At 31.9% G+C, this 144,179-nt stretch overlaps 4 protein-coding genes and 2 pseudogenes across 22 annotated transcripts; 2 read left to right on the forward strand and 4 right to left on the reverse strand.

The window, feature by feature from the left end:
* Positions 1 to 12,128: 12,128 nt before the first annotated feature.
* LOC111278862 (vacuolar protein sorting-associated protein 54, chloroplastic-like) lies at positions 12,129 to 54,466 on the reverse strand. Of its 6 annotated transcripts, XM_089764463.1 has the most exons (23): positions 53,478 to 54,466; positions 53,282 to 53,344; positions 48,700 to 48,779; positions 48,462 to 48,579; positions 44,910 to 44,984; positions 41,549 to 41,702; positions 41,279 to 41,367; positions 39,557 to 39,813; positions 31,903 to 32,074; positions 31,732 to 31,815; positions 31,240 to 31,649; positions 25,652 to 25,805; positions 25,269 to 25,350; positions 22,348 to 22,427; positions 21,947 to 22,042; positions 21,707 to 21,764; positions 20,750 to 20,827; positions 20,392 to 20,648; positions 20,140 to 20,301; positions 14,674 to 14,741; positions 13,671 to 13,751; positions 13,315 to 13,557; positions 12,129 to 12,431 (listed from the first exon to the last, which is right to left on the reverse strand). In XM_089764463.1, the coding sequence occupies exons 1-15, from the start codon at positions 54,222 to 54,224 to the stop codon at positions 22,007 to 22,009; spliced, it is 2,601 nt and encodes an 866-aa protein (XP_089620589.1). In that variant the 5' UTR covers positions 54,225 to 54,466; the 3' UTR covers positions 12,129 to 12,431; positions 13,315 to 13,557; positions 13,671 to 13,751; positions 14,674 to 14,741; positions 20,140 to 20,301; positions 20,392 to 20,648; positions 20,750 to 20,827; positions 21,707 to 21,764; positions 21,947 to 22,006. The 6 variants fall into 6 exon arrangements, with proteins under 6 accessions (XP_089620589.1, XP_089620590.1, XP_089620588.1 ...); XM_089764464.1 differs by lacking the exons at positions 20,392 to 20,648; positions 20,750 to 20,827; XM_089764462.1 differs by lacking the exons at positions 20,750 to 20,827; positions 21,707 to 21,764; positions 21,947 to 22,042.
* Positions 54,467 to 74,178: 19,712 nt separating this feature from the next.
* On the forward strand, positions 74,179 to 80,788 carry LOC111278865 (nuclear transcription factor Y subunit A-7-like). 2 transcript variants are annotated; one of them, XM_022865563.2, is made up of 6 exons: positions 74,179 to 74,390; positions 75,991 to 76,054; positions 76,752 to 76,882; positions 79,755 to 79,856; positions 79,959 to 80,123; positions 80,226 to 80,788. In XM_022865563.2, exons 2-6 carry the CDS (start codon positions 76,027 to 76,029, stop codon positions 80,433 to 80,435), a joined length of 636 nt encoding a protein of 211 aa, XP_022721298.1. In that variant the 5' UTR covers positions 74,179 to 74,390; positions 75,991 to 76,026; the 3' UTR covers positions 80,436 to 80,788. The 2 variants fall into 2 exon arrangements, with proteins under 2 accessions (XP_022721298.1, XP_089620592.1); XM_089764466.1 differs by having other exon boundaries at positions 80,203 to 80,339.
* Positions 80,789 to 85,219: 4,431 nt separating this feature from the next.
* LOC111278864 (DNA-damage-repair/toleration protein 111-like) lies at positions 85,220 to 86,456 on the reverse strand (annotated as a pseudogene). Its single transcript, XR_016343905.1, has 2 exons — positions 85,615 to 86,456; positions 85,220 to 85,441 (listed from the first exon to the last, which is right to left on the reverse strand). The product of XR_016343905.1 is annotated as a DNA-damage-repair/toleration protein 111-like (transcript).
* A 227-nt stretch (positions 86,457 to 86,683) lies between these two features.
* LOC111278863 (uncharacterized) lies at positions 86,684 to 102,449 on the reverse strand. 6 transcript variants are annotated; one of them, XM_089764469.1, is made up of 21 exons: positions 102,155 to 102,449; positions 100,327 to 100,386; positions 100,049 to 100,229; positions 99,854 to 99,957; positions 98,297 to 98,383; positions 98,128 to 98,203; positions 97,956 to 98,030; positions 97,759 to 97,812; positions 95,744 to 95,803; positions 95,378 to 95,494; positions 92,396 to 92,490; positions 92,088 to 92,290; positions 91,184 to 91,281; positions 90,861 to 90,964; positions 90,612 to 90,777; positions 90,321 to 90,443; positions 89,491 to 89,573; positions 88,866 to 89,007; positions 88,266 to 88,295; positions 87,824 to 87,894; positions 86,684 to 87,688 (listed from the first exon to the last, which is right to left on the reverse strand). In XM_089764469.1, exons 7-21 carry the CDS (start codon positions 98,025 to 98,027, stop codon positions 87,091 to 87,093), a joined length of 2,016 nt encoding a protein of 671 aa, XP_089620595.1. In that variant the 5' UTR covers positions 98,028 to 98,030; positions 98,128 to 98,203; positions 98,297 to 98,383; positions 99,854 to 99,957; positions 100,049 to 100,229; positions 100,327 to 100,386; positions 102,155 to 102,449; the 3' UTR covers positions 86,684 to 87,090. The 6 variants fall into 6 exon arrangements, with proteins under 6 accessions (XP_089620595.1, XP_089620594.1, XP_089620597.1 ...); XM_089764468.1 differs by having other exon boundaries at positions 100,323 to 100,386; XM_089764471.1 differs by lacking the exons at positions 100,049 to 100,229; positions 100,327 to 100,386 and adding an exon at positions 97,240 to 97,268.
* Positions 102,450 to 108,808: 6,359 nt separating this feature from the next.
* On the reverse strand, positions 108,809 to 116,140 carry LOC111278866 (U3 snoRNP-associated protein-like EMB2271). Of its 7 annotated transcripts, none has more exons than XR_002688812.2 (8): positions 115,520 to 116,140; positions 115,035 to 115,377; positions 114,418 to 114,642; positions 113,876 to 114,104; positions 112,624 to 112,802; positions 111,285 to 111,350; positions 110,180 to 110,312; positions 108,809 to 109,296 (listed from the first exon to the last, which is right to left on the reverse strand). XR_002688812.2 is itself a non-coding variant. In XM_022865565.2 (8 exons), the coding sequence occupies exons 1-7, from the start codon at positions 115,945 to 115,947 to the stop codon at positions 110,235 to 110,237; spliced, it is 1,548 nt and encodes a 515-aa protein (XP_022721300.2). In that variant the 5' UTR covers positions 115,948 to 116,133; the 3' UTR covers positions 108,809 to 109,408; positions 110,225 to 110,234. The 7 variants fall into 7 exon arrangements, 4 of the variants coding, with proteins under 4 accessions (XP_022721300.2, XP_022721301.2, XP_022721302.2 ...); XR_002688811.2 differs by having other exon boundaries at positions 108,809 to 109,408; positions 115,520 to 116,110; XM_022865565.2 differs by having other exon boundaries at positions 108,809 to 109,408; positions 110,225 to 110,312; positions 115,520 to 116,133.
* Positions 116,141 to 116,773: 633 nt separating this feature from the next.
* LOC111278402 (dynamin-2A-like) lies at positions 116,774 to 126,829 on the forward strand (annotated as a pseudogene).
* Positions 126,830 to 144,179: the final 17,350 nt, after the last annotated feature.

The raw sequence follows: 144,179 nt of genomic DNA on the forward strand, positions 1-144,179 counted from the left end.
AAATATTTTTGAATTTTTGTCAAAATATTGGAGTAATTCAAGAGAATTTTGCAATACAAAATATTCTAGTTTAAATTAATTTTGAAAAGATTTTTAAATACAACGACAGAGCCTTTTTAAAAAAGACAATAGTCTTTTCAAATACTCTTGAGATAAAAATTTTTTTTTTAAATTTCTGTCAAACTATTGGAGTAATTTTAAGAAAAAATTTCAATATATAAATTATTTTGTTATTGTTTTTAAAGTTGGATAACATGAAAACTAGTTGGTACTATCATTTGATGAGCATTATAGAGGTGCTATAACCTTTTTTACACGTAATCGTACTTTTGAATCCTACTTGATTTCATAAACTAATTAGGTGACTAATCATACTCAAACAAAAAGACTGGTGATGACTTCATTTGTTTTTAGTGAAAGTTTATAGACTTATACGTTATGATAATTTGACGACTTTACTAGAGACTACCAAAAGCTAGCCAACAATAGATTTTATGTTTAAGCCTAAAACTTATTCGTTTTAACTAAGTTTTTTTCTTAGTTATTTTTCTTGTGCTTGTTAATATTTTGTTATTCATATTGCATCTTCATAACATGAGCTCTATACATGAGTTTCGTCCCTTTAAAAAAGAGTAAATTACTTATTTTTTTATCAGATTTTAATACATCCACAGTGACTAACGAAATATTCTCACTCAAATTGAATCCTATTCATATACAACTTGTATTGGATGAGGATTGGAATGCCTTATGATTCTATCATGGATGATAATGAGGAACAATTTTGAAACCTTTAGTTTATGAAACCAAACCAAATTTCTAAAACCATAAAAAACCTAACCTACAAAAAGACTCATGCTTCCCTTTTTTGTAGAATTAACAAAGTTTGAGATTTATACCTTTTATTATATGTCATGCTCTAACCTATTTCTTTTGTTTAGTATGCTAACTAATCTTTTCTTTCTTCTGCATGACTCATATTAACAATTATAAAGTTACATAAATGATATTTGCCCTAAAGATAGTTTTTGATAAAGAGATTTCATGGAGTCCATAGAACATCTAGTTTTCTCTTTATCTACCCTTGCTCCATGTGAGTCACCTAATGAATTAAAGGTCCAATAAGAAAAGATCAAACAAAACGAGAAAGATTTTCTACTAATCGATCATGTTTCTACTTTGTCTAAAAAAGCACATTTTTGCCTTAAGCAAAATGATCTAAGAAACTTGGTTGATATATGAAAAAATATAAGCCTATCAAGATAGCAAGATTTTTGCTAGAAGCATGGACACAAAGCACATTTTATTTCAATAAGGGTTGAAAATCAGCAAATCAGAATAGCTGCTTAATTTTGGAATCCTTCATACAAATTCTTTATCTTTAATGAAGCGAGCATGACACCAACTATAAAAAAAAATTCAACTTTGCTAGATTTACATCTCAAATATCCAAATAAGATACAAGTCAAAAAGCATAAGTCAAGATTTCATCAAAAGTTGGCCAATCTTATGAGCATCGATAAGAAGATTGTGGACTTGCAAAAAAAGTGAAAATGACAACATATTTATTTACCTTGAAAGTTTTTTCATAATTTCATTGTAAAATACCCAATAACGAGTAGGGGCTAAATGTGTTTGCTTTAGCCATATATGGAATGATAATTTTTTCAAAGGTGTTAGGTATTAAGATAGCAATGGTTGACTTTTTTGAACATGTGAAACAAGGTTGTAACCCTTACAAGCAACATGTGGCATAAGGCTGTAATCTCTGACAAGCAATCTTGGCAAAAACAATCAAATTGTTGAGCTATTATTGCCAAAATGGATTAAACTTCGTATAGTGTGCTCTGCTATTGTACTTTTGGGTGAAAAGTCATTTTGAATGTAAGAAAAGTGTTTTCTTAAAGCTTTATTTCTATAATCGAGTTTCGATTAAAGAATTTTGTGAAATGGAATTGTCAAAACCAAAATCTAAGAAAAAATGGGTGACTTTTCTACAAAGGCTGACAAGCACTCAAATGAAATGTTTGGTTCGTAGGATGAATTGAGAACCTATGTTATATCATTGTGGAAAGGGAATTGTGGTTCCATAATTACATCTTTAAAGAGCAACAAGTTATGCACCACTTATGGTGTGAAGGTAATTTGGGCAGAACAATTCTTTCTTGTGACACAAGCTTTACAAATAAGATTTTTTTTACAGTGAGTCAAAAGCATTCAAAGAATGGATAATTTGATTTAAGCATGGACAAAACTCATAAGGTGTATCCTGAAACTTTTACCAATAAAATCACTAATAGATATCTAGTTTGGAGAGTGAAGCATGAAAAATTAAATTTTGGTTAGCTCTAAAGATTCTCACTAGTCAGTGGATTAAAAAAATGAATGAAATACCTTTTTAATTAGAGCTTACAAGGAAAGAATTTGAAGTTGAAAGGGGTAAAATGAAGCAAGAGATTTAGAGACTTCATGAAGAAAGAAAACAATGGAAATACAAAGTAGACTAACAAGAAGTCCAAATTCACAAGATTATTAGGGAGTGTGACAAAGTTATTAATGATTTGGCCGAATTACAACAGTAGCACAAGAAGTTAAGAATTAAAGTAGAGAAATAAAAAGTCAAAATTCACAAGATTACTAGAAAACATGATATTGTTACCAATGATCTAATTGAACAACATCAAGAATGTAATAGGGTATGTGTCAAAGTGAAGGATAAATAGATAAATATCACTAACTTGACTTGTAAAATGAAAGATTGAAAAGGAAATCTTTTAAAATAGAGGGAGAATGCATCCAAAGCTCATACTGAAAATGACATATTTAGAAAACATATTTAGGGCTTAAACAAAAGTTGAATTGGAAAATTATATTACGGCACTCACTAGGGAGCACAAGGAATTATCGTACAAAGTCTAGTTTAATAAGAGAAAAAATTTGGAAAATCAAAGATGCATAGAACACTTGGCAACACAAATCATCAAGTTAGTGATGAATGTAAGTGAAATGGCTGTAGAGATAGAAGTATTGAGGGGTATGTTAAACCTAACAAAAAAGCATGAACAACGCCTATTGAACTTCATTGAAGAGACAAAAGACCAATATGGACAAATTGTTGTTATGTTTAGACTTCTTTAGATTTAATGAAAGTTCTTTTGTTGGAAATTGTTAAAAGGGCAAATATTTTTACTTTCATTCATGCATTTCATTTCATTCACATTCAATACTTAATAACATTAGATGTTTAAAAAAATAGTATTTTTATTAATTTAAAAGTAATGGTACTCAAAGTTTAAATATATCTTAATGTTAAAAGATCTTAACTCAACCCACTCGACATCACTACAAAACCCGAGCATAAATAAGACCTATGAAGTAAGAACAAGCAAACCATTTTGAAAAGATAAAAAATGCTTAAGAAAAGCTGAAAAAGAAATCTCCATAAACTATTGGAACAACCTACTCTCATCAATAATGTGTTATGCTACACACCCCGTTGTTAAATGAGATAAGCATAATACTCGCGCATGTTTATTATTTTCCTCTTAATACTACTTTTATTAGTAGGCACTATATAAGAAATACTAAAACTGAAGCGATCTTCTCTATACGAAAATACCAATAGATATTGTATGGCCATAAATAAAGGATGCGAATTAGAAATACATTTTAAACCTTCAAACTTGTGCTCCACTACAATATCTTTTTGCTTATCAAACTCTCATATGCCTTTAACAATCAAACCACCAATTTCAGATGCTATATGAGCACTATAATTTCAGTCGTGCTCACTTTTACTTCTTATTAATTTCAAGCGCATTAGCACATAATCTGAATTTGTAAACCTATCTAGTACTATCCTAAAAGCTTTAATTATTTCATTCCTTTCATCAAGTATCTTAAGTAAACCATAAAAAATTTAACCATCAACATCAACTTTCTGATAAATTTGACTCCAAGCTAACATCCTATTCAACAACTAATTCTCTGATTCATATATATAAAGTGAAACAAATCTCGGCCATTGACTCATAATAGAGAATAATAAACCAATTTGATAGTGATTCTATCCACTAATTTTAAAAACATACAGTCATTGTGAATTATTTATTAGAATCATCAATTTTACTCCCTATTAAAGTAAACTAAAACATAAAATTATAAATTATCATTTTCTCTCTGAACCTTGTAGCCCTGGCACCCCATCATAATCCCCACCATAATCAAGTAGCTTATCTAAAAATAAAAAAATAAACTTAAAAGATAATAGCTTAATCATATCTTGTTTACAATAAATGGAAAATGTAAGGTGATATGATTTTTTAGAAATATTAACCTGTTCTTCATTCCACATATATGCCTCACAAAATGGCAAAAATAATTAAGAACTCCAAAGCTATAAAGTGCATGACATTTTTTTATTAAAGAAATACAACATGAAAATTTAACGACATTGGTTTGAATAATATTTTATTTTATGCTATAATGATAATACATTATTGAAAATCTAATTCACTCACTTAAATGTCTCTAGTTACTGTCTATAAATGGGTGGCTATTTATGTCGTTCATTAATTCATTGCTAGTATTCAAACAACTAGCAAAACCTTAATATAATGGAAAGAATTATTTAATAAAATGAATCAAGAAAAAACACATAAACAAAAGAAAAAAAAAGAATTAACTGATGGTTATGAAATATTAGCCATGAAATCCACCAAATCATTTAGACAAACTAGCAATGGCTTCAGCCTTTTAACCATCCATATAAAGCACACTCTTAAAATTAGTGAAACTATCTACATTCGTATTATGGCTGTTATAACCTGCAGAAAAATTGGAATTTCATGGCCAACTAATAGGTTGATTCAAAGTTTCATCAACTCTCAAATACTCAAATGAAAAAATGTTCAATTCACCATCATATTGGATAACAGAATGTAATGTTATATAACTTGCATTAAAACAACCCATGTTAGAATTAATCTTAGGTCCTTAAAATTAGACTTAGAAATGATAAAATCAAACATAGCATCACTTCTATTAATAGGATCACTAAGAGAGCCAACAGTAGGAGCAGAAAGATAAATAACTTGATCAAACATAACATTCTTTATTTGACAATTAAACAAATCCCTTCATCGTTGAATTATATTAGACCTAAGGACATTTAATCTCTTAAGTTTATTCATAGCTCATTAACTTCTGGTATCAATAAAAATAAGAACTTTATAATGACTAGATTAAAGAGTTCACATTTTTGATAACCTTGCAAGGCTATTTTGTTTTAAATATTGATAACTCATTATCTAGCTTAATGTTAACTCCTCACATAAATAGTTAATGGTCAAAACCTATCTTAAAAACCTACCTTAAAAACCTACAAAGCAAAAACATAACAAATCATGCAAAAATGATATTGGACAATCATTATAATATCTTAATAATTTGTTCCATGCAATGATAAAATTTAAACTTTAAAAACTTCAACAGATGATAGGTTGACATCTCATCTAACATAGTTCCATCAAAGCAATTAAAAGTAAGACATTGAAATTCTAGGTGACTATATAACTTTGTTTCCCATCAACCTATGAAAACATGTCTTAAGACTAAAAAAGTTCTTGAATTGTGACAAAGCCAAACAAGGAAAAAAATCAAAGAGCTCAAATTAAAGAATTGTAACAAAGCTATAGAACAAAAATGAATAATGTTATAACCTTATTAAATCACATAAAAAAAAAAAAAAACACTAACAAAATATAACTGATGGAATGAATATAAACAAGTTTAATAGTCAAATTTAGAACTCTAACAAAGAATATTAAACATGCACTCATAAACAAAAATATAAAATTAGGCAAATAATGCATCAAACCTCAATTTGAATACCTTTAGCAAGAATTCCTCAATGAAAAACAAATGGACAATTTGTTAGCAATTAGAACCACAACAAAAAATAAAATTAGGCAAATAATGCATCAAACCTTAATTTGACTACCATTAGCAAAGATTCATTAATGAAGAAAAAATGAACAATTTGTAGGCAATCAAAACTACAACCCCTAAAAAAACATATAAAACATAAAAATGAAAAAAAAAATCAACAATGATTACAAAATTAGTGACAATGGGAATTTCATGTACAAATCTTTTTCTATCAACTTATCAAGGCAAATTACAAAGCTTTAAAACAAAAAAATTGACTCATAAAGGTAAAAATAAACATGCATATAAAAGTTAACAATAAAAAGAAAAAAACAATCATAATCGAATCATATAAAACATAAAACAATAACAAAGCATAACTTATATGGTAATAAAACTAGCCATAACATCAAGTTAAGACCTGGAATACAAAATAATGAATATACATATAAAAGCAAAAACAAAATTTAAAAAATAATTCATTAAACATCACATGTAATTTTCTCACCACATAAAGAAAAAGAAAAGTCAACTGGAACACTCAAATTGAAAATTGAAATATATAACAAAGAATATGCATATAAAAGCATAAATAAAATTTAAAAAATAATTGATCAGACTTTACTTGTAATTTTTTTACTAAGTATTCCTTAGTTAAACATAGATGGATAACTTGTGTGAAACCAAAACTGTAAAATAATAATAATAATAATAATAATAACATAAAACAAAGGAATAACATAAATTTAAAAGGCTAAAGAAAAAAAAAATAAAAAATCAAACCCCGATCCAAAATCCCCCTATAAACTACAAATGAATAACTTGCTTGAAACCAAAATTGCAAAAAAAAAAAAAAAAGGAAAAAAATGACAAAACAAAATGATTGGCAACAAAAACAAACACAAAATGATACATAACTTGACCATTAAGGCAAAAAAAAAAGGAAAAGAATAAAGCCGCAATACCCTCTACAAAAAACCTTCCAAACATTATAGTAAAAAAAAAAAAAAATTAACAACTAAACATTATACAAACTCAACCACCAAATCATAGAAAATCCTCTTAATACCATTCCAAAAACAAATATTCACTACTTATGACCAAAAAGAAAAAAAAAACCAACACCTTTTACAAAAAATTTTCTAAAGATTGTACCAAAAAATAAATTGACAACCCACATCATAAAAACTCAACCACCAAACCACATAAAATCTTTCTAACATCATTTCAAAAACATTCACCATCCACTAATAAAAAGAAAAAAAATATAAATGCATAAAAAAATCAAAGATAAATAATACCAAAAATATTTATTAACACGTATCAAGAAAAAAAAAAAAAAGCTCCATGGACACATACAAAGAGCTTAATGCATTAAAAATAGAAATGATAAATAGAAAAAATCAAAGCTTACCACAAAAATTGAACAAGCCAAAAAACCTATAAAATAAATAAATAAACACTCAATTGATAAAAAAAAAAAGAAAAAAAATCTTAGTTTAATTCAAGAAATAAGAATGGAGAACTAACATGCTAAAAAAAGAAAAGATGCAAGAAAAAAAATGTCAAAGTATGCAAGAACAGCAAAAGGAATGAACACCATAGAATTAACATCTCAAGTAAAGCTTTTTCTTTCTAAATTACCCTTCTAATGGTTTTTTATGACATAAATAAAATGTACAACAAATCAAATCAAATAAAAGTATCTCTTTTCAATGATGCCCTTCAATTTTTTCTATGGCATAAATGAGGTGTATCAATAAATCAAAGCAACTAAAGGTTGGTATACAATAAATCAAAGCAAATAAAAGTTTCTCTTTTCAAATATACCCTCTAATTTTTTTATAACATAAATTATGTGTATAGCAAATTAAAGCAATAAAGGCTAGTATAATTTTTAGGATAATTTTAATTGTTTTTATTGATATTCATCTTATGAATATTATGCCTATTGAAATTAAATTTCAATCAACTCTATATTTATTGCATATATAGGTTGAATTTTGTAAAAAAAAAAGAATAAGGATGTATTCAATGAACTCTATTTTTTCACAAAATTATTTTCTCACATCTTATAATTATTTGAAAAAAAAATCTTCATTTATAAAAATGATTCTTGAAGTCTTTCAAATTTTCAAAAAAGAATAACAAACTATTTTTTCTTGAAAATAATTAAGAAAAAATGATTTCAAATTTCCCTAAAATCTTTTTTTTTTGAAAGATTTAATCAAATAATCAATATTTTTAATTATTTTATTTTTTTCATATAATTTAATTTCCTTAAATTATCCTTATCAGATACATATTTTTTATTTAAACGTATATAAATGTGATAAAGTTATACAAGTAAACAAAAAATAAAAAAACATGTACTCATAAAATAAAAGTTAAGAAAAAAATGGATGTGAATAATATTATTAACATGAATGATATACTACAAATATATATATTTTTTGTTTTCAAGAATAACTACAATATTTTTTTAGAAAAATATATATTTTATTAGAAAATATGTACGTGAGTAATATTGACATAAATAATACAAAAAATATAAATAAAAGCTAAAAGATATAAAGATTATACTTAAATAAATCTTAATGTTAAAACCCAAAACCATGAATTGATAACAAAAATTAGCTAATACCAAACTGGCTGATGTAGATTGGGTATTCTCTAGGTAAAGAGATAGCATCCTTTTTTCCTTTTTTTTTTCTTTTTTTTTTTTTTTTTTTTTGCTTTTTCTTCTTTTCTATTTCTCCCTTTACCTTTGAAAGCCTATCTTTTTAAAATCATATCCCTTTAGAAACATCAAACAAGCTCAAATTACGATAATCAACTGTCAATTGGGCTACCACTCATCACTATTGGCCGTCAGTTATTAATGTCAAAATTTTCAAACAAAATACTAAAAAATCCTCATTTTTTCCTTTTTTACTCTAACTAAATGGGTTAAAAAACTCAATGATTTAACCTATATCTATGAAAAAAAGACCAGTAGCTTCAAACTCGAATTTTTTTTATTTGTCATTTTTTTTTATTTGTCGCTCCAAATAGCCCAAAATTTTAGATCCTTTATTCAAATCCTCCATTTTCTACTGATATGGATTTTCCAACAAAGTCTCGTCATTGTCATCAGCTTCTATACATTGCCACATTTCCTATATTTGAAGTGACTTCCTCATTTTTCTTTCTTTCTTTTTCACGCCTAAATGCTTATCAAACTCAATCAAACTTGAAAATGTCTCACTCCGAGACCTCACTTCTTAATTTTGGGTTTTTTTTAAATGTTGTATTTATTGGCTTTTTTTTTTTTTTGTGATTTGAATATGTTATGTTGTGGTTGTTGGCTGATTAGATGAATATTGATAGGACAATGTTAGATAAGACAATGGTGGGAAAATCAAGCAAAAGTGGGGATAGATGAGAGATAGCAAAGATAACGTAATGGATAAAGAAAGAAGATAAGTGAGATATTAGCAAAAAAAACAAAAAAAAAGGGAAAAAATGAGTTTACATATGGCTAGTTCTATAAAAGTTAAAATTATACAAAATTTATAGTAAATAGATTAAAATTTTTTTCTAAACATAAGGAAAATGAATATAATAAATAATTATAATTATTTAAACAAAAGAAAAATTATCAAATATATTGACAATGAAATTTTTTAACTCCATAAGTGGAGTTAAGATGATGACACATGTCTTTTAGTGTAATTTAAAAAAATAAAATAAAAAACTAATTTAAAAAACAAGTGAGACATGTGTTACCATCCTAACCTTGCTTGGTAGGATTAAAGAACTCAAAAATAAACATAATAACTATAACTATTTAAAAGAAAAAGAAATTATCAAATACATTAACAGTAAATTTTTTTAACTTCACAAGTGGAGTTACGATGGTGACATGTCTTTTAGTGTATATTTAAAAAATAAGAGAACTAAATTAAAAAAAAAATGAGATATGTGTCATCCTAACCTCGTTTAATGGAATTAAAAAACTTCGCTATCAAAGTATCAAATAATTTCTGTAAAAAAAAATCTTTTCTATTTTTTTATAAAATTGTGTGCAAAAATTAATTTTTTTAATATTATTTGCCATTCAAAAATTAATTTATTTAATCAAAATGTAAAAAAAATTTATAAAAATTGTGAAGAATTATTTATGCAACGAAATAAAAGATTTAGATGAATGATTTTTAATAATAATAATAATAATAAGATTTTAAAGCGCTTCAAAAACTGCAAGAACTCATACAAAATAATTATAAAGTATTTTATATATTAAAAATAAAAATAAAAATAAATAGTATTTAAACTATTTAAATATATTAGTTTCCCTTCCTATTGACTGAGCCTAAATCTAATATATATATATATATATATATATATATATATGTTATATTACAACATATATAACACGTTTACCACATGGATGTTTATGAGGACACTTCTCTCAAATAACATAAGATAGTTTTTTTTTTTTAAATAAGATAATTTTTTTTATTACAAATTAGATAATTTTAAATTTATTCATATATAAAAATTATTCAAATTATAATTGAAAATCAAATCAATTTAGAGATATAATTTTTAAAATTAAAATTTTGAAATATAAATTCTATTTTTTTAATAAATAATTTTAGCTGTTTATTAAATAAATAACCTTACTTAAAAAATTATTTAATTATCAAAATCATTTAAACATGTTTAAAAATTATAAACATTAAGTTTATCTAAATCTTTCAATAATATTTTTTATCTTGATTTAAAAAATTATCTTTTTAAAAATTTATGTAAGATATTGTAAATTCAAAAATTTTTCATATTAAATCTTTAAATAATAAGATCATTAAAACGATTACATCCATTTGAACTCTAATTATCAAATTTATATTTTGAATATAAGTAAAAAATTTGATATTATCTTTATCACTTATTATATCCATTTTAAATTTTTAAAAATTAATTTAAAAATTATTTATTTAATCTTAATTGTCACTAAAAAATTCTACAAATTTGATACTACAAATGTAATGTACATATCAATTTTTTTTAATAACTATTTTTCGATGTATATTCTATTATTATTGCAATTTTTTTTTGTTTATAACTTTTTTCAAGATATATTTTATTGTTATTACAATTTCATTCTTATGAAAAATATTTTTTTTTTTCAATTTTTTTATTTTTTTCACATATTTTCACATATTTTTCATATTTTATATAATAATTTAATTAAGATTACTAAAGTAAAAATATGTCAATACTTCTTTTATTATTTAATTTATTATTTAACAACATATATTTTTATTTTTTTAAAAAAATATAATTTATTTTATTTGTTATAATCTTATAGATGTATAAATATTACTGTAAACAAAAATATCAAAAGAAAAGACAATTTTTTTACTGTTTTCATATATCATAAATTTTAAAAATTTTAATATAATTTTGAATAAAAGCTAATATATATATATATATACATATTTATATTAAATAAATAAAATTATAAGAATCATAAGTATCTTTACGCGTCTTTTCATACAATAGATTTGGACACAAACATTGAGTGAAAGTGAGAAAAAAATTAAAAGAGATTTGAGCATTAAAATTATAAGAATTAACAAGTTATTTTTATCGACAAGTGATTGATTCAATTGATTAAACTCGTCTTCTTCGACAAAAAAATCTTAGATTCTAATCCTACCAGTGATCACTTATTAAAATCATCTCAGATGCACGACCTACAATCACTTATTTTAAATTATCAAATACGACACATCTTACCATGATCTGAAAAATTGAATAACCTATCTACTTCAAATTTTACAAGTCAAAAACAAGTTATTTTTTAAACCATATACGACTCAACTTCACATATCACAAATGTAATTTATTGTCTGAATATATATATATATATATATATATATATATATAACTCATGCTTTATAAGAGAAAAATATTATGTGATTAGTGTAGTTTTATTATTTTTTAAATGCAAGTAAAAAAAGATAAAATATGTATTTTATAATTTTAAAAAAAGCAAAGAAGTTATTTCTATTTGTCATGAGTAATAATTTATTTGATTTTATATATAATCCCCCCCTAAAAAAAAAAAGACACCGAGGAAGGATACAATTATATATATTATATTTATTTATTTATTTATTTATGTGATGCAATAATAGGAGGAAATAAGATGCAATAAACGAAATTTGATTTTTATTTCCTAAATGAGTAATGATACAAAACTCAACTCCAAATTGATATTAGTTAGATCTAACAAAGATTTATAAGAAACATGCAAAACCAATGCTAATCACTCAATGCTTCTTGGATTTTGGGGGATTTTACTTAAAATTACACATCAAGGGAACAAAATATGGACCAGCCATTCTATTCATTACAAACAATATGTATCAAGAAGTGTGACTGCCAAAAACTATTGCTGCTTCCTGCTTCAATATTTGAATGTGATTTTGTAGTAATTTTAAACATTCAACCTGAAGGACAACATCAAAACATGAATCGATTTTTATTGTTAGTAACACAAGTACAGGACATACCTTTTCTTAAAAATAAATATTTTGATGTACATCAAAATACTTGGTAACTCAGACATTTATAATTATAAAAACTCGATAAAATATGGGGGATGTTGCAGAATTTTCTCAAAAACCTAGCATGTACATGGTAAAAATGTTTCAAACTTCCTATCTTTCTTCATTGGCTAGCGCATAGATATGTCATGAATCTATAGCAAGATTATCATCCTCGGCAAGTATTGCATAGTTAAAGTACGGGCATTATGATCATAACTGCAAATTGTCTTTTCAAATTTTTATGCCACTAATTTAAAAGTAATGAAGACCTATAGCCAGAAATTCTTCTTCTACAATGCAAGTTCACTAACTTGAAATATGGTTGAATGAACAATAAATGAAATATGTCTAAAGATTGAACATCTGATTCAAGGAATTAGGTGACAAATGACAGGCAAAAGACATTAACATGAACCCCAAGGGAAAGAAGTCTAAGAGTCAGATCCTTTTGAATACTAGGGTAAGGCTACAAAAGCTGACACAACATTGATTATGATTCCTCATTTGTCGTCATTACTCGTACCAAAATGAGGTTAATGACATTTGAGGCAGACCCATGTTGATGATAATAGATGCCACTTATTAAGTAAGTGGCAATAAGTAGCATCACTTGAAATATTGCACACCTAATATCTCTACAACCAACCAATGGTGAAGGGTTCAAGATTAATGACAATAGGGAGAATAAGATTGTGCTTGTCAAATGTACTCTTATAATATTTTGATTTTTTAACTTATCAATCTAGAGGGAGAGAGAAATAGAATAGATTCATAGATTCCTTACCTCAATTTAATTCTAAAAAGCAATTGCATAGTCTGAGAATTGGTTCTGACAAATCCCCAAGTGTTCCCTTCAAATAAGGTCTCTATTACTGTACAAAACAACAAATCTCAACCAGCTTCTGCCCCAATCCTTTGCGCTAAGAACTCATCTAGTTGCCCCCAGTTAGGGGTATCAGAATTGTTCAAATTATCAGAAGGCAATGATCGAATGCAACCAAGAATGTGTATAGTATCACGATGAAGCCTGCCATGAAAATAATAAAATAATTCATTATAAAGCCTGGTACCTAGTTATTATAGAAAAACAGACACAATCATATTTGAAGTTCATATAAAAATCCACAAACAGTACAGTACCTATCTTTTGCCTGAGAAGTGCTGACTTCTAAGCGTGAAAATGCTTCTGAAATTTGCGAATGGAAGATTACAACAACTTGCCTACAAAGCATAGTATGAGTAATTCAAGGGAACAATTCTATTTCATTAATATTTCACCATTTTTTTTCATTATTCATCAAGAAAGAAGATAAAAATTTGCAGTTGCTTGATACAAACACTATGTTCTTTTTAAATATTCAGAATGCTCTCATGTAGCAGAGCATGGTCTTATAACAGCTCACCCTGAGGGGGTAGACGATTTGTGTGTAACAAAAATTAATGTCATTAAATGGAAGAGAAAGGGGAAAAAGATGTACCATCTAAAGAACAGGACAAGTTATATGCTGCTAGAAGTTTTCAACAATTAATATTTTAGGCATATAAAATCAAAATTTCTGTAAATGAGATTTATTGATAGACTAATACATATAATGGAAAATTTGTAGAGAGTGCAAAAGTTGCTTGTTATTAATGAGGACAAATGGATCCCTTCTCATAAATATTTGCTGATAGAGACTAACATCTAATTCAAGCCTTTCCCCGCCAAACATCAATGGGACAGTCATTTTATTAAAAGATTCACTTGCATTGCAAGAAGGATCCTCCAAATATAACATAAGATTAAAATATTTTACAACAGGACTTTAAAAGGCTTTAGGCAAGATTACATGTACACCTCATATCATGAAAGGAAATCTAAATCTAATTTTCAAAGTCCGACTAGGAATATAAAACGAACCTAGGGTTGCTATTCAAAACTCCCCAAAACTTTCTAAAGTTTAAATAGAATTTACCTCTGGATTTCTTGAACATTTTTGACATTTCTCCAAACATTTTGCAAATGGCTATATGATGAATAGAGGTTATACTTCTAAGACAAGTTTATCATGGCATAATAACTTTTTCTCTTAACAGGTCACACAATGGCATAATGATGAACCAAGCTGTACAGTGACTAACTTAGGAGTTGAATTTGCCTCACCTGAAAATAGTTTGAACATCTTCTTCATGCAAAGTTCGAGATAAAACACGTTGGAGGTAGCCAACTTCCTAAAAACAAATTGAACAGCCAATCAAAATCAATTCATCCATGGCAACTTTGGTCAAACATACAAACAAGTGAAATAGTTACACTTGAACAAAAAACCTAATACAAAAATTAGAACCTAGAAATGTCCTGTGCTTGCAAAAGCCACGGTCCCTCAGCTAAGATACCATAAGGAAAGTTAAATTTTTACAAGGTTGTTTAAAATTAGTTTCAACTTTTTGAAGTTCATAGACTAAGAAGGTTAAACACAAAGTAATGCAGTTTTGAAAATTAGTTTCAACTTTTTTTACGGTGATAAACTAACAGCTGAGTAACAAGTATCAGATGGATAGTAAAAGAGGAAATGGTTAAAAACCGATAAGAAAGATTGTGTTTTGAAATAAGAGAGCAAGTAACAATAAGTGGTCCTATATTCTGCCTTTCACATTAATTTTCAAATATTATCAATATTGGTGATGGAAATGCTATTAACCACTGCCATCTCATCAACCAAAAACAAATTATCAAACAGAAGCAGACACCAGAACACAAGGTTCAGAATATAGCAACAAAGAACTTGCTAGGTATACAAGTGGATAAGAATAGTGTTAAACCTAAGCTTGAGTTTTGGAGAGTGTGGAAATCTAATCTTCATTATTACTCGATTACTTGACTTTATCTATTTTAGTTAAGTCTTTTTAGAATAAGAAGTGATTTGGGTAATTACACCAAATCTATTAGATATTTTCCTATTATGTGTAGAGAGTAAATTACTCCTTTGATTAGCTGTTTTAATGCATGAAAATCTTGGATTTTAAAGCTGAGAATATTCAGTCTTTAGTCTATATATTTTCATGCAATTCTAGCATTATAACAAGAAAAATATAGAACAAAATAGTTTTATTCTAGAGATTTCTTCATGGTATAAGAGCACGATCTGAACCTTTGAAAATTTTCACTCAGAGTCCAACATGGCCAGCAAAAAGGAGAGCTTGGTGTCAAAGGTTACCTCTAACCCCGAAGCTAGCGTTTCTCAATCACTAAAGAACATAACTACTCTTATTCAAATAGGTTCTTTAGCACAAAAAAGTGATTTTCTAAGTGCCTTGAGCATAAAACTAGAGAAATCAAATTCTTGGATTGTGGATTCACGAGCTTCAGACCATATGACTTGGGATGCATTAGTATTTAGTAAATACAACCCATGTCATGAAAACTTCATAGTTCAAATTGCTGATGGGTCACTTTCAAAAGTAACTAGTACAGGTTCTATTATTATTTCCGAAGAGATAACACTTGATTCAGTTCTGTTTGTCCCAAATCTAAGTTGCAATCTACTGTCTATAAGCAAACTTACAAGAGACCTTCAGTGTGTTACTAAATTTCTTCCAAATAGGTGTGAATTTCAGGATTTAGATTCAAGGAAGATGATTGGCAATGCTAAGATGTGTATAGGACTTTATATCCTAAGAGCTAATGATTTTGAAAGATAATATCAATAAACCTCTTGTGTGGCTTCATCCTCCAGTAATAATAAGGATAGTACTATCATGTTGTGGCATTATCAATTAGGTCATCCAAATTTTTTGTAACTCAAAAGGTTGTTTCCCTCATTATTCGATCAAAATCCTAACAACTTTCAATATGAAGTCTCCCAACTATTCAAACATGCTCGTACCACATATCCTAATCAGCCTTACAAACCATCCCATCTTTTTTCAATGATACATAGTGACATTTAGGATCCTTCCAGAGTAAATTACATTACTGGCTCCAAATGGTTTGTCAAATTTATTGATGATCACACCAAGGTTACTTGGGTATTCCTCATGAAGGAAAAATCAAAAGTGAGCCAGCTACTTCAAAACTTCAACAATATGATCCAAACTCAATTCAGAACCAAAATCCCAGTGTTGAGAACCAAAAATGGGAAAGAATACTACAATTCAATTCTTGAATCATATTTAATTAAGCATGATATAATTCATCAAAGCTCATGTCAACACTCCTCAACAGAATCGAATTGCTGAAAGAAAGAATCGACATTTGTTGGAAGTTACAAGATCCCTCATGATGGCTGCCCATGTACCTAAGCATTTTTGGGGTGAGGCGGTTCTTACTGCTACATATCTTATAAACAGAATGCCTTCTCAAGTCCTAAAATTTCAAAGCCCTTGCCAATCCCTTCTCAGTTCCTATCCTCACCTTCGAATCATCTTGTCTATTCCCATTAAAGTGTTTGGATACACTGCATTTGTTTTTACCAGCCAACAAAACCAAAGCAAATTAGATCCCAAATCCATCAAATGCATATTTCTCGGATACTTTCTGAATCAAAAAGGATACAAGTGTTACTCACCAGTAACAAAGAAATTCTACCATCTATGAATGTTACCTTTTTTGAAAATCAACCTTACTTTTCCAAAACTACCATTCAGGGGGAGAATCCGATCACATGGGAATATCAGCTTTGGGAAAATCCTATTATCGACCCACCAAACACTTCTCAAACTCCCTTTCATGTCCAAAACATCCAACCAAATCCTCCAAGCCCAAAGTCCACACAAGGGAAAACAAAGAAAGAATTGATTGTCTATTCAAGAAGAAAAATATAGGAAAAGGTACACCTTCAAAGCAAAACCAAGAATCTGAACCAAATACTTGAAACCAACACAGGTAACACTCTTACTGAATCTGATTCAATTGAATCTTTTGATGATCTTGATCAACCGATTGCTCTAAGGAAAGGTGTGAGATCATGTACTCAACACCCAATCTGCAATGTGGATTCTTATGAAGGTTTATCACCCAGTTATCAGGCTTTTGTTACCACACTAAACAATATGCAGATTCCCAATAATATTCATGAAACACTCATGCAACCAAAATGGAAGATGGCTATTTTGAAAGAAATCAAGGCCCTAGAAAAGAACAAAATATAGGAGATTTCAGAACTACCAAAAGGGAAAAACCCAGTTGGGTGCCAATGAATTTTTACTGTCAAACACAATGCAGATGGAAGTATTAACAGATTCAAAGCTCGTCCTGTTGCAAAAGGATTTACTCAATCTCATGATGCTGACTATAAAGAGATATTTGCTCTGGTTGCTAAACTTAATTCAATCTGGGTGTTATTATCATTGGCAGCAAATCCAAATTGGCCACTTTACCAACTAGATGTCAAAAATGCATTTCTTAATGGTGACCTAAAAGAAAAAGTTTACATGGAAATCCCTGCAGGATTCAAAAACCAGGACAATTTTGGTAAGGTATGTAAGCTTCAAAAGTTTTTATATGGTCTCAAAAAATCCCCACGTGCATGGTTTGATAGACTAACAAAAATGGTAAAGAAGTATGATTTTTCACAATGCCAGTCTGATCACACCATGTTTGTCAAACATTCACCTAAAGGAAAAATAGCCATTCTTATGGTCTATGTCAATGACATTATTCTTTCTGGAGACTGGAAAAAATTAACAACCTAAAGAACCTCCTAGCCAAATAATTTGAAATCAAAGATTTGGGACACCTCAAATATTTTCTTGGCATGAAGGTAGCTCACTCAAGGAATGGCATCTCTGTTTCACAGTGTAATTATGTGCTAGACTTACTAAAGGAAACTGGAATGCTTGAATGCAAACCTGTGGACACAATGAATAAGGTACAAATGGAAGCACAAAGTCCACCAACAGATAAGGGCAGATATCAAAGACTTGTTGGGAAACTCATCTACCTCTCTTATACAAGACCAGATATCGGTATTTCAGTTAGCATGGTAAGCAGATTCATGAACAACCAACCAAGAAACATTTAAGGGCTATGTATCAAATCTTACAGTACCTAAAAAAGAGTCCTAGCAAAGGGTTATTTTTTAAGAAGACATCAAGCCGAAATGTTGAAATTTACACCGATGCTGATTGGGATGGATTCATTATTGACCGAAGATCAACTACTGGTTATTGTACCTATGTGTGGGGAAATTTGGTTAGTTGGCAAAGCAAGAAACAATCTGTGGTGGCTAGAAGTAGTGCAGAAGCTGAGTTTAGAGCTATATCTCATGGCATATGTGAGGGAATTTGGCTGAAAATATTGCTAGGGGAGTTAAAGGTCTTTGCAAAAGAATCCATGAAGATATTCTGCGACAACAAAGCTGCCATAAGTATAGCAAAGAATCCTGTTCATCATGATAGGACTAAACATGTGGAGATTGATCGTCACTTCATCAAAGAGTAGATAGAGGAAGGAATTGTTAGATTAGTTTATACTACCACATGCCTCCAAACTGCAAACATACTCACTAAAGCTCTCTCTCTTAAAACAACTTCGAGAATCTAAAGTCCAAGCTGGGCATGATTGACATCTACCACCCAGCTTGAGGAGGAGTGTGGAAATCTAATCTTCATTATTGCTTGATTTGTTGACTTTATCTATTTCAGTTAAGTCCTTTTAGAATAAGAAGTGATTTGGGTAATTACACCAAATCCATTAGATATTTTCCTATTATGTGTAGAGAGTAAATTACACCTTTGATTAGCTGTTTTAATGCATGAAAATCTTGGGTTTTAAAGCTGAGAATATTCAATTTTTAGCCTATATATTTTCATGCAATTCTAGCATTGTAATAAAAAAAATATAAAAGAATAAAATAGTTTTATTCTAGAGATTTCTTCAGAGAGTAACCTTCAAGCCAATTGGTTCAATTAAGTAGGACTTATGGAGTTCATTAGTTTGGGCAAAATCGAAAATGGAGCCACAATGAGAATTAGAGATCAAGACATTCTGTAGACAGAAGTTTCAATGCCATAGTTCAATCTGTGAGATTGAAGAATAAAAGATATTAATCAAAATAAATGCATGTGTCAGATAGTGGATGTACTATGTTAACCCTAATGAGAGCATCTGGGAAGGCAGAAAGGTCGTTTGGAGATGAAGGCTATCAAATTTTTATAGAAGTAACTATATGTTGATGGAGGATGTTCATATAATGCAGAGATTTCCACAATTTATTGAAATTGAATATCTTGTTATGTTTTCTTTATGTTGGCTGTTTTACTTTAGTTAATAGTTAATAATTATGTTTTTGTTTTATTAAGGGATCATGTTACTAGCATGAGATCTCTTAATGAGTTTGAATGGGTAGGTAGATGGAGTATACGTGTATCCAAGGCTAGGATAAAAAGCTACTGTAACCTAGTATAATTATTCTTTTAGACACATCAGGCAACTGTATTATAGTGGAGTATTAGCTGTTACTGATTCTACAATCAGACACCCTAGTTTTATTGTTCCCACTTCAATTTTACATCACAGACCCCGTTGCTAAATTCTCTAAACTGAATCCATCAGAAAAAAAGGGAAAAAAAAAAGTATTAAACAAGGTAACAACTCCTGCAATTGGATAGCGCTAGACATAGTAGCTACCTTCGTAAGGGATCTAGCAAATTGACTGGGCTGTGGCTCAGCATCTTCTGGCTTATTCCAGCTTTCAACAATCTGGGGCAGTCCGTGCAGATGAACCAACAACCTCTCTCTCATTATCTGAACAAGCTTTGTGTGTATTTCATCCCGATGAACCTTATAATCCTGAATTTAATAAAATAGAAGTGTCAGATTTATCAAATAAGGTGTCCCCAGTGAGGGGCAGGAAAAAGGCAGATTGAGATATTAGCCTACAATTGAGCTCACGATTCATCTGTATCACTGAATTCTTGTCAATAAAGGGAAGACTTTTAGGGTACATTTACCTAATAAGTTAACAGAGAAAAGGATAATAAATACTTTTCTTCAAAAGGACAACCTGAAACTTTTAAATTCAAGGTATCTGGTCAAAACTGGGAAGGAAGCGAGGAGAAGAGCTTCCCTCATTGCATAGTCTAAGGCTGATGCAGAACAATGTAGGGAAATGCCCAGAGAATAGAGAAAAGCGAAATCTCCGAGGAAACAGAGAAAAATATAGTGAGAAAATATAGAGGAATAGGGAAAAAATTGAAAGAAACAACAAAGTAGAGAAGAGAAAATCCAAGTCCAATACTCAATATCTCAATGATCTACTACCAAATGCAACTGCATACAGGGAAAACATAGGGACTTGTAGGCTACTCCTTGAACCCTAATATAATTCAAAATATAAAATATAATAACTAAATGTCCTAATAATTACTAAATATGAAAATTACACCCCATAAAAATATAAAATTAATAAAAAAATCCAAATAACTCAATCCTTCCATAAGCATGATTTTTTCCGACATTGAAGGCTCCTTGGTCTCCACTTTCTACAGGTTTTAGCTTAGAAAACCACTGGGTGATTATGTAGGTTTATGTATCAATCAATTATCATAGGCTTTAAATTCTAGCAAATGAATGGTCCTAAGTTAACATTTTTTGTTACGTTTTTCCTAAATTTCAAATTTTCAACACTAATCAAATTCTATAATCTGATAACCCCGAAACACATAGGCTGCATTCGAATGAGGTCTAAAAATTTCGTAAGAGCTGCCAGACAAGGGAATTTTATGAATAGAAATTTCAAGCATTCCATTACACTGAAATCCCAGATCATTCCCTTCTTTTCTAATTTAAAGTTTTTTTTTACCAATCATATCTCTTGTTTTACATATCAAAACGTCTTTCTCCCTTTCTCTTCACTGTTTCTCCCTTGTGCCTCTTTCTTCTCTCTTTTCTTACTCATTTTGAGCTTCTTTTCTTTCTATTTTACCCATCAATTTAGTTCCACAATTTTGGTGGTCCAATTCGCGTATCCAAACAACCTGGGACATAAAAGACCCACAATCTGGAACATAAAATTGGATCACTGATCCGGGGTGTACTAGCAGTCCTGGAAGCTATAATCAAGACTCAATCAATGCAGGATAAACCACTTAACAGTAGTCATTTGACACTTTAATAAACATTAGTAAAACAAAGAAACATAATGACACAAACAAAGACTAGCTAAGAGTGAGGATTATGGACAGATAGAAGTAACCTAAAGGGCTCTGTTAGCTTCAGTTTTCTTCTCAGATGCTCCTGTTCACTTCAACCAGCTAACCAACACAGTTTTAATAACCATGAGTCAGTATCAAAGAAAATCCCTATCCTGATTAAAGTAAATAAACTCTTATATAGAAAATATGGAAAACAATCAAATCAGTCAATCATAAGAAAACACCATATACAATCTACATTGCTTAGACTGAGGAGTGTAAGATAAATGTCTGTGTCTGACCCGGGTACATATAATCTTTTCTAAGATTTTCCATATATTTAGAGGATGAGAAAGCCGGACTCATGTCCTTTGGATATGTGCCAGACATGGGTATTTCTGGAAAAATGAAAGTTAGAGCAAGAAAGTTAATTCCATACTATAACACGATAAAATAGTTAATCTAGGCTTAAACTTCATTGTATACATTACTCAATTTGAAAATAATGATAAAAATGTTTCACCTTGACTACATATTTAGACCAGCTTCAAAAATTTAAGTTCAAAAATCCACATGCAAACCATGCTATAAACAATAACAAGAAAATGACACACCAAAAGAAAACCAGAAACAAAGGATAAAAAAATAAATGAAGAGGTGTAGATGTGGTAAAATGCAGAAGAAAAGTGATGAAGCCTTATACCTGTGCTACTCGATCAAACTCCAACAGCAATAGTGACTTTCGAGGCTCAGGAACTTTCAGAAACAAGATTTGCTTGATTTCTTAGGCCAGAAACAAAGCAGCCATCAATTATTCAACAACATTTATATGAGATAAGCCCCAAAGCAAAAGCAGTACAAGTTTGAAAATAATGGGATGTCTTAACTGTAATTGTCACAGGCAAAGAACATAAATAGTTTGAACTCAAAAACATTCCTTGGTTTCTGCAAGACTCATAAATCAACTACATCTGACAGTTGATCAGTTATTTGTGTTTCACTTCTTTCTTCAAATTAGTAAAGTATAATTCAGTTAAGAGACCAAAAAGGATTGAGTAAACTGAATAAAAATTGGTTATGTGGTGGTCAAAAGTGAGGCAGTACAACATGTGTTTGCAAGAGAGCTTCCTACAGTTTAAAGGAAAAATTTTCAGCTGATTATGAGCCAGAATAATGCTGGAATTGAAGCAGAAAAAAATAGGCAGACAAAAACCTAAGATTCACAATTGGAATTTCCTTAGATTGGCACCAGGTCAGGTAGCTTATGCAAGTTCTAAAAAGGGACAAAGTGGAATTCTCATAAGCATGACAAGTAGTAAAAGAAGTAAAATGGCATAAATAGGTTTGAATTCAACCTGAACTGCAAGAAATAGTAAGCCTAGACAACAACAAAATTTAAGAACCTCAATTAAACAATAATAATATTACAAGGATAATATCATAGAATTCCACTTCTCACCTGCACCCAAACCAGAAGAATTTCATGCCACCAGAAAAATATTGTTAGACCAACAATGTAGTGAAAACAGCCCTGGATGGGTGTACAACATAAATTGGTGACTAAATGTTCCATTTTTTTCTCTTATATTTGCCATTAAGCAGCTTTCACATTTGTAGTTCATCACTTACTGTTTCAGATTTGTCAAAAAAGCAACTTAATTCTGTGAATTCATGAAATTTGAATCTTCTTCGCATCAATTTGGATATGTTCACAGCAGTTTGGAGGGTAGCAAACCAAGTTTCCAAGACAGGATCAAGCTTCTTAGACAAAAAAAAGTTAATGGAACTGGTACAAACATCATTAATGCAACAATCAGCAGCAGCTTTACAGAAATCTTAGGGAAACTTTATAACCCCAATAAAAATCTACCATTCACCAAGTAGCTGCTCTTTGATCTGCTTCTCTTGCAAAAAGCATTATGTCTACATCTTTGTTTTATATAAATTTATAAATGCCTCTTTTTCTACCTAAAATTCAAAGCTTGCACTTAATTTGTGTAGTAACAATCCTGGAACATTCTTGAACAGAGATATTAACATGTGTAACAGGATCTTTAAGTGATCCAGTAGAAAAACAGCAACAGATATGTCAATTCGTCAGATAACAGGAACTAGGCTAAACTTTGATTCTTTTCTCTCACACACTAATTTTTCAGCATCAAGTGATATAAGAGTCTCTTTTGTAAGTTCGTTCATATTTTCCAATGGAAATTTTCAGCTGGTTTTGCTTGCTCACTTTAATTGTTTAGACTCTTCAGCATAACATTAGAAGCTACTTTCTTTTCTAGTACTTTTGCTACAAAATGCTAGCCATGATTCTTTGACATCTTATCTTTTGCTTAACTCATTGTAATCTATTTACACTTAATAGCCTTAGGTGTAAAAAAAATTCTAGCACAGTTCTTCAGTAATCCCGTTGGCACAACATTGACATCTTAAGTTCTATATTGACTTTGTGCTACAGTTTCCAAAATACTTTATCTCTTCATCACTAAAGGATTGGAGTTCTTCATATTTTAAATCTTGCATTCATGGTAGCATTGAAGCACAAGAGCAAATCCTTACCTTGGCTCTTTTACATGATATCCCCACCATGACAACTCAGCATCCAACATTTGCTTTGATCTCTTTCAGATCAGCTCAATTTTATTTCAAGAAACTAACACACCTGTAGCACCCAATAAAACAAAAGTACTTCTTGTGTACAAGTCACTTGCATATGGAATCACATCCCAGATGTGCAGCTCATCATTTCTCCCCGTGTCAGTCCCTAACACCATGCTAAAGCTATGCTGCTAAACTAATTTTTTGTTAATTATATTAGCTATGATTATATCTACAAAAGTATACAGACCTCAAGGCACTCTATCATTTACATCGTGTACAAATTGAGGGGATGGAAGAAAGCGGAAAGGAAGAAAGGGGAGGTGGTACCCTCTCCCTCATTTGGAAAAGATTTTAATGAGAGATATTTAGTTGGGTGTATGTACCCCTACAAAGCCCCCCACTCCATATTTTAAACCCTTCAAAATTGCCGGGATTTGAAGGGGAAGGATTTCAAATTAAAAATCTTTTGCTGGAAAGACATTTATCAATTTAATCCATTGAGGATGTAATAGTAAAATCACATTATAAGTTGTCATTCCCTTTCCTTTCCACTAGCTAACCAAACAAGGTTGGTAGCATACCCCTCCATTCCATTTCCCTTTCATGTTTAAGCCATCCAAACAAGAGGAACCATACCCTCACCTTCCCCCTCTTTCCCTCACCCTCCCTTTCCTCTCCTTCCCTTCCCCTCATGGCACCCAAACATAGCGTTTTAAGCACTCAGATTTCCATGTATTCATGTCTTTGATGTTGCTCTTCAAATCACACCCATTGCCTTTATGATTTACCATAAGTATGCCCATATACCAAAAGCATATGCACAACAAAAAATAACACTATATATAATCTTTCTAACAAGGAACAACAAATCTAACCAGATCAAAAAGACACCAAAGTTTCTAAAAATTGAACAAAGACACTCAATCTGTGAACTGGATGTAGCTGAAGTTTGCCAACAAGGATGATGCAGCTGATGCATTTAAAAAGTAGTAATGTAATGATTATATGATAACCTACCAGGAATAATAGCATATGTGAAACTAATGACTTGACTTGCCAAGGCCAAGTGTTTAGAAGTAATGGACTTCAAACCAGAAACCTGAAATACCATTGAAATCCAATAAAAAACTGACAATAAATTGAGTTCATATGAAGCACATCTTTTTTTCTCTTTCGAGAAATTAAAGTATGTCATAGACTTCGCAACATATAGTTAACGATGTTCCTAGGCTACAACTGGGGCTCAAGAAACCATGCACAAGGAAAACTTACATCTGATTACACTAGTCTTATATCCAGAACCAGAATATTATATCCAGAACCCTCCAGGTTTTAATCAAATTATTCTCAAATAAAACTTTTGAGAAGGGAAATATTCTAGTTACAAGATCACTTCATACCTGCATGGCTCCAGCACCCAAAACAAGTTGGCAAGTTCTTGTATTGAAAAATTTTAAAATCTCCACAACACGATGAACCACTTCCAGGGATAGTGCTGGCAAAAGATGATTCATGTCAATGTACTCCGACAGCATCTTCAGCAATATTAAGCCACTGAAACGAATGAGAAAGTAGAATGTGGGAAAACACTTAGTTACAGCTGGTTGTAATCTGTATATATTTGTATCCCTAAAATTAAGAATTTGTATCCCTAGAATTAAGGACAAAATATTAGGATAGACATCCTTTAATTATGGGGATCAGATTTAGGAAGATTTAGTTTCCTAGTTTACCCTCTAGTTAGCTATATATAAACCTATGGTGCTTGTATAATTCTACAAAGAAGTTTTCTACACACTCAATTTTTCCACATGGTATTAGAGCTTTAGGCTCTTCTTGGGAAGAAAATTTTTTCAGCTTTCATTGCTGAATTCTATTTCAGGCCTTCATAACCAAATCCTATTAAGTCTTTCATAATCTTCTTTTTTTCCTTTTTGGCCTTCATTGCCTAGATTCGTTTCAGTGCTGTGAAAGATAACCATGTCAGAGATAGCAAAATCTGCCGCTACTACCTTATTTGAGAAAGTGACAACTGGTCAAACCATAGGAGAACTACAAAATATCAAAGCTGCATACAGATTGAATGGAAAGAACTACTTGAAGTGGTCTCAGTTGGTTCAAACCTTTCTAAAAGGGAAAGGAAAATTGAGCCATCTTCTTGGTACCGGTCCTAAGATAGGAGATCCAAAATTTGAGGCTTGGGATGAAGAGGATTCCATGGTTATGTCATGGCTGTGGAATTCTGACACCAGATATTAGTAAAACTTACATGTTTTCGTCCACAGCCAAAGACATTTGGCAATCAATTCGGCAAACCCACTCCAAAGTTAGGGATGCTGTTCAAGTCTATGAGATAAAGATCAAGAATGCAGCTCTCAAACAAGGGAAAAATGCTTTTCTTCTAAAAAATCTTTGGCAAGAGATGGACCACTATTGGTGCATAGAAATGAAGTGCGGTGAAGATGCAACAACTTTGAAGGAATTTATTGAAAAAGATCAAGTCTATGATTTTCTTGTTGGACTTAATGTTCAGTTTGATCAAGTCAGAGTCCAAATTTTGGCAAAAGAGGATCTGCCTTCTTTAAATGAGGTTATTTCCATGGTTAGAGAAGAAGAGAGCAGAAGAGGAGTGATGCTTGACAGTCTGCACGTAAAAGAATCTGCTATGGTGTCTACTGGTGGGAAAAATCAAAACTTGGAACAATTACCAGTCAGTGAGAAAAGGAAAGGTGATTTGGCTAAAACCTCAAGTCATGACAATCTTTGGTGCACCTATTGCAAGAAGCCAAGGCACACCAGAGATCATTGTTGGAAACTAAATGGAAAACCTTCAACTTCAAGCAAAGAATGGAGTTGCAAAGGAGGACAGCCAAGAAATCAAGGGAAAGCTCACATGACCGTAATGGAGTCAAACCAGGAGAAGGCTCAGGAACAAGGAGAGTTGAAAAAAGAAAAGATTGAGAAACTGAGAAACCTATTAGGAACTCTTGAAAAGACCACTAGTGTATGTTCCTTGGCACACTCAGGTAAAGTCTTCAGTTCAAGTAAAGTCTCTAATTCTCATGGATTAATATCTCGGATAAGTCTATTAAGAGTTCTTGGGTCATTGACTCAAGAGCCACAAACCACATCACACATTTTTCATAGGAATTTAGTACATATGCCCTATGTCTTGGTAATAAAAAAATTATTGTTGCAGATGATTCCCTTGCTATAGTGGCAGAATTAGGAGATGTTCAAATTAATCCCCAATTTGTTCTTAAAAATGTTTTTCATGTTCCTAAATTTTCTACTAATCTGATATCTATACAAAAACTTACTAGAGACATGAACTGCAATGTCATTTTTTATCCCTCATATTGTGAATTTCAGGACCAGGGTTTAGGGAAAATGATTGGACTTGCTAAGGAGAAGGATAGGCCATACTATCTTGAGACATCCAACAACGCAAGTAATATCAAGAATAGTTTACCTTTGTCATTTCTTTCTGAAAAATCTCCCAATAAAAACAAAATCTAGCACTATCATTTTCGTCTTGGACATCCTTCTTTTGGAACTTTAAAAAACATGTTGCCTTCTTTGTTCAAAGGATTAAATATCGAAAATTATCATTGTGATGTTTGTGAACTTGCAATGCATAGATGTGTGTATTTTTCAGTTAGTAATAAAAGAAGTTCTACTCCTTTTTACTTGATTCATAGTGACATTTGTGTCCCTCTATAATTCCTAATATTTCTGGTGGACGGGTGGTTTGTTTCATTCATAGATAATTGTACCAGTGTCTCTACGATTTTTTTTACTTAAATCCAAATAAGATGTAAATAGTGTGTTTTTAAGCTTCTAAAACATGATCCAAAATCAATTTGGAGTGAAAATCAAGAGATTAAGGTCTGATAATGCAATAGACTATTTCAACCAGAGTCTATCTACCTATTTTCAAAAAGAAGGGATTGTGCATGAGTCATCTTGTGTTAATACTCCACAACATAGTAGAGTGACAAAGAGGAAAAACAGCCATTTACCAGCCACAACCTAAGCCTTCCTTTTTCAAGCAAACGTACCCAAATCGTACTAGGGAAAGCTATTCTCACTGCCACACACATTATAAATAGGTTACCTTCAAGGGTTTTGGGATTTAAAACTCCTATGGAACTACTCTCACAATTCTATCCCCACTTTAATACCACAAACAACCTCATTACTAGGATATTTGGTTGTACATCATTTGTTTATATTCACAGTCATAATACGGGGAAGTTGAATCCAAGTGCAATTAAGTGTATCTTTTGTGGGGTATTCATCAACTTAGAAAAGATATAAGTGCTATCATCCTCGTACCAAAAAATTTTGGGTCTGCAAATGTCACTTTTGAAGAAAGTACATCATTTTCTACTCAACCTTATCTTCGAAAGGAGACATCATTTATGGAAGATAAGGATAAAGACTTCTTTTTGCTTGACTTATCCTCTTCCAAAATAGTTTCACCCATTAATTCTTTTGAGTATAAACCTATTTCTACGGAATCCAAGTCAAACGCTGAATTTAAGTCTGAACCCATTCCAAACACAGAAGCTGTGACTAAGAATAATACTATTCTTGATTCTATGAAGGAATTACAAGTGTACTCAAGAAGGAAAGTTCCAAATCCTGAACCGATGCAAGTCCAAGAACCTGATCCTAACTCTGGAAATGAGGTAACTACAATCTTTGACTCTTTCTCAAAATGAGCATGAATCTGCCAAAATTAGTAATTATGATCTGCCTATTGCCATTAGAAAAGAAACCAGAGAATGTACCAAACATCCAATATACCCAATCTTTAATTTTGTATCATTTGAAAAATTCTCACCATCCGACAAAAAGTTCCTTATGAGCCTAAACACTATTTCTATTCCAACTACATTATCCGACGCATTATCCAATGAGAAATGGAAGCAGACCATGAAAATAAAAATGGAAGCCTTTGAGAAAAATAAGACATGGAAACTTGTAAAGTTGCCTAAAGGAAAAAATCCAGTTGGGTGTAGATGAGCTTTTACTATAAAATACAAGGCCGATGGTACTGTTGATAGGTACAAGGCCAGGTTAGTGGCTAAGGGCTACACTCAAACTTATGAAGTGGATTATCAAGAAACTTTCGCTCTAGCTGCCAAGATGAATACAATTAGAATTTTGTTATCCTTGGCTGCAAATTACAATTGGCAGCTTCAACAATTTAATGTAAAGAATGCATTTTTACATGGTGATTTCAAACAAGAAATATATATATGAAAGTTCCACCAGGATTCAGAGGTCATCTAGAAGAAAACAAAGTATGCAAGCTGAAAAAGGCTTTATACGGCCTTAAACAATCTCCCAAGGCCTGGTTAGAGAGATTGGGCAAAGTGATGCTAGCAATGGGATATAAGCAGAGTCAAGGGGATCATATACTGTTTATCAAGCACTCGGATTCAGGCAGAGTCACAATTCTATTAGTATATGTTGATGATATAATTGTAACCAGAGATGATGAAAAAGATAGAGAATCTCTAAAATAGTGTTTGGCTAGAGAATTTGAGATAAAAGAGCTAGGAAGATTGAAGTATTTCCTAGAAATTGAAGTAACTCACTCACAGCATGGTATTTTTGTCTCACAATAGAAATATGTGATGGATCTTTTGAAGGAAACTAGGAAGCTCACATGTAAACCTGCAAGTACCTCTATAGATCCTCATCATAAACTATGAGAAGCTAATGAAGATGTTGCTGTAGATAGAGAGTTGTACTAGAGATTAGTTAGAAAACTCATTTACCTTTCACATACTAGACCTGACATAGCATATGCTACGAGTGTGAGAAGTCAATTTATGCATAGTCCTAACAAAGTGCACCTACAGGCTATCTATCATATACTACACTCTTTGAAGGCCAATACCGTGAGAGGTATCTTGTTCAAAAGAAATTCAGGTCTATTACTAGAGGTATATACAGATGTTAATTATGCAAGTTTGATAACTGATAGAAGATCTACCTCACGGTACTACACTTTCCTAGGTAGTAACCTTATAACTTGGAGGAGCAAGAAACAGAATGTGGTGGCAAGATCAAGTGCTAAAGCAAAGTTTAAAGCAATAGCTCAAGGAATTTGTAAACTATTATGGTTAAAGATTATCTCAAAAGACTTGAAGATCAAGTGGGATGAACCAATGAGACTCTACTATGATAACAAGTCTACAATAAGCATTGCACACAATACTGTGCAACATGATAGAACAAAACACATTGAAGTAGACGACACTTCATAAAGGAGAAACTAGACAGTGGGTTGATTTGCACACCGTATGTATCAACCAAGGGTCAACATGCAGATGTCTTGACTAAAGGTCTCAACAACGCAACATTTCAAGAAATTATTTCCAAGCTGGGAATGGAAAACACCTATTCACCAGCTTAAGGGGTAGTGTGGGAAAATCTTTAGTTACAGCTGGTTGTAATCTGTATATATTTGTATCCCTAAAATTAAGAATTTGTATCCCTAGAATCAATGACAGAATATTAGGATAGACAATCCCTTAATTATAGGAATCAGATTTAGGAAGATTTAGTTTCCTAGTTTACCTTCTAGTTAGCTGTATATAAACCTATGGTGCTTGTATAATTCTACAAAGAAGTTATCTATATACTTAGTTTTTCCACATAGAAAAACAAATGGCATCAAGGCTTATTTATCATGTAAATTTTGTCTTCTTGTTAAACATGTAACATGCATATGAATGACAGAAAATGAGTATAATGCACAAAATACAGTCTACATAATCACAAAGCTAAACAAAGAGGAGAATTTGGATCCTGAGAGAGGATTAAAACCACAATTAACAGCTCAACTTCATGAAGAACAAATTGTAGGAAAGGGAGAGGATAGAAGGATGAGAAGAATAGAACAACCTATAAATAGATGAAAACTAATAAAATACGAAGAAGAAATAATAATAATAACAAGATAACTAACCAGTTGACCATGTGATAACCAACACCACCATATTCAAGTGTTTGAGTAGTAGGTTTTCCACGCTCCTTCATATTACTGCTGTTACTCTGAGATGAAGTTACTGCATCAGATTTCTTTCTCCCAATCACCTCAGCCTTCCCTTGAGTAGCATCTACTGCAGGTGTGCCACTAGAATTAGTCTGCTCATTCTGGTGAAGAGAACCCTGTAGTCCAGTGTCAGTCACTTGAGAACCCTCATTGCTTGCAATCATATAGCTGTAGCTTTCTGCCATATTACTATCAGCATTATCCTTGTTTTCAGAATTTATTGCTTCAGAATGAAACAATGAAGACACAATTGCCTGAAATTCATCAGGAACATCTACTTCTACCCATGTCTCTTGATCAAGCACTGCTTTTATTTTTGTCATCTACAGTAGATGCTTAAAAAATTATTCCAGAATCAACAGAAAGCAATGCAAAAAAAACTGGTAATTGGGATCAGGAACTAACTCGAGATTCATGCTGGAAATCAACAAAGGATTTCGTCTGTGACTGCAGCATTCCCCTGATGCTATATCCCAACCTTCCACCAATCTGTTAAAAGTTTGCATACAATGTCATCACAACCCCAGACAGGTAAATTGAATCCTTTCTTTCAGTAAAGAAGAAAACAACAAATACCTTCTCTGTAGCAGTTATAAACTCTTGAGTGATATTATATATGCTCAAAAACTCTTGCAATCTCAACCTAGGATGAAGAACAGCGCGAACCCCAAGCAGCTTTGCCCACCGACCATGAGCAGCATCACAAGCTGCAAAGACTGCTTCAGTGTTTTCTCTTAAAACATCCGCTCTGCCAAAGATCAAATTTCCCCACAGTATTATAAATAAGGTGCAAATACAAACAACTCTGACTTTTTTATTTCAGCAAGTGTATTTCAATTAAAACAAGTTAACATGTTCGCATTACATCAATCTGCAGCATTTAGACAATTCTGAGTTTTTATTTCTTTCACCAATTTTATTTTAAATTAAAACATGTCGGCATCATTCACAACCATATCTTAAGTAAAATAAGTAAAAGCAATATGAGTTTATTTCATATTATATTAAATTTTTGGGAAACAAATATCAAGAGGTTCTAAAGAAGCAAAGTAGGAAATAAGAGACTTAAGAGTTCAACATGTAATTGAGTAAATCTATTCAAATAGGTAAGTAACAACATAACAAGTTCCATGGTTGCTAATTACACTGCAAGTCTATTTGCAAGGACGTATGCTCACATCATTAGGTAACTATAGTGGTCGCATAAGACAATAGCCTCAAGTCACCCAATTATCATGAGAAAGTTGAGTTGTTAAACATTTTACGCGGCACTAAAGCAGTAAAGATCATACCAAGTGACCAAAAAATGATAATGGATAATTAGATAGCAACCAGTGTTCAAACCCAGAACATAGGATAAACAGTCGAGAGTGATGGGTTAAGGGTCAAAACAGCTCCACTTTAAAGAAAATTCCTTTGTCTGCTCTTCTCCCTTTCATTTTTGAGAATTTCAGTTCAACATTTTGATATCCCTTGAGCAATTCAGCAAAATGTACTAAAAAGAAATGAGAAACAGAAGAAAAAAAAGCAGAGTCAAAGCAAGAAATTCAAAAGAGTATATCTTATTGTGAAATTTATTTAGGAAAAAAAAGTGTTCACGAAAATTTATATATAATGAGAAATCAAATCACAGTTTAGCTGCATTGAGCCACTAAAAAGCTGACACTTTTAATCAATGGTCAGTTTAATCAAGCCAAAAAGCTCTGGGTTGTATACAACTACAAATATATAGCAGGCCACTAGATATTTGCCTAAGCAGAATCCACTTTTAAAAAGACCAGAAGGGTGAAATTACTGGCTTTATCTGGTTTTTAAGATTTTGACTAGTTTTATTTGGTTTTTAACTAATCTAATTTAAAGATCACATCTGTATTTGACAAGTTATTGATTCCCAATCTAAATAGTTGAACAGGCTGGTTGTCATGAGCCAACCTTGTATAGGGCCATGACCGGGGCTTAAGTTGTCATGAGCCACCCATGTATAGGACCATGACCGGGTAGAGGTGCCAAGGGGGGAGGGTAGATCCCTTGTGCTAGGAAAAATGTCCCCATTTCAAACATTGTAACGGTTAGTGGTAGCATAGCTCTAAAATCTCATATGCTCTTTAGATGGGGTGAGCAGGGACATATTGTTGGGCTGCCTCATTGGTTAAGGTATGTGCTAGGCCACCCGTCAAGGGCTGCCCCTCTGGCCCCGACGATGGTGGGAAGTCTCAATGTACTATTCCCGATATTAATAAAATATTTCTTTTGTTCGGAAGTCTCGTGTGTTGCCTCAATGCGCTTTCCTTTCTCCCGATATGAATGTGCTTGCTTGTGTATGCTTGAGATTAACTTGTGGCTTGTTGTTGCTTATTCAGATATCGAGTTATCCTTAGCTGACTTGTGTAGAGGCATCCATTCAAGTGCCTACATTGAGAGAAAGCTTAACTCGTGACACGTGGTATCAGAGCACGGTTGAGAAGTGCTAGAGAATTGATGAGATGGCCACAAGTGGTGGATCCAATTATCAAGAGAGACTTGAGGAGCTTGAGGCCACGGTGGCCACGTTAAAAGCTCACGTGCTGACTACTGATCGACTGAGGGAGATCGAGACAACCCAACAAGAGTTGTCTAATACTCTACATAGTTTGAGCGAAGAGGCTAGAGATGCCTTGAATGTTCTCCAAAAGGAGTTTGAGGAGCTCAGAGCACAAGTGAGCATCCTACAAATGGCTGTGGCCAGATCGAGCTCTAGCTCAATGGAAAGGGGAAAAAGGGCCAAGGTGCCGGAGCCTCGAAGCAATGAGGGGGCGAGAGATGCCAAGGAGCTTGAAAACTTCCTGTTTGACATGGAGCAACACTTCCGAGCTGTACACACAGGTTTAGAGGAAGATAAGGTAGCAATGGCATCGATGTACCTCACAGGGGATGCCAAGCTATGGTGGCGATCCAAGTTTGTTAATGATGAGTGCTCGATTAAGACTTGGGCGGACCTGAAACAGGAATTGAAAAACCAGTCCTTCCCTGAGAATGTGGAGTATATGGCCCGAAGGAAACTTCAAGAATTGGTGCAAACAGGAACAGTGCGAGAGTTTGTGAGGAGTTTTTCTACTCTAATGTTGGATATTAGAGACATGTTCGAAAAGGTCGAGATGTTCTATTTCCTTGAGGGCCTTAAGCCTTGGGCTAGGACAAAACTACAAAGACAAAAAGTGAAAGATGTGGCCACGGCCATGGCTGCAGCCGAACATCCATGATTATAATGATGGCTCCTCAAAACGGAAAAATCCTCCATCAGGTGGCAGTAACTTCAATTTTGGGAGTGGGGGAAAGATGACTAGAGTGCACCGACCCTTCAATGGGGGATCAGATAAGAGGCCCTTTGGTCGAGACAGCACCTAACCCAAGACAAACAATGCAGTGATTTTCAAGCCTAGGCAACCACTAGCTTGCTTCTTATGCAAGGGGCCGCATCGGGTGGCCGAATGCCCACACAAAGGAGCCCTTAATGCCTTAAGAGCCTCGTCTCAAGAGTCCGCAAAAGCACCAGAGATAGTCGAAGAAATTGAAGAGGAGCCAGCAAGATGGGTTCGATAAGGTTCCTCAATGCCCTCCACACCCAACTAAACACGATAAAGAAAGAACAGGGTAAAGGCCTGATGTATGTGGACCTAATACTCAATGAGAATGCCACCAAGGCCATAGTAGACACGGGTGCAACCGACACCTTCATCACACCAAAGGAAGCAAAAAGGTGTGGTCTCAAGGTTAGTAAGGACTGTGGGCAAATGAAGGCGGTTAATTCGCCAGCCTTTGCGATCAGTGGAAGCTCTAATAGTGTGATGACCAAGTTAAGGCCATGGGAAGGGAAGGTAGACTTTATAGTTTCCCCCATGGATGACTTTGACGTTGTCCTTGGATTGGACTTCATGATGTTGGCTCAGGTGATCCCAATCCCCGCCGCTAGTTGCCTGTTGTTCTTAGGTGAACGCCCATGTGTGGTGTCGGCCACTATCTTGCTGAAAAATGGGAAGAAAATGATTTCAGCTTTACAGTTCAAGAAAGGGGTAAAGAGAGGGGAACCCTCTTTTGTGGCCATGCCGATTTACAAAGAAGGGATGGAAGTGGAACCGATACTCCATGGGGTGAAAAAGGTGTTGGAAGAGTTCAGAGATGTGATGCCAGGGAATTTGCCTAAGGTCCTACCTCCTCAAAGATCTGTGGACCATGAAATTGAGCTCCTCCTAGAGGTCAAACCCCCTGCTAGAGCCCCTTACCGCATGACCCCGCCAGAGTTGGCCGAACTAAGGAAACAGTTAGATGAGCTTTTACAGGCCGGGTTCATTAGGCCATCAAGGGCACCTTTTAGAGCACTTGTGCTATTCCAGAAGAAGCCTGATAGAAGTTTACGATTATGTGTAGGCTACAGGGCCCTGAACAAAGTCACCGTGAGAAACAAATATCCCATCCCTCTTATAGCAGATATGTTTGATCAACTAAGTCAGGCCAAGTACTTTTCCAAATTGGACTTGAGACCGGGCTATCATCAAGTCAGAATTGCAGAAGGAGATGAACCAAAGACCATTTGTGTAACGCGATATGTTGCATTTGAATTTCTTGTTATGCCTTTTGGACTGACTAACGCTCCTGCCACGTTTTGTACATTGATGAATCAGGTGTTCCATGACTATCTTGACAAATTCGTAGTCCTCTATTTAGATGACATAGTGGTGTATAGCGCCACTTTGGAAGAACATCAAGAACACTTGCGCTTGGTGTTTTGAAGATTACAAGACCACCAGTTGTATGTGAAAAGGGAGAAATGTGCATTTGCCCAAACCCAAATCCACTTTTTAGGTCACATTGTCGAACGTGACCACATTCGAATGGACATGGAAAAGGTTAGGGCTATCAAGGAGTGGATAACACCGAAGAATGTTAGTGAACTCCGCTCATTTTTGGGATTAGCCAATTATTATAGAAGATTTGTAGAAGGGTGCTCTCGCAAGACCACGGCCCTCACGGAGCTATTGAAAAAGGAGCATAAATGGTGTTGGACAAGTGAGTGTCAAGGGGCCTTTGAGGAATTGAAGGAAGCTATTATGAAGGATCTTGTCTTAGCTCTCCCTGACATTGAGAAGCCTTTTGAAGTCCAGACGGATGCATCTGATTTTGCTATTGTGGGAGTGCTTTTACAAGAACGTCACTCAATAGCATTTGAAAGTAGGAAGCTAAGCGAAGCTGAGAGGAAATATACGGCCCAGGAAAAAGACCTCTTGGCGGTGGTAGTTCACTGTCTAAGGACTTGGAGACATTATTTGTTGGGTTCACACTTTCCCGTGAAGACGGACAATGCAGCCGTTAGCCATTTCCTCACCCAACCAAGGCTCACAGCGAAACAAGCTAGATGGCAAGAATTTTTAGCTGAGTTCGACTTTTGTTTTGAGCACACCGCTGGAAAAACCAACCAAGTGGTCGACGCATTGAGCAGAAGAGCAGAGTTAGCGGCCCTTAGAAGAATTACCCCAATGGCAGCTAGTAGAGTTACGACAGACATTCGCAAGTTAATTGAAGATAATTTGGGAAAAGACCCGCAGGCTAGTGCCATCCTGAAGCTAGTTGAAGAAGGGAAGTCCAAGTATTTCTGGCGGGAGAATGGGGTCTTATGGACCAAGGGTCCTTGATTGTTTGTGCCGAAGGCAGGGGGTCTGAGACAGATGCTGATGAGGGAATGCCATGACACACCATGGGCCGAACACCCGGGCTAGCAACGCACTTTGGCTTTATTGAAACAAGGATACTATTGGCCTCACATACGAAAGACGCGATGGACTATACAAAGACTTGCCTCATCTACCAACAAGACAAAGTTGAAAGGAAGAAACTTGCAGGCATGCTTGAACCACTACCGGTGCCCGCTAGACCGTGGGAAAGCATCTCTCTTGATTTCATTTCAGGCCTTCCCAAAGTTGGTGATCTTTGAGTTATTTTGGTGGTGATCAACCGTTTCTCAAAGTACGCCACATTCATTCCCACCCAAAAGTATTGTACTGCGGAAGACACAGCTCGACTACTGTTTAAACATGTGATCAAATATTGGGGCCTCCCTTAAAACATTTTAAGCGATAGAGATCCAAGATTCACGAGGTCCTTTTGGAGAGAACTTTTCAAGATATTGGGGTCCTAACTCAACATCTCCTCAAGCTACCACCCCTAAACCGACGTCCAAATTGAACGGTTCAATGGGTTACTAGAGGAATACTTAAGGAATTTTGTTCAAGCCAATCAAAAGGACTGGCCTTCGTTATTGGACGTTGCTCAGCTTTGTTTTAATTCCAACAAGAGCTCTTCCACTAACAAGAGCCCGTTTGAGGTGGTCACTGGACAATTACCAAGGCTACCCCACACATCTCTGGAGCAATACAGAGGGGAAGAATCCAAGAGCCTTCAACCTCAGCAAAGAGTGGAAACAAAACACAGAGATTGCACAACCCCTACCTGAAGAAGGGGTTGAAGCGAATGAAGAAATGGGCAGACAAAGGTCGCTGGGTGCAACAATTCCAAATTGGTGATCTGGTTCTTGTTCGACTAGTCCCTAAACAAACTAGGTTCTTGAGGAAGCGAGATCGTAGATTGGTGCGCAAATATGAGGGTCCAGTGAAGATCCTCTCCAAGGTAGGGAATGCTTTTTACAAAATCGACCCACCAAAGTGGATGAAGGTGCACCCAGTATTTCATATGAGCAACCTAAAACCTTTCCATGCAGATCTTACAGATGCTAGCCGAAGGGAGCCAACCAAGGCCACCATCACCATGAAGCCACCCTCAGAGCATCGGGTTGAAGAGATCTTAGCCGACAGGGAAACCAAGGTATCTCGAAGACTAGTTCGTGAATACTTAGTGAAGTGGGAGGGATTAGGACCAAAAGAAACTAGCTAGGAAAGGGAACACAACCTCCGGGCATTCAAGAGGAAGATTGAAGAATTCCAAGCCAGCAAGTCGACGAGGGCGTTGATAGAATAGGTGGGGGAGGATGTCATGAGCCAACCTTGTATAAGGCCATAACCGGGGCTTAAGTTGTCATGAGCCACCCATGTCCATGACCGGGTAGAGGTGCCAAGGGGGGAGGGTAGATCCCTTGTGCTAGGAAAAATGTTCCCATTTCAAACATTGTAACGGTTAATGGTAGCATAGCTCTAAAATCCCATATGCTCTTTAGAGGGGGTAAGCAGTCGGCATATTGTCGGGCTGCCTCACTGGTTAAGGTATGTGCTAGGCCACCCATCAATGAAACAATGCAAAACCATATATCAACAATATTATCAAGGAAACAAAATACAAAAATTTTGATTTCAGATCAATCAATTTTAACAAACATTACAACTCCAGCTTTTATGTGTCAGTAAAAGTAGGCAGATTAGCCAGATTCAAAGCTTCCTTAAGATGCAAATGGACCTACAACTTCAATCATACACTACAAAGGTCAGAAGATTATCATTGTTCATTATCTTGAGCATCCCAAGGTTTTGAAATTGTTGATTCAACAAATTTTGCTTGCTAATCTTAGTTCATTATCATTGTTCATTTAAAATTTGCAATGCACTTCTGATCACTACTAACAGTTCAGATCTTAGTTCCAGTTTATTTTTTTTGGTCTCACTAGGATAACAGATATTAGAAATAAAACATTTTTTCCTAGAAAAAATACATTAAATATGTTAAAGTCAACAATAATTTCACTGAGCCCAACGGTAGTATCAATGCTTAACAACTAAGAGAGTCAGGGTTCAAATCTCACCAATGACACAAAAGAAAAAATGAAGCCTAAAAAGCATTACAAGTTCAAGTTTAATGAACCTGAAATGGTTTTGACCAATCCAATCCAAGCACAAGACTAGCTTGCACCAGGTTAGACTGGTTTTGACCCCTTGGGGATGGGTATGCACTAAACCGGATAAGAGGCTGTTTCCAATTCAAAAATGGTTGCACTGTCCAACCCAATCCAGTTATAAAAACATTTAAGAAAATTTTGTCATCCTCTCTTCCAACGATAGGTCCACAATATTTTCCATTTACCAAAACAAATGTCAAAGGGTGGGAGGGGGTGGAATTGGAAATTGCCAAATAAAATGCAGAGGAGCATATTCCTATCTACCCCAACCACCAAAAACCACCTCAAAATCTACGAGAATATTCCAAATAATGTTAGAGCAATGCAAATTAGCAAAAAAATAGGAAAGGGCTAAACCTGAAATTCTTTGACAAATTAGAGGGGCTTATTGCATCACTTGCTTTCCCTGGGGATGAAACAACCTTGGAAATACTCCTCAAAGGTGCATATGGAAGAAGTGCACCACCCTGACCATTACTCTCTTGAGAAGATTCTGCCACCATAGCACCAAGAGCAATTGCAGCAGCAACTGAATCAGCAGCATAATGACCATCAAGGTTGCACATTATCCACTCAATGGCCCTTTTCACTTCAGCTGCCCGGACTAAATGTGCCTGCATTCACTAAAAGAAATGAAATCATATTACATCTTACTTAAGTGCTGAGCAAAACTAGAAATTGTCATAAAGAAACAACCATACCAAGCTTAACATCATACTAAAAACTAATCAAGCATAGAAAGACACTGCAACATGCAACATTTTTATGATAAATAAAACGAGTGTTCCCAATTTTTATTACAGAAAATATATATCCAAAGGAGACACCTCTTGCAGGCCAGTAACACATTCAATGGTTTTGTTGACTGAATTTTCATATATGAACCAAATCACAGCACTCACACTAATAGCAGAGAAACAAGTAACAGCTTAACAAGCCTGGTTATTTGCCAGTAAGCTAAATCAAAATGATACAGAAGCATCTTACAATTTGCTATATTGCTTGTCCTATAACGTTCTCTTTTTTTTTTTTTTTTAATTTAATTATGGACAATTATATGATGTAATCTCAATTAAGTGATCTTGTGACCTTTTAATAACTTTGGACTGCTAAGATTACAAGGATATTAATTAGTAACCAAGGTCTCGTTATAGACCCTAATAAAATTGTTGCAACCTAAAAGATACATCAATATTTATCCACTGTTCTGTTCTGTCTTACACTTTCAACCTAGGCACTAGATTACAAACTCTCCTCCAGCCATCTTCAGAAACAAGCTTTCAGCTTAACCCAAAATTTGAGCCAAATTTCTGAACTTGATGTCCGTCATTCTTGGACAGGCACATTTGGCTCTCACTCCCAAAGGAAATCAATTTTAAAAAACTGAAGAAACAATGAATAATAAGGGCACATAAAAGACACAACACCTCATCTAATAATTGAAAATTATCATATCACAATCCTGTGCAGCATAACTGCACCAATTGCAAATGACAGCTAGTAATACACACTTTATAACAGGAGCTGAATCCTCTTCCAGGATAACTCCATCCTCAATACCCATAATCTTGTCAAATGTACAGCCTTAAGGAGCGGACATGTTACCATCTGCTATGACACATATGACCTGAATTTGACACCCTAGCAACTTACACAGCATCCAGAAATCACTCTGTTGACCAAGTCAATCTTAAAACTATTTCTTAGCTGATTATATGATAACCAAACCCATGGCTCATCTCATTTGCCAATCAAATCATAGGAGGCGTCCACCAGAGAATGGCAAATGGGCCATGAACTATTAGTACTTCAAATCTTATTTCAGATGCTTCAGTGAAAGTACACAAGATTGGCTTGCTCAGAATGCCATAATAACAGCAAAACTCAGTTCTCTTCAAGTTTACCCCAGTTATGATCTTTTTTCCTCCATAACATTTAGATTGGTTTCCACAAAATATATTATCATATTAAAGACATATATAAATCTCAGAACATATGTAAGATTTTATTAATCATGCCTTCTGCACCATTTACAAATTCAATAAATGCTTACACTGGTAATAGGCAAGTATACATTACCTGTACAATCTTGAAAATTGCAGCCAAAAGTTGAACAAAGCTTTCGGATGACAAGCTCCTCAATTTGCTTGCAAGTGATGAGCCTCCACCTTAGCCATCAGATTGTTAGCATCATCAACTAGAAGAAACAAAATAGATACACACATACACAAAACCCACCACACTCCATAGAAAAGAGACACAAAGTTTGAGAACTCCATAAATAAATTATTTTATACATGCCATGTGTGAAGATGTACATGGAAGATTTATTATCCAAGTAGTTCTTACCATCTACATCCATAGTACGCTCTGCAATTAAATCAGAGTCTAGAGGTCGAGCAACAAGAACAGGAAGCAGCTCTGCAACAGCAGTCTTAATAGCAGTTTTCATATCAGCAGTAAGTGTATCACGATACGTCCTCAAGACAAAGGGGAGCTTGGCCTGACAAACAACCACCATATTACAAAATAGTTTCTTTTAAAATAGATCCAACCTCAGATTTCACCACTGAAACTAGAAAGTTAAAGTCCATGGTAAAGGTAAGAGTGATAAAAAGAAAATGGGGTTAATAGCTTGGATTATGCAATTGCAGGTCTGCACTAAGTCTACTTCCTTCTAGAACTTTGTCGGACAAAATTGAAGAAAATAACTTGGGTAAATTACCCAGTTGGTCACCAAAGTTTTTGTACTTTTCTGTTTTAGTCACTCACCTTTCAAAATTATGCTTTGGTCACCAAGATTATAAAGGTTATGAATTTCTTAGTCACCGGCTTTCAAACACTAATGAAACTTGTACTAGCATTCCAAAATGTAACTTTTGAAAGCTAATGAACAAAACAGAACAGCTATAAAACTTTGGTGACCAATTTTTTGTTGACTTTTACTTCATGTTATTACATGTCACATGCCACACTGGCAAAATGAAGTAATGTGGAATGCCAGGTATGAGTTCTATTAATGTCCAATGACAAGTAAACGAGATATGCAAAACTTTTATAACATTAGTGACCAAAACTGAAAAGTATAAAAGATTCATTGATCAACTGGGCAATTTAACTAAAATAATTATTGAAAAACAATTTTCTATAAGGCCGAAAACATGCACTTGGTAAGTCATAGACATTCGAAAGAAAATAAATCCTCTGTTTCTAGCAAGTAATCTGGCATTGGTCTGAAACAAAAGAAAAGGGTGGCACAATTCCTATATATACTCCTCCCTACAACCATTACTAATCAAGAATGAAACATAAGGTAGTGTTTGGTATGGGGATACCACTCAAAAAATCATGGTAATCTATGCCTAGTGATTAGATCATAATATTTGGTAACTACAATATTTGGTAACTACTTAGTGATCCTACATGACAATAATCTTGGATCATCGAAAGTGATTAAATCACTACCTTGGAGGGTGATTTAATTCCCCATCCAAAAAGAGTGAGAAACTTTTATCAACAGGATGAAGTGATATTAAAATTATCAATAGTTAATATTACCCATTTAATATGTGAATAAAAATCTTGTTTCTTTTCAAAATTAATTGTAATTATTTTATATTATAAATTTTTATATGTTCAAACTAATATTAATTATAACAAGTTTAAAAATATTGTGTCATTTTTTTTAATTTTTTAATATATAATATAATCTTTTGATTTTAATAAATTAGTTTTACTTTCTAATTCAAATATTTTTTACATAATTTATACTATAAAACTAGTTTACCTATCGATAAATATATTTTTTAATTTAATAATTTAATTATATTTTATTTACTTCAAAATAAAATATTACTAATTTTTACAAATTATTATCTTTAACATTGAAATCATTGACTTGTGTAGTTATTATAATGTGCACAGTTATTTTGGTACTTTCAAACAAAATAATCTATGATTTTTAGTAATAACAAATACAGTAATCTTTAATTACTAAAAATTAATGATTCTTAATCAAACAAAGTGATTCCAGATCACAAGTGATAAGATACCTTAGTAATAAGATCATCTCGACAATTAAATTACCTAGGTGATCTTGAAAAAAATATCAAACACTACCTAAAGGGGTCCGCACATGCATGACTCTACCAAATTCAAGGCCATTTTGGCCTAACTTATGAGCCTAGAAGTTTTTAAGTGAGCTTAAGGCTATTATTTGTAGCTCCCAATGAGCTTGTGGTGCTTTTCCTGTATATGTACTCCTCCCCACAAACTTTACTAATCAACATTAACACATAATGGCATCTGCACAGCATAACCTACGTAAGTCAAGGCCATTTCGGCCGATGACTTATGAGCCTAGAAAATATAGGCCTCATCTTTTTAAGTGAGCTTAAGGCTAGTATTTGTGGCCTACCACTAAGCCTGTTATGAATTCATGTTCAGCTTAAAGCTTGGTTAAGCAAGCTAAGCCAAGCCTGTTAGATTTTTCTGAAGCTCATAACTCATCATTCAGAAACATTAAAGGTTGTTTGTAAGTGTGTTGAACAATTTTAGAAGTGTACAAAAACAAATATAGCAAGCTCTTTAAGTCAATGTTGAGATAGAAATCAATGCTAGCATAAATTTTTTCCTTCAGATTTAGCTTTCAAAGGGAACTCTTATGGGCCAACTGAAATCAAAATTTTATTCTAAATGCTACATGCATGACCAACAAGATTTTATAAGTTCCAAGACAACTGAAACCAAAATATTCTTCTACAAGCAAACACTACAACAACATAATGGGAAACCAAGAATACTTTCTAATATTAGAAATATGCTCAGATTCTCTACTAACTACACCAATCAATTAGTTTCTCCTAGTCACCCCATGAGGCATATTTTACCTTGAAAAGACGTCAATATTGTTCCATCTGATCCTTATCCTTCCAAATTCTTCAAATTGTCCACTAGCTTTATTATTCTTCCAAGATTTGGTTCAATATAATCGCAACCACCAAAGATATTTCAAAAGTAAATTGCGGACCATTTAAACAACTTCAGAAACTTATATGCAAAGCATTTGGAGAGTAATTGTATCAATTAAAACATTTTGTAAAAGCAAAAAGTTAAATAGATACACAATAAGAAAAATGAGCTATTAGTTATTTCTTTTTCATGTTACCTATATAAAAGTTAAAGAAAGCACAAAAGAACAGGGACTAGTATGATATTTATGCCATCAATCTGGCAAGATGACAATTGGTCAAAATTTTAACTAGTTTGCTATGATAGTAAAATTTGAATTGTATAAATATCTAACATGTAAACCTTGTCAGTGGAGTTGGTTGCTCCTGGCATAGTATGTTCCTACATTGTCCTAATAAGCATTCTGGTTCTAAAATATAACCTTAAGTTTACTATAAGAGGATGTAAACAGCAGTCAAACAGTTAAACCAATCTCACTAATTGTGAACATTTCAAAACAATGATTCATGCTAAAGTGCACACCTAAAGTTGAACATCACATTAAGCAGGACTCTAAAAAAACTCCTTCACTAAATAGTAACAGATACATTGTGGGGTAGCTCAACTTTCACTAATTTAGCTTTTGATGTCAAGTCTTTCATGGAAGATCAAAAGACCAAGCTATACATCTATGGGTACACAACTCAGCTTCAAAAACAACAAAAACATAAAGGAAAATGAAATATGGAAAATCACTCACCGTTCGAAGCAGACCAATGATGAGAGGCAGAAGACAATCTCGAAAATTAGTAGTTTCTTCCTCGTCCAACTTAACCTGCTAACATATCCATTCAATTATTAGTTCCAATATATCATCAAACTTACTCATAAAAGTCCCTGTAACAATGAATAAAGAAATAAACTGTAATAAAGTATGAATAAGCCCTCAAACACTGAATGTGCATTTACCATCAATCTACTGTTTGGTTCAATCAAGCCATTAAACCACTATTTTTGTCCAGTTGACGTGAAAAACATTATAGAATATGTAATATTCCATTAGTTTCCAAGCAACTCCCTACATGTCATGATGAGGTAGGGGAAACAGTTAAGTTTAATTATTTTGGGACAAGTAAACCCGCCAGTCAGATTAAGACAGTAATATATGAGATAAAATTATTTTAATTATATTAATCACTGATCAACTAAATTACTGGGACCCTTTCTCTCTTCTCCCTAACTCCTTACCACACTAATGTTGCAGGCAAAGCAATTAGCTAAGGCCTTTTTCTGTGTGTGTGTGTGTGTGTACGCAATTTGAAATCAATTTCAATAGCCAACGACAACAAAAAAGCCCATGAAATTATTTCAACATATTCTGCTTCCCAGGCAATGAAACCTCATGTTTCACAATGATTTTCTGAAATAATATACAAACACTATTCAATGATACTCAACTCAGGCAAAGCAAATTCCCTGATGCAGATTCAAGAAAAGTCAACATAATTCACAAGAATATTTGGGATTATGGTCTGTATTGACATTGGATTAATTGAGGACATTATAACCAAAAATAGATTATATCAACTCGCATTTTTATATGTCTTTAGATGAATGCTGCAGGTTTTATGTTATTTTCTGTTTTCCAATGATTTTAAGAGCCAAGGCTATTAATAGTAACTTCCAGATTTATTTCAAATTGAAGGTTTTTAGTATAAGGCTTTACTAATGGACTTGGAACTAAAGTCCTTAATAGAGCATAAGTATTAGTAAAGTCCTTGACTGACGAGTAAAAGTGCTAGTCCATATATACCAATGTAATCTTTCTATTGGGACATTTAAGTAGAATAAAACTAAGGTAAGGTTCCTTACATTTTTTTCTCATTCCAAAATCAAAATAAACCCATGACCTAGCAACAAAACCAACACCAACTTCATTTTTCCAAATCAACAATTTTAAACCTATATCTTATTACAATAGGAGAACCTAGGATGCAGAAAACCATAACGAGATAAATCATAACCTTTTTCCAGCATTCTATCTCATGGATGTTATATAAAATCAACCTTAGGTGTGACTCCTAAAGAACCCTAACTGTGATACTTAGATATTTCCTATTCTCCTCTTCCAATCAATTTTCTGCAGTTTTTGTTGAGAATACAGACATGTCAGTTTATACATTGCTATGATAAAACCTTCAATAAGTCTAATTTTAAACCATAAGTACACCAACCCAATTAACCATCTGAATTCAAATCTAATCCATAAATTGTGTTCATGAGTAAGGTCCACAGTAACAAAACAGCTTCTAAACAGCCCTGAAAATCCCTGATCTCTTCACCGAGCTGAATCCCAAATCAAATGTCATACAACATAATTACTCTTACAATTTACCCACTTTTTGCCCTCAATTAACCACAAAATTTTAGTCACAAGGCCCCAATTTTTTTATTCCTATAGTATCAATTTCAGGCCAACTTGAAGCAACCCTCTTTTGCTGCCCTACATCACTTCCTTGCCATGAAAACATTGCAATACCAAAACTAAAAGCTCAATTATTCCTTCCTCTTCAATCAGAAAACATCCATAAAATTATAGATGAATGGCAGCAGTTGGATCACCATAACAGATGCTGGTGGGATGAGAATTCAACTAGGGTCCCGATACCCATGGGAAGCTGCATGGGAGCAGTTGGATCACTGTAACTGATGCTAGAGAAAATTGGAAGGGAGAAAGATCTAATATCTAGTGAGAGCCATTAATTATAGATGAAAGTGGTTTGAGTTTATACTTTTCAATTTCCACATTATTGAAGTTAACCTGGGTTGGCTAGGGTTTTAGATGGTGCTATTTTTTTAACATAATTGCCACATTATATTTTCCTTTTTTTCAAATTATATGCCACATTTTCTGCATCATAACTTTGATAGACATTTATTTTTTTCTCAATTGCAGTCATCATCAATTTAGGATAAAATCAGACAAGGATAATAGCTCATTGACTTATTGAACAAAAATAAAAGTTCCATGGCTCAATAGCACGTTAAAATGAGGTTCAAGGGCTTTTTCATGCATTATCTCAAACAAGAAAAATAATATTAATGGAAGAAAAAATAATTAACATTAAGCAGACAAAAGCAGCACAGTTTGTAAAGACCAGGACAAATCAAAACATTGAGCGGTCAACAACAATCTTGTATTCCTCATATTAAATAACAGAAGAACTAAAGCTGCAAAATATCAGACCACTGCAAACAAAAAAGCAGCGATAACAAGAATTATAGTTATTGTGCATGTTTATAGGAAAGAAGAGAGAAATCAAGAGAAGACAGGCAAATAACTCCAGTTTTACATTCACATGACCTTCAAGAGATGATAGTTTTTATAGGCCTAGAAGGATATGCAAATTTTAAAATAAATAAATAAATAAAATGGCAAAGAAAAGATAGTAAACAGCACTTTATGTTTCAAAGCAACTGTCGAAAATTGAGGCTCCATTTGATTCTTACTTTTGCTACTTGCTTTTTGGTTCCGGAAGTAAAAAGCAAAAAGTCCATTTGGATATAAAAGCAAATAATATTCATCAACAATTAAAAGTCAAATGAAGCCTTAATGAAAACACTGCAAAAACTTCTTTTTCTTCGCTTTTAAGCCATTGGGGTCAAGAACATCCACAATTCTTCAACATAAAATCAATTATAAAGTCCAACTAGTTCATTAGTTCACCATGTCAAGTTTAAAGCAGATATGAAGACCATCACATGAAGAATATCATATTTCCAATGCTATCAAGGGCTGTGTCTGGTATCCTAGTAAGTTGCCATAACTATTGCATCAAAAGTCAGGTTCAGAGGCCAGTGCATAAGCCACTTTCTATTGCTTCAAATTTAAACTTGAACTGGAAGGCGAGGAAAATTAAGCAAATAATAATAATGCAGGTACATTCCTTTAACATTGAAAGAAGTTCCTGAATTAATATCGAAAGAAGTTCCTGAATTAATATCGAAAGAAGTTCCTGAATTAATGACTAAGACCGGCACAGAGAACAATGAATGTATATCATGGCCAGGTCCAATAAAACTTCTCATTGAAAATTTTAAATTAAATTGTAAAGCTCCCTGCCATATTGTCAGTAATGCAACACGATATCACTTATAAAATTTCACTGCCTGGACCTCCCTACGCACTGCATTGCTCACAGTCAATGGAGAAAAATGAATGGGATTTATCACACACTATTGGCTAAAAATATAAGCAGCAAAACAGAAGCATTCAAGTTTTAAATGAAGAAACGAATGTAATTAAGCTTACTTCAACATCCTTGCCATTTAAGGAAATGGATGCCCTGGCTTTTGCTTTCAACAATATAACTCCATCTTTATCTCCAGCATTATGTATTGAAGTACGCATAAATTCTGCTGTAAGAATGCTGCCAAAAAGAGTAACAAAATATTACAAATTGATGAATCATGTTAGAAGAACAAATGCTGTGAAGAACATTTCCTATATCATTAATTTTACCCTACCTTTGGAAAATAAATAAAAATACCTGTTTATAGAATCTATAGAAGCCATTACATGATCGCGAAGGTGACGAAAGCAATGTAAACCAGTGAGCTCATCCCCATCCTATCAAAAGGCACAATTTCATAAATTAACAAAAAATTTAACTCCAGCAGTGTTTCTGATACAACAACATATAAAACCCCACCGCATTTTGATCATAAAGCTAGCAAGACGGATTTTCACAAGAGCAGGAATATAGTTTAAAGCATCGAAACTTCAAGATTTCACTTTTTGTGTTGTCCATCATTTTTAAATTAGTGAATATATGTGGACAAAAATGGTAAGATCAAACAACAAGACTCTTTCAAAGGACTCTGCAATCCTTAAAAATATTCAATTAAAATTGAAAAAACATAACAAATCAAAAAATTATAAAAGTAAGAGAGAATCTCATTTGATTTGGAAGAGATCAGGTTGGAGACAAGCAACATAGTGAGCTTCTCTCGAGTTTTGAAAGAGAGGAACAAATAAGAGAACATGGAAACAAATGTGAGACAAAAAGAACTTAAAATAATTAATATAAAAATTTAACTTGGTCATGAATAAAGATATAAGGACTGAAATTTCATTGTGCATTGTGAACATTGCATGGTTGAAACTTGAACTTTCTTTGTGAAAAATAAAGGTTTCAAACTCTCAAGCTCCTATTCCAGCATGCCAAGATAAATCTTCTTAAACATTGTAAACATTGAAAGAAGGTCACAATCTTCCAACTCTATTAACCATAATAAAGGACTAATAAAATAAATCTCACATTTGCTAATTTGGGGTTTATCCTAGGCAGATGAATACAATAAGTCACTTCACCTATTGTCAATTCGTTTTTGGTTGGATGTTGTCCTAAGGTTTAACATGGTATCATAGCCAACTCTAGCCCTGTTTGTTAGCCCCTTCTTCATATGTTTGCTATGCCTACAAGTAATGTCCAAGCCACACGATAAGGTTGTTATACCTACACGTTAAGTAAATGCCATGTAGTAGACCCATTATACCTACATGATAGGAGGAATATTAAAGCGATGATAAATAAAATCCTGTGTGTTAAGTTTGGAGCATCCTGGGTAAAAAAGTATGATAAAGGTCACTTCCCATATTGTCAATTGGCTTTAGGTTGGGTACCCATCCTAAAGTTTAACAAAGTAATTGTGTTTCAACTTTAAACCTACATCCACAAGAATACATGCAAGAAGTTTCCACCATAATAAAGAACATGATGAAGATTACCTTGAGTTTTAATGTCCAAAACTCATAAGGAACCACTATAACCCCACAACCTGAGAGCTATTACTCTCATATGAAGATCTATTCATCAAATAAGATGCAATATTTACAGCTTAAGCCCAAATGTTCACACTAAGCCTAGTGTTTGATATCATGGGTCGAGCTCGCTACAAGAGAGTTCTATTCATATGATTTGCAACCACATTCTACTGTGATGTACGCCAAACAGATTGGTGTACTAGCATTCCTTCATTCTTGCAGAACTCATCAAATCCACCAGAGCAATACCCAAAACTATCATCCATTCGCTACCACTTGATTTTCTTCCAATTTGGTTTTCAACAAAAACCTTACATAGCTTAAAAGTGACCAGCACTCAGTCCATATTATATCAAATCTTCCTCAAGTAGCCATCGATAAAAGTCAACAAATATCCGTAACTACCCTTACAAATAGTAAGAGATGAACCCCAAAGATCAAAGTAAATGCAATCCAATATGCCTTTGGTTATTTGAATCCCAATGTTTAATTTCATTCGAGTCTATTTTGCCAAATACAAAATGCTTGCAGAACAGTACTTTCCAATACAGTGCTTAAAAAAAAAAAGCCTCGCCTACTCAACACTATCAAACCTCTCTCGTGTGACCAAGCCACATACGCCACAAGCTAGTGAAGTTGGAATCTGGACCAGAATCTGGATAACCAAATGGTGACACTATAGCAGCACCTATAACAATGGTACTTAACAAGAAGACCATGCATCACAGTCAAAGACACCAAAAAATACTCTCAAAACTCAAACTTCACTTGAATACCAAAAGCCTTTCTTGTCTGAAATGCCCAAGGAAATCAAGTTTTTCTTCACTTAGAGAATGTTCAAAACATTTGTAAAGATTCTAATCATACTATCAAAAATATTTGATAGGAACTTGCCAATATCCATAACTTTACTAGCATGACCATCCTCCATTAAAGCTGATAATCACCTCTCATATGTGGCAAACAATTGTCAAGAAGTGCCAATACAAAATGTGGTAGTCGTGTCAAGAATCCATCCAACTGCGACAAGATTATTTGATACTGCTAGAACAATCTCAACATCATCTTAAGACCGTTTCAAGCCAAGGTGGGATTCGTAAGAAAGTGGCTTTCAAAATACAATGGCACAGTTGTCTTCACTTGAATTTTTCTTTTTCCTTTGGTGCCCCTACATGACATTTTAACCCCGGTCTTCTTACTTAGGTTTAAATCTCATTAAGGGCCACTTTAGGAAGCCTAAAAATTGAGGGGTATAAAACTGTGATTTGTGAGAGAAAACTCAATGTTCTCCGCTTGTTGTGGTATAATAGAAGAAAAAAAAGAGTTTAGGCACTTGGAGGGTTAAAAGAGAGTTTAGCAACAGCTCTTATGTTGTAGGGTTATGTTGGTTGAGAGAGATTTTTAGAGTAAAACCTGTTGTAATCTTTATCTTGTTGTTGATTATAGTCTTGTTTCTTATGTTAGAAATTTCTCATAGCCTTTGTCCATGAATGTAGGCTGAAAATTGACTTAGACCAAAGGGGAAAGTATAGTTAATTAAGACAGAAAGGGGTAAGCCCTACATGGAGTTCCTTTTTATTTACTGAAATTCTTGTTATCATACTGAAGCAGCTCCAATTCTTTCATATTATGAAAGGGCAGCCATACCTTAAAAATTCATGGTACAACGTTACATGGTTGAGATGAAAAAAGAAGTTTTATACCTTAACTGGAGTAAAATTTTAAACCCAATAGTTGGCAAATAAAATTTTAAACCCAATAGTCGGCAAAAGATAACAACTATTTTATTTGGTTTTATTCTAGGCTTCATATTGGGTTTCCTTCCATTGTTTACCTTCATATAACAAACAAGTGGAACAAAGGTAGTTTCCCTTTAAACCCGAAGCTTAGCTCAGTTAGTTTATGTAGCCACTCTTAAGAGGTGACATCCAGCAAGTTTGGAGTTCAAATCCCAGTACCTGCAACCCTTCCCTTATTCCCAAGTTGCAACCTCCTATATACCAAAAAAAATAAAGATAGTTTCCCTTTTCCCTTCATCCAAAATTTTCCTACTATCCTCACACAGAAGACCATAGCTTTGGATTAGCAACAAGGTTTTACACCAAGTAAATTTATAAATTTCAACAATTCAGCCACAATATAATTAACCGTTTCTATCCCTCCTCTAGCTAGACACTTCCACTTTTAGGTAATGTTTCATTTGAGGAATGCAGCTCAGTCTCCTAGGAATTTAATCAGTCAGTAGGAGATTCCTAAGTTGGTATGACAGGTTCCTCCTAAAGTGGCTTTGCCATGGTATCTGATCTCCCATGCAAAACCATGGAAATTTCCTTTATAGGGAAAGGTACGAAACTGGCCTTCTCAAGTTATAGGAAAGTTGAAAACCACTGCCTTCAAGTTTCCCATCTTACAAACCTAGTCCCCTTGTATGGTGAGTAATTTTAATTCTTGCACCATTATATGACTTAGGTTTATTCTTGCCCTCCAATCACAAAAACTGCGACTTGATAAGAGAATGAATGCTTACTTTTGCTGTTTAGCACCATGTCCAGTCATTTTTAAATCGATCAATCAATTTTGGAACTTGTCAGCACTTTCTCAAAAAGTGCATGGTCAATCAAACATGTTAATGTTACTTTCTCAAGAATTTAATCTATACCCTCCCATGCATACCATATACATCAATATTCTTCTCCAATCAATTTACATTTCAGCAAGTAATTTCCACAGATTATTTTCCTAGGAAGGCACCTTAAAAACATCAAAAGCACAATTTTCCCAAAATCTATCCTAAGTTTCAAATAAAGCTGTTGCCAGTTTTACAAAGTCACGCACCTACATCACAACAAAACCTCAACCCAGAGAAAACTACCATCAAGCTACAAAAAAAGGTAAAATGTTTTATCATCATGAAAAATGCAGCATGAAGAATTTAAATCAAACATCAGTACACAGTACAGCAGCATTGCTTCAGCCCAAACAAGAGCCCAATCAACATATGGTTACCTAATGAAATTGTGAGTGCTACTTAATGAAAAATGTTGATGTATAATATCAAAATAAGCACATGCAATGAAGAGGAAGCAGCATCAAAAAAACAAAAAGGAGAGAGTGAAGAAAAAGAAGCGAGGAGGGTATGCATGGAACAGAAAATAAAAGAAAGAACAAAGGAAGAAACTCTAGCCACAAGGTGGCAAAACATTAAATCCAATTTAACAACTTAAACCTCTGAGGCATGCAAGGCAACATAAATTATAAAAATAAAAATAAAAAAAGCATGATCTCATGGTTAGATGAACGTATACCAACAAGTGCTGTAGGTCATCTATAACATCCAAAGCTCCAGCACACTCTGCAGATGCAACAAGCTGCATAACCAAGAGAAATAAATCGAACTCTTCGAATATATGTTATTTTCCGTTTTCTGTTCTTTCTTGGTGGATTATACAAAGTAAAAGAGAGGGTGAATTTAAAGAGAAAAGAGGAAGTTAAAAAGCTGACCAATTTAAGTGCGGATAAAGCTTGGTTAACAGATAAAATAAGCTTCAATTTATGTTGGAGTGCCAACAAATTGGTCCTAGAGGCATTCAGCTCCTGAATCTGCCTAGCAGAGTCAACCAAATCAGCGTCCGAAAGCCGAATAGTTTCCTTCAACTCACGAATCCGACTGCATCCTTCCACAATCTTAACATTCAAGTCCTGCAACAGCCCTTGCGCTTCGAAGAAAGAATTGGAGCGCAATGAAATCTCCTTCACCAAATGCACCTCCACCACGTCCAAGTAGTGTGACAACTTCTCCTGAAGCACAATGTTTTCAGAAACATCGGTGAAAGGACAGGCTGCCCGGAAGGTGGCTCCATCTTCAAGTGCGAAATCTTCCTTAAAATAGAGGGCTGGGACCTCCCTTAAACAAGCCACGAGGGCTTCCCCAATGTTGTCAACATCGAGGGTTTGCTCCTTGGAGATGTGGTTTCGAATGTCCTCGAATCGATGGTAGGAGTCGGAGATGGAAGAGACGTAGGATTTGAAGTCGGATCGGGCGAGGTTGGAGGAGGCTTTGGTGGAGATTAAGGGGGTGAATTCAGGAGGAGAAACGGACCACCAACCAACCCATGAGGCTTCCAATTTGCCAGCGTGAGGGTTGTTGAGGATCGAGGAGAGACTTTGGCTACCCGCATCGGTGACGGAAAATGAAGCGGTTCGACCTATTGGAGACAACCTTCCCGATGGAGAAGGCTGTGGATCCATTTTCAAGATCTACAAATCATCAATCAAACAAAAGAATTGGCCAATTTTCAGTCTAATGATGATCAAAATAAAGTGTGCGTTTGTTTAGATGAAAGTAAAAAGACTAAAGTTGAATGCCTTTGTTTGAATTAAAAGGTGGTTTGGATCTGGAAAGAATGGGAGAGACAGAGAAAATGGGAGTGCCAAAGAAGAGAATGATCTGAGAATGAGAAGAAGAAGATGGTAGTGGGACTGGCGTGGCCATTGCGCAAAGAAGCGCATCAACCAATGAAAGCTGGACGCCGGACTGGACGATCAGCTTGGATTGGGTCCCGCCGCATTCTCTATCCGACCCGACCCGCAATAGCTCCACCATTTTTCATAATTGTTTTTTCCAAAAAGAGTTAAAACTACTTTTTTATCCAAATACCTTATTATTATTTGACCCAAACACCTCCCAAATGGTCAATCATTTAATGAAAAATAGTTAAAGTAATTAAAAAATCAATATTCATAATTTATCATTGCACAAATTTCAAGTGAAAAATAAGATAAATAATAATTTTATTTATCAAATTAACTTTGTAGAGGATAATGTTTAGAAAAATTTTAGTAAAAAAAAATTATTAAGCAAAAATTCATTTCAAAGGTTCGAAAGATTAGATCTTGAATTAGATAAATTTAGTCTTTACTTTAAGAGTTTTGATGATTTGTTCTTAAATTAAAGAAGTATGAACTTCTTTTAAAAAGTCTTGATGATTTAATCTTGAATTGAGAAAGTATAAATTTCATTTGAAGTTCATTGAGACATCTTCTTAAATTGAAAGAATATGAACTTCATTTCAAAGAGTATGGACTTCATTTTAAGGGTCGTCGAGATTTGTTCTTAAACTAAAATAGTATAAACTTAACTTCAATTACTTCAAGAGTCGCTGATACTTATTCTTAAATTAAAAGAATATGGACTTCACTTCAAAGGTCATTGAGACTTATTATTGAATTGAAAAAATATGGACTTTGCTTCAAAGGTTATTGAGACTTATTCTTGAATTTGAATAAGAATAGGCTTCCTTTCAAGGGTTATTGATACTTATTTTTGAACTGAAGGAATATGAACTTTGTTTTAAAGATCGTTAAAACTTGTTCTTGAATTGAAAGAATATAGGCTTCGCTTTAAGGGTTTGTAAAAACTTGCTCTTGAATTGAAAAATTATGGGTTTTCTTTAACATCTTAGAATTTGGTCTCAAAATTTAGGAGATCTAGGAATTTCGTCCCAAAGTAGGGATTCTTGAAAATTTATCCCATGTAGGGATTATTAGATCTTCAGGCTTTAATCTTTAGATTTTTTTCTTAAATTTGTTTGTTGGAATTTTGGAAATTATTTTTCAACTATTTCATCTTAGACTTGTATGAGTTTTAGAGACTTTGATTTTTCATATCTTCACTCTTCAAGAATTATCTTCTTGATCTTCAAATCTTCGTTCTCCAAGAATTATCTTCTTGATCTTCAAATCTTCGTTCTCCATGAATTATTTTCTTAATCTTTATATCCACATCTTAAGAGCTGTTTAGCTTTCTTTCTATACAAAGAATTGTCTACTAGTCTTCATTTTCTAATAATTGTGTTTCTGTGATTTACAAGAGTTTTTTATTTATAGTACTATGTGCTATTGGGTGAACAAATTCCAAAAGAATTTAAGTTCTTTAGTTTTATTTCTAAATAAATGTAGTTTAATTAAAGATAATAACTAATGATTCATGGTTGAAAGTTAATTAGATGACTTATAAATTCCTAAAATTTGGCTAAATTTTGGATTTTTCTTAAAATTATTTAATTTAATTAAGAGATAAATTGGATTATTCAAATATGAATTTTGATTAGCCAAGCCAAACATATTCATCTTCGATTGCCGAACGACATGTTTAATTAATTAATTAATTAATTATCTCATTATTCCACATGAAAATAAATAATTTATCACTTGAAAATTAATTAATTAATTAAAAAAAATTTCTCTGAACATGTGGCAACTTGGGATTCATAAAAAATTTTCTCCTTCTATATATATCTCTTCAAAACTTGGTTATGTACACAAATTATTGAGTGTAGCAAGTAGACAAAACCTTGAAACATAATTTGCTTTGGCATCACTTTTTATTGAAACTGAAATATTGATGGACAACAATTCTTTTCTTGAAGTATTTTGAGTTCTCAAAATGCTTTGACTTAATAAGAATTATTTATCAAATAAAATTAATCTAAAATACTGCTTAGCCAAATACAAATAAAAGGCCAAACTTAAAAAAAAATTACATTGCAATTTTAATTAGAATCCTATTGACATGATGCATCATTGTCAATTTTGCAATTACATTCTAACTTGAATTCATAATTGAAATTCTTTTTTCATCATATAATCTCTTTTATAGAAGTGTGAAAGAGAGACAAATGACCGATAACTACAGATTCATTCACCTGAATCGTATTAGTTAAGGTGCTACTATTGTAAATGTTTATGCTAGTTTTTTGGTTCATACAATGCAAAAATAGTCTCAATACTTTTTGGCACCCTATAATCCAAGGTATGTTAATTATTTTGTTAATTACTTAATTTGATATACGAATTTTATAATTATTACTTGCATTACATTCTAACATTTCATATATGACTATGATTTGCAGAGGTCATTGGCAACTACTTATCATTAAATATGCAACAATTACAATTTATTTTTTTTACTCAGAAAAAGAATAACCAAAACCCAAATCTAAGCCTATCAATACAATAAAAATGTATTCATCTTTGTAATGTGAACTACCATACATTTTTGTATGAGTATAACATATGTTTATGAGTTCCTTTGTGTTATTTCAGGGGATTAGGTGATGTTGATAGAAAGAAAACATTCTTTGGTAAGTGTCAAATATATTATTTTCTTTATTTGTTTAAAAGCACTTTGACTAACCAATAATTATTTTATAGGCTCCTTATCAACCAAGAACAACAATATGTGGATATTATGTCTTTCATTTAATGAAAGAGATTGTTATTAACAATCTTATAAGAACACAAGATAAGGTTAGCATAAATTTAAACTACTAATACTTGTTTTTATTAACCATAATAATGAAATACAAATTGATTGACATTCATTCATTTTTTTTTTCATAATGGGTTGAAAAGGAATAGTTCACGCAAAATAAATTAATGAAGTCCAAAATGAATGGTGTGATCACGTATCCATATTTGCACATTGGGCATTGAGGACAACAAGTTAGTAATGATATAATATATGTATAAAACTCTAAATTCTTTTTACTTAATATGAATCTATATTTTTTCATTAATAGAATTCATAATTATTTCATTTATACAACTATGAACAAATTGTTTGTATATACAAGTAAAAATTGTATCATTTACACAAATCGAAATATGTTCTATAATACAAATAACAAATTGATCATTTATACAAGATAAAATATTGTTATTCACATATGGCTCGTATCCAATTTCAATATATGTTTGTCGCATCTAACTTCAAGCTATCTGGCATTATATATATACATATAATACAAAACATAAATAAAAAAATTGTAACTCAATCTATGTTTGTCATATTCAAATCCAAATTAAGGCTGTAAATAATTTTCATAAATTTAAAAACTATAACTCAACGACACATAACATATGTATGTTGTAAAGATTACAAATAAACTACATATGTCTAGGAAAAGGAAAGTTAAAGGATAAGTGAAAAGCATTACATTCATGTAACTACTTTCATATGTAATCCTTTCTAAATACATGTGAAAGTGCAAAGAAAAAGCATACTTTATGAGTATCTTTTGTTATGTACTCACCAGTGAGAGCATTTCATCAATTGAGAAATAGTCGATTTGCATTATTTTATTGAAAAATGATATTCTTCTATCATTACTCTCAGTTTTTTTCTTGAAGAAAGATAAAATGCCTTTGATTTCAGTTATAATCTCATAATATGCATGCCTTATATTGCCTATAGCTTCAAGCAAGTCAGATATTTCTATATCGCTCCTAGAACGCTTTTTGTCTAACAACATTCTAGTGGTGGATGGATTTATTGTACAAATTGAACCTATTTTTTCATCATCCTCTACTCTCTCCTTTTTATGTGCATTATAGGGCTCAATATTTGAAGAGCCAAAGTCAGCATCCTTACCAACATTTAATAATTCAACTATAGCAGCTGTTATTTGAGCTTTTTGACTAATTACTTTGTCAATTCCAAATATAGTAACATAATTATCAAAGTGAGAAAAATGATTTTTCTTTAACCTTTTAGCATGTTGATAAATCTACACAAAAATTAAATACATATAAAATAGTTTGAATAGAAATCAACATTAAAATAATTTATACGTTATGATAAACTACTTATCCAAACTCACTCATCAAAAATTGACTTTTCAGCAATGATATATTTTTTCGATCATTCTAGTCAAATTCACTTGTATTTTTCATATCATAAATAGCATGATATTATCTTTTCAATAACTTAACTCTTGACTTGATATGTGAGTTAGCTTTAAATTGATATTGGAGAATTAGAGACTCCAACATCTTTTCAAGATATCTTAGATATCCAACTCTGAATGTTTTATTATCAACTTTTCATCTAAGATCATCTGTCAAATAATGTAGGTATTGGATAAGATTTGCATCATCCCCTTTTGTCTATGAATGGTTACCTACTGATGAGTTTTGTGTTCTTCTTCTTGGAGTATTTCTTATAAGTTTTCTAAGAGTGGTACCATATTAAGACATTTTTTATTTTCTAATCATATGGTTAGATATCATCCAACAAAATGCATATTAAATCTAAAACCAATGAAGATGAACATATAATTATTGCATGAAGTAAACCAATTGACATGGAAACAAAATAAAAATTATTAAAAATAATAGTCAACTACATCGTACACTCATCAAGAAAAAAAATAAAAAACTATATATTAAGAAAAGGTAGAAAACAAATTGTACACTTAACAATATTGTACAACATCAATTTAACTAATAAAACAAAAACTATAATGTCCATAAAACAAGGATTGCAACCAATTGGTGAACATCTCATGTGCTAAATTATCTCTAAACTGAGTCAAGCATCACTTGGCTCAACATACCTAATTAAAGCTTGATGTTCTGATCCATTTGGTTGGCTACCACTTCTTTCAACAACATCAACTTTAATTGGGTCAATTGCCATCTCAAACTTAATAAAATTATGAAAAATACAGTAAGCAGAAATTATTTTATATTGTATTTTTATTGGGTAAAATGACTTCTCCCTTAAAATTACCCATCTAGCTTTCAATATACTAAAACATCTCTTGATACAATTTCTTACTATAGAGTGTTTCATACTGAAGTATTCTTGAGGTGTCATCGGTTGGTGTCTTGGCCTCCAATCATTCAGGTGGTATCTTAAATCTCTATAAAATGTTAAAAAATCTTCCTTATTTATGTATCTGACATCACATAAATAGTAATAACTTATTTCAATGTCACAGCATTAATATACATAAACAAAAATGTGTTCTATGCAAAACTAAAATCAAAATATTCAAGCTAATGCCTGATAGGATTCTTAACCTATTTTTTAGTGTAATGGCATTCTTTAGCATTATGCCATTTGCTACAAAACCTTTTTAACTAAGTAGAACATAAATGAATTGTATTTCTAGTATGCAAATACCAAAAACATTGGTAGCAATTTCATTTTTTCTAGTCTAGTATCTAGGTTTGTCAATTGAGTCTACAATTACTTTTATATATGTTTCATCTAAGGCACCCAAACAACTCTTAAACCATGTTCATCTATTATTTATTGAATTTTTTGGTATCGATTTAGATTTTTTAAATAATAGAGAATGGAGTCTCAAAATAAAATTCAATATAGCATGAAATTACCCACTAATTGTCTCTCCAGATCTGGTTACTTGACACTTCATAACCCTATTTTTGTATAAATGGACAATGATATAGAGGAAGCTAATAACTAGTTCTTCTGTTGATATATGTCTAGATGCTTGTAATCCTCATTGTGTTTAGAGCAAATGATATAATTTTGCAAAAGCTTTCTTATCTATTTTACAACTATCTAAATATTATCTATTATTTTTAAAAATCATTATAGTTAAGTTCAACTCTCTAATTTGTAGCCTATCAAATGCACTATCAATGTAAGATAGTTTTTGCCTTTTTTTAAATTTCATTACAAATAATGTCATAACAACAATAAGTAACAAATGTAACATAGTCTCCATCTAGTTCAAGTGCGATATAAGTACTGCTACCAATTGTATCATCTTTCTTAGTAATAAATAAGCCATAACTATTTAGAAGAAACATTTTGGTTAATATAGAAAACATGTGTGAAAAGTAAATATGTACATTTCGTAAATGGAATTTAAGGCATATCCAACAAAAAAATTAAAAAAAAAAAAACAAAACATCTGTGGATTAAGGACTAAAACCAAAATGAAAAATACATATGTTAGATCTATATTCTTTCAATCAAAATCTAAATGTGATCTAAACAAATAAAACAAGAACACATTTGAATCAAACATATTACGCATAATAGATAATGATATAACTGATAATAGACACATTGTTTATTGACAAATACAAAATAAACTAAACAGGACAAAGATGAAATCACAAATGTTGTAGTTGATGCTGGCTGAAACAAAGAATTCTTTGCTTAGAGATCTGTGATGTTTTCTGAAAAAAAAAGTGATCTTTGTTATTCAACAAAATTAAAGACTCCAAATATAGTGTTTCTTATGTCATAAACATTGTAAATGTTATTAAAAATTAAACTTTTATTTAACTAGACATAAGAACGTTTGTACTGTCAGAAACTCGATTTCTGAGATGAAAAAATTAAATTTATTATGAGTTTTCAAATACTGCGTTTCTTTGAATAGAAACACAGTAAATATTCATTGTTATCGCAATATTCTAGTAGAAAATGAAAATCATACTAGTTGTCAAAAATTGCATTTTTTTCAAAAAACGTAGTAAATAAGCACAATTACTACGTTTCAAAACGTCCAAACACAATATCCAAGTGGCAAAAATGACATTTTAAAATTTGTCAAAAACTAAGTTTTTGTTAAAATAAACATAGCAAATAAAAAACAATTATTGCATTATAAAGCATACATACATTGTATTCCAATTTGAAAATAAAAAAAGTACATGTTAAATACTGCATTTTTGTTAAAATAAACACAGTAATTAAATTTACTCAATTACAAAAAAAAATTCTAACAAAAAGTAACTATAATTATTGCGTCTATTTCCAACAAATGCAATATTTGACGTTTGCAAGAAAACAAATTACCATATGTTGATTTTCGAAAGAGTAAAATATAAATAAAACATTTTTTATTGAGGTCAAATGTGAGGCAAAAGTAATTTTTCCCCCAGAATCTTAAAAAACCACAAAGAAAGGTGGGTTTCTGATTTTTGGACTTTTGAATATTATAGAAATTTACTATTACTCACAGGAATCAGATACCTGCAAACCAAACATAAGAATTACATACCCACAAATAAAATTTTGGAAGTAAATCTCAAAGTCTCTCAAACCAAATGCCTCATAAGTTTATTTAAAATGTGGACTCGTAATAATGCTTAATGAGGTGATACTTGTGTCACTCATAGATTGTTTTTGACATACAAACTTTTAAAAGTTTAAAAAGTTATTATATATATTTAAGTATGTTTTAGAAAATAAAAGTTAATCATATAAAGCACATTTTAAAAAACATAATATTTTATATTTTTAATTTTATTTTTATAGATATTTATCAAAATTTAAAATGATTTTTAAAAATTTAATAAATATAGTAATAATTTTATCAAATGATTTATGCTTTTAAAATAATAATAATAAAAAAAACTTATGCACATGCAAATGAGAGAGAATACATATTGTTAGTATGGTAATAGTGAACACTAGTAAATTACCCACGTTAGACAGAAAAATAAATTTTTATTTTTAATTATTTTTAAATAATAAAATTTAATTATTAAATTATTTAAAATTATTTCTAAGTGAATAAGTTCATTTCATTTTCAGATTCAAGTACAAATTTTTAATAAAAATTAAATTGATTTATAAAATATCTATATTCTCTAAAATTATTTTAATTATTTGAAATCTTATTATTTTTGATAAAATATATTATTATGTTATGTAATTATTAACAAATATTATATTATATTCTTATTATTATTAATTATTAAATTTCAATTATATAAAAAATAATGAAATTTTTTAATTTTGATAGTAATAATAATGAATTATTATCATTTTTATGATCATTTGAAATTAACTTTTTATTGGAATAAATTGTAAGAATATTCTTATACTTTAGTAAAATTGACTATAGGATTCTTTAATTTAAGAAAATATTTTAAAATTTGTTACTTCCTCAATTTGAAATTATTTAGGTGTTATTAATTTTCACATAATTTAAAAAAAAGTTTTAACTTTAATTTATTTAATATTAAAATTTAATTTTTTTATAAAATTAAAATTTCATGATTTTTAATATCAAAAAGTAAAAAACTATATAATTTTAAAATATAAAAAAATAAGAGTTTTAGATGTTCAAAAAAGAAATTATAAACTAATTTTGGGATATCTAAAAAAAATATGGACACAGAAACTGAAATGAAAGGAATATTACAAATTTCAAAATAATATTCATCATTTGGGATTTTTCAAATAATTATTTTATTATTAACTTTATCTTTTTTGTGTTTATGCCGAGCTTCGATCTCAGGGTTCGATCCTGGAAAGACAGAAAAGAATGATGATTAAAGGCAAAGGTAGGAGGTGTTGCCTACGTTTGTACTTTAACGAGTAAGTCATAATGGATAAGATTGAAAGGAGAATAATAAGAAGAAATAAAAGTAGTCTGGCCCTTTTTTAATGGTGTCTAGACCATCATATTTATAGATAAACAATTGATGACTATTGGGCGACAATAAGGATAATGCCAAGCTGATGTGGCACTAGATATGTCAGATCGACTTGACATGTTAAGTCGGCATAAATGATAAAATTACCCTTAGTTGTCTGCTAAAGGCTTTTAATATAGAAAAAAACCACTATATCTTTTGATCACTTAATGCCCCTCAAACTGCTAAATGTATGATCAAAAGATATAGTGGTTTGAGTATCAAACTGCTAATGCCCCACCAAGCAGTTTGAGTATCAAACTGCTAAATGTATGATCAACGAGCCTGGTATATGGCAGGTAGGCAAAAAGGAATGACGTGAAATTTGATTTAAGGGTTTTGGGAAAGAATAGGAAGAAGGGAGTACCTTAACTAGGAAAAGTGACAACGAAGAAAAAAATCTTATGAAGTAGGATAAACTGGCTGAGATCCTTATATATACTTCTTGTGATCTCGGTATGATCTTCAAGGATGTGATAAGTGAATTGAAAGACAAGGTAAATCTTGAAAACTATCTTAACATATGTTCAGCTCATCACATCTATGCTCTAGTGAAAATATTCCTTTTTGAGATGTACAGTATAATAATACCGAACTCCTCAAACTAGGTCACTGATAGATTGGAGCCAGATTGACTTTATATATATTAAGATTTTTTGTGGTAGGTCTAAAGTTTTCATTTTACTTTTTATTTGTTTTAATTTTTAATTCTTATAATTTAACTGTCATTTAGTTCACTTCCAACTCTATTTGATACATAGTTGTTTTTATCTTTTTTTGTTAACATCTAAATATTTTTCTTTTTTTCTCTCTATGAAGGAATTCTTTTATATTAAAATACACCTCAATAATAGAAAATGGTATTATGTAACAACTTGGTCTAATAAAAAACTATTCACCGATTGTTCAAGCTCAATAAAAAATTAAAAATTACTTTTTTTTTTTTATCTTTAGAAACAAAAAATAAATAAAGATAGCCAACCGAGGTTGAGGGTTAGGAAATAAGAAATGTGCCTAATGCTTTTATGGATACAACGATAGCTCTCTTTATCCTGGATCTATCAGATTAGGATAAAATAATATATACACCCATAAGGAAAGCTTATTATTGATGCCTATACACTAACTTCCCCCGAAGTAATAAACAAGATAAAGTACTAGGGTAGGTTTAAGATAACCTAGTAGAATTTTATTTTGACCTAATTTTTATTTAATTGTTAGCTCAAATTTATAGAGATGTCCACCAATGATGATTTTGACATCGTCCTATATCAACATGCCCCTAAGCCTAAAAAAGGCTAAAAAAATTCAGCTTTGGGCCTTATCTTGTGGGGGGACAAGGTTGTTAACCCTTAAATGCAGTGTTTTTTAGCAACTTGAAAAATGAAAGCTGGGCCGATCGAGATCTCTTCTCAGTAAAAAATAATGATTGAGGTTTTCTCTTTCACTTTAGAGAATCCCTAAGCTAGGGTACTAAGACCTAGCTTGAAAAAGATCTCTACGAGGTTAGAGTATGCCTTTACTGATAACCCCACCAATAACCTTAACATCATGAGAAGATTTTGTAAGATCGTGATCCCTTCTCTTTGTAAAGATTACTTGACTTCAGCTTAATTTTATCATTATTTTTTATTTTGCTAAGTTTGAGTTAGTTTTATGCAGTCCAACAAAAATTTTTCACTTAGCCCTTAGATAACACGAGTCAGGCCCTTCATTTTGCCTACCTCACTATGGCCTATCTTTTCAAGGCCAAAAAAAAAGAAATAATTGTCCTAATCGAAGAGCATAAAAAAAGCTCGAATGCATTAGACAATATCAATTCTAGTTTTAATGCTTTTTATAAGAATGAGACTGAGTAGAATAAGAGATATGATTAGCTGATGATGAAATTGAAGGTCATCTTAATTAATAAAATCTCAACTAATTTAATGATAGAGCAGGATGAGCTCAAGCTCAATAATGCTTAGGCCAAGATAGCAAAGTTAAAGTTTGAGTTAGAGGTTAAGAAGAGAGAGGGAAAATATTTGAAGAAAAAAACTGTCAAAGAGTTCAAAGCATTTAACAATTCCTTTAGTTAAAGGTTAAATTCTCTAAGAAAAATGTACTCGATGCCTTTAGCCTGGCCAAGGATTATGTGCAATTTAAGTTTTTTCACCTTAACATTAATCTTTTTTATATTTATATCAACAATATCATATCAAGATTTTCTTTAAATTAGCTTAAAAAGAAAGAAAAAAAGGAATAAAATGATGATGATGATGCTATGGACATCGAGCTGAGGTAGCATAGGGCCTAAGCACAAGGTGAAGAGGTTGGAGAGGCTGAGGTTGTCACTGCTGCTCCTACTGACAAGGATACTACTGCTGATGTTGCTGACATATGATTCTTTTATTTTTAATTTTTTAATTTGTAACTTTTGTAAGTTTTTGTTAATGTAGGAAGTCAATTTTTGTAATGACTTTGAATATGAATGATCTGCTTAACAAACTATTTGTTAACATCTTTTGTACTTACTAGAAAATCAAATAGAAACCTTTGTTCAGTTCAATCCAAGTTTCAGCTTATCTTTGTTATTATAATTTTTTCTCTATTCTTACAAGTTTAAACATGATTAATCAAAGAAGTTTAAGCTTGGTTAAATAAACTGAAGATTTACTTAATCATTCGAATTAAATTAACTTCAGAATCTATCTAAGTTTCAAGTTAGATTTTATTATATTGTTTAGGCATAAGCTCTTTTAGCATAATTTGGTTTTTATGTTCAAGTACAAATTACAATTGTAAACACGATTTAGATCGAGTTATTAATAATAGACCTTTAAATTATCTACATTCCACATCTTTAAAATGACATTGCTATTCATATATTGTAGTTTGTAGGTCATATCATAAACATTCTCTTCAACTACATATGGTCTTTTTCAAGTCGTGGTTAATTTATCATTTCGATCATCTACTCTTAAAGCTTTAACTTTTTTAAGTACCAGGTTACCATTTCTGATGTGTTTATATTAGACCCTTTTATTATAATAACTGGACACATTTTGCTAATAAGTTGTTATCCATATTAAAGCTGTCTTTTTATTTTTCAATGAGGTTTAGGTTGGGCTTAAGCGCTTCTTCATTTCTTTCTTCTAATCCTAACTCATCTCTTAAGTTTGAAAGGTCAATCTCAATAGGTACCATAACCTCTGTTGCAAATGCTAGGTGGAATGGGGTTTCATATGTTGAAAACTTTATGGTCATTTTCAGAGCCCATAACACCCATATAGCTCGTAAGCCCACCTCTTCTTTACTGCATCTAGTCTATTTTTTAAGACTTCTAATATTGTTTTGTTCACCACTTTAACTTGTTTATTAGACTGAGGGTGGGCGACCAAGGTGAATCTTAGGTCGATGTGAAGGTTTGAACATCATTCCTTGAACCTTGAGTTTTTAAATTATTTGTCATTGTCTGTTATTATAGACCAAAGTAAGCTGAATCTACAGATTATATTTTTTCATAAAAACTTCTCATCTTGGGTCTCTATAATAGTGGCTTAGGCCTCAGTTTCAAGCCATTTCTTGAAGTAATCTATTGTTATTAAGACAAATATCTTTTGACCTTTGGTTGGGGTGAATGGCTTGGGTATATCCATTTTTCACTACATGAAGGGCCATGGGCTGATGACAAGGGTAAGCTCGATTGAGGAGAGATGTTGTACATGGGCAAACCTCTAACACTTATCACATTTCTTCACTAATTCGATTGCATCCTTTCTAATAGTGGCCTAATAATAACTTTATCTAAGCATTTCATAAGCCAATGGCTAAGGTTCAAAATGGCTTCCACATATTCTTTCATAGATTTCTCATAAAATGTAATCTACTTTTTCTCCGTCAACACATCTTAAATAAGGAAAACTAAAAGATCTTCTGAATAATTTTTCCCTAACCATCACATATTGAAAAGCCTTTCTCGTCAATGTCTTGTTCGAATGCTATTCTTGGGTAGTGTTCCCAAGGTCAGATACACCTTAATTGGCATCATCTAGGTTTTTTTTTTATGATCTGACCTATAAGCTTATCCTCGGTGCTTTTATGTATTAGTTCTTTTACCAAAATTTTGGCCTGAACTTTCTGTTATTATTCCTTAAGCCAACTTAAATAAGGAGTCTGCCAGTGAATTTTTTTATCTTGATATTTTTTTTACCTTGATCTTGGTAAAATCGATTACCAAGGCCAGTGGTTTATCTAGGTTTTTTTTATTCCTTATTCTTGAGCTCTGAACTCCCTATTGATTTGACTGACCATCAACTGAGAGTCATTATATACAGTTATGTGTTAAACATTCAACTCAATTGCTAATCTTAAACCATCTATCAGCCCCACATACTTTGTCTCATTGTTAGATGTCATGAACTTAAATATTAAGAAGTATGGATACTATAGCCCTTTGAGACTAATTAGAATAAGGCCAACTCCTCCGCTGTAGTTCATGACTGAACCATTGATATAAAGCTACTAATTTTCCTTCTATAGGGTTTTATCTTTTTTCTCCGATTGTTTTTCAAGTTAGGCCAAGCTAAGCTCTACAATAAAATTCACTAGCACTTGAGATTTCATTATTAACCTGGGTAGATATACAAGTAGAACTCGTTGAGCTTTATTGTCTATTTAATTAACCTCTCGACATTTTTAGTTTCTATAAGACTTGTCTCAGTGATTGGTCGGTTAGCACATGGATCACGTGGGTTTGGAAATACAAGCTAAATTTTTTGATCGAAAAGACAATTACATAAGGTAGTTTTTTTTATGTCGCTATAGTTAATTTATGACCCTATCAATACCTTGTTTATAAAATATTTCAATATTTATTTCTCATATTTTTTTCAAATTAGGACCGAGCTAACGGGTTGGTCCATAGTGACTATGTATAAGTACAAAATCTCACTGGATCTTGGTTTAGACAGAATAGGTGAAAAGGATAAGAACTCTTTGAGTTCTTCAAAAGCTTTTTGACATTAAGGAGTCCACTTGAAGTTTGAGATGTTTTTGTGAATTTTAAAAAATGATAGATACTATTTGTCGACCTGGACAAGAATTGACTCAATACGGTTATTTTACCAGTTAACTTTTGTACTTCTTTAGCCAAAGTTGGTGCCTTCATGTTTAAGATTACTTGAACCTTTTTTAGGTTCATCTCTATTCCTCTTTTGTTAATCATATAACCAAGAAACTTACCTAACGTAATCCTAAAGGCATACTTGATTAGATTGAGCCTTATATTATATTTTTTCAAGGTATTAAAGGTCTCTCTAAAGTCTTCTAGGTGCTCGGTTAAGCTTTAACTTTTAACTATCATGTCATTTACATACACTTTTATGTTATGGTTGATTTGATTTTTAAATACCTTATTCACCAGCCTTTGGTAAGTCACCCTTACATTCTTCGATCTGAAGGGCATTATCTTGTAACAGTAAAGGCCTATCTTGATAATAAAGGCTATCTTTTTCTCATCGTCCCCTAGTATTTTAATTTGATTGTAATCAGAATAGGTATCCATTATACTGAGAAGGCCATGCTCGATACTATTATCTACTAGTCAATCTATGCTATGGAGAAAAAAGCTATCTTTTGAGCATGCATTATTTAGTATGATAAAGTCAACACATATCTTCTATTTTTTGCTGTGCTTTTTTATCATGATTATGTTGGCTATCCAATTAAGGTAGTTAACTTCCCTGATAAAGCCTACTTACAGTAATTTATCGATTTTCTCTTCGATGGCCTTTTATCTTTCTAGGATAAAAGTTCTCTTTTTTTGTTGAATCGATTTTACCTCGGGATTAATATACAGCTTATAACCATCATTTCGCTATCAATCTTGGGTATATCAAATAGTGTCTAGGCAAATAGGTAGATATTATCTTTCAAAAGTTGAATTAACTAATCCTTATGTTGAAATTTGGTTCTGATTGCATCTGTTTTTCAGGGATGCTATCCTAGAATAGTATGGCTATCAAATCCTTGATCAGCTCAAGTCAGCTTTCGTTAGAGTTTGGTTTTTAGTCAATTATTTATTTTTGTTCTATTAGATTGAGACCATTTTCTGTAAAAATAAATTTCGATATGATGACCAGTATGTTGTTAATGACTTGTTAAATATATATGTCGTGAAATTGGTATATATTTTTCATTTCATATTGTATTTTGATTGGCCTATTAGCTTGGTCTAAATAACATGTAATTGTTCACATCGACTTAAAAGCTTAGTCGTTTTTAGAGTTACCTCAAAAAGTTTAAAAACAAAATAAAAGTTTTTTTTTGCTAGAGTTTAAAAGCTCGAAGTGACTTAAGAGCACACTTCTATCAAGTCAGTCTTACATTCTATATTCTTATTTGTGACTTTCTGTTTCTTGTCGGCCTTAATTGTTTGCCCTTCCTCAGTGTTTTTATTCTTGGTTGAATTTTCAATATGCGTCTCAGTATTTCATTTCATTATTTTGACATAATACTATCATACCATAAACTAGTCTACTCTGACCTCTCCAACTCCATTAGATGCTGAAAATTTCACTTTTAGATAGAGAGTTAAGCCTATGAGCTGCATAACAAGTTAACTAATATCATGTTGTAGGCTGATGGGACAATGACAATCATAATTCTATGACTAAAATGATAGTTTTTTATTTTATCCCTAAAGAGATCGACAGCTTGATGGTCTCTTTCATCGGTACCTATTCTTTTCTAAATCCTACTAATGTTATGGTGATCGACTGCAATTGATTTTCATCAATTTCCATATTCTTCATAGTGTTATATTACATGACATCAATTGGCCTAATATCATACTGTAAGCTGATGGGACATTGACAATCATAAATTTTATGACCTAATATCATGTTGTAGGCTGATGGGACATTGACAATCATAATTTCTATGACTGAAATGATAGTATTTGATTCTATCCCCAAACAGATCGATAGTTTTATGGTTCTTTTCATCTATACCTACTTTTTTTCAAATTTTACTAATGTTATGGTGATCAATTATAACTGATCTTCATCAATTTTTATCTTTTTCATAGTGCTATATTACATGACATCAATCAGGCTCCCATTATCAAACATGATTTTTTTACTACATAGTTATACACTACAATCATGATTACTATAGCATCATTATATGGGTATTGGATTCTTTCAAGATCTTTCAAGTTGAATGTGATCGATTTATCTTTCTAATCTTTTTCTCTCTTTGTTGAAGTGCCTACTACTATAACCATATCTGGATTAAACTTTTTTTGGTTGAAATGGAGCTACCTTCAGTGATCATATTAATCACTTTAACGATTGACCTATTGTTATTAGTTCAGACTTTTTCTTGAATTGGCTCATCTTTTCAAACTTTTTTTTTCATTTTTTGACCTTTCTTTTTCTGTTTTGGGTGAACTTTTTTTGGTTTTATCTGTAGTTTATTCTAAGTTGACCTTATCTTCATTGCTCTACAAACCTTCTCAACTGACCTCTCTTTACCAAGACTTAGATATCATTTTTTAAGTTGACACAATCTTCTGTATTATGGCCTATATCACTATGAATGGCATATCTTTTGGTCGAGTCTATTCTTGTGTTTTATCTCAGTGGCTTTGCCCATATGAGGTTAGGGTTTCTTTTGATTTTCATCAAAATTCTATTTCAGAAGGTTTTAATGTAGTGTAGTTTCTTTCTCCATCAAAGCTTTTGACCTTATGTCATCTTTCTATTAGAGAAAGATCGTAGAAATCTTTATCTTTTTTATGACCAAAGAAGAAAGATGAGCCTCTCTCACCTTGATTATTCTTTATTATAGCTTTGACATTTATATATTTTTCAGCTATCAGTAAAACATCGACCAAATTTTTAAATGGTTCAAACAACAATGTTAGCTTCGGGTAGTACTCTTTGTCGTTGAGTCCATTTGTTAAGGCAACCACAGTGGCTGTTTGTTTTAGGTCTTTAACTTGTAGAGTCTATACATTAAAACGCGTGATATAGCTCTTCAATGATTCACCATAACCTTGATGTATTGACATCAAACTCAGAGTTGTCTTTTTTACTTTTCAGCTACTTACAAATCAAGATAAGAAACAATGGCTAAGATCTTTGAATGTTGTAATTGACCTTAATTCTAGACTGTTGTATGACGATCAAGTTACGCCTTTCGGAGTGGTAGTTAGGCTTTTGCATATTAAGGCTTCATATACACCTTACATCATCATTTTAGTCCTATAAAGTTTTAATGATCAAAAACGTCAGATGTACCATCGTAAGTCTCCAAGTTTGGCATTTTGAACCCCTTAAGATGTATGACTTTATTGATTTCTTTAGTGAAAGGTTAGGTCTTCTGGAACTTAAACTCATCTTTAAATGCTACTGCTTTTGTTTTTAGCTTTCTTTATGGCCTGTATCCAAGTTTCCAAGTCCTTGTTTGGTTAGGGTTTAGGGTTTGTCTCTTTAGATTTTTGGGTTATTGTATTTGTTGAATTGTGATTAGAGTAATGGCAAACTGGAGTGTTATGTCCCTTTTCTCTGAAGGCCAAAGAGGCTTCCAACTCCCCATGGCTTGGTTGTCTTATCGCAGTTCCTTGACCAAGGGTGATAAGGTCGAGCACCTTCTAAACTTGTGGTGGGAGTTATAGTTTACAACATTTGTTTAAGGGTCTGTATCTACTTGATCAAGGCCTGAAATTATTCTATAGTTGGGCCTGTCTATGGTAGAGGAGGTTATTCTGAGTGCTGGCTGTTGTATGTTTCTGTTTCTGCCGAAATAGTCATCTATTTTCTCTAAGGTTTTCTTCCTTGGTAGCATTATTTCATGCTCGACTAATGAATGAAAATGTCCCTTACCTAGCATGTCAAATATTTATGTCGAGCTCCGATCTTAAAGTCAGATTCTAGAAAGATAAAAGAGAATGACGATTAAAGACAAAGGTAAGGGGTGTTCTTTGCGTTTGCACTTCGACGTATAAATTAGAACAAATTAGATCGAAATGAGTTATAAGAAAAAATAAGAGTAGTCTGGACCTCTTCTAATGGTGTCTGGACCTTCATATTTATAGATAAGCAATAGAAAAGCATTTAGGACAATAAAGACAATGCCAAGCTAATGTAGTATTAGACGTATCAGACCAACCTGACATGTCAGGTTGGCACAAATAACAGAATTATCCTTGGCTATCTGCTGAAGGCTTCTGACATGAAAAAAGATCACTATACCCTTTTAACCATCAAATGTTCCTAACATTTTATTATTTAAAGTAATATGTAAAATAAAATATATGTAAATAAAAGTTTAAAAATGTATACCTAAAGAGTGAAAATATTTGTAAAAAAAATAAAATAAAATAAAACTACTTATATTTTGGATTGGAATTGTTTAAATAAAACGGGTTAAAGATATGCCTTTGGATGTATTTATTTAAAAAGAATCCAACCTTTGCCAACATTATTTTTTTTAGAAAATTATCTTAATCTAACAAAAAATTTTAAAATAGTTATCTTTTTTAAAATCAAATCTAACAAATAAAATCACAACTTATTTATCTTTCAAATTCAACAAAAATCAATCTAATTATTCACTTAATCAATTTAGGTAATATTTGGTGCATAAGATGATTGAAAAAATAGTATAATAATAATTTTATATTATATTTAGTTTATATCTAATTGAAAAGAATATGATTACAAAGAGAATTATTATCCTCTTAGTATAGAATAATTCAATCCTTCTAATCAAAGTGGAAATGATTATTTTTAATCCATGAGATTAAACTTACATATCTTATTTTATCCTTAAAAATTATATCAATAATTTAAATTGTATAAACTTTAAAAAAAGATAATTTTGATCAATAAATAAATCGTCATATCTTAATCTTTATACACATTAAATATAAGATAAGATAATATTATTTGATCTAATTCTATTCATAATATCATCTTATCATATCTTATCATAATCTTATGTATCAAATATGACCTTAATATATCAATTTATATTTGATGCATTATCAATGTATAGGCTATATACATTATCAGTGAATCAAATGATAACATTTTATTAATAAATATTTATCAACTTTTAAAACAAATATGCAAAAAATTATTTTTTTTTTAAAAAAAATTTATTCATTAATAAGATGATATCATTTAATATATTTTATTAATAAAATAACATTATACGATTTTATTGATAATATATAAAATTTATACATTAACAATATATTAAATATAAACTACAAATATACAACCCAACTTTTATAAACATATAAGCCTACATCCCATACCCAAAACCCAGCAAACCCATAAAATAAAATAAACACATGTTGCTTCCTCAATTCCTTATGATTATTTTTTATAAAAGAAATTATAATATAAGAATAAAAAAGGAAATTAATATAGATAATATAGATATAAATATTTTTTTATGTTTTTTAAAGTGTTGTTAAATTAAAAATTAAATTAAAATTAAAAAATACACTTGTCGGCGTAATTCTTAGGGGATTTTTTCATCTATGAAATATGGAATAGTAGTATAGAATGGATATAAAATTTTTCTTATGTTTTTTTTAAGGTGTTGTTAAATTAAAAAATTAAACAAAAACTAAGAAAATGACACTTATCGGCATGAAATCCTTGGGGATTTTTTTTATCTGTAGTGTGGAAGTAGATGTCGTTACGGACGAAAGCGCTACAGAATCAATTAAACGATCTCTTTCCCTGGATCCACGTGTAGCTGATCCGTTCTCCAACATTAACTAAAGCCATTGACGGTCAGCGGTCACCTTCAATCCCAACCACACACCCGGTGGTTCCCACGTATTCCTTGGCCCAGATTTATTCATCTTTCTCGGGTCAGAACCCTCGCTGCCCGTAGCTCTATTGGTTGAAATTTAACCAAAGCCAACAAGACTTTTCTATAACGTGTGTGCACGTCCATAATAGTCATCATGTGTTCTGCTTAACTCATTTTTTATAGTGAAACAACAATTTTCGTTTTGGTAGTGCTCTCTTAAATTCATTTTTCTCAGTTTCCAAACACAGACAGCAGAGATTTATTATAATTTCACCTTCGCACAACAGAAGAAACGTAAAACACACCTCTGCAGCACAGAATTTTTAGTCACTTTCTCTATTTAAGGTAAATTTCGATTCTCGGTAAACCCTAGTTTGCTTTTCTCAAATTAATATTTTAACAATCGAGCAAAGGAGAATTATATAGAAATGTTTTTCTCTTTCTCTACCTCAATTTCCTGCTATGTTTGGATGTTGAGAAAGTGTGAGAAAAAAGCTGTGAATTTGAGCATTTTCCGCTTCTTTTATGTTTTTCAGGTTTTCTTTTTTCAATTTTCCGTAAAGAATATTAAGTGAATGAATAATTCCTTTTTAAATTTCCCCAATTTGAGCCCTTTTTTTTTTTTTTTGTTTCTGGGCTCACATGGGTTTTTTAATTGAGTTGATTTTGTTTTGCATGAGTTAATTTAGCTCATTGAACTGTATTGATGAATTTTCTACTTTTGAATTTATTTGATTTTCTTATTCTTTTTTTATGTTGTTCGTTGAACTAGTTTTTGTTTTTTACGAAATAGAATTCAGATTTAATAAGAAAAGAATAAGAAAATCATGGGTGATATATTCAGAATTGATATGTGTGTGTATATATATATATATATTAATGGGTGAGTATTCTATTGGTCAAACTTCTGAGAGAAGATAGTGTGAGTTAATAACTGATTTGTGGGCAGTGAGCAAGACAAACACGATGGGCTAAAAGTATGGAAGGGAATTATTGAGAGGGAAAATTTCCTAGGCCACTTTTTTATTCAGTCAATTGAGAGTAATCTAAATTGAAGTTGATATTGTTCTAAAAGAAATGAATCTCTAGATCATGGCAAAACAACAGGAAAATAAAAAGAAGCTTCACTTTACTTACTTACAAACTTTCCCATAATTTTTTGATCTTTTTGAATTCGTAAACTCATTTTGCACAGAAGATATTGTATCTTATTATTGTTCTAGACACAATGGGGAATTAATAATTATAATGAAACATTAACTCAGTTTCCAGGGGACGTTTGAATTGTGTAGTCTAGAAATTTTTGTTTATTTGACTTGTATTTGCAGTTATGCTTTGTATAATTTATATATTTGCTAAGGTACTGTTTGATTGTTAGTTTTGCTAATTTTTTTCCTTTGGAAGTAAAAGGTAAAAAAAAAGTGTTTGGATGCAAAAGCAAATAAATCTTTTAGAAGAATCTAAACTTAAGAACGTAATTTTTTGGATAAATACATGATTTTACTTTAATAGAGAGCAATTATGTTGATTTTTATTTTTATTTTTTTTCATTTTTAATCAATTATGAATTTTCTTTTTCGTTTCAGTAATGTTTTTTACCACACTTTTCGGTAACTTTTGAAGAAGCAAAATACAAATAGTAAAAGTAACAATTAAACAAAGCCTAATTGACTATTTACATTTATTGGTATAGTTATGCTGTCTGAGCAAGCTCATACCTTTTGCATGGCATGTTGTAATTTGTAAGAACCTTCGATTGCCAAAATTTTGTGAAAATTGTTTTGAATCTAAAAGATGTCAAGAGAAGCTCCCTAAAATATATACCAATATAGACTTTGATTTAAATCTAAATAGATTTAACATAAATTCTAGCTCTCCTGGTTTTATGATAGTGCTCTGATTCTTTATGCTGCCCTGACCTTGATTCTGATGGTTGTGTTGCCAGATTTGAGTTTGCAGATCCTCTGTTCACAACAGCCTCATGACTTCCTCTGTGCATGATCTTTCTGGTATTTCTTGTTAAATGCTTCGTCAACTTTATGTTTTATGGTACCACTTAATCATGTTCTTCTGAACTCTGTGAATAGATAAAAATTTGAATATGTTTGTGGCCTTTTTAAATTTTGAATTTTCTTTTTTTTTTATTTTTTATTTTTTATTTTCTGGTGTTTAATTGGTATTTAAATAATGAGATTGAAAGGATCTTTTCAGTTCTAGTTTGTTGAATTCCTGTGTATTTCCTCATTGTTATTTCTCTTATTGCGGTATCTTCTTGTGAGGGTTTTCCCTGTGTTATAAGGACACATACTGGGTTGTTTAGTGTGTATTTTTTTAGATTGTCACTATTTGTGCCTGGACGGTTTCTATCTTATTTGGCTCTGTGCTTTCATTTTTATTGACCTTGTTCTGGGATTGCTCTTCATTTTGAAATTTGAATTAACTGCTTTCTATCAGGCATTTCCTGATTGTTATCACATTTATCAGGATGGCTCCTTGGGTTGCTGTGTTATATGCATACAATACTGGGCCATTTGTTGGGTTTTGTAGGCAGCATTGTTTTATTTTACTTGTCACCATTGATGCCTGCACTGCTTTCTATCTTAGTTGTCTGAGTGCTTTCATTTTATTGACATTGTTTGGTGGCTGCTCTTGATTTGGAGTGTTCTCTCAGTATGTGTTGGTTTTAACTGATTTATTTTTTGCCAGATAATAATGAAGTTGATGAGCAGCAAAAACACTCTGAGTCCCAGGACCAGTCCTCATCTCCTGCAGCAGGACTCTCTCCCTCTGCTGTCACAACCCCAAACATCGCATACACAACACCTCAACATGCTGTGGTACCATCTTCAGAGTAAAATCTTTTTCAGCAGTAATATTTATTTTCATTTTTACTTTCTCTTTGAAGGTAGTTTACACTGGTCATTGTATTGAAACTAGGTCATGTCTGAAGCACTAACTATTGTCCTAAACTTGTTGTGATCAATTAGCTGTCATCTAAGTGTCATTTAAATTTCTTGGCCTTGCATACGTTTTAAAATTTGCTCAACCACTTCAATCATCTTCTTTGAAAATTATTTCACAATGTTATTACTTTATTTTTTATTTTAGCCAATCATTTAATTGAAGAGAAACTTCTTGCAACCTCTACTCTTCCCTTACGTCCTCCTCCTTCATCACAATGCCTTCTTCAAGGTATTTGATTCAGGAGTTATTTTCTACATACATTTGAAAAGTAGCTTACAATATATTCTGCCAGAAAATGTAATTCTTTGCTCTCGTTTGTTCCATGATTCACAGTTACCAGTCGATGCAGGACGGAAATACTTAGTTATAACACATTGACGTCTAACCTGGCCATATATGTATATGCGTTTAGACCAATACATAAAATATAATATGAAAATCTTTTATTATTTAATTTGGTCTGACTACATCCACTGCTTCGAATGATTTGTTCAAAAAATCTCTTGATTCCTAAATCAAAATTTTCTTTTCTAGTTTCATGAAAGTCCACCCAGGTGGCACTCTCTCATAACATGTTATAATTGGATCCTTATACTTGAGAACTACAAACACGTTATTTTATGATGTTTGTGAAAGAATATTTCAAAAAGAAATGTTTACTGAATAAAATTTGGTAGACTGTTGAGCTGATGAAGTTGTTAAGATGGTGACATTGTCAATGCACAAGTCTTCTCTCCTGTTAAGCAACTAAATTTTCATATGTTGCAGTGGGAAAAGTAAGGAAAAAACATAAATGCACTGGTCAAAAAGGTATAGTGGAGAATCTTAGTTAAATATAGAAATGATCCTGGTGGATTTAGAGAATTGCTAGTGCTGTCTGCAGTTTAAACTGCTAAATATGAAGATACAGACTTTATTTCACGCTGTTTGGACAAGTAATTAGAATTTTTTAAAGTTCTTGATGTTCTGGGATTCAGTGAGCTGGATGTGGAAGTTGATTGTGAGAATGCAACGTGTCTGTGAGCATTTTAGTCGAGGGTTATGCAGTTAAGATTTGGTGAATTTCGGGAGCGTCATTTTGCAATGTAACAAATGTGTGTATGTGGATATAATAGCAGTTCTAATTATCCCAACACTGCCTGCTTCCTCCCACCAATGTAAAGGAAAAGGAGGGGGAGGTGCATTTGGGAGTTATATGCTTTTATTGAGTCTTTTTGCATTTGCTAAACTTTGTCAATGGTCTTCCATATTTGATTTAAATATTCAAAGGCATCAGTAGACGATTTCTTTGCCAGGAACTAGGAGATTAAAATGCCAGTCATTGTGCTCTGCTAAATTAGTTGGGGATCTTGTCTACTTGTTTCAAGGTGGAGTCAGATTGAATTTTCTTGTATTTATTTTGTTTTGCAATATACATTAAAATTGTCTGGTTGTTGGAGGCATCAGTGGGAGCAATTTTACCTCCTAGGCTTGGTGAGTTTTATTTGCAACCAAGTCTTTGTGATAGAAAAAGTAAGCATCTGTGTGCTGAATAAAATTTTATTTCCAGTTGTATGGAAATTTTGGGAATACAAGAATGCTTTTGAGATGCTGCTGTTTTCTGTCTGTTAAGGGGTGATGGTAATACCATTTATTAACTTGAAGATTGCTAACTTTAGAGATTTAGTTTCTGGAGAACAAGTGTTTGCTGGGTTTTCCTTTTTAAAATTTTTTTTTTTGTAAAAAATTCTGATTATACATTTCTGTGATGTTAATCAACTATATAATTTGATACTGTGTTACTTGTATTGTTGCATTGCACTTAATGATGGCACATTCATCTGTAGCTGTCTGCATCCTGGTATTTAAGGTTTTGGCTAGTTCTAAGTAGTGCGCATAAATAGCATCTTTGACCGGGGTAGAATATCCCAATATAAGGACCAAAATACTTTGCTTGGTTATAGTTAATGAGGTCAATAGACTTGGTTATACTCCTGACATTGCTTTTCCTGGTAACTCAAGAATTACTTTGCGTTTTTTTTGAGATCTTGTAACTTATGAATTTTGTTTTCTAATAATAACGTACCTTTCTGTTAATGGTATTGATTGTTTTGTTTTTGTTTTGAAAGATGAAATGTCTATGGTACATTGGGGAACATTCAGCTCTGTAATTTATTAAATTGTCAGCAGACATTTAGCTCAAAAAAGCTAAAATGCCCCCTTCCCCACTTTATATTTAAGACTGCAGTCACTCACACTAGGTAGAGAGATTCAAACTTGGACCTCCTAGGGCCTCAACCCATCCTACAATTGAACCAAATCCTCGTTGGATAAGAATGGTTGAGAAATGTTGTGTTTATTTCTTATGCAGCTAATTTAATCTAAGACTTTTGATAGAAAACATCTCTGGTGAAAGAACATGTACATTGTTGGTGCAGTTGCATATTCACTTTCAAAAAGCAGTTGACTCTAAATAAAATTACTAAATAAAACTTGCTGTGCTGTGTGCCTTTTGAAGCTTGTGGTACTGTTTTATGCTTCTCATGATTGTCTTTGATTTTGCTCTTCTTCTTGTTTCTATAAAAGAATTTTAGATTGGTGTTGTTTTGAACCTGTGTTTTAAAAGGTTTTACGTTGTACAAAATGTTAGATCTTGCTGAAAGTTGTATAACTGCAACAGTTGCTAATCTTTGACCAAGATAAGTATAAAAATTTGTTAAGGATCTCTAATACATTTATTTGTTTCCTTGGCTTATGAAACTGAAGGCACCAGTTTCTTACCCCTATCCAGATCCCTATTATAGAAGCATCTTTGCTCCCTATGATGCTCAACCATATCCGCCACAGCCTTATGATGGTCAACCTATGGTATAGTACTCTTTTTTGTGCTGTGTGTTGACCCTATTTTTATTATACAGTTGTAATTATGGTTTTAAGACTGAAGTTGACTTATTTTTGCTTTTGTTTTAGGTCCATCTTCAGTTGATGGGTATTCAGCAAGCTGGAGTTCCTTTGCCGTCAGATGCCATTGAGGAACCTGTATTTGTTAATGCAAAACAATATCATGGCATAATGCGACGGCGACAATCTCGTGCAAAAGCTGAATCAGAGAATAAAATTGTCAAGCCTCGTAAAGTATGTTAACTTTCTTGGTTTTATGATTATTTTGCAATTCGAATGTTTTGCATCTAGTTTTGCAGAATTGACTCGTTAGTTGCCACTGCAATGAATATGCAGCCATACTTGCATGAATCCCGTCATTTGCATGCATTGAAACGAGCCAGAGGATCTGGGGGTCGGTTTCTCAATTCAAAGAAAAATGAAACCAAACAGAATGATGCAGCATCAGGTGATAAATCACAGTCCAATGTCAATCTTAACTCCGATAAAACTGAGGTTGCTTCTCCGGAGGGCACATCTTTAAATTTTGGAAGCAATTGCTTTTAAATACAGTGGCCTATTGCCAATAGCCAGAGAACATAGTTTCCACAGTAGCCACATATAGTTTCGGCATTGCCTCATTCTAGCTCTGTACTTAGAACTCAGTAGCGTGTATAGATTTGATTTTCAAGGAATAGGCAGGACCATAGGTAGTGTTGTTGAAGTGCATTGATATAGTTCATTCTCCTAAATGCTCATTGTTTCCTGAGGAACTGATAATTTCAGACAGAAAACTGGTTGATTTGTGTTTAAATAGTTTAGCAAGGGTTAGGTCTTGTTCCTGTGTAGCATTCGCTTTTTTCGTTATCTATTCTTATCAACTTGGATAATAATTTGAAATGGTTTAATTGATTTTGTAACTTGTTTTATGTTTCTGAATATCGATTATTCTTATCAAATGTTGAGTCATAAGTAGGACAAACAAATATCGGTGGTAATGTTTGAGGAGAAAATCAATCCTCAAGCCTTGTTTTATTTGAGGACAAACAATAACATATGTCCCAATTAGATATGATCTCTTCATAACATATGCCCCAATTATATATGATTTCTTCATCAAAAGCCAAAGGGTATATGTAATCTGCAAAAATTCAATCTTTATTTTATTTTACGTTGGATTTTTTCCGGCTGTTGAATTATTTCAATTTTGCCAAAAAAACTTTCTGAATTTGTCTCTTTCATCGATTTGCCAAAAAATCTTCGTACTAGTTTAATTTAATAATATTGATTTACTTGATGACATCGTTATTTTATTTATGCAGTAATTAAGATTAATGAAATTAATTATTATATTAGACAAATAATTTTTATACTCATATAAAGTTTAAAATTTAATTATTGTACTTATATATATCATTTGAAATTCGGTCTTTGTATTTGTATGAAATTTAAAATTTAATTTTTCTAATATAAAAATTTAATTTTTTCAAAATATTAAATTTTAAAAATATTTTGTTCCTCTAACATAGCATTTTTTATTATATATAATTAATTGTTATTAATATAATATTAATAATATTGTTATCATTTATATTAATCAATTATAATTTTAATAATTTAAATTAATATATCAAAGTTAATATTATTTTAATTAATATAAATATATCATAATAAGAACTTTTAATCTTTTGTCTTCACAAAATAAAACTTATTTAAATAATTAAATTTAAATTTAACTTAATAATATTTTAACAAGATTAATAACCTAAAATTAATATAATAAAAATATATTAAAATAAATAAAAATTTATTAAAAATAATAAAACTAAAATTTATATAGTTTATAAATAAACACATCAAATATTTGCTTAAAATAATTTTTATAAATTTTTTAATTTTGACATTTTTGCATGTTATAAGTATATTTTGCAGTTTTTAATAATATAGAAATGCACAAATTTAAAGTAGAGATACAATATTACAATTTTAATTTTTTTTTATAAAAATAATTTTCAAAAGTCTAAATTTCAAAAATCGAAATTTTATAAGTTATCACAAATAAATTTAAATCGGTCCGTACTGATTGTGAAGGGTAGAGCAAAAATCAAAACACACCTACAAAAGCCGTTTCAGTTTCCTTAGCATTGTATTGCTTGTTTTGTTTTTTCTTTTTTTGTTCACAACAACTACAAAACACAACACACACCGGCTCTCTCTATCTGGCTATTATTGTGGGTTGGTTTTGTTTTGTTTTGTTTTGTTTTGTTTCTGTTTATCTCCCCTAATACGGACATTCTTTTTCAGTCTTGTCTTCTTTTCAAATTCAGCCTATCACTCTCTGTCTCTCTCCTCAAAGAATCTCGAGATTGGCGTCTAAGATAAAGACCACAGGACCCCTGCATTTTCAAGCTCTTCTCCAATTGTGCTTTGAAACACGGAGAAGGATAAAAACATACAGAGAAGAAGAAAAAAACAGAAGGAAAGAGGAGGCTCGCCTGAAGGAGAGAACCTAAGTGTGATTGTATAAATCATAATCATAATCATAATCATAATCATAATAATATCATATAGAAAGCTAATCTATTAGATTTTGAAGGAAAACATCTTTGTCTTGTACCGTCGGTTTTCCTTCTGTTTTATCATTATGATTTTTGACATTTAAGTTTCTGCACAAGATTGTTCCATTTCACAGTTCCTAACAGTGCAACTCAAGTTACAGACTGGAAACCAAAGAAAAGAAAAAGAAGAAAGACCACTTCAATTTTTCTCCTCATGGTATATCCTGTTGGCAAGAGAGCCTTTAGGAGGTGTATAGCTAAAAGCATATCAGACTGAAATAAGAAAAGTTCTGTCGTAAGTTCAATGTGGTGAGTAATACTGGGAAAATGAAGATAGATAGATGCGCAAATAGGCAGCACCTAGGACCAAAGAGAGCACTTGGGATCATAGGATAACAGTATTTCTGCCAAAGAGCTTAAGTATGGATCAAAATCTTATAATAGAAACAAATGCAATCGAGCGAGTTGACCCAAGGAAAAATGGACATAATGAAAACAAACAAATAAACATAATTATAACAGCCGGACAAAGGTCATTCAAAATTTTCATAAACATGTACAATTTTCAAGCAAAAAGAATGGAAACAAATATTATAGATTCCAAAACACTTTAACATATAATTTCTCGAGATACAAGTTTTATCATGCCCTTTATCTTCTTATTGATTATAAATGTAATTCCAAATATGGGTTGACAAACATGAGCAGCCAACTTTCCTTAGACAGCAACTATAAAATTCTACAAGGCCATCAAAAATTACCATCTAGTACTAATAAACCCCCATTTTATAATGATCTAAATTACATTTATGGGACTGTTCAATCTAGCAATTCATCCATTTTAAGCTGAATTCTACTTCATCTATTCACTGAAGAGCCATTGTGCATAACAAATTTTGAAGGTAAGAAATACAAAGTAAAAAAAAGGGTGTTTGGATAGGAGAAATAATGAAAGAACATGTGCAATAAAGAGGTGAAGGACGTGAAGATCCCCAACCATTTTTACCAATCTGCTCAACTGTTGCCAAATACATCCATGAGACTGAAGTCATTGTTTCCAGTCATTTTTAGTGCCACTCATCTTTCCCATTCATCATGCTTTACTAGTTAAGGATATAACCATTATAATTTCAATGTAAATAAATACAGGCAAAGAAAAACAAATAATAATCATATAGGCCAGAGGATAACCCAATGATATCACAAGCCTTATGCTGTCATTAAGGTCTAGCTTACAAGGGAAAGGATAATGCTTGTTATTAGCACCAACCAACAAATAACAAAATGTAATTTTGCAGATTAACACTTTTTCCGGCTAAATGCTTGTTTAACAGCATGAACTTTGCGTCTTTACCCCAATGTCCATTTCAAAACATTAACTTTTGATTTGGTCATTTCAAGATCCAAACTTTTAAAGTTGAACAAAGGCAGGAAATTGATTAAAATATTTAATTTTTTTTTCTTATTTTCCTTTTTATTTTACTTTTTATTTTACTTCTTTCTCTTCCCTTTCTTTCCCCAAAATGTACTTTATCTCTCTATCTTCCTTATTCTTGCACTTTCCCACCATAGCCACAACTTTCCTTTTCATTTTTCAGCCTTTAACTTCTCTAAACTGCCGTTTTGGAGTCCAAATTTCAAGATCAAACACATTGGCCCATATACAAAGAAAAACCTGTGGTATGCTTGATTAATCAAAGGAGTATTTTAAGGGCATTAGTTAATTTCATGATAAATTATTTCTAAGCAGGAAATTCACCTATTTGATTCATAAAAATTAAAAAAAATAATAAAAAAAAAGATAAGATAAGAAAATGGAAGAAGAGCAAAGAAAAGCAACATGACTGTGCGGATGTAATGGACTCATGCAAAAGCGATAATGCATGTCACTTGAATGGGACTCAAAGTTTGGCTTTAGAAGCGTCTGGAGGAGCATATGTTAGAAAATCGAATGTTCTCATAACAAAAAAAAAAAAAAATCAAGCATTTGGACTTACTATATCAAATGATATAATGGCTAAAAAATAAATTTCCCAAAACTATAGAAAAGAAAAGAAAGAAAAATTAAAAAAAAAAATTCAAGGAGATGTGATCTAGTTGATTGACATGTCATGTGCCACCTATCACTTTTAAGGCTACATGGTGAAATTTAATGGATCTAACACATTTTGTTGCCAACTTTCCCGAATTTGTTCAATTTTTATAGTTTAGATCCTAAAATAACCAGATTAAAAGTTTCCTTTAATAAGTTTAGGGAAAGTTCCTGTACTATAAGAGCATCTAGACTAATATATCCAACATGCCCCCAAATGTTTCAAACTAGCCTGAGAACATGTGTTTAGTGAGATTAAATTCTTCAATTAACATTAACCGTAGAATTTTTTTCTGCAAGAAGCCCAGAAGCTAGTCCTACTGAAGAAGGCCTTGAAGAAAGGTGATATGAAAACAGCCTTATCCCTCAAGACCTTACTTTTGTTTGTATGTTATCAACTCCCAAGACCAAAACCAAAAGACATATGGTTGCCATCTAAATAATTCTACCTTTGCACCATATAGAAAATCAGTACAATAGCATAGAAAATTTTAGACTAGTGAAGCACTATGTTCACCAGTTTTGTCGTAGAACAAGCAACACCATCCAACCAACCAAAATCAACTTCTTTGAGTACTTAAATTTGATTTGACATGCAAAAGGCTTTATAAATTTCATGTTGAACTCATGTTGCATATCGCCAGAGTCTGTCAAGCATCCATATATTCCTCGTTATAATGTTTTTCATGGTGACTGGTATGTACATAAAAAATTTGTATATTCTTTTATTACTTTGTCATAAAGATAATTAAGCATTCAATGTTTGCCAACTAAATCCATTCCTTTATATGCGTTATGTGAAGTTTCATCCAAGCAACTAATGATCCGGACTGTCAAAATTGTTTGCAACTTAGACAAGATACAGAGAGCACAGAACCCAGATAAGCTAAGAAACAGCCTAGAGAAATTTACGAGTCCAGTCGCTACAATCAAAGAAAACCATCAGTAACAGCAAGTATCGCAAAGCATCAAGAGTTCAAGACCTACACAAAATAAGTAGGATATGCAAGAAGGAACCCTTTGAGCAGTGAATTTTAAATTGCAATCAGAAATGCTATCTAAAACAAAGATAAAAAGGATGAGCAATCGGGCATACCATGTCCATATTTCCTAAGCAGCAAAACACGAGTACGGGTCCATTGAAACTGAAACTCTTGACCTTCTTATCAGGTTTACTAGTCTCACTGGCATTCACAATAACACCAGCTCTCCGGTCGGTCTTCTTTACCGTTAATGGAGTAGTAATCCCCTGCTCCTGCCGGCCAAGACCCTGCCCTTCCTTCCACCCCATTTTGGCCATCATCCTTTGGGCAGCAGTCATCTGCCCACCTGCTCCAACGCCTAGTCCACTTGTCTCCTACTTTCCAATACTGAATCCATCAGATTTCCCCGGCAGTGAGAGGGACCTTGGCACTCCGCCACTTATTGTTGCACGTCTTCTCCAAGCTTCCTCAACTGAAATATTCAACTTTGAATCATTGTAATCTCTTTCTCTTTCCCTTTCCCTCTCTTCTCTCTCCCTCTCCCTCTCCCTCTCTTATCTCCTCCTCTCCAATTCCCTCCTCATCTCCTCCTCATCTCCTCCTCCATAACCTTTCTCTTCTCCTTCCGATAGTCCTGTCATTGGCCCTGGCTGGGTCATACTCTTCCATTACAGTGGAAGTGACGCCCATCAGTGCAGGCTGCCGTAGCAAAGGCAGAGACAGAAGGGGTGGTTTTGGGAATTGGGTTTTTGTGTTTGCTTTGGGATCTGAGGATAGTCAGTGGCGGGGCTAAGCCCGAGAAAGGCTTGCGGGGGGCAGGAGGTGCCATCTTTGTGCTGCTTGACCATAAGGTCGAGTTACTGCTGGGTTTGTTTTCTTCATCGGACGGCGGAGGGAGGTCTCCGTACAACCGACCTAGCATTTTGTTTTTCGCGGTGTTTGAAGAAAAACTCATAAAAATGGGTTACCGCAGAGTCCGTTATCCTCCAAGATGTGGTGATCAGTAAGGAAAATGATGAAAGGAAAGGCGACGAAATGAGAGATGGTCGGCTATCAGATAGAACAAAAGAAGAGTTCCTTAAAGGCAACTCTCCTCTCCAATTTATATCAATTTAACAACTATCCGAACACAAAAGAAAAGACTAGGAGAAGAATCATAGACTGGTGTTAAGAGACTAAATATGGCATTGCAAATCAATACTTTTGACATTCATCGGAAATGGACAATTATGTCATGTGAACACCCTTCTTGCACTAAACCACGTGCCTCCCTGCCTGCCTGCCTAACATTTCATGAATCACTAGCAGTACCTAGAACAACAGATTAAATGTTGAATTACTTGCTACACAAGTCCGCAGCTTAGAATCTGCTCTCAAATTGGACATTAGAGAAACTTTGCATGGGTGGGGGAAAAGAATCATTAACTCCGATCAACAACATTGCCCAATTAGGCTGAGTGAAAACAGCAACACCCTTGTCAACCGAGCAGTGCCCTGTCCATCCCCCCCCCCCCCCCCCCCCCCCATCATATCAATGTCGCCAACAGAATGAGATAAAGCTCAACTAAACCAATTCTTCATAATTTGCATTATTTCTCTGTTTCCTTGGCCGCATCTGCAACATCTTTGGTAATCTCAGGGGTAGACTCTGCTCCTGAAGCTGTCTTATCCTCAGCAATAAGTGGACTTGAATTCCCATTACCAGACTCCGATGGCTCAGGGGGTTTTGAACCAAGGTTTTCCTTTGTTGATTGAGACTCCAGGGCGGTTTCACTTGTATTGTCAGAGGAAGATGGAGAGGGTTCAATAGTATCATCTGCGTCATGATCACCAGTTGGGACGATAGCAGATTCATCAGAACCAGATGCTTCATTGGAATCTGGGGTCTCTCTCCATTCAACCCACGCAGGTGGTTTATCATTTGCACTGGGTCCAGCTTCTTTAGAGTCTTCAGACAGGTCAGCAGAGTTATCTTCTAATTTTGCATCAGGCACCTGAGAAGATGTTGCAGTATCATCTACGTCATCATCTTCACCAACAACAACCTCATCATCTTCACCATCACCATTTACAACACCAGCTCCCTCAGTAGTAGGTGATGCAGAAGCCAGAGCATCAGTTGAACGTTCATTGGAAACTCTATCATCTTCAAAAGCAAACCAGTTGGAATTTGTAAAAAGAGAACCACTGCCGACAACAAAGAAAATGTCCCACCAATTAGGTCAAGCAATTGAGTTTACATAAAACTAAAAAATTCAACATGGCTATCAAAGTGGCAATTCTAATTCCCACCAGTTAATTCAAATGAAGATTTCAACCTACCTTTCTTGGTCGTCTCCTAGGCGCAGAGAAGATATTACAACCTCAGCAGATTCATCATCAAAGTAAACATCCTGAAAAATACAACAGTGGTAGACATTTTCAATTATTCAAAAAACTCTCTTCACCCAAAGAGGGGGGCAGCCAAGCCACAATTTCAAAAGCTATAAAGGAAAAGAAACAACAAAAAAAAATACAAAAGCCAGGCAGAGGGGTGTTGTTCTTGATGATAAAAGATCGACATCATTTTTTGAAGACCATAAAATAACGGAGTGTAAAATTAATAGAAAGAACTTACAATTTCACACTAAAAAGAGTGCGAAAAATCACAGAGAGGAAGAGTCCTCAGAATAAGTTTTAGCAAACTTTTTCCTACAGTATTATTCAAAAGACCAAATGTCCAGCTATTGACTTTACATATGAGATCATAACACATAATGTATACCTCGTCGTCACGCTCAAGTGAGCCATGTACCTAAAACAAAAGAACAAGATACAGCAAATGAATAAACAACAGCTCCACATTTTAAATCGGAGTGTCTACTAATTTAACAACAGAATGAATAGATAAAGAAAAATAATGAAATAAAAACATATCTAAACTAGTAAGATTTAAGATATACAGATAAGTAAAAACCAAAGACAGTATAGTAAAAGAACTAACAAGTTTGATTCGGCAAACATAACAAAGAGATGTTGCAGATAAAGTAACCAACATGAGAATAGTAAGGAAAACCACTATAACTGCACCAACAACTTTACAAAAATCATCAAGATACCTTTTTTAAGGCTAAATGTTAAGGCAGAATCAAGAACAAGTCAACGAAGCATATCGAATAGTATTGAATGTTGTTTTAATATAACAACACATCAACATTTCTTGCATAACTATAAATTTCGCAAATGAGGTCTTGTCAGTTGCAATATCCAACACATCCCTTTAAAATGTGCAATAATTGCTTATTTTAGAAATATCATTTTCTTTTTTTTTCTTATGAGCACAACTAAAATATAGTTGAAATAGTGAGAAAGTTCTAGAAGGCACCTCATCCATATCATCGTTACCGTAAATGCCATATCGAAATGCCTGGCTTAAGTTAGTTGCTAAGGCTGCAACATCATAATCCCTATCTTGGTAATCATCATCATCACTATCTCTGTTCCGGTCTTGTAGTGCAGTTGGCCTCCTGTTAAATTTGATGGAATCATATTAAAGTGACTCAGAGAGAAAAAATCATAAATATTATATCAAACAAAAAGGCCAGCAGCAACTTAACTTGAAGAAACACCCAAGCATTTTCAATGTGTTTCAATTTTTAGCTGCTAATAAACAATTTATTTGAAATCATTTTCTTTTCTGGCCTCACCCAAGCAAAGCTACCAACTAGTTCAAAAGAAAGTAGCATTCACTCACATCCTTTAGTGTTCATTGATTATATCCCAGAAAAGTTCTTTTACCATTTTATAATCCTGTTCTACCTATACTCAATAAAAATAATTAGCAGGCTTGAGGTTTCTGTCGATAGGGATCGATGCAATCATTGGGTTCTGCCCTGCAAAATATTAATTTTAGCCATGCCAAAAACTTCCATTCACCCAGAAATACAGCAATTGCAAATAGCATCTGGATAAATGAGAAATAAAGCAACATTCAGAGGAAGATGACATACCCACAGGCCCACTGGTAAACATTTTCTGTAGCATTACGCTTTGATAGGACATTTGTGTGCCAATCAATCCATTCACTATTTTCCTATCAAAAGAAAAACAAATTAAAAACACTACTCTTGAAAGTATAAAATAATTTTAACCCTAAAAGGTTTTACATCTAACAGAAATGGGCAGAAACTTTTCCCTGGCAACATCCCAATGGTTAGAACATGGAAGTCTAGGTATAAAGTCGGGGAATAGGAGTGGAGATAATGACATGGGAGAAGGCTAGCTCCCCCTGTGACACCAGACATAATAATAGTCTCAAAATACAGAGATCAAAATGCAAACATCCAGAAAAAGATCATAAAATGTAGACATGACAGCATAAGTGTTAAAACAAGGATATATTAGTTAAATTTATGGATAAAGCACAAAGAGGTACCATGTGTATTTCAACACACTCCCTCAGCCCAAAAGTTATTGTCCACTCTGAAAAAGGTCAAGTATTACAAAAATACCTTAAATGCACTCAAAAGAATTAATCATCTGATTTAAGATTCCCATTTCTTTGTCCTTGGCTGTAAAAAGTTCTTAACCTAAACATTGTTGATAGTTGCAAGATAGGTGCGATTTTTGATAGTGGATAATTTTTATGCGACATCCCAAATGAAAATGCAGACTTACCATAGGATAGATTGAATGTTTAGATATCATTCGGTTAGAAATCAAGCTGTAATTCTGACTCCGATCAGAAATTCAAAAAATATTTCAAGTTTGGTTCAGTGTTGCAAATTGCAATACTGTACAAAACACTGACAAATATTATAAAATTCAAGAGATTTAAAACCTGCAGATATGCCTGAATTTCACCATTGCTATATCCAAGCTGAGCAAGTTTGTTAGATATACGTGTCAAGTGTCCAATATTTCCTATCTTTGGTGGCGGTCTACCTTCAGCACTAACTGTTGGCTGCAGAAGAGTTGAACAAAGGAGAAAACAAGCACCAATTCAGCATTTAAATAGATGGAGGGGGAGTAAAACAATAAGAAGTTCATGCACTAAAAAATGAAACAAAAAATATGCTAAATAAATGCCATTAGAATAGAAGATCCAAGTAAAGTATGACAGGATAACTACCATATTTGGATCAGAAGTTAACGTGCAATTCTTTTCTGCTTCAAGTATCTTTCCCAAAAGTTTACATTCATGAAGAAGATGTTCAACAAGTGGAACATTTTTGCTCCCTAAACATGATAATATTATGTTCTCCACATGGTGATGCAAAAAATTGTTGTATGGATACCTGCACACAGAGTTAACCAAGGGAATAAGAAATAGGATCTAATCAGTAATTATATAATTGCACAGCAGGAATCTTAAACCTACTCAAAGAACAAGTTCAAAATCCTTTGCACAGCACCCAGTCGAATCAATTCCTTTTCCGCAGCTTCACTACCAACCGTCAGCAAGACAGAAATAAACTCTACAATCTGGAAAATCCCATGTCAAATTATAAATTATCCCATCAGCTTTTTTCTGGTTGAGCAGTTGATAATCCATAGAAAAGCATCATTAAAATAGTATTCTAGTACAGAAATTACGAAATTCAACCATCAGCTATAGCTTACCCGTGCAGGAACCAAAAAAAAAAAAAAAGAGACTCAAATCCTCAAAATACACAAAGGTAAATTTTAAAAATAAAGAAATACCTTCAAACGATGTTTCCCAAGAGGTGGCTGTAATTTTCCATAGGTTGTAAACAAGGTTGACTCTGAAGATGAAATATCCAATAGCTTAAGTAAATCACCTGCAGCGTGGTAACCAGATTTATTAGTTCTCCTGTGGTGGATGACATTGACATTTAAGTTTAATTGAAATCAATTGCTTAAGAATCTGTCATGAGCTACGAAGCACAGACAAGTTGAAATCCCCAAAGTACCAGTGTCATATAAGTGTCAGACACAGATATGCCTACGACACAATGGGATTTGTATCTAACACAGAGAGATGAGCCAAAAAATAATAAAATATTAAGACAGTCAAGGCATGCCAGAAATGGGTGCACATGGCAGTGAAAGAACAATAAATTGTACCCATTGTTCACCTGAAAATTGGACTAGATAATTTGAATTACATGTAATACAACTATAACAATAACATACAATCAAACAAAATATTTTCTCAATATATTTCATAACATTTTAGACTTTTTATAGCATACTGTATTTTTATTTAAAATTAATGAAACATATATATTTCTTTTATTGTCATATCCCGCTGTGTCATGCCCTAATTTTTTTTAAAATTGTCTTTGTGTTCACAATGTATCATAAATGAGTCCCATGTCTGTTTCCATACTTCCAAGGTCATCAGACAAGAGTAGGATGCTGATACTCTTCTTGGTTTCCTTTTATGTAAATATTTTCATAGGCATTAAGTAGTTGAGAATGCTTCAAAAGAGTAATTCTAGGGGGATAAATGATAATAAGACATCATATGGTAAGAAGAGAAAACCCCTATAACATCTTCAGTTAATTCATTTTTCAATTCTGAGCAAGGTGTCTGCAACTGGATTTGTTATGCAGATAAAGTAAACCAGAAGAGCTAATTCACCTAAACTCTCCAGCATTCCTTCAATTGTCTCAGGGTTAGCAGCTATCATTGATCCTTGAGAGACTTGGCGGTTGTATGCGTGATATACACCCGATGTTAGCCTCTTGGGATCTAACAAAGATATGCAGACAGACAAGGAATTGACCAGAACAGATTTTGGTCTTGAGTCTTCCAAAGCATGACGAAATAATCTTCCAATGAAACTTAACAGCACCAAAAGAAAAGAAAACCAAATTGAATGATTGATAAGTCAGATCACATTTTTGGCACATCTATAAGCAACATGAGAAGAAAATTATGAGACCTACTTTGGGCTTGTAATTTTGGCAGCAAGACTAGGAGGAGCAAATCGTGTTATCGCACATAAGGTTTCCGCTGCATTGGCATGCACCTCAGCAGAATCCTGTTAAAAAAAAAAACAATTTGAATATTTTTCAATAAATACTGACCCGCATTTAAATACCAATATTGATGTAACACCTTAATTACATGCCCTTAATGATCCTAAATCAGTTATACTCTCCATAGGTCAGGAAACATCTATGTGGGCATCATACGGCATGCTGCAAAGTCAGCATGCTGCAGCATGCCTTCAAATCAAGGTACACCAAAGTAGTGGCAGAGTCAGCACTTGTGCAACAAAGAATCAAATACAACATTCTAATCAAGGTACGAGAGAACAGCAGATGAACTGCATTTTGATTAAGAGAAGGGATCAAGAGACAAAGGCAAATAAGTATTGGCAAATGAAGTTGGTAAACAGCACTTTTTATCTAGGGTAATTCATTTTATCTTCCATGTTACCCACCCCTTTTAACTTTATCTAATTTTAATTTGTTTCATTTCTAACTTATTCTTGGGCTGATCCTACATCAGAATCCCTATGTGAACAGAAAATTCAAAAAGAGAAAAAAGAAAGTCCCCAAAGATTGACCTTTTGGCCCAACCTCTGCCGAAGGATGGCTATCCACCATCACCAACACTCCCTATAAATACCCCAAACAAAGAGGAAAATAAGGGGGCAAAAGTAGAAAAAAAATAATTCCATATCCAGCTAATATCTTGCAAACCCAGGCACCCTATGCCAAAAATCATCAAAAAAAAAAAAAAAACCTATCCGAAAGAGTCTAAAAGCAAATATTAAATCAGGTCATAAATGTGTGATAGAGTGTTGAGGGTATGAAAGAAAGATGTATAAGTTAAGTGACATTCAGGCCTGCTTCAGGGAAATAGGAAGATGCAAGGTCAGTTTAGAGCATAACAACAGAAGAAGCTTATCTAAATACATGGCAAGAGGAGAAAGGGGAGTAAAGGAGAGCCTGAACAGAAACAGAAGAGATGGGAAAATAAGGAAAGGAATAAGAAAAAAGGACAGACAGAGGGGAGAGGTGGGCCACAAGGCTTGCCAGCTGCAAGACCAAGGAAGCAGGATGAAGCAGTAAGGAGGACAGGGAAAAGGAAGCAATTGAGAGTACGGAGGAGAATTTGAATTCTCGGAATGAAAGAAAGGAGGCATCCACTAAACAAAAAGAATACCTTCTTAAAAGATTAAAAAAATAAAAAAAAAAAAGAGAATTTATAGGGGTATTGGGCTGCCGTGGAGCCTGGTCAAAGGTGGATTCCACTAATAATAATTTAGTGTCTATTTGTTTTATTCTTTTGGAATGAAAAACACCTGCAAAGAAAATTTTTTCTAAAAATTTTTTCCGGGACTATCTTAAAATACATAGACTCATTCGAAATGATGATCAAAAGATTAAATGAAAACCAAAATAAAAGTAAGAATTGTGCAAGTAGAAAGCATCATTGAGTAACAAAGTGATAAAATAATGACATGGCAGTTGAAATATAAAAAAATTATAGGAAAACAGGATAAACAACAACTAAGAGAAAAGAGTAAGTAGGAAATTTTGAGCTACTTTTTCTTCTTCTTCTTTTTTTGTTGCAAATATAGAAAATCACATAGTAATAAAAATCCCCCTAATGTCTGAAATTGTCAGAAATCTTATAGCAACACAATTGTAGAAAATTCTCAAGGTAAGGAAAACTTAACCAAACCCACTGAAGTGATGGTTTGGTCCCAAAGAATCAAAAGATGAAATGAAAATACAAATAAAAACACTAAGAGTACAAAGATATTAAGCATCATCGAGTAATAAAATGATAAATTAAAACAAAATTGACACAGCAATTGAGATAATAAAAATCTTAGCAAAACATGATGAACACCAAGTAAAGGAAAGAAGGAAATTTACCAAAAAGGATACAATAACAAAAATCAATTCAATGCCGAAATTGTTTGAAATCTTGTAGTGACAATGTTTTTGAAATTCTCAAGGTAAGGAAAATTTTGTGACAAGACAAAAGTGCTGGGTTGGTTCCAAAGAGTCCTTGTTGCAAAATTTACTTATGTATATATGTACGAGTGTGTGTGTGGAGAGATCAAGTTACACTATAGTAAAACTAATTAAGTTTTACACCCTTCTATAACTTCATGTATGATTAATATTTTAATAAACCAACTGTTGGATTTAACAACCAGCTTGTACCCATCATGCACATAAAGTTTCAAATCAATCAAATATCCATATAACATCGATCGAGATTTTTTTTCATTATATATTTAACAAATGAAGTTTTATTGTTATCAAACAAATAGTTAGACATTTTCAATTAAATTGAAATTTACCATAGATGATCTACGTGAATAGAGCATAAAATTCAAATGCTGGATTAATAAAATATAAATCATATAAAAAATATGAAAAGGTCAAAAACATAATTACTTTTACGTAGGTGTAAGTGAATCCCTCCTCTATGTGTGTTTGTGTGTGTGCATGTATGCATTTAACATGCACAAACATGCATGTCACGCATGTCTATGTGTTTTTATCCATGTTTTTGTGCTGCCACAAATGCCCTAAGGTAGAAGAAGACAAGCAAAAGTTCTCATTGGTCACTCTTCAAATGCTACGCTCAGTAGTCATTAATTGAGACTACTATATTTTCTACTTAATGGGCTCCTCAATTGGGCAAGGGTGGAAGGAATAGAGAGTCTCAAATCCTTAGACAAGATCAGAGGCATATTATGCTAAAACAATTAAGAAAAAACAAAGGCAGGAAGGTAAAGCCAGTGTACAACAAGTTAACAAAAATCTCCACCTATGCCACCCCTAAAAGTGTAGAAGCCCCAAGTAACAAGCGCACTTTGCCAAAGTAAAAAAAGGTATAAATTTTGATATTGCTCAAATAGTATAAATTTTGATATTCGTCAAGTAGTTGGCACTTACTGAAGAGCTGAACTTGTCCACAATCATCTTCAATACATCTGTATCCTCTATCCATTGCATTGACTCCATGTAGTTTGTGTACATATGCTCATCAGCACCAATCAGACGTATCAAAACCTGTTTAACAAGGAATAACTCTCATAAGCTAACATAAAGCCTCTCAGCAGGTGGCAATCTAGGATCAAAAGTTTATTTTATGCATTGCATCCTACTGAAAATATTTTGATAACATGAAAAACTTTGTAGACAAACCAACTGCACAGATAATCTCATTAAATAAGCACAAAGAATAGAAAGATTAAAAAACACCTTAAGCTTTTGAGAGGTTCATATATGTGAAAGCAACAAAGATAGACAAACACCAACCTCCATTATGGAAGTTATGCCAATGAGGTCAACTAGCTGCTTGACAATTTCCTGATGACCCTGCACAGCATCATAAAGGCGACAAATCAGATCAATAATATACAGGTAACTTCAAAGCTAATTCAAAGACAACAGATCTATTCTCTACAACAAGCATTACATGCAACAACAAGCATCCAAAAATGCAACAAAGCCACAGAGATGATTCTACAAAGAAAAGTTTAGCATGCACTTCATATCCGACAAGTATTACAGATTCAAATTACAAACATCATATTCATCCAGATTCCAAAGAATTCAACCATGTAAGCAACACCAAGTTTTCTTCTTTTTTTTTTTTTTTTGGGTTGGGGGGGGGGGGGGGGGGGGGGGATAACACCAAGTCTTCCAAATGCCCATAAAAACTTATGCATTCTTCAAAATCCCCAAGCATCAAACACCCTAGTCCTTTTTATATTGACAAATATCCATATAAAGACACATCAAAACATAATGCAATTTCTTGCAGCCATGTTGGGGTAAAAAAAACAAAGACAGTAATAGCTTTACAAGAATTTACTCTGACCACAAGGAATTTCGTACTGAATCACGCAATGCAATGCAATCTGAAATTTTGAATCTTCCAAAACCCAAAAAAAAAAAATCCAATCAAAAGATTAAATGCCTCTATAGAAATTGCTCGTAGAAATGAAGTTCTTAACGGAATAAGCTAGCCAACTACCAATTAAAATGATCCACTATTTTCTACAACTCCTAATTAATTTATAACTCTAAACAAATCACCTTAAAAAAAGGGGCAAGAATACCCCCATCATAACCCCTTTTGAGATGGGTGGGGTTCTAAATTCCAGTTCCTGTTCTGAGTAACTTAGGTTCAGAGAGAAGTGCTAAAGTCCAACTAAGATACAGACATGTAAAGCAATTTGACACACTGCCATCCAAATTAGCAAGCTCATCTATCAAACCCTCTTCCCACTGAGGAAACATGCATCTATTTCAGGGCCAACCATGGATTTCCCACCACTCTACGACATACAACAGAGGAAACAACCTGCAATACTTAAACAACTATAGAAAGTAAACGCTCAACATTTTCCAGCAGGTAATAAGGCAATTTCAGATCAATTTACCATCACGCAAAGTAAATTCTAGTTCCAGAAAGTGATCATATAAGAATCCTGTACAGTTTCTCAACTATAAAGACAAATTTTAAATTATAAAGCTGCCAGCATCCTATGTACTAAAGTAGAAGTTTCCAAGTCTCCACTCATAAAGAAATAAACAATAGTTTCAGTCAAACTTTTCACAGAAAGTCAAACTACAATTTAATTCATTTAGCTCAAACTTGAACATAAAAAATCCTGTCTGCACTTCTAGTCAGAATTCTCATTTCTTTAATTTTTAGTTGGACAAGGTAAAGGGTTTTTCAACCCTAACCTATGAGTACAAATCAACATAAAATTATGCTTAAAATAGAATGAAGTATCTAGAGCTACCATAATGCCAGAACTCTCGTAAAATGAACCTGCAAATAGCCAAATTAGAGATGTCAAGAGAGACTCTAAAAGCTTTATTATTGAGTTACACCAGTGCCTTTTATTGCATCTTAAAAAAAAAAAAAAAAAAAGAGCCAAGAAGACAAGGGGCAACCAGCAGATTTTACAGATCTTTAACTGCTCAAAGAAGATTAGAAAAGAAAATCAGCACAGAGACGAAGCTAACCCTCAAAACAAGGGCACAACCAAATTCAATAGGTATATGTACCAAATGGCAAAGCAAATTACAAAGTCCTAATTATCACAAGGCCATTTGTTTAAAATTGAATCATATTTTGCAGGCATATTTAATTTTTTTTCAATTTCTTTCTTTGAATACATTATTGCTGATGTATTATAGCAAAGCAAAAATGTTCTCAAACATGCCATGTAATACCACCAAAAAACCATCATCCATTTTAACAGCACAAATAAATACAAAAAATTCCTCAATCAAGTTGCATAGAATCTTAAACACACCTTAACATACTGCAGGAATGGCATTGTCTTCCGCAAAAGCAGACATATGACAACCTAGCAAGAAAAAATAACCAACTATGAAACAGATAACAAGATATTCAAAGCACCTTACATTTTTAAACCTAATAAATGAAATGAAATGCACAAGGGCTACAACGTTAAACATGTGAATATCTCAAAAGTTCAAAATAGAATACCTTGCTGAAGTATCCTGCTAGCAGTGTGCTATGGGAGTGATTCGAATCCAAAAAGGAAAATAACAAATTCATTAACTACAAACAAGGAAGCACCAAATGATTTAGAAACTGACATTAAAAAAGGAAAATTACAACAGCTAAAACATGGGGAATAAAAGGGTCAACTTCTTACTTCTTCATCTTCGACCAACGTTTTTAGTATGATATCAACCTCACATGTAAAAATCTCACACGCAATAAAAGGAAACCTACAATCAGATAAATCAAGCATAACACATCATGTACACATTAATATCGAGGGAGTGGGAGCACAAGCCCATTTATTAACTATTAAAACCTACTTGAAAGCTCGCCTCTTCTCAGCATCCTCTGGAGGTTCTACCACAATATATTGAATAAGTAGTTCAACTTGAGCCTTCTCTCGCAAGCTACAAATGAGAAAATAATACCACCGTGAAAAAAAATAATGAAGCAAAAACATAGAATTAGAAATTGCCATACAGACAATTGCAAAGTGTGGCTTAAATTGAGCAAATATCCAACCTCCCCCCCCCCCCCCCCACACACACACACATAATTCAAGCTATCAACATCCTCTGAAGGGGCCCAAGTAACTAACGTTACTTTCTTAGCCAGGGAAGGGATGTGAAAGAAGGTACACTCTCGCTTGATAGATACTTTTTGTGCAAGAAAGAAGTTGAGTCGATTCATCATCTCTTTCTGCCTCGCCTATGGGCAAGACAACTTTGATACATGGCTTATGCAGTGTTAGCTAAAACTAGGATTGTTGCCAGTTAATTGAAAAGGAGTTAGAGGCTTGGACGGATTCACATTCTTGAAAAGGTAGTAAAAAAGCTCTAGCTTTGATCCCTGTTCCAAGTACGACACATGATAAAGCTGTTGGACACTTGGTTTTACACTTTTACTTATGATTTCATAGACAACTGTTAGAAGTAGAGGATGCTCAGGATATTATTCATCTTTTCTTGGCATCCCCTTTGTGTCCTTTAATTTGTTTACTTCATCTTCTAAAAAAACCGAAGGCAAAAAAGCAGATCCTTCTATCCACACCTTTGGTACACTAGCAATCAAACAAAAAAATACAACCCTCCAAACTACACAATCTATTCAAAGCCTTTGTTCCAGATAAATGACTCCCTGGATAGCAATACTGCCAGTGCCTATCAGACATATATTAGTAACATTACACCCTGTGGTCTAGTTATTAATGGACAAAGCATTTGTTAAGAATTACAAAGCAATTCTTACATAATATAATGACTGATATAGAGAGTGCTTTGTCCAAAGTGATCCAACACAACCTTATATAAACAACGGCCAAACTTAACCAAGGATCTTCACCGAAAGTTTCATATAATTTAGCAAAAGATCTCCATCAATCTTGAACTGATCTTTTTCAATGTAGCTTTCTCAGCTTTCTACACAATTAAGATCATTGTATATAATGCTTCACCATGCCTCTACATTTGTTCTTTGCCTCACATTTTCAACACCTTTTATGTTGATTAGAAGCAACAATATCCAGGGTCTAATTAACCAGGTATGCCTCGGTATCTGTAGATTTAATTCTATAGATTCCCATTTAATGTTAATAAATATTTAGATTATTCAAATCCACTATACAATGAAAACTCTATGAGGGCTTCAAAAACCTTTGCATAAGGCTTTGACGTTTAAATCCATGGCCTATGATCAAACATTAACAAATTGTCTCACTTATAACAAAACCTCACAAGGTGATTAAAGTAAAAAAGCATATATAAGCACATTAGAGCCCATATATTATCTAATTGAAACATGATGATATAGAACACTTCAATGTGCTAAGTAATGAAAGAACAAAAAAAGCAAGCATATGCAAAGACTAGAAACTGTACAAGTTTATAAGCCGCCCATCAAGGGCTTTGCATTCCTGAATAATTTCATCTTCATCGAGAAGCTCCTCCAGTGTAAAATTTTCCTTATCTAAAATTGTCTCAACCTGCATTTATCATAAAAACAAAACTTGTCAAAAATGAAAAACAAAAGCCATACTTTCTGAAGAGTACAGATGCAGAAAATAGTACACATACAAGTTACTGTAAACTAACAACAAGCAAGGCCTTGGCCCTTGAATATCATTTCCTTCCACAATAGGGCATTATTGGGGAATAGAATACGGGCAACACGCAATTATCAGCCCCACCTAATACTTAAAAGATGAATAATTATTACAGGAATGTCATCTTAGGCCTCCAGAGAAAAGCATAGCACCTGTGCCAAAATCCCAAAAATTTATGCGAATTCCTTTTTGCTGCAAACAACAAGAAGATGCAAGCTTAAGAAGATTTTCCTCTAGAATCTCACCTACTTGATAGAAAAACATAGGATCCACCAAGTATCCCATCTGGACTGCTTTGCTCTTAATCTCCTAGAATGGAAAAATGAAGGGTTTAATGATTGGAGTTGGACCATGCTCTTTGTAAATATAATATGGCTTTTACAGAAGTGGAGAAATAAGGCTGTCTTTTCTAATGAAAGAGTTCCAGGCCATGTCAAATGGGAAAAAATTGTTAAAGTGATCCACGTATGGCTTATTTATTCGGACAGCAACATACCCAAAATCAAAAAGCTAAAGGCATCCTTAGTTGGGACATACCACAAACAGAATGTTTGAAACTTAATGTTGATGGAAGCTAGAACCAAAGTGAGAGAAAAGCTAGCACAGGTGGAGTAATCAGAGGGGATTGGGGCAACTGGGTGCTTGGGTTTACATGCTTCTTAGGTGACTGTCTGATTGATTTGGCAGAGCTTTGGGGAATCTTTCATAGAATCAAGCTTGCAAAGGATATGGCATTAGATAAAGTGGAGATAGAATCAAACTCCTGAGGATGTGTTTGGCACACAAGATTATGATAGAATAGGATTAAATGATATTATGAATAGGATTAAATTAAATAATGTCATCCTATCTTGTGTCAATGTATGCAAGATTAGCATAGGATAATTTATTTATTGGTCAAAATTATCCTTCCTCAAAGTTTAAACAAATTAAATTATTCATGTAATTTTAAGGGTATAATAAAACATGTAAATTTATTTATTGGTCAAAATTATCCTTCCTCGAAGTTTATACAAATTAAATTATTGACATAATTTTAAGGGTATAATAGGACATGTAAATTCAATCCAATGGATTAAAAATAATTCTCTCCACTTTGGGAGGGTTGAATCATCGTATGCCAAAAGGATGATTAATCCTCTTTGCAATCCTATCCCTTTCTTTAGATGCAAACCAAACATGGTATAGGATGATTATTATCCTATCCTATCCATCATCCTACACATCAAACATGGCCTAAGTTCTGTGACGATAATAAAACAGAACGCTCCACCTCAACACCCTCTTTATCCCATTATCCAAGCAATCAAAAGCGTCTTGAATACAGAATGGAGCAGGAAAATGTCTCATATTCCTAGACAGAAGAATTTCATAGCTGACTGGTTGGCCAATAAAAGCTTGACACATGCTCCAAGATTACAAATTCATCATCAGGCACTGGTTGGATTGAGAACCCTCCTACTTGCAGATTTAATGAGTGTTGGTTATCCTCCATTAGCTTAGTTGTTCCTTTAAGGGTCTTTGGCTCTCCATTCTACCCCAAAAAAAAAAAGAGGATCCGACTATTTATGTCCTTTTGCCTATCTAAAATATAATAACTAGAGGGAAAAAAATATATTTTCCTCTAATCCTCTCCTCCAACGTCCCCCTCAATAAAGGCAGTGGGAATGTAGAAAACAATGATGCCAAAGCCACAAACACTGAATTTCACATTTGAAAAACCGCCCATTTGTTGGAAAGAAAACATGGGTACTCATTGTCTCCCATAGCAAATGCCGCCTGATTTAAAAGGAACAATCAAAGAACTTGAACAATTCCAGAGCAAATGACCCATACTCTATATTGTACAACTATTCTAACAATGAGGAGTATCCAATACCGAAAGCTTTTAACCAATTCCAGACATTGAAACACAATATTTCAAGACTTTATTGTTTTTCTTGCATTTTACAAGCAGCCAAACAAAAATTTCACAAGCAAGAAACACCGCAATCAATTAAATTCACAAGAAATGGCAAACACATCAGCAAAGATAAAAAACAATAAAAAGAAAATAGAAAGAAAAGGGGAAACTCACAGGAGACGCAGTGGATAATCCGGACATACGCCAAAACATCTTTGCGAAAATTTAACAGAGAAATCGCCTCCAAAAAAGAACCCAGATCTGAACCAAAGAAAACCCTAGGAATCGGCGAATTAAAAAAAAAAAAAAAAAGGAAAGATCTGCCGAAGCGGAAACCCTAGCAATCTGAACCGTAGGGATTGGAAATGAAACTCAAAGAAAAAGTGGATGTTTCTCGGATTGGATCAAGCCGATGGATTCAGGTGGGCGCAAGAGAAGGAAACCAAAAAGCTCAAGGTAATCGCGGGATGTTTTGGAGAAACTAAAAAAAATATATATATATATATATTATTTTTATATTCCTCACTTGAATTATTATTATTATTATATTTTTGTTTTATAATTTTCCCTCTTTCTCAAGCTTGTAAGTCTGAAATATCAAATATGCTTTTATTTTAATTATATTTATTTTTTATATTACAGTCTCTAAATTAGTTGTAATAATTTTTAAAGAGAAATTTTGTGAGTAATAAAAAGGAAATATTTGCCCCAAGAAAGCTGGAGGATTGTTGTCCACTTGCTTGAAGAGGCATTTAATCTACCAATTTATTATTGACTAAGACATTCAAAATTTTCATCCAAGAAATTGCATTAAGATATTCAAATTTTGCGTGCAATTTCAAAATTAAACTCACATTTTGCGACGAATAATGAAAACGTTAGCTGAAAAACCAAAAAAAAAAAAAAAATCATAACTACAATTAGAGCGAATAGTAGTAGCATTTAATGTGGTGATAAATTAGTTATTAAAATTCAAAAAATGATAATCACAAATATTTATGTATATCTAACGAGCAACATGTTCGTTAAAACCCACACGTGCCTTGTTATACTTTCAACGTCATCATCGATGACTCCTTAATCACAAAGTCTTGCACATAAATATCTAAAGGCCAGAGTTTTGTCCTTTATCGTAGCATGAATTTGGTTCCTCTTAACCTTTTGGTTTATATAAATGGTCCACAAAATAATTGAACAGAAACACAAGAAAGTTGTCCCATTGAATGTATTTGACAAGTTTCATGATTATAAGTGACAATTAAGGATATAATTTATCAAGTTTGAATTAATATAATATTATATTTAAATTCAAGTTCGATTTAAGATTTGAGATTCGAAATTTGATTCAAACTCGATCGAGTTTTATTTTTTTAATTTAAACTTGACTTGATATAAAAATCAAACTATTCTAACTTGAGTTTAATTTGATATAAAAAGTGAAAGTAGCCATTGAATGCATGAAAACAAATAACCGTTGGTGTGATTTCACCCAGACCCAATTGATCATTTCCTTGAGGGGATCGATTGGTTCAAGTTTTATGCCATTTCATGCTTAAAAAATACGACCTGATTGATCCCTTCCATGAAAGGATCAATATTGTCAATAGTTGGGTGATTGTCTCATATTTTGCACTCTACTCCCTAATTTGATCATATTTTGAGTTATATAAATTCAAATCACAAAACTGTTTGAAGATTTAGAAACTAGACTTAAAGAGATTTCTATCCATATAAAATTCATCACCTAATTCATTGAGTATGAATTATAGTGAATTTTCAAATTTACTCATTGTGCAGTTTTTTTTACAACTGCAGAGTGTCTAGTAAAAATTCAAAATCTTTTCTTAGAAAATTTGGATTTTGATTTTGTTTAATCCATTAGAAAGTAAACTCAAAGAGATTTCCAACCATATAAAATTCAAATATTAAAACTTTTGTAAATTAATACATAAAAATAAAATAAATAATCTTTAAAGATAGATTTGGTTTGAGAAATATGAAACCAATAAAGGTTTTTTAAAACTTTGAAAATCATATTATTTATTTAGTACCAAAATATAAAACTTAAGAACATGTACTAAATAAATCTTTTTCAAAATTTTGATCAAGTTTATTTATCTTTAATGTTTTATTATTTCAAAATAAGGATAAATTCAAGGTTAACAAAGATTATCCCTCAATTTGTTGGTAAGATTAAAAATTATTTGTGCATGAAAATTCATTAAACCCTCCAATAATTTTGTAAGATTTAATTCAAATTTTAAATTCCAATAATTCGATAGGATTGAAAAACTTTTTTTTGAAATCCTTTTAAATAATAACATGCAATAATAAGATAATAAATTATGCAATAATAATAAACTATCATACAATAATATTAATTATTATGCAATTAAATATATTTAATATATCACATAATAAATGTGAAAAAAATTATGCAAATAAATTAATTCATGCTAAAATAAGTACTAAAAAAAGTAAATTCATAGAAAAATAAACCATTTTTTTCTGATCACATTAATTCAAACAACCATAATAAATATAAAAAAATAATATATAAAAAAATTAGAAAAAAAAAAAAGAAAAACTTAAGAAATGGGTCGGGTTGGAGTTTGGTTGATGCACGGGTCACAAGTGGGTTAACAGGTCCAGCCAAATCCCAAAACGATACTGTTTCAATGCTCTGTAAAAATCAAGATTTTTTTATTGTTCTCAAACTTGCCTAACTCTCTCTCTCTAAATCTGATTCTCTCTAACCTCTCTCTAGATATCTAACCAGAGAACCAAGTAAAATCTAGATTTCAGCCAATCAACCCAAATTTCAACGTTGTGAAATTCAAATGATCATCAAAAACTTCAAGTTTTTTAAAAAATCCTTGTGAATCCAAAATCTGTTGTCATAAAAACCCTCTAGCTATCGTGAAACCCATTTGAAAATTCAAACTTCCATTATAAAAATCAAACAAAACCCATAAATATGAACAAAAACCCAAAAAAAATCCAAAAATTCAACAAATTCAATCATAAACCCATAAATTCAAAAAAACTTCTAGCAATCCAAATTTTAAAAATGGGATTCAAATCCAATAATCAATTCCAACAATTCCAAGAATTTCCAAGATTCAAATAGAACGCTAAACCCATAAATTCAAATGAATTTCAACATTTCTAGAAATCATATCAAGATCCCAAAACTACTTTCAAGACACTAAGAATTAAACCTCAAACCTAATTTCAAAAATTTCACATAATTGAATACCCAGAAGCCCCAAAACTCAAAAATCCAAAAATAAAAACCCAAAACCAAAAAAAATTCCCATGTTCTCTCTCTTATTTTCAGTCTTTCAATGTTCTATTCGATTTTGTTCATTTATAGGGATTGAATCCCTTTCATTTTGAAAAGTAAATTGAATATAAGATTATGATTTTATTTGATTTCATGCATTTGATTTATTCCCAAATTCAAGTTGAATCCACGTTTTCGTTTTTTGAGATTTTTAATTTTCTTCCTTTTTTTTCCAAAACAAGTAAAATTAAAATAAATAAATCAAATCAAATTAAAATTTAAATTTTTCTTATCAGTCCAAAGCTTCCCAATCAAGCTTAATTAATGGTCGAAGGCTCATTTTTGCCCCGAAAAAATCTCGAACAAAATGGGATATTTATTTAAATACAATATAAATATTAATATTAGTTTGATACATCATTATTTTTATTTTTTAATCTTTAGTAGTTTATCATTTTTTATATGATATTAAAAACTAATATAATACATTTACGATTATTGTATCAGTATTGCATATATTAAAATTTAAATATATATATTAAATACATATGAAATTGGTATCAAATTTTTTAATTTTTTTAATATGCAAGAACTTTTTTACATTAATAATATATATTACATATATATATATAAATATAAATCTTAGCATATTAAATATATACTGCTTTTTGTAACTTTTTATAATAAGATTAAAACAAATTTATTAAAAAAGGAATTAAGAAAGACAATATACTCTTTTTTTTTTTTTTAAGTTAGAAAGACAATATACACTTAATTATTAATAATAAGTAGCATCCAACATTATGATTATTGATCAATCAAAGCAAATTCAAATCATATAAATATACAATAATAGATTATACTGATAATAAATAATATTTACAATGATAAGAAACTATACGATATCTTAATAACATGAATTATGATATATAATTATTTTAAATTATAAGAGTTAAAATAAGATATTATATATTTAAAATTAAAAATAACACATACTCATATACATAATGAGAAAAATTATATAATTTATTTTACATTATATAAGATGATATTATTAAAATGTAACATATAAATTATTATTGTAAATACACATTTCAATAATTTATTTTAAATATTTTATTCTAAATCACATGACAAAAGTTTATACATTAGAAATTAAACATAAAATGTTTATTTTAAAGAACATTTTATAATGATAAGAGATTATATAATTTATATTTCTATATAACATGATAAGGTATTATTATAATGTAATATATATACTCATCTTAATGACTTGTTTTATATACTTTATTCAAAAATCTAAATCACATCATATGATACCTATATATAATTATAAAAGATTATATAATTTATTATAAATTATATGTACATGAGTATACCCATGATAGTTAAAATATGTAATTTATTTTAATTATATTATAATGTATAAAAAATGATTATAAGTAGCATAAATATATTAATTTTACTTTAGAAATATATATTAATTTGATATTTTTCAATAATTTTAATAAGTCATTAAGATCTTTTGCAAATAAATCATGCTAATTAAGTAATTATTGAAAATATATAGTAATATTTATATATTAGAAAAAATAATAATTTTAGTATCAATATATTAATATTATGTATAGGAGAAAACAAAAAAGTAAAAAGTATTAAAAATATAGCTTTTGGAATAAACTTTTTTTTATCATACATACATATATACATATATATAAATATATATTATATATTTATATACACATATATGATTATTATATATTCATATTCTTATTTTTATTTATTTATTTTGAATTGATTGACCTAGTAGGCTGGTATACCTTATTTGTTAAATTGGATATGATGTTTAATGATGGCATCTACTATCTACTAGACATTAACTTGGATATTTATGAATTATTTTGTTATTTTAAATATATATTATGGAGTATAAAATGGATTGAAAACATTAATATTATTTTTTTATGTAAGTTTCAGTTTAATGTTTTTAGTGGAACATCACTTATTAATGATAGAGACTCTGACTTTTATGTAGTGTAATTTACACTATGTAAATGTGTAATAAGGCATAAGCTATTGATTACATTTAGTGTTTAGTGTCTTAAGAATTTAGTATTTAAGCTTATTTGACTAGTGCTTAATTAAAATTAGTAAGTTGTAAATAATGGATAATTTATAATTATTTATTATTTTAGTCATATTTTCGTATATATTTATATTAATTGTATCTATTCGTGTTATTCATATTTATTCGTATCATATTTAAAAAGATTGATTGTACTTGTATTATATTGCATGTAAATATATAATAGATATATCGTATTTATTTTTAAAATTTAAATATATTTTATAATTTATTTTATGTTCGTATTTTAATAATTCATATCATAACATATATCAAATATAATATAAAAACACGAATGGCCAAATTTGCTATACACCCAACAATGTATTCACCCTGAAAGAACAGCCAAATCATATAATGGTTGCTTCAGTTTTTCGCTAATCGAGTAAATAAATGTTCAAGTGTTTTTTTTTTTTCCTTTTGAAGCTACCTTTCAATTTTAAAAAACCAATAAAGGACAGTTATATGAAAATGGCGATCACTACCTTTATATATTAAAACCCAAAGGAATATCGTCATTTTAATAATTTATATTAATCCTTACATATATATATATATATATATATATATATATAACACTCAAATATATTATAATAAATGTCTAAATTTTTCTTGCAAATTCTGAATTTATATATCATAATTTTATTACATAGAAAAACACAATAAACCTTTCATTGTCCAATTTGTTTACTAATCTATTGATGTATTTTTTACAGTGCATTTTTTAATTTTTTATCTTGATCCTTTTTTGCAGTTTAAACTTAGCTATTAACCAATTACTAATCATATGTTTGTTTATTATTATGCTTTTATTTTTATAATTTTTAATTTTTTTTAATCATGATATGTGACTTTTTTTTTGCATTTTAAATTTATTTATTAGTCAATTGTTGTATTTTTGGTGTTTGCATTTTTAGATTTTTTTTTTAATTTTTACCATGATTCCTTTTTTTTTTTTAAAGTTTAAATTTGGCTATTAACAAATTAAACTATACCAAGATTGATGATTATCTTTTCAACAGATGATTGGATTACCATAATTTGTGTTTATCAATTGTAAAATATTTATAATTATAAGACCAAACAATGTGTTAATACAAAAATGATGTTGATTAATGAAAAAGGTTTATATGCTTTTTTTTATATTGTTTTCATGCTATTTTCTTATCTGCAATTCATTTTATTATTTTTTTATTCAATCTTAGGCAATATTTTTTTTTATATTATTTGTTTATAACTAGGATGAAACACCATGTCTAGCGAACATATATTTCAAATTTTCAAGAAGAACAATCGAATGCCCGAAATGGATTGTCAACTTCACTAGTTATATTTTCAAACAGGAGGAAAAATAATTTTGGGCTGCCAAAGGCCAAATTCTTAATAAAATGCATTTTGACATCAAGCAATCAACTCTCGTCAAAGAGCAACTGACTCCTCTTTATGTTTTTCATCCAAAAGCTTATTTTAACACTTCAAACATTTATTCTTCCAGACATATATGATTATAAAAAAATATTAACATTAATATGACTTCAGATAAAAAAAAAAAGAAGTCCAATACTAAGGCCCATTTTAGAGTTTAGAACCTCATCTATTCTTCACTGCAGCTCAGCACCTACAAGTAAACAAAGTCCTTCTCAGACCATGCTCTCCTATGATATTTGTTCCCACAGCCCACTACCTGGGAAAAAACCTCTCTTGTAGTATCGTGTTCATGGGCAGAAGAAGGTACAAAGTGCTTGCAGTTTGCATTAATAAGACTGACATTTCACACGAGAAAGAGATTATAGAGAATTGGTTACAGCGTATCTGGTATTGCCTTATAGGCTGAATGGCTGGCTAACCGTTGGGCTCTTTCTGTCTGTCTATCTGGTATTGCCTTATAAGCTGAAGCCATCACTGCAACAACACCAGTCCTTTTCCATTAGGTAAATGTCATTCCCTTCCCAGTAGACCACTTGAATACCAACCAAAGCATGGAATAAAAGCAGAGGTTTCCAAATACATAACCCTGAAGAAAATTCAAAAAATTTTTTTGACGAAGAGGAACTATCGTTTAAAAGGTTATTTAAATGCCAACAAAATCAAATGACAATTGGTAATTGGTGTTTTCAAAACCATATATAAAGCCCCTTCCTCCATGCATTAATCTTTCAATAATTTCACTCAACTAGTTCTGCAAAACAAACACTAACATCAATGGCGGATAGGAATGGAGCAAGCATTGGTGAGAATTTTGAAACTTTCTTCAATGACTGACTCATTCGCCAGGAATACTTTCTTGAACAACTTTTTCAAGCACTTACATACCATTATATTAAAAAAGATTTAACACGACTTGTGGAATTAAAAATTTATACTGAATCAAATACTAACTCTTGGTTTATAATATTACAACAAACATGGTAATATAAGATTATTAATGATCAAATCACCTTGGTAATTTGATAATTAGATCACCACGGTTTTCTATCTCCAACTCTTCCAATCATCTCCAATCCCCAAATATATATATATATATATATATATAAATCAAATTTACTAATCCATTCTTAGATTATTTTAATTCCTATGAACAATTTGATAATTCAGTTTTAGGAATCACTTAATTAATGAAAATTTTTCAATGAAAAAGTTGTAAATGGCAGGGAGGAATTGTTGCAAGCGGCCATTAAGCTTGATACATGATTAACTCAACCAATAGTCATATACTATCCAATTTGGTGAGAAAAATGAAACAAAACAAAAACTCAATTGTAAAGATAAACCACTATGATTATACCGAATTTCTCAGCTAATGATAGTCAAAACTGAAGAGGAACAAAACCTTGTCCTCCTTACAAGAGCTTCAACGGCTGAATTGCAACTCCATTCCGTGCAGCCGGAAGGCGTCCCCATCTTCCTAAGCGTGGTTCCTGCAGTGAAGGTATTGGAGGCATCAAGAAGATTGACAATGACACTACCAAAAGGAAGGATGAAGGAAATCTGCTATTGAACGTTCCAGTATCACCGATGCAGTTTAAAATCATAATGGACGAGTCCATTACACACTTTCCATATGATTTTAGAAACATACACATGCATGCAGTCTTCGCTTCTTGGCCTAATGGCAAAGATGGCTTAGGAAGACATGCAAGATGGGAGTTGGAATCCCACCATGCCTATCCCCCATCTCCTATCCAGTGAACCAAAAAGAGTCATACACATGCAACCAAGAAAGAAAAAAATCAAGCATACATATCAGAGTCTCACAGTATCCCAGCTTAAATACTGTAATAGAAGTAGCACCCCTTTTAAGCCACAAAAAAATAAATAATTGTTCCAAAGACCTTTACCATGCTCAAACTGATCCCTGGTTCACTACGATTGTTAATCCTTGAAGTTTTGGTAAATAAGCCAGCATTAGAGATAGAATTGTTAAGGGAATTTTCTAAATTTAACGTAAATGTGGTATACCGTCTAAGCATGAACTGCTCTGCAACCAATCTTACTGCTGTGCATATACGTACATAACATACAAATGTAAAAGCAAATAATTTTGGAAAATTTTCAATGTATGCATGTAATACACATAAGACTGAGGCAGCAAACCATTATTTAATTGAAAGATGATGCAGATAGACACCAAAGAATTATTTTTTTTTTTCAAACATTATGTGGATGCCTTTCCAGGAACATTAATAGATAATAGAAAAGATAATTTCTTTATTAGGACCCACCTTGAGAATCAGCACATCAGGATGCAATTATAAAAGCGTTTTTTGTTTTTAATGCACTTCGTATAAGACAAAATTCAAGTCAATATTCGCACACCTCGTACCAAATTCAGAAAAACAAAACATTAATACAATAGATTTGTCCAGATCATGTTAAGGACAAATATTCACCTGCCCAACTCCAGCAACTAGGAACTGTCCCGATTTCGCAAAAGCCAGGGAATTAACAAATCCCACCTGTATTGTGGAAAGGATGTTGGTAAGCAACCGAAACCGAAATAAGGAGAGAGGGGTTAGGTCAAATATGGAAGCAACCATATGAAGGACTCAACCTCACCAGTATTCTAAAAGAAAAGTGAAAAATATGAAATGACATGAGACTCCGTGGGATTAACCAGTGTTATCAACCTTTCTCAACAGCATGCTACTTATTCTTGTGATATAGGTTTCCAAAAGTGTCTTCTCTCAGCCATTTTTTACTTGTTGAGCTTTTACACCTCAGTATACAATATAGCCTGCTAGGTGGAAAATGATTTAATTGACAGAGTAACTTGTTTTAAATCTATGCCTCATGAGATAAGTGTTAAAGTGAAGTGACTGCAGCTGACCACATTTCCAATAGCATTCCACCATTTTCTTTACAAAATTGTAATACTTTGAGAACAGCTTAATCATTGATCAATTCCAGCACTATAAGGGAAGGATACCGTAGCTAGGAATTAACAGTCACTTAGTGTGTATACCATGTAGAGCATCTAATCAAGACATATAAAGCAAATTCTATCCATAGCCTTAATTTTTAGGACTTATTTGCACAATCCTTGATGCTAAAAGCAATGAAGAAATACCATTCTCTTTTTGTAAATTTTGGCAAAAAATTAATTAATCTATAAATATATATAAAAGCATGGATGTTGAGAAACTTTTAAACTGACCAAAATGGAAAGTGTTATTCACTATATTACTAATTTCCCATTTTAAATTTTTTTATTATAAATAAGATTTATCTAATTTATAGGTAAGAATTCCAATTCCATCATAAGACTTTCATTAAATGGATTTTATTTAATAATAAATAAAGAAATAAAGTTTATATTAGATATTATTATCTTCAGAGTTATTATTTTTTATTAACTGTAAAAATAAAAAAAAAATTATATTCATCTAATAAATTTTGTACATGGAATGAATTTGACATATTAATACAAATTTCAGTTAATATGAATTTTATTAATTTTAGTTTTTTGTAGAATATGCAACTATATTCAATATATATTACTTAAAAATACATAAAATAACAAGTTTTGTCGCATGTGACAACAGATACTAGTATTTCCCAAGGACATACATTTGTGTGGAGACTAAAGATATGAAAATGATAATTATTTCAGTGACTATATTTAGTCTTTGCAAAAGATCCAGTCACAATGGATTACCCAATTGCCTATAAGTGCAATGAAAAACAGTAGTAAACTGTTAACTAAGGCATTGAGTAGGTGCTTTAACTTACCAATGGAATGTCATATAAGGGCTGTATGTCTTTTCTCCCAGTCTCAATGGCCCATAATCGAACGCAACCATTACCAGCTCCTGATGCAGCAAGGTCACTGCCTCTACATACAGTGATTGAACTGACCCAGGAATATGCTGATGAACAATTATAGCCCTCAATTTTGTGATCACCATTTTCTGCAAAGTGTAGGTATGAAGCAAATTAACCAAAAAAGGCTAACAAGTATTGCAAAGAAGCTAAAATCACATCTAAAACCTGCCCAACTTGGTTGTTCCTTTCCAGAGTCAAAACAATATCATACCATCATTTCAACATGGAGAATATTAAAAAGCAAAACCAAAAAAAGAGAAAAACTGAGAGAGAAAACTGAAAGAATCTTTAAGGAATAAAAACTTGATAAAAGAGGTATCCAAGGGCTGGGCTACCCAACCCACTTCAGGCCAGACTTAAGCTAAGATTTTTTAAGTCTGATCCTATCCCAAAGTTATTATTTTATTAAACAAATAATATATTTTATTTAAATCTAATTCTAATATACACAAAAATATTTAAAAATTCATTTAAAAGTTATCTTTAAGTATTCAAATGATAAAAGTATGTCTATGGGCAGGCTAGGCTTGGGCTTAGGTTTGAAAAGATTTAGGCCCGGCCTGACAGAGCACACCACTTAGTATTTCCAGAGATCAGATTGCAAAAAATCACAAAAATTAAGCAGAAGTTTCATAAGAACCAATTGACATAATCAATAACCACGACTCGCAAAAAATCAGGATTAAAAATTTTCAATCAATCATATTATCATAAAATGATTACATCCACATTATCCATGGTCAGATTAAAAGCAAACTTAAATGATAATTTGCGCATAAACAGACACAATTGAAAGAATGTCACTGAGATTCTCAGCAGCCAACCAATGGTTACCTCTCAGTTTTATCAGGCATCAGATAGCAAGCAATAATATAATAAATTTGTGTGCATAAGCAATATAACTTTAAGAAACCAATTGATAGTATTAACAGAAATTAATACACAAAAAAATCAGGATTAGCAAACTTTAATCAATCATGCTATCATAAATAATTACTTCAACATTATTCATGGTCAGATTAAAAGCTAACATAAATATATATTATGCACAATAAGCAAGTATTTAAAAGAATGTCATCCAAATCCCCAGAGGCCAACCCTCCAACTTCTAATATCAGAATCAGGAAAAACATGGTTAATTGAAATATTAGTTATTTACCTAGAAGGCTATCAGGGATTTTTCCAGTGCCTTTTTGTTCAACATTCTGGCAGGCAGGCAGCTGAGTATGAGCATTCTTCACAATGTATACAGGTTTCTTTCTTAACACACTCCAAAGTTCAATACTTCCATCATCCGAGCCAGATAAGAATTCATCATTGTTAATAAAGCAACAGCATTCCAAAGATACTGGTGGAGGACGAAAAACCAAGCGTGACTGGTCGAGAACCTATTTAGCATGTTGCAGAACTGATGCCTATCAGATATGGAGAAGAAAAGCAATATGCTGATATCCCTCTAGCCTACAGTTAAATGCCAAACATGCTACTAGTAGTTTAACACAATGCTCAGAATATAAGGGAGGAGAGGCTGCAGGATGTGCACATTAAAAGATATCCACCAATTTTGATTGTAATGGAAATGCAAGGAAACTTTTAATGCCAACATGATGTACTCTTTAAAAATTACTCCACATCTCATTGTTACTTTTGTCAATGATTGTCTATTTTGATGATGAATTAAAACTTCTAAATCATGTTTACCTTAAACAACATCATAAACCGATCACGTCCAACAGTCAATACTCGTTCTTTCCTTAGGCAATCAAGTGTCAACACCTCACTTTCATGACCACATATTGTGTCAATGTGAGTTTGTTCTTCCATATTCCAATACTTCACGGTTCGATCAAATGATCCAGAAAAAAGATCTGCAGTTCCTTGCCTAAAACTTAAACATGATACAGGTTTTTGATGACCTGGGAATGCCTGTTGTGCAAAAATTAAAGGTCAAATTGAGAAAACTGTACATTTCCTTAATCACACTATTGAAAAATAGGAACAGGTTAAGTTGCCAAGTAGACAGACTAAAATAAGACAAGCAATGGAACAACTTGCTAATAAACTTTCATGAATCTTATAACAGGTAAATACCAAATGGCACATATAACTTAGAGGCCCTTCATAGTGAAAGAAGGTCCAATATATGTTAGTTAAATGTCTTTACACTCTGACAGTTCACTTTCATTTTCCCAGCTGAAAAATGTAATAATTAATGCCTACACTTAAGACAACAATATATTCCTTTTTTTCAAAAAAAAAAAAAAGTATACAATTTCATCTAGCATATTTGCCAAGTTTGAGAAACAAGACAGAATTACCATTTCGTGCTTTCTTGTACGATTATCCCACAGATGTACATGGCGGTCCATGCCTCCACTAGCCAAATACCGGCCATCAGAACTAACAGCCAACGCAAAAACACTTTTACTATGCTTTTTAAGTCGACCACGTGGATCCTTCGCCCCGTGACTTTTAAGAATATCTTCACTAGGCCATTTATACTTTTCAGTTTTCCCACTTTCTACATCCCACTGTAAAATAGTACCGTCTTTGGATGCCGAAAAGCCCTTCGAGTCATCATCAGAGAGAGCTACAGCAGTAACAGATTGTCTATGCTTCACTAAAACTTTAAACCCATCAACAGTTTCTGCTTTTTTAAGCCTGAGTTGAGCACACTCAACAACGTAAGCATCAAATAAAAAAGAATCGCTATATAACAAAGCAAAAGCACTCCTAAATGCTTCCAGTTAAAACGATAATTGGATATTCGATACATAAGTGAGATTTATTTATTTTATTTTACCTGGAAGCAACGACTCGCCTAACCCTGCCACTCTCCTCGAGCTGCTGCTGCTGTAAAATCTTAGCCACAAAGGAATCCCTCGCCTCTTCCTCTTCATCTTCCTCATCCCCATCCTTGTCTTCTTTTTCTTTTCTTGCTATTGCCCGCATCTTATCCAAAAGCTCCGTTGCCACCCTTTTTCGGATCTCACCAGGGGTCTCCTCATCCTCCTCAACCATCTCCTCTCCCCCGCTTGCGTCAGAACCCCCCAGAATCTCTGCCTCCTCTTCAGAGTCCCCTGAATCAATGTCATCATCCTCGTACTCCATTTTCCGCCGCTTCTTGCTCTCCGTTTCGAAAAACGGGTCATTGTTGATCGAAAATTTGTTTCCCTTTGGGCCTCCTTTTGGGGCCGATGAGCCTCTCTTCTTCTCATTCTTGCTCTTCATGGTTCAACAATCAGAGATGCAGAAAGGAGAGTTTTGAGTTTTGAGAGAAGAAACAAAGATTTCTTCTTTCAAAAAAAAATTGTCTTCTTCAAAATCCAAACAAGAAGAGAAACGGTGGGTTTTAGACTAGGGTTTTTCTGTTATGTGATGTGATCTAAGGTATGGGTCGGGTCTCGGTTGCGGCTTAAAACTTGGATAGGGACTGAAGCCGCAAATACAAATAGAGGAATGCTACTTAAACTCCACGTGTCAATAAAGAAGTAAATAGTAGTATCTCATGCTTTTTTTTTTTCATAGATACAAACTAATTTATGGTTTGTGCAATACAAGGATTAATTAATTAATTTAATTTAAAATTATAATTACAAAATAATATTAAATTTTAAATAAATATATAAACAAAATATAAAGTTATTATTTAAAAGTATTAAATTCTTTATTTTTTAAATTTTTTTAAGTAAAAATGAATGATTGACCTTTTTATAAATTATTTCTTAAATTTGTGTAATTGTTCAATTTAAATTTACAAAATGATGCTAAATTTACAAAATGATGCAAAGTCTCGGAAAATAGACACATTTCTTGGCTTATGGACATGCAAATTCTATTCCTTGTTGTTGTTGTTTTCTTAAAGATTTTTTTCTGGTTAATATTAAACAGAAAGAAACGAAGCTGATAGTTGGATGTGTTCTACAAGCTTGGGAATCTTTATATAAGATTAATGGACGCCTAGCAAGGCCTTAAACAGGCAACCGTGGATTCAGGGATAAAATTCTACCCCATTCCATAAAACAAATTACTCAAATATTAGAAGGTTTGATGTATTATGGATGTCCATTTAGGGGTTCATATCTTCTCTGACAGGGGAATCCTATTTCATGAATGATCTCATCCCTTCCCTTCCCTTTGCCTCCTTTTCCCTCATGTGTCCATGCATTAAGATACATTCTTATATATATATATATATATAAGTGTGTGTGTGCGTTTTTTTTTTTTTTTTTTTTTAAATTTTATAAAACTTTTTAACAGTTTTTCCCCTTCTTCCATAACTCAGCCCCACCATTAAAATTGATTGATTTACCTGGATTGGAGCTAAGAATTGTGGATGACTCATTGGTGAGTTGCTCAATTTTATTTTCCTTTGGTTTTAATTTTTAACAGCTAGACACTCTGATTGTGTTTCTTGATTCTTCATTTACATTGCCAGCTTTTGAAATGCTTTGTTTAGTTAGTTATCTGATAATTTCTCTTATTTTGCTCTTCAGCTCACGAGTATGTTGAACATAATGATGCTATTTTCTCATCATTGTGCCTGCTGCTCAGGCGCCAGAAATTTCTTCATCTAGAGCACTTAGGATTAAGGAAGATGATTCAGAGGGGTGGGAATTCAGTAGTGCTTGCGCACTCTAATTAATCCTTTTTCTAGGCAAAAAAAGATAAAAATTTTACTGCCAGTTTTTAATTGATTGTAGGAACCAGAACTGTTGGCATTATTTCTAAAATTGATCAAGCTGCTTCAGACTCAGAAGCCCTCGCAGCTGTTCAGGCTCCCTTGTTAAATCAGGGACTAGCTAAAACGTCTGATATTCAATGGGTTGCTCTAATTGGTCAGTCGGTTTCTATAGCTTCAACTCCAACTGGAAGTGCTTTAACTGACAATTCTTTAGAAACAGCTTGGCGAACGGAGAGTGAAAGTCTAAAATCTATTTTGACTGGAGCCCCCCCAAATAAGCTTGGGAGAGTAGCTTTGGTAGATGCCCTTGCTGGCCAGATACGTTACCGAATGAAACTCAGGCTTCCAAATGTCCTTTCTGAGTACTTGCTTTTTCCCAATTTCTTTTGCTCCATGGTTTACGTTTATGCAATTACAAAAGTCTACTAAATTGCTGCATTTTTTTTGGTCAGTGCATTTTACTTTCTAATACTGCGTAGAAAGTAGAAATGTTGTGTTAATGGACCCTAGGTTGCTGTAGAATTGTTCTTGTTTTAGCTCCCAAGATTTAATGAGAGAATTACCACAAGACACATTAAAAGTTTTTACTTTCTGAATCTGTGTCAACATCTATTTGCCATTAAATGACATATTGTCTTTAAAGGCTCATGCTTGTATTATAGAAGCTATTGATACCACCCCTAATCAGCTAAGCATGATTCTAAATTGAAAATTTTTGTGAAGTTGACTGTTGCAAAATCATTAGCTTATTATTAGATGAGTTCACAAAGTAGAGTGGCCACCTGTTGGCTGGTGAATTATCAACGTTAAGGTTCTGTTCTATTATTAGCTATCAAATATATGTCAGGTTGATAGTATCAGACAAAACAACCCATTTGGAGTCTTTACAGCCCCAATTGAGACAACTCTTTTGGTATATGCTGGAATCATCTTTAATTTGGGTCTTATATGTTTCCTTTTTTAAAAATATTATTTCTTTGTTGTGTAATTGATGGAATTCACTTCATTTTTGTTTTAAGACTTAAATTTGATTTCAACAGAAAGGTTCAAACTAAACTTGGTTTTTAAATATGTTATTGTTAATATTAACATAGATCATATTCTCATACCTTTTTTGGGGTTTCTAATTCTTCCTTTCCTCATCACGTCAGGCTTCAGGGGAAGTCGCAAATAGTCCAGGAGTAAGGCTTGGTGAACAAATGGTTAGTGCTGCTGAAAGAGCGAGAGCTATTGCATTGGAGCTGTGCCGTGAATTTGAAGACAAATTTCTGCAAAACATAACGGGTGGTGAAGTGAGTTGCTTCATTCAGAAGTGAAATGCTCATCATTGTTGTCTAATACTGCAAGAGAGGGCTAAAGAAATATCTGCATGGTTATCCCATATTTAATAAATTTTTAATATTTTATAATTTTATATTCAAGTTGAACCCCTTCATTTACTTTCAATTAGTTTTAAGTTAGATGCTTAACATAGTATTAAAGCTTTAGGCTTTTCTTGGGAAGAAAGTATTTTCAACCTTCATAACCAAATCTTGTTAAATCTTTTAGTATTTTCTTTTTTCTTTGGCCTTCATTGCTTACAAACGTCTCTAGTTAAATTTTTACTATCAAGACTCGTTTCAGTCTTGAGAAAAATAACCATACTAGAGATAGCAAAATCTAACCCTACTACCCAATTTGAGGAAGTAACAACAACTAAAACCATTAGAGTACTATAGAAGTCTTAGGAACAAAAAAAGTTAGACAAACTAAAAAGCCTACTGGAATATGTTCTTTGGGTAAGGTCTCTAGTTCAGGTAAAGCTTTTAGTTCTTGTGGATTAAATATCTTGGTTAAACCTATTACGAGTTCTTGGATCATTGACTCTAGAGTCATAAACCATATGATACATTCCTCACAAAAGTTTAGTACATAAATCCTGTGTCCTAGTAATAAGAAAATTATTGTTGTAGATGGTTCACTTACTACAGTGACAGGATTCAGAGATATTCAAATTAATTCATCGTTTATTCTTAAAAATGTTCTTCACGTTCTTGGATTGTTTATTTATCTAATATCTATACAAAAACTTACTAAAAATATGAACTATAAAGTGACTTTTTATCTCTCTTATTGTGAATTTTAAGACCAAAATTCAAATAAAAATATTGGACTTGCTAAGAAAAAGGATGGACTTTACTATCTTGAGATATCAAACAACACAAGTAATATAAAAAATAGTTTATCTTTGTCATTTTCTTTCTAAAAAATCTCCCAATATGCTTATGATGCAATTGAATCAGATGGAGACTTTGTTGCATTTGTTATGTTTTATTGCTGTAACTTTATTAAATATTAACGTAAGAAAATGATGTAAACTATCTTATAGTGGAATATCTTATGATAACCTATGAATTAGAGAGTTAAACTTAAACACAATAGTCTTTGAGAGTGATAAACAGTATGTAGATCATATTAGAATAGACAGAAGAGCTTTTGTAAAATTATGTCATTTACTTAAAACAGAAGAGGAGGGTTACAGTCATCTAGATGTATATCAATAGAAAAACTAGTAACTAGCTTCCTCCACATTATTGCCTATCATACAAAAAAATATGATTATGAAACGTCAAATGGCCAGATCTAAAGAGACAATTAGTAAACAATTCTATTTTGTGTTGAATTTTATTTTAAAATTGCATACGTGGTTGTTTAAAAAACCCGAACTCATACAAAAAAATTCAATAGATAATAGATAAAAATGGTTTTAATGATTGTTTAGGTGTGTTAGATGGAACATACATTAAAGTCACTGTTGACACAGTTGACCAACCTAGATACAGGATTAGAAAAAATGAAATTGCTTCCAATGTCCTTGGTGTTTGCATCCTAGATATGCAATTCATGTATATTCTACAGGGATGAGAAGGTTCTATAGTAGATAGCAGAGTGTTAGTGTTGTTGGCCATGGCGTAGATAGAAAGATAGACCGAAATACATATATATATTTATAGATTTTGATGGTTTAGGATGAACGCTCTGATATCATGAAAAAATTTATGAGAATTTTATTTATGAATTCTTAAGAAACTTTCTAAAGTACAAGAGTATATATATAGCTAAAACATCAAATATGACAAATCCCATGATATCTTAAAGATAATAACAAATCACCTAAAAATCTTCTAAAAATAAATGGAAACTATCAAATAGGAATTTGATCAATGAACCAAATCTCTTTTATTTAGGAAACAACCAAAATACTAAATGAATGACACCTAATCAAATTTGGTTAGGAATCGCTTTTCCACAATAAGCTAATATGGTTAGTGAGATTAGAGTTTGGGCTAATATGAGTTTGGGCTAATATGATACATAATTTGATAGTTCATGATGTAAATTGTGCATTATTTGAAAGTTTAGGTTGCAATTATACATTTTATTTCTTTAAGTATCAATTTGTACATTTATCCAAAATTCAAATATCAAAAGTGTAATTAACTCAATAAACAATGATTATTGAGGTGTGAAGGTATACATGTATTGTAAAGACTCCTAAAAGACCTAACCTATTCTTTAATCCTCTTGGGATTGATATCCCCGATTGGAAAGTGATTAGTTATGATACTTAGACTCAAGTGTTAGGCATAAGATGTGGTTCATTTTTTTTGTTGTGAACTTTTGTTTTTATGTAGAGGGTCATATCTTCATACCAATGCCCTATTGATCAAATCAAATTTGCTATAAGCCTTTTAGTAGTAAATTTCTTGAGTCTTAATCTAGATTTAAAAGAAGAAAAAAAATTGAAATAATTGATGAAGGAAAAACAAAAGAAAGGATGGAAAAAAGCAAGAGACGAAGAGGATGCGAAGGATGCCTAACCCTTAGCTTCATGGTCACACAACCAACGGTCATCGAGACCCAGAAGTTGAAGAAGAAAGTGATCAAGAATTAAAGAAAGAAGAGATGGAGCTGTGAAAAAGATAGTTCAGAAAGAGCATCTGCGAATCCTTTTTGCCATGTTTAGTGTATAATAATATTATAATTACTCCCTTCATTTCAAATCTAACGTCAATTTTTCAACTGGAAAAGTGTTTTAGGAATGTGATTATTTGTTTCTTATTTTACAAATTTTACCCTTGAAATGACATATACGGTGGAGGGTCCTAGGGGTGTAATTGATCAAGTTCAAGCTGATATAATACTAAGCTTGAGCTTGATTCCAAATTTGAGACTTGAAACTCGACTCGAATTTGATCGAGTTTTATTTTTTTAGCTCGAACTCAACTTGAAATAGAAATTAAGCTACTCGAGCTTGTTCGATTAGGTTTGATTAACATGTAAAAATAAGCTCGATTTTTATATTCAACAAAAGCTCAATTATTTGTGCTCGAGTTTGAGATATTTTATCAATTAAAATAATTAAATATATTAAATATATAAAAGCTTAATTTAAGCTCGCGAATAACTCAAATTGGGTATAAGAATGCTCGAATTTAGCTTGATCGATAAGTTAAGTTATTTGAGCTCGGGCTCAACTCGATAATAACCGAGTCGAATTCAAATTTTATTCGAGTTAAATCTGAATAGCTTGCGAGTATTAATGTATCATTTGCTAAAGAGTCCCACCTAAAGTTAGCATTTCTATGGAGGTTAACATTGGAAAAGTGTTTTCATATTAGGAATTGGGACATTATTTTGAAATATCCTAAAATAGTAAGACGTATATTCAATGCGAAACAGAGGGAGTATAATATTCAGTTTAAGGGTGCTTCCAATAAGCTCCCTTTTACTTAGCTTTTCAAATTTTAAGGGCTTCTTGGATGCTTCCCCTTAACAAAGTAATCTAAATGAAATGTATTAATGTTGCATTTAATATGTAATAATAGATTTAGTGTTTTTTCCCTTTTTTTTTTTATAATAAAAAATGAAGTTGAACCAAGTTCTTTAGATATTTAAGTTCCAAAACCAAATCCGTAGTCACATAAAACTGATCTGGATCAAATACCTTGATTCAGTTTGATCTTTTGATCAAAGTTATAAAACCAAAGCCGTAGAGTCACTGAGAACCAAGATGAATCAAATATCTTAATTCATTTCCTTTTTTCTGTTTTCTGAAGCAAGCTAACTTGGTCACTTAAGAGTCTAAGAGGTGGTATCTTTGTCATTCTCATTTATGGTAACTGTGAAATTCATGTTACCTTTTCAAACATAAGCTTCCAAATGCTATTTTAATCCTTGAAATGGATAAAGAAATTAATTCCATGTCCCCTTCTGCTAGACTACCCTAAATATTCTTATACATAGCTATTTAAACTAAATTATTGTTTGTTTTTTGGTTATATGGTCTGGATTGTCCGTTTGCTTTGCTACCCTAAATATTCTTAATATATAACTATTTAACTAAATTAAATATTTTTGGTAATATTGTCCGGAGTGTCCCTAGTCATTGCCTAGGCCTAATCCCATCAATGGGTGATTTTAAGGGCATACTTCCCCAAATTGTCTTGGTGCATTCAAGATTTTACTCCTTAGTGCTTCCCACAAGGATCCAACTCTGGTTGACAATGCAAGAAGGAAGGAACTCTGCTTACCAATTGGACTAACCTTTGTTAGCTAAATTTTAAATAACTAGAAAAGGAAATCAGTTTTCTTTTAAAAAAGAAAACACTAACGTGTGTGAGAGAGAAGATTGGGACCGGAGAATTTGTTAGCTGTTATATTACTCTGATTTATGTATGTGATCCAATAACAATGCTCATATTGAAATAAATTGGTCTGTTCTTTATGTCAATGGTTGTTTTTCTGATTATTTAATCATCAGGAATGCAACATTGAGGAAGTTGCTGATGATGAGGGTGGCTCATCAAAAAGTTCCAAGGATAAGAAGGCAAATGGACCAGATTCTGGAAAGGACCCACTCTTGTTTTCAAGATAACTAGCAGGATTCCATATAAGACAGTTTTGAAAGGTTTTACAAGTTTCCCTAAATTGACTCTGTTATTCTTGTACGAAGTTGCATGCCACTATATGCTTCAATTTTATTCTGCAGCTCACAGTGCAGTTATCTTAAAGGCTGAGAGCATTGCAGATAGGGCTGAGTGGTTAGGAAAGTTGACAAATGTTGTTGAATCTAAAGGAGGTCAAGCGAAGGTTGAATCTGGCCCTCGTATGAGGCAAAGTCTATCTGATGGTTCACTTGTGAGTAGTTATCGGTTAATTCCAATTAGTTTCTTTATCTCATTCATGTGATGTGATTATGTTTGGGTTCCGGGTGCTGGGAATTTCTGCAGTTCTTTATTGATTATTAGGGGTATTTTGGTTTAGATTCGTTTTGACTAATTTGGTCATTCAATTTGATTTAACCATCTTTTATCTATGAATAAATGTTTGGCTGACAAGCATAAGAATTGGCCTTTTTGTTTTTGTTGGGAAAGAAATTCTGTCATAAGGTAATTTTTTTTGTACAAAATAACTGTAGTTAAATCAAAGGAAATTCCAAAAAGAATCACTTGGAACTTTGGAACTTTTTTATTACAGTGGAAAATGAATTTTTTCCTACCATTATTCTTTTTTATCCTTTTTATAGGCTAAGGTCTACGTAAAATAAAAGAGTTGTTTGGGAGGTGGCGAATGCATAGCTGAACGGCAAAAAGCTGGGATGGGGTTTATATGTAAAAATTTTGATTATCAAGCATGCATCTTCAACGTTATACATATTTCCCTTGCAGATACAATGGCAAGAAGACCTGCTGATCCTGAAGAAAAGCTTCGGTGGATGTCCCAAGAAGTACGTGGTTATGTGGAAGCTGTTCTTAACAGCCTTGCTGCTAATGTTCTAAAGGTCATTTGATTATCTTGAATGACCTTGTTGTTGTTTTTGCTGATGTATTGTTTCTAATCATCATTCTTTCAAGCAGGCCATTGTTCTTTGCCAAGTAGAGAGAGCAAAAGAAGACATGCTTATTCAGTTATATAGCTCTGTTAGGTCAGTGCTATCTATGTTCCCTGCACCCTTTTCCTGTAAAAACTATGCTTGTTAAGCTTTATCTGATATCCCTCAGTATGAGCAACAAATAAAAAAAAGATCACTTCCCTTCTGTCTTATTTTTTCTTTGTGAAAATGGCAATAGAAATTTGCTTCTGCCTTTCCTTCCTACCAAATACACAGCACGTCTTGCCAAACTGATATTGATAATTGATGTGAACGGACTTTCTGGTCAAGACAAACCAATATTATGCATGAGGGAATCTGATTATTCAGTTAGGCCGGTTTAGGACTTTATTTAAGTTACTATAGATATTATTCTCATGTTTTATATTTGGATGGAATAGAAGGCTGTGGTTTTATTTTACTCTGTTTGCCCTTAGTTTTCAGTTTCAGGTCACTATGGTAATTCTAGGACTTACGGGAAATTGTAAATTAGATCTAGAAAGTGTCTTATCTAGGTTTAGAGTTTATTGTACATTCTGGAAATTCTCGGTAGCTTCCCATTGGATCGCAAGTCTTCGTTATCATAAATTTGAACTCTGTAAATTAACATGTAATTTGTTTCATCAATAGATAACAAGTTTATATTTCAGTAGGTCTTCTGCTTCATCTGGGATTATTTGAAGCAATGCTGACCCTAGGGCTGAAGCCCCTGAGAGGCTGAGACTTTATGAGTCCAACATCTCATCTTTTTTTCTTCTTATTGTTTACTTTCCACTTTCCACTTTCCACTTTCCACTTTCCACTTTCCACTTTCCATCATTCTTTCAATCTAAAGCACTCTTGAATTTATCCTAAACTGCAGCCTAATTCACATAATTTCACCATCAAACTCTACATGAAAACCTCTAAATTTTCTACCTAGTATTTTTAGCTGCACCAAAACAACCTCCGAACAGCTGATTAGATCCTTAACTTCTTCATCATGTGCCAAAAAAAATTCTAATCAACCCCCCAAAATTCTTTCTTTCTAATTGTTGTTAGAAAGCCATTATTTCTTTCTTTTTTTCTTTTTTTCTTGTTGTGGATATATTTTTATTTTTTATTGTTATTTCAGTTCTTTGGGGAATAACGTTTCTCTTATGCTTTTGGTGGTTAGTGCCATAAGCAATGCCAGGGTTGAGGAGCTGCTCATGGAGGACCAAAATGTAAAGCGCAGGAGGGAGCGTTAACAGAAACAATTCTCTCTTCTTTCAAAACTTACAAGGCAACTTGGCATCCATGACAATCGAGCAGCTGCTACCTCCAGCTGGTCTAACGGCAGTGCAACAGGTACCCTTTTTGTGATTCTATTTGTGCAAACAAGTGTTGTGCTTTATTTGAAAAGATGGTTGCATGCGCATTTCCTATTTGTCTGTAGAGATGTTAGTACTATGTGCCTGGTGCAAACCTTTCATTTATTTCTGGCTTAATGTCACAAATGGCTCTTGAACTATAGTGAAATGTTTTCAATATCATATCTGAATTTAAAAAAATTTTATTTTGATACTTGAATTATAAATCTGTGAACTAATGTGGCACTTACCTCTAACATTGTTAACTTCTAATGAAGACATGTGATTGAATTAGTCTTCTAAGTATCACAATAGTTAATAGATTTATAATTTAAATATCATATTACAGATTTATGAAATTTAAGTACCACATTGAATATTTCACTACAGCTTAAGAGCCTTTTGCGATATTATGCTCTTTTTTTACTTGAGATTGTTAGGATTTGAACTTCGATGTTTGAAACTAAAAGTTTAATACTTTATTAACAGGTTACCCGGCCGTTGGCGAACATTCAAATGATCTAGAATTGCATGCATGCTGATTTATATTTTTAACTGTAGTATGCTTGTTTTGTATTGTAAAAATTTTATTTTACTGGTCTCTATACCTGAACAACTATGGTTTTCTCTCCCATTTGATTGAGATACAGAAAGCAGCCCACGGGCAAGTGGACCTGCATCAGGCGATGGTTGGAGGTCTGCATTTGATGCTGCTGCAAATGGATCTCTTGGCTCAGCTAGATATGGTTCCAACGGTCATAGCAGTCAGTATAGCGACCCAGCACAGAATGGTGATGCAGGTTCAGGTTCAAGCTCTAGCAGCCACAGGACACCAACTCGGTTGCCACGGCACCGCCACACTGATTCATCTTACGAATATATAAGAACTTAAATCACTTTTTCATTCATGCAGTCGTTTTGGTTGGGCATTTGATCTCGTCATCAAGCGTTTCTCGAGCTCAGATTATATAGAGTAGCGTCTGTAGAATTAGAATAGGTATGTAGATATTTGTGGCGTTTACAACCATGGGATTTTTTGGGATGTATTTTTGTTATATCAATTATAATTTTTTTTTTTCATTTTGGGAGGGGAGCGTGTATTGCTAGGAGGCTAATCTTTTCCCTATTTTTTAAGATACTACAAATGTATTATCAGTCATTTTATTACAATATTTATTTGTACAAGTTAGAGAGGAATTTTTACTTTTACTTTCTAAATTGTACTCAAAGCTCACAATTTCTTTGCATTTCAGCTAAACCTTCGTTTTCAAAAAGAATTCATTATTGAGAAATTTTAGTAGTATTATTGATGTATCATTTTATTTCAAACTTATAAAAAGGATAAACATTCAAATAGTATTATAAATTTACCGTGGGAATATGTTGGGTTTGGTTTCCTTAATTAATTGAGAATTTATTTTTTTAAAATAAAGAAAAGTTAATAACTCGGAGTTGGCTGTTCAAAATTGATTGGCAATGGGAGAAGTACTTCATTTCGGCTTGATAAATGCAGTAATGACGTTGTTAGTGATTTTCTTGATGTGATCTGAGCGCGGGGATCGGGAAAAATTAGACTTTTCTTCCCCAGGATGTCAAAAATCAATTGTCTCTTATGTATCCCATTATTATTACCAGGGAGGATCGGATTATTTGGCATGCAAATCCGACAGGTGAGATTACAGTTAAATCGCCATATAGCCTTCTTGTGTAGGAAATGAATATTAACTTTTGTTGGAATTGTTTCTGGAAATTGAACATGCCACCTCGTGTTTTATATTTTCTTTGTCTTGTTATACATAATAGAATTCTTTGTCTTGTTATGCGTCAAAAGAGGAATTTCTCCAACTATTCGTTATCCAAGATGTGACGCGGATGTGAGGATACACTATATGCTCTGCGAGATTGTCAGGATTCCCAAATTTTTGTTCCATTTGGCTGCATGGTGGTTATTTGGATCATTTCAATCCTCTACCTTTACATGATTGGCTGAAGTTCAATCTGTTCAAGCATAACAACTGGGTTGAACATCCCATTCCTTGGTCCTTACTATTTGGCATTGGTTGTTAGCATATGTGGAAGTTACGTAATTGCCTCATGGCCTACTAATGTTTCAAAATTTATTATGTCTTGTGCTAAGGATTATTTGAAGTATAGGACCATTACTAATAATTTACCAGCTATACAGCTTTTTTACACAGAATTCTATTTACACTCCCATTTTTACTCTATAAACCTTACTAATAAATACATCCCAAATTCAAACTTAAATTTCCAAGTTCTCCCTTTTTGTTTATTTCCTTCCTACCCTTTCATTTTCATTCTTTGTTCTTCTCTCCAATTAAGTCCCTAAATCAATCAAATTAATTCCAAATAGCATCCTGTCGGTTAAGTGAACTTATTATCCTAACATGTACTCACATATTTATTCAAGTAATTAGATACTTCAATTTTTGAAATCAGTTGCTTATGTTAAAAGTAAAACATAACACATGCTAATCTCACAATTTTATCTTAATAATGCCTCAACTAGAAATAATTTAAAATTAATATTTTGATGCAATAGAAATCTCGTAATTATAAATCATTAAGATTCTATTTACAAGACATTTATTTTATGAGCTTCATGACAATGATACACCTTTTTGAATAAGTATAATGATAATTTGGCAAGTATCTCAAAGTTAATTTGTTAACAATCGAAACGTGACCCAAGCACACATCACAGGAGTTCAACCATGGGAGTGTGGTTTGATTGGTATTGAAATGGTTAGTGGTGTCTCTAATTCCCTTTCATGCTTCTAAGCTTTGCTTGAAAAGCTCAAGAATAATCGTTGGAATGTGTAACTAGAGTTGAGAGATTAATTAGCCTAATGATGAGATTATCTAAATATGTGATTAGATAATCTCATTTATTATCTTATGTAATACATTAATGAAGATGGAATGACAACTATCGTAATAGGAAATATCCATAGGATATTGGCACCAATGTTACAATGGGAGATTTTACACTATGACCAAATAAAAGTTCAGTTCTATAGATATGTCTAACATTGTTGACAAAATATTTTTGCTATGAATGACTATTTTCAACTGATGAATAATAGTTTTACCTCTTCTAGTGAGTGGATAAGAATATTTTGGCTATATAATCCCTTTCTTTAAAATGGTTGTCGTAATCGTTTTAAGACCACTAGATGAATTTAAAAATAAAAAGGAGTCGCTATCAATTTTTTTGATTAAGTTTGATTGGCTACATATTAAAGTTTATCTTTTTAATAAAATTTTGGCTACATATTAAAACTTATCTTTTAAATAAAATTTTAAAATTAATTAAAATTTATTAAAAAGATAAATTTTAATATGTAGTCAATCGCATCTAACCAAAAAAATTAGTAACAACTCCTTTTTATTTGAGTCTGGGAGTCGATTATGTATGGGAAAAGATTAGCACCTTTATAGTACCTGTTTAAAATAATACCAATTAATTACCTGTTATCCTTCGAATTTTGATAAAACTAGTCTTATAATTTATTTTATTTATCACAATTTTGGCTTTTTTATTTTTTTTATTTGAGAAAAATAAACTACAACCTTGATATCGAAGAATTCTAAAAAATATTTCAATACACTGGTAATATTTGAAAAAAAAAATTTCATATAGGAATTTCTTAAAACTTGGTACTTGGACATCTTAAGAATCTCATCCTTGGAGGCTTGTGTTTATTTTCCAAGAATTATGTGCATACAATGCAAATGACAAAATATTAATGGCCATATTTTGTTTTTGCTTTTTAATTAATAATTCTTTTTCTTTGTTTTTTTAGTTTTTTTATTACTTTTTTTATTTGAAGAAAAGTGAAAATTTTATTTTATTAAATTTTTTTGTAAATACTCTAATTTGTTGGTAGTATTTAAAAAATATCTTTTCACCTAAAAATTTCTTAGGTCTCTCTACTCCACAAGCTTAGAATCTTAGCATCGGGTAAAATTTTCCTTTCTTTCATTTTTTATTTTAATTGTTAATAATTCTTTTTTTTTTAGTTTTTTATTATTTTATAGAAAATTTTTTTTATAGTATTGAAAACTTTTTATAAATATTATAATATACTGGTAGTATTTAAAAAAAAATTTCTCATCTACAGATTTTGTAGGGCCTCACTACTCGAATATTCTCATAATCTTGTTATCGGAGAGATTTTGTTTACTTTTATAATATGATGCACATGAATTAATTTATGACTCTATTGCCTTGCATAAAAGTTTATTTTTAATAATGAAAAGTAAACGTAGATTTTTTGTATCGAAAATTATTCTATATACTCTAATTCTTTAGCAATATTTTTAGAAAAATTTTTTTACCTAAGGATTTTTAAAGAATCATTACTTAGACTTCTTAAAAATCCCATTATTAGAAACTCGCATTACTTTCAAGATTATGTAATGCAAATGATAAGGTGAAATATGCATATGAAAGTTTTTTTTATTCATTACTTTTTTATAACATATATATTTTTTAAAAGGCATATTACTTATCTCTCTTATGTTATATTTTTTTCATTTCTCATTTTAATTTTATCTTAATCACCTAATTATTTTATAATCATTATTATTAAAAAAAATTTAAAGGAAAAAACAAAAAAAATGTTTTTATTGAAAATTTTTCTAGATACCCCAATATTTTGGTGATATTTTTAGAAGAATTTTTTCACCTAAGGATTTCTTAGGAATCTCTACTCGAACTTCCTTAAAATTCTATCTTTAGAGATTTTCATTTTGTTTCCTCCATTCTTGTTTTTATTTTATTTTTATTCTAATTATAATTATTAATTATTATTATTAAGTATTTTTTTTGAAAAATAAAATTAGTTAATAATAATATTCATGTATCATTATATTAATTTCATTATTAAAAAGAGTCATTCTTCCTTGTCATCATTTTCCCTTTATGTTTATACCATCATTTAGTTGTAAGTATATTTTTACTAAATTAAATGAATGAAAATTTTTTTGTGTTGAATACTTTTCTAAAATACTATTTTATTTTGGTAGTGTTTTTTTAAAAAATATTTTCACTTAAAGATTTTAAAAAATCACTACTCGAACTTTCTTAAAATCTCATCATTGAAAAATTTCATTCATATTATCATTTTGCTTTGTATAAATCTAAAGTATATGAAAAATAAAGTGCATCAAAGTATATTAAAACATGAAAGAATAAATTGCATTAAATTAAACTAAGCATAGGAATCCAATCAACAAAGAAATTAATAAATGCATGAAATTAAAAATTATGATTTATTTAAGTAACACAAAAGATATATGCATGGGCCCTAAAACGTTTGTTGGACTATCATAACCAAGGTTTATCAAGCCTAGGACAAAAAACATGGTAGTTTGTTCCCAAATAAAAGGCAAGGTTTTGGACTTTTTATCCCCTTTAAATGGCTCACATGTGAAGAGACAACAAGTAGGTAAAGCTTTCCCTATACTTACAAATAACCATTATGCAAAAGATCACAAGATATGTAAAACCTTCCACCTATTTTTCTTACAAAACACCTTTGCTTTTTTTTTTTTGTACTACCACTTCTTTCCATTCTATGCTAGAAAACAATGAGAAAAATTGGATGTGATAATACAATCTTTGAAGTTATAACTCCATATTTTGTTTTGAAAAATGCCTAAAATTTCTAAGCTCTTTGGACTTTAACTGAACCTATCAGCATTAATGATCATAAACAAAAAAAAAAAGCCTTCAAGACTCTATGCAATCTTAATATAGAAAGGATTTAACAAATAATGAATAGAATAAGGCCTGGTTTTAACAATAACCCTGCATACATTAAACGAAAAACTAGTAACCAAAAAAGCTTGAAATTTTAGGCTTCAAGAACAAACAAAATAGCATATAGCATATATTTCATGTATGAAACAAACCATAAATAGGAAAAATGAAAACTTTGAACTTTTTATGCACAGTCTACATACAAAAAGGAAGTGAGTGACCAAAAGGCAAGAAACTCATATGACTTTAAGCTTTTGCAAACCTTATGCACATTAGAACAACAAAAACAAACTTTTAAGAAAACTTTCATACACAAACCCTTTCTTTTTTATTTTGGAGGCCATTTCATCATTTTAAAAGAAGCTTCTTTTCACATCTAAAATAACATTAAATCGGTAAAAAATAAAGCTATGAAGTTTATGAACTAACTAGTAAGAAGGTCAAGTGGACTCGAAACATTACTATAAACTTTAAAACTATTTTTCTTTCATTCACGTGTAACTATTGGACACTTAAAACAAAACATATACCTTTTATGTAAAAACAAGTGTGCAGAAAGGAAACACCTATTTTTGCAACAAGTGAATCGAAAATAGATGAGCAAAAAAAATGCCAAAATAACAAAAATAAGCTTTAAAAGCAAAACTTAAACGAGAATGTTATCTTGCTTAATACAACAACCAATAAATATATCAAAACAAGGGGAAGCTATAAAGTTCCTTTATATAGCAACCAAAGCAAAAAGGAATAGCACCATATAAAAGAAAACAAGATAAAGGAAAAAAGCAAGACCTAAACTTTCATGGAAAAGGAAATAGTTAAGGAAAGCTACCTTTTTGGTTATTATTTATGGCTTTCCTTTAAAACAACCCTTTCATTTCTCTGTTTATGGTTGACCTCAAATCCTCTCTTTCATTATTTGTTTCTTTTTTTCTATTGGTGGTCATTCGAAAGCTTTTCTTACTTTTTTTTATTAGGTTTATAGCATTTTCTTTACTATTTTTTTTTTGTTTTAGGTTTCCTCCAAAACTCTATTCTTTTTTTTTTGGTGGTTTTTTATTTCCTTTTATTTTTGCAAGAGGTCACTTTTTTGTGGTTTCTTTAAGTTTTTTTTTTCAAGCTCTTTTTTTTTTTGAATAAAAAAAAGCCTGAAACCCTTCATTTTTATTTTTTATTATATTGTCCCAAGTCCTCGCTTTTCAAGCTTAACTTTCCTTTGTCTTCATACTCCTAGCTCTACCATCCTATCAAAACATTACTACTTATTTTTTTGTAGGTTTTGGCTCTTTTTTTTTGTCCCTTGACCCTTAGCTAGTTTGTAGTCGAGTTTATCTCCTTATCTCTTGTATTATCACGTGAAACACCAAAACTGCATTCTGTGCCCTTTTTTTTTTTTAGCTTCATTTTTTTTACTAAAACCCTTCCCTTTTATCTTATGTAAAGCTTTATGCGAAAAAATCTTTAAAATACATGGGTAGGCTTAAGTTTTCACCTTTGTTGGTTAGGCCATTATCACCTTTTTTAGGCCAAGTTTTTTCTTAGCTTAGGATTCATCTTAAGCCATTTCTCTTCCATTTTTGTTTTGGGCCTTTTGAATGTTTGGGCGAAGCTTAGGTTTTGCTTTGGTTTGAATTTTCTTATTTGGGTCATTGATGGTCTATGTAACGAATCTTTTAAAATGAGTTGTATAATAGACTTGGTTTGGGTTGACTTGGGCTCAATTTTGAGAATTCTAAAACCTTTAAAAAGGTCGTATTATGAGCCATACATTGAATTTTTAAAATGGATCATATAATAGGCCCAAAATAATGATCTTATCCCACGAGCAAAAACGTGCTCAGATCAACGATGTTAAATTGTTTTGGACAAAGTTAGGTATTTACAATGGTTATAAATATTCTCATAACAGTTTTAGGATCGTTAAACATTTTATTTTATAATAGAAAAAAATGAAAAGAGTGACGACCAATCTTTTTTAGGGTGTGATTGATCACCAAAAATTTTATCTTTTTAATAAAGTGGTAAAATGAGTTTAAAGTTTGTTAAAAAGATAATTTTGGTCTACGAAAATAAAATTACGTTCAAGAATCGATTACGTATGGAAGAATTAGCATCCTCATAGTGCCCATGAAAATTTGTACCAATTAATCATGCCTTATCTTCAAGGCTGGATAAAATGATTTTGATTTGAAATTTACTAATAATTTCCCTTATTTTTTGAAAAAGAAAATCGATTTTATTAGTCATTTATTTAGGAATATTGCAAAAAACTTTAGGTTAAAGAATTATCTTAGAATTCTTCAATATCTAGGCAGAATTTAAGATAATTTTTTTTGTTTAAGATTTATTATAACATTCCTTAAAAACAAAAATAACATTATTTGTAGAAGATAATTGTTGGTGACTTTCCAACATCTAGACAAAGTACCAAGAATTATTTCACTTAAAACGTTATTTTTGTTTTTTTTTTATAATTTCATATTTTTAAACTACATTTTAAAAAATATATATATTTTTATGTGAAAGAACTAATGATGGTACAAATATCTAGCAAACGATAATGAAATGTATAAATATGCGAATTGAGTACAAACAATAATGAATAGATGCATGTATGCCAATAGAAGCTACGCAAGATGATGAAATGCAATTTTGAAAATCAGGTCCTTAGATATAATGAGACATCCCTAACTTTTCAACATCTAGATAGAGCTTAGGTATAACTATTTATATTTAAGGTCCCATTTTAAGTGATATATATTTTTTACTCTTTTGTTTGATCTCATTATTATTATGTAGGTTAAGGACTCGTATAAAGAAATTTAATGAAATAAAATTTTCTAAACACCCCATCTTTTAGGCAGCATTGGGGAACATACTATTGTATATGAGATTTTCATATAAATCATTAAAATTTTGAGATGGTTTTGTGTGTGGGCTTAGGTTGAGATTTTTAGGGTTTAAATGATTTTTTGGGCTTTGAAAATCTTCTTATGAGAAAAATAGGATAGATCAATAACCTGAACCTCTTTAATTATCCCTAACATCTAGGCGAACTTTCAAAACAAGTTTGGTTTTCATATTTCCCTTTTTCTTTTAAAAGTTTTACTTTCAATGCAACATGAGACAAAATGAACAATGCAGATGTGAACTAAAAATTGAAAGAGCCAATTTAATCAATGCTATGTATATTTAATCCTATACTATTTTCTTTCGATTCTTTTCCAAATAAAATAAAAAAAAGGGGAAGCAATTTTATTTATTATCATTTTTTTGTTTGTAAAGGAAATATATATACTTTCAATTTAATTTTTTTTTAAAAATATTTTTTTAATTTTTAAAATTTTAACATCTAGGTGGAATTAAATTTGTCAAAACACGATTTGAATTCCCTCTAGCATCTGGGCAGGGTTTTCAAAATTATTTTTCACTTAAAGATAACATTTAATTTTTTTATTTCAAAAAATCTTCTCTTTAAAAAATATCATTTTTTAAAACATAAAAATATTATCTTTTACATTTTTTCAAATTACATTTTTATTGTATTAATCATCCACAAATAAATTAACTTTTAAAAATAGGTTTACATGTATTTTTATTTATTATTATGATTATTATTTTTTACGATTTCGAAAGTAATGTTATTTTTTACGATTTCTGAAGTAACATTAACAAGCCTAAAAAACATTAATGGCATAATAAAATAAATAACCAAAAGGCAAAAAAAATATACCTAAATAGAACTTTCACAATCTGTTGAGCCCAAAAAATAAAACTGTTGGGGTGAAAAGTGATATGGGCTTTGTCTAAAAGAAAGAGACTGAAAGTCAACTAGGATAGGGTTAGGCTTGGATCACTAGTTTGGGCTTGGGCAAGGAAATCTGGGTTGGTTCGTGGGGGGCCTTGGAATGGGTATCGGTCCATTGGGTCGAACAGTTGGGATTGACCCAATCAACCTGTTTTTTTAATGCTATTATAAATTCTTAAGTTTTTTTTATTCATTTCTTTATTTACTAAAAAAAAAAAAAGAAATCTCTAACCCTTAAAAGAAACTAGAACATGTCTTCCCTAATATCCCATTTTCAATACCGGTAGCTACCATATCTGTCGGTCAATGGCACATTTTTTCTCTTTTTTCTTTGGTTTAATCTTTTTAATCTTTTTTTCTTCTCTTTCTTTTTTCTTATTTTTTTCCTCCATTTTTTTCTCCCAATTGTGCTTACCTTTTCTTTCTTTTCATTGAAACCTCTTTTTTTCAATCTACACTAGTCTGGTTGGGCCATCAACTCTACCTCCGTTATTTTTTTCTTTTTCTTTTTTTAGCTCAGTGCTATTCCTTCTTCTAGTCATCGATTTAGCCAAAGCCTGGACCACTGCTCGTTGCTTCCTTTCTTTTTTTTTTTGTTATAGCCAGATGGTGCCCAAGGAACTATCAAATAGGATTTTTTTTTAATTTGCTGTTAGGTTCCTTACCAGTTGGTAAGAGCTATGGATATTTGTTTTGATTTTTGTTTTATGATTTTTAAAATAAAGAGCAATGGGTGTTTTTTTGGCTTTTTTTAGCTATTTTTTCTTTTTCTTTAATAGATAAAGTGGTTAAGAGAGTTGGTTTTAAGGCCTAGTGGTGAAGTCAATAGTGAGAGAAGAAGGTTGTAGGTTTGGCTTGGGTGTGGTCTTCGATGCAGATGGAGCTTTACAATTCGGTGTAGGGTGTGGATGTGTTCTAGTGAAAGGTTACAAGCAACGAACGTGCAGTACTAAGACACATGCTGAACATATTCTCGTGTGCTACAATTGGTGTGGGCATGAAGATTGGGCTACGATTGAAGGTGTTAGGGCACATGAGGCTAGGACTAGGATATGGAGGTAGAAATTGTTAGAGATTTACAAGCAGTGATTTTTTTGTTTATTAGTTTTCTTTTCCAAAATTTCACCTCCTCCATATGTTTTCATTTTTTGTAAGAGAGCTTAGATGAAAAGATGAATGAATTCAAATTTTTTTGAAGTCTTCTTGCTGCCTTTTTTTTTTATTGATTTTTGAGGTATTAAGTTATGAATTATTCTTGGTTTAAGAGCATAGAAGAGTTTTGTGTTAGATTGTCAAAAGTTAAAAAAATGGGTGAAATCATTGAGCTAAAAATAGGCTAGGTGAATTGGTGAGTTTTTGGAGAACAAGAAATTGGGAGCAGCCTGATATTGTCATTATAATTTTTCATTGTCCTTAATATTTTAATTAATGAAATTGTGCTTTAAAATTGATTTAAAATTAACCCAAAGATGAAATTGAATTTGGTATAAGCTTATAAAAAATTATCTTAAAAACGATTAATCTGAATCAAGATTTGAACGAGCCTAATTATACTACTTAAGCTGGCTCAAATCGAAACATTCAAGGTAGGTGCAAAAGTCTTATATGATCGAATCTATTAGGATAAAATTAGGTGTCTATAGCTACCTATTTTTGCATATACTAGAATAAGGAATAAGGTAAAAACGTAGACAATAATTTTGTCCAAAGTTAACAATTCAAGGTTTTTTCAAAAGTTTTTTTTTATTTTTAGTTTTTTTCTTTTAAAGGCATATGAAGTTGGAGATGATTTGAACTAAATGTGAGTTAAAGAAAATAGAATGATCGAGATTGAATGTGAGTCAAAAAATAAAGATGATCGGGACTATATCACAAGTCAAAGAACAAATATGACCGAGACTGAGCTACAAGTTAAAAAATAAAGACAATTGGGATTGAGTCGCAAGTTAGGAATAAAGATAATCAAGACTAAACCGTGAGTCAAGAAATTAAAATAATTGGGATTGAACCACAAGATGATGAATAAAGATGATCGAGATTGAGTCGTAAGTCAAAAAATAAAGATGATTGAGATTGAACTACTAGTTAAAGAATAAAGATGATTGGGAATATGCCGCAAGCTAAAAAATAAAAATGATCGGGACTTAACTGTAAGTCAAAGAATAAAGATGATTAGGACTAAACCGTAAGTCGAAGAATAAAAATGACTGAGACTAAATTATAGGTCATAAAATAAAAATGATTAGGACTGAATTACAATTCGAAGAATAAAGATGACTAAAACTGAGCCACAGGTCAGGAAATGAAAATGATCAGGATTGAACGCAAGTCAAAAAATAAAAATTACTGGAATTGGGTCTCAAGTCAAAAAATAAAAATGATCAGGAATGAACTGCAAGTTAAAGAACAAAAATGACTGGGACTAAGCCACAAGTCTATTAATAAATAAACGATCGACATTAAACCACAAGTCGAAAAATAAAGATGATTGGGACTGAACCGCAAGTTGAAAATAAAAATAACCAGGACTGAGCCGAAAGTTAGGAAATAAAGATGATCGGGTGTGCTATAAATCGATAGTCAAGGTATTAGTGCTCTATAAAATTTAAACAACTTGGGCTAGATTTTTTTCAAAAATTCATAACATCTGCAATCTTGCTATATTTGATCTCATATAACTAATCCTTATCCCATACTTGCAATTAATGGAAACTTACCTTAAATGTCATTTCCTTTAAACCTTGACATGATTCGTCCAGCCATATATTGTTTTATCATTTTTCTTGATAGATTTCCTCCTAGCTCCACCTTCATTTATGGCGTCGTTTTAAGTTTTTAGCTTAACTTTTTTTTTTTGGTTTAGATCGCTCTTTCCAAGTTTTTAGTCTGGATTGAGTCCCTTTTTTTCTTTTTGTTTTGTCTTTATTTTTCATTTTTATTTTAGTTTTTTTATCCATTAGGGGTTTTAAAAATTTTAAAATCTTGACTTTGAAATTTAAAAAATTATGCTTGAAGGACTTACAAATCATGACACCAAAAATAGATTCTGTTTAGAAGACTTACGAATCTCACCTAAAGGACTTAGAAAATATGCCCAAAAGTCTTATAAGTCTCAATACCTACAAATGCTCCTCTAAAAAATGGTCTTGAAACTTTAAAATTTAAACATTCTGTTAAAAAGACTTACAATTATTTTCTAAAAATTTGCTTTCGAAGAAAAATGAAACATTCAATTTCTAAAGCTTATTGAATTTTAGGTATCACTACCAAAGGAAACTTGGATATCACCACTGAAAAAATCTTGGATATCACCTTCGAAAAATCTTTGAAGAAAACTTAATCACAATATTTTCATTAACAGGTGTCAATTTTAGTAGGCTTAAAACTAGGTGTCTATTGAATTGGGTTTAAAATGCCAGTTAATTTGGGCTTGATGTCAACTAGACTGGGCTTAAATATTGTTGGTGCCAGATAATTTAGGCTTAGATGTCAACTAATTTGGGCTTAAGTGCCAATTAATCTGGGCTTAAGTGCCAATTAATATAGGCTTAGGTACCAGTTAATCTAGGCTTGAAGTGCCAGCTAATCTAGGCTTAAAGTACCAGCTAATTTGAGCTTGATTGCCAGCTAGTTTAGGCTTAAAGTGTTAACTAATTTGGACTTGAGTGCTAATTAATCTGGGCTTGAATGTTATCATTGCCAATTAAACTGGGCTTTGTGCTGGTTAGACTGGGCTTGAATCTCATCTTATTCATAATTTTTTGACATTTAATCATTCTAACACTCAACTTGTTATCATATCTTATCTTTTTTTTTTCGTTCATTTTTTCAACGACCCCTTCACTTTTACAGATCCTTTTTCTTTCGATTTCTTCAAACTCTTTCGACATTTGGCCTCTTATCAAACTATTGTCAGTTTCTTTTTTTTAGTTCTCTTTCGTCTTTTTCGTGGTAGATTTTTTTTCTTTTCGCTCATTTTTTCTTTTCTTTTTTTGTTTGTTTTTCCTTTGACAGACTTTTTGTTTCTACTTTTTTTTTTCTTTTGACATACTTTTTTCTTGAAGATTTCATTTTCTCTCTTTTTTGTTTTTATTTTTTTTTAAAACTCAAAAGAATGTCTATGTTTCTTATTTATTTAATGTTTGCAAAATTGACAAATGCAATATGATGTAAATATATAATATCAAAATAAATGATAAAAATGTGAATGACTCTAACCAATGCAAATGATCATAGATGATAAAATTTTTTCTAGTGATAGTAATGCGAATACTTTTTATGATGCAAATATACCTAACAAATATATAAATGCAAAACTTATCCTTATGATGCAGGTGTCAATATTCTTTCTATGTAGATGCCCCTACAATGATGCAAATGTAAATTTCATTTTTCATGATGCAAATGTATCTAACAAAGATGTAATTACAAACTTTTTACTAATAAATTTCCTTTACATGATGCAAATGCCCTTTACAAATGTAAATGCTGATTTTCATACGTGGTATAGATGCCTTGAAGGTATAAATGCAAATTTGTAAATTCAATTATTTTTTTCAATGATGCAAATGCTTCTTGCTATTACAAATTTTAGTTTTTTTAAAAAATTACCAATGCCCACGCTAAAAATTTAATGATGAATATATCGCAGTATGAATGCAAACCAATATTTAAAATAGTGATGCGTTTGTGTGTCAAAAAAATGTGGATGCTAATACTACCTTTTTTCTAAAATTTTTTCTCAATTCTGCTTATTCCTCATTGCCTATCAAATTAAGTTTTCAACTTCTTTTCTACAAGGATCTCAATTGACCCTTTTTCTATTCTTTCACCTATTTTCATCTTGTTTTCTCACCAATTTTTACTTCCTTTGCTTTTCAAACAAGCTCTCTCAATTTTTTTTTCATTTTTCAACACATTTTCCTTTTTATTTCCATTTTCGTACAACATGCAACATGTATCTTGGACTTGGTTGCAAAATCAAGAAGACAAACCACCGCATTCTTTGTAAAAAAGTATATTTTTTCTTTTTCCTTAATTCTTCAACAAAAACTTTTTTCTTTCTTGAATCCAAACTAGTTTGAAAGTTCTCACAATTCAACAAATTTTTTTTCACACCCAAGCACGATTTTCTCGTTTTTCACAAAAATACGTGTTTAATCTTTCAAAAATTTTCAAAATGATCAATAAAATTACACCATATAATTAAGTTTCTATGGTTATAAACAATAAAATGTCCAAACAAATATGACTTTAGAGTCTTTTGAAAAATGATCTTCCCTATTAGAATTGAAAAAGGTAGCAATGGATCAAACGGTTCAATATGTCAAGGTTTCAGTTCATTTAAGAAAGAATCACCATTTGAAGGGAAGCAAAAAAGATGCATACTTTTTATCTGGACTTATAAATAAGACATAATTTTTTCTAAAAAGCATAAATCCCTAGAAAACCCAGCATGTTTGACACTTTCTTTAGTTTCTAAATATGACATTTTGATTAATATCAAGGTTAGCTGCGATAGGCTCAAAATTTTGAAAAGTTGTTCAGGAATGAGAGAAAAAGCTTAAATTTTCAAAATTAATCCTTTGATGGATTTCAAACTTTTAGTGCATCAACATTCTTAGATCTTTCAAAAATTTGGGTGGCTTCATATTGGTTTCTTTTACTTTCTAAGCATATGATTAGTTTCATTGCTTTCAACCTTGCTCTAAACTACCATTTTTAGGTTTTCACCTTAGAGCTTTATTTCTTTTTTCTTTTTGTTGATCATTTTACCATATACTTTAGAGTTTCAATTTTATCCAAAATGAGTTTATAAATCAAATGAGTATCTTAGAAATGAAATAGAGCAAATGATTCACAAATTTTATAATGGTTTCTCAAAGAAAAGCTTCTTAATTTAAGCATTCATGTTTGATCCAATATGAAGTTTTTTAAGGACGTAATGTAAGCCAAATTTGAGTTTCAAAAGGAAACGATAAATGGGCCCAAAATATATTTAAGGGTGATTAAACCAAGGATCATTTCACCTCATATATAGGATTCCTTTTAGGACTTTTTTTCATTTTCTACACTTGCCATTCAATCATTATTTTTTATTTTTTTATTTTACTTTTTTTTCTTTATTTTTCTTTGCATACATCCACTTATGATTTTATAGGTTCAAAACTTTTTTAGAACTCATTTTATAAGATATTAGCTCTTCTGCATGTAAGGTTATTTCCTTATGCCTAGAATAAGACCTCGCCATATGTGATTCTTGAATATGTCTTTTCTTTGCCCCTAATATAGAGGGTGATCCTTGGTTAAGGTTTATTGAGAAAGAATTCATTTGGCTTAAAGGGGTAGCAAATGAATAATTTTCTTGTTTATGAAAGGATAATGAAAGATAGTCATATGTCATCTTAAGCATGATGACTTAAGTTGAAGAAAAATTTCTTTTAAGAAAATGAATTCAAAGAAAGATTTTTTTTCAAATTTTTTTGGGATTTTTTATTTTTTCAATTTTTTTTTTGGTTTTGTTTTTATTTTGGCTTATTTTGGTTTCCTTTACAAATTTTTAGGTTTTTTTTTTTTTAATTTTTCAAGTTTTTGTTTGGATTTATTAAACTTCTAAGGTGCATGATGCCACAATCATTTTAAGTTTTTTTTTCTTCTTTTTTTTACATGGCCCCCATAACTTACACATCAATCCACTTCACCGAAAACGATTCGTGGAAAACATCCCATTTCAAAGTGACCCTTCAAATAACAATGATGTTGATAAACCAAAAATGGGTTTTAAATCGTTTGTGTCATTTAATAAAAGAGACGGTTGTGGCACAAATCAAGTTGTCTAAAGGGCAATAGGTGATTTGTTCTTTCGGTTGATTTACCTTAAAACATGGAACAAAGTAAGGTGAGAGTTGGGACCTTTATGTGTTTGAGGTCATTTGATGAAATTTGGGTATTTTGGTTTTGGTAAATTTGGGACTATGGCATTGTCTTGACATCAAATTACCAACATCTGGATAAAAAAATGTCATATTTGCTTGGTTTTCTAAAAGTTCAAGAAGTTTTTATTCTTTTTTTTTAAATCAATTGTCTCATTGTTCATCACTTAGGGACATGATCAAGTGAAGATAAGGGTTATGAATTCAAGATCATGTCCCCTAAGGGATTAAGCCTGATTAGTGAATTCATGCAAGTGGCTTGGAACATGAAAATGTTCGGAGAGGGGTGTGAAGGTACTGGATAGGTTTATTTCTAATAGTGATCACCAATTATTTTGAAACTTTTGTCACTTTTTATGGATTTTTTCTTTTTCTTTTTCTTTTTGTTTTTGAAAATGTCTACTTTTCCAAAATTTTTGCTTTCTTTTTATCCTAGTTTTCTTTTATGATCTTGAAAATTGCTTATATGAAGTTTTACAAATCAAGTTATTTTGAATTTGTCTCAAACAAAAGTTAGAAAGTATATAAAAAGTAATATTTACAAATCCACTCTAACCAGTCAATGTGTTATTATTTACAAAGTTTGAAAATTAAAATTCATCTTTTTTTGAAAGAACAACAGTCCACTTTCAAGAATTTTGAAAATAAAATGATGTACAATACTATAAAGACCAGAGGTTATATGTGATCAATGATTATGCTTTTAATTCCATAATGTTGTTTTTCTTCTTAGACCCATTCAGTAAGGCATGTTCAATCCTTTCCAATATTCAACTTTTCAAAGTTCTTGTTGAACTTAGACAAAAAGAAGTAAACTAGCTGAAAAAGCTGGCTGGAAGACGAATTGGGCTTTATCAAATTTCTGTGATCATGATATTCCTTTGTAAGAACTTTAGAAAATTTCTTTTTTACCTATGGGAGCACTCTTTATTCAACAAATGATGGGATATCATAGAGAACAATTAAATAAATGTGTGGATGACATGAAATTTTCATGATGAATTTATGAATGTGTGAGCAATAAAGATGATGCATATTTTCCTTAAAATGTGATGCATATAGCATTTGAGTTTGACGAGAATCACATTGTTTATCTGTGTCGTACTTCAAATAACCAATCATATTTGCATGAAATGAAGTGTATCTACTATATAGTGTGATGGTAATTGTACCATTTCTGAATATATGCACATGAAATGAATGATGAGACACATTTGTATAAAATGTAGTATATGTATAACACAAAACTTATGAACGTGTATGCATGAATTTAGTGTCTTATTTCATTTTGTGTTTGTATGAAATACAAATAGTGTAAGTTTAAAATCATATCACTTATGAATGCATAAGCATAAAATATAATGACATACCATATGGGTAATCAGATGTATGACCGATGAAATGCACTTATATGTAATGCACTGGTATACCATATGTATGACAAGATATGTTTACATGAAATGCAATGTATGTATTATGCAAACATAACGAATTTGACACTACCATTAAGACGTGCGTAAAATGGAATGTATGTACTATCTATTGAGATGTGCATTAGATAGAATGCATGTACTACCTAATTAAGATGTGCATAAGATAAAATACATATATTATTTATTAATATATGCACGAAACGAAGTGCATGTATCATTTTAATTTTTTCAACTCCAAAAACATGAGAATGTATACAAATAGGATCAAATGAAATACGAGGAATAAGACAATGTTGACCCTTTTTTTCTAAAATGGGCAAAATTCAAAAACACACATATATTCTTTTTATTTCACATGGAATGATCAGTATTTAAAAGTTTTTATTTTTATTTTTATTGGCCAACAAATAATTTAAGAAAAACATTCCATTATCTTTTTTTTTGAAAAAAATTGTATTTTGTATTTTTATTATTTTTGAACTTTTACCAAATCATTTTTTTGCAAGGCCCATTAGTCTACTTGGCTAATTCCAAAACGTTTTTTTTTTTTAAGTGTGGGTACATTGAAAATACA

This window comes from Durio zibethinus, chromosome 8 (assembly GCF_047325235.1).
Source record: "Durio zibethinus cultivar Kanyao isolate XHJ-2024 chromosome 8, ASM4732523v1, whole genome shotgun sequence".
Taxonomy (NCBI): domain Eukaryota; kingdom Viridiplantae; phylum Streptophyta; class Magnoliopsida; order Malvales; family Malvaceae; genus Durio; species Durio zibethinus.

Coding starts and splice junctions, on each gene's coding strand:
- LOC111278862 (XM_022865554.2), bottom strand. CDS start 54,224: ATGGATCCACAGCCTTCTCCATCGGGAAGGTTGTCTCCAATAGGTCGA. Junction 25,806..31,239: donor GGTTATCACATGGTCAACTG/GTTAGTTATCTT, acceptor CATTCGTTTCAG/TGGCTTAATATTGCTGAAGA. Junction 25,351..25,651: donor TGGGTGCTGGAGCCATGCAG/GTATGAAGTGAT, acceptor ATGGTATTTCAG/GTTTCTGGTTTGAAGTCCAT.
- LOC111278865 (XM_022865563.2), top strand. CDS start 76,027: ATGACTTCCTCTGTGCATGATCTTTCTG. Junction 79,857..79,958: donor CTTATGATGGTCAACCTATG/GTATAGTACTCT, acceptor CTTTTGTTTTAG/GTCCATCTTCAGTTGATGGG. Junction 80,124..80,225: donor AAATTGTCAAGCCTCGTAAA/GTATGTTAACTT, acceptor ATGAATATGCAG/CCATACTTGCATGAATCCCG.
- LOC111278863 (XM_022865559.2), bottom strand. CDS start 102,193: ATGTTTTGGCGTATGTCCGGATTATCCACTGCGTCTCCT. Junction 99,958..102,154: donor GATTATCCACTGCGTCTCCT/GTGAGTTTCCCC, acceptor TGATAAATGCAG/GTTGAGACAATTTTAGATAA. Junction 98,031..98,127: donor CGTTGGTCGAAGATGAAGAA/GTAAGAAGTTGA, acceptor CCTTGTTTGTAG/TTAATGAATTTGTTATTTTC.
- LOC111278866 (XM_022865565.2), bottom strand. CDS start 115,947: ATGAAGAGCAAGAATGAGAAGAAGAGAGGCTCATCGGCCCCAAAAGGA. Junction 114,105..114,417: donor GGTTTATGATGTTGTTTAAG/GTAAACATGATT, acceptor CATGCTAAATAG/GTTCTCGACCAGTCACGCTT. Junction 110,313..111,284: donor TAGTTGCTGGAGTTGGGCAG/GTGAATATTTGT, acceptor CCTTCACTGCAG/GAACCACGCTTAGGAAGATG.